General features: G+C 52.2%; 4 protein-coding genes and 1 long non-coding RNA gene across 27 annotated transcripts in view; 3 read left to right on the plus strand and 2 right to left on the minus strand.

Moving 5' to 3' along the window:
• The window catches only part of Ttc38 (tetratricopeptide repeat domain 38), a 23,595-nt gene extending 7,110 nt beyond the window's left edge, over nt 1-16,485 (minus strand). Inside the window, exons 1-9 of one of the 2 annotated variants that reach the window (XM_078052516.1) lie at nt 16,336-16,485; nt 14,449-14,526; nt 12,745-12,826; nt 11,023-11,194; nt 10,095-10,268; nt 7,613-7,688; nt 4,964-5,083; nt 2,190-2,249; nt 665-703 (exon numbers count right to left, since the gene is read on the minus strand). In XM_078052516.1, coding sequence (XP_077908642.1) covers nt 665-703; nt 2,190-2,249; nt 4,964-5,083; nt 7,613-7,688; nt 10,095-10,268; nt 11,023-11,194; nt 12,745-12,826; nt 14,449-14,526; nt 16,336-16,368 — 834 coding nt within the window. In that variant the 5' untranslated portion in view covers nt 16,369-16,485. Of the gene's footprint in view, nt 1-664; nt 704-2,189; nt 2,250-4,963; nt 5,084-7,612; nt 7,689-8,560; nt 8,967-10,094; nt 10,269-11,022; nt 11,195-12,744; nt 12,827-14,448; nt 14,527-16,335 lie in introns of those variants that run through there. The other variant, XM_078052517.1, reaches the window with a different exon arrangement.
• Nucleotides 16,486-21,496: 5,011 nt separating this feature from the next.
• Pkdrej (polycystin family receptor for egg jelly) lies at nt 21,497-28,818 on the plus strand. Its single transcript, XM_040281782.2, has one exon. The coding sequence runs from the start codon at nt 21,497-21,499 to the stop codon at nt 28,133-28,135; it is 6,639 nt and encodes a 2,212-aa protein (XP_040137716.2). The 3' UTR covers nt 28,136-28,818.
• A 4,309-nt stretch (nt 28,819-33,127) lies between these two features.
• On the plus strand, nt 33,128-41,412 carry Cdpf1 (cysteine rich DPF motif domain containing 1). 16 transcript variants are annotated; one of them, XR_013440125.1, is made up of 5 exons: nt 33,152-33,330; nt 33,827-33,919; nt 36,757-36,864; nt 38,105-38,217; nt 39,101-40,287. XR_013440125.1 is itself a non-coding variant. In XM_013362709.4 (5 exons), exons 2-5 carry the CDS (start codon nt 36,862-36,864, stop codon nt 40,579-40,581), a joined length of 366 nt encoding a protein of 121 aa, XP_013218163.1. In that variant the 5' UTR covers nt 33,160-33,330; nt 36,757-36,861; the 3' UTR covers nt 40,582-41,412. The 16 variants fall into 16 exon arrangements, 3 of the variants coding, with proteins under 3 accessions (XP_013218163.1, XP_013218166.1, XP_021588738.1); XR_013440128.1 differs by having other exon boundaries at nt 36,773-36,864; XR_013440127.1 differs by having other exon boundaries at nt 33,873-33,919.
• Nucleotides 41,413-41,743: 331 nt separating this feature from the next.
• Nucleotides 41,744-102,551, minus strand: Ppara (peroxisome proliferator activated receptor alpha). Of its 7 annotated transcripts, none has more exons than XM_078052522.1 (8): nt 102,392-102,551; nt 101,193-101,274; nt 70,703-70,943; nt 60,120-60,280; nt 59,092-59,230; nt 58,191-58,393; nt 50,678-51,125; nt 41,744-49,030 (listed from the first exon to the last, which is right to left on the minus strand). In XM_078052522.1, the coding sequence occupies exons 3-8, from the start codon at nt 70,908-70,910 to the stop codon at nt 48,783-48,785; spliced, it is 1,407 nt and encodes a 468-aa protein (XP_077908648.1). In that variant the 5' UTR covers nt 70,911-70,943; nt 101,193-101,274; nt 102,392-102,551; the 3' UTR covers nt 41,744-48,782. The 7 variants fall into 7 exon arrangements, with proteins under 7 accessions (XP_077908648.1, XP_077908650.1, XP_005335078.1 ...); XM_078052524.1 differs by lacking the exon at nt 102,392-102,551 and adding an exon at nt 102,078-102,272; XM_005335021.5 differs by lacking the exon at nt 102,392-102,551 and adding an exon at nt 101,800-102,052.
• Nucleotides 102,552-102,609: 58 nt separating this feature from the next.
• Nucleotides 102,610-112,597, plus strand: LOC144378462 (uncharacterized). Its single transcript, XR_013440141.1, has 3 exons — nt 102,610-109,293; nt 109,394-109,549; nt 109,829-112,597. It is a non-coding gene; the product is annotated as an uncharacterized LOC144378462 (long non-coding RNA).
• Nucleotides 112,598-128,593: the final 15,996 nt, after the last annotated feature.

Here is a 128,593-nt window from a genome sequence, read left to right on the forward strand (position 1 = left end):
GGTTTGCATTTCTAGATTCAGCTTTGCCAGCAGGTGACCTGGTCTGTACCTCCCGGCACACAGTGCACACCACCTTCATGACTCTCAGAAGTCCTGACAACGAGGAACGATCACTTCAAGGATCCGTTCAGAGGGTTTTTCTCTAGTGTTCAGACCCCCAAATCATGGGAACTTCTGTGGCCACAGGTCTTAGTACTGAGCCCTCACTGGATCATTTTTCAAAAGAACACCAGGGGCTGGGGAGGACGGTGGGCATAGAGCTTTAGCATAGGAAGACGGTAAGTTCTGGAGATGGAGGTGGCGACAGATGCTCAGTGTGGCCCACGTGCTCAAGCCACTGAACCATGCACTTAATTTTACATTTTGCATTAAAAAATTTCCAGGGGCAGATCAATTATCTTACCAAAGAAGAGCAACCTAGGAATTAGCGATTACAGAGATGATCACCTTGGACATGAGCATCTGTACACTTGGACAGCGTCAATGGGACGCCCATTGCACACTGAGCTACAACACGGCTCTTGGCCACACTCAACCCTCTAAGATCACACACAAGGATGGGTCCCTGCTCCTACTGCTCTTTGGCTGGGACAGTGCTGGTGACACAGAGGTCTATCAGAGATGAGAAGGCAAGTGCTATGTGGACAGAACCCGGAGCACTTACATGCTGGTCGTAAATGGTCAGTGCAGCCTCGTATTCACCCTGAGGACGTAAAGTCACCATGATTAGCAGCTGGAGGGGCAAACTGTAAAGCCGAGAAAGGCACTGATCACAGCCAGCCAAAGGCCCCCACGGGACCTCCACCTTATGAAGGGGGATGGGAGGGCTCAGACCTGCTGCCCCCACCTGGTTCTTGGCTCCAAGAATTGAGATAATGACAGGACCTGAAACTGCTGTGGAGGGAGCAGTTTCTGTGGAAGCATCCTTTTTCCTACCAGGAAAGTTCACTCAGGCTGAGCAGCCCTACACCGAAAACCCCAAACCTGAAATCCAGAACCTTTGAGCACTGACATGACACCCAAGTGGAAAATCCACACCAGACCTCATGTGACGGGTGCAGTGAGAACACAGGCCCAAGCTGCGCGTGGCACACACCCATGATCCCAGCCACTCCGGGGCTGAGGCAGGAGGATGGCAAGTGTGAGGCCCATCTGGGTAAGACCTCATCTCAAATTTTTAAAATAGAAATAAAAAGGACTAGGGGTGCAGCTCAGTGGTGGAGCACTTGCCCAGTGTGTAGGAAGTCCTGGGTTCCATCCCAGGACGGAAACCAAACACAAAGGCACATGCCAAGCACGGCACCGAGTCACCCCCAGACCACGTGTACGTACATGTGAGTCATCAGTGACTTTCACGTTCAGACGTGGGTACCAGCCCCAGGATATCTCATTATGTATGCGCAAATATTCCTGAACCTGAGAAAATCCTAAATCGGCAACACTTCTGTGTCAAGCACTCTGCACAAGAGATGCTCAGCTGGGGGCGCACGACTCCTATTCGGAGCTTCTTCTAGTCTTTTCTTGCTGTTTTCCCTCCTGTATATTCAAGTGGTTCTCTGCTTGCTTCTGGCCTTGGTGATGGCATTCCAAGTCACCTCACCTTACCTTGCTCACACCTCTCTCCCTGGACCTCCAGGGAGCCTCCTGTCTCTATGATGACAGCATAAAAGAAGCAGCCCATAAGCTCAAGGAACCTCTAGGGCCAGGGACACCCAAGCCCCCACTCCTTCTGGGAGTTCCCATCTGTGACCAGCAAACTACCCACAATCCACATGACTCCCACTCATCAAGAGTGAAAGACGGCAGGGCACGGTGGCGCACACCTGAATCCCAGTGGCTCGGGAGACTGAGGTAGGAGGATGGTGAGTTCAAAGCCAGCCTCATCAATAGTGAGGTGCTAAGCAACCCAGTAAGACCTAGTCTCTCAATAAAATACAAAATAGGGCTGGGGATGTGGCTCAGTGGTCAAGTGCCCTTGAGTTCAATCCCTGGTACCAAAAAAAAAAAAAAAAAAGTGAAAAATGCTTTTTAGCAGCTCCAGCTTGAAAACCCGCAGCTGTCTGGCTCCAAGGCCAGCTCAGGTGCCAACACAGCACGGGGCTCAGTGGCAGAGGCGGACAACAAACCCTAGACGGCACTTCTTCCTCCAAGTCTTCAGAGGGAGGCCGCCCACAGGGTGGCCATCTTACCTTTTCAATCAAGTATAAAGCCCAGTGCCAATAATTATGACAAGCAAGCATATCCGAGTCCTGTGGAGAGAAGAAGAGAGTCAAAGAAGCAGCTGGCAGCCCCAGGAGACACCAGTACCATCCTGTGCTGCACAGAACCGTCACCTCCGAGGGCAGCGCGGCAGCCCTGCCAGGCACCGGCTCCCAGGCCGCCCTGTGCTGGCATCTGCACACGACCTTGTGGCCTTCAGGGCTGAGGGGCAGCAACCTTCACTCCTGCTGCTACAGAGGGGAAGCTGGGGCTGGGGCAGGTGGAGGCACTGTCAGCCCCCAGCCAGGAGCAGCAGTCCCCCGGTCCCTGCAGGCAGCCCCTCAGCAGCTCCAGGCCCAGCCCCTCAGGTGAGGAGCGGGGAAGGGGTGTGAGATCCCACCGTGCTCCCCCAAGGGCTCATGGCATTGGATCAAACCGCGAGGATCCCCAGCTCAATCGAGAGGGGTAAGTGTGGGTGTGCCCCAGCAGGGCTGGGGAAGCCCACGCAGGGCGGGCTGACACTCCAGAGGTGCTGCTGTTGGCTAGAGCGCGGCTCTCAATGGAGGCAGGCTCTGCTCAGAGCTGGGCCCCCGGGGGCATCCCAGGCTCGAGGGACTGGGCTCATGACCCCTGCCAGGGTCAGTGTGCAATCCCTGGAAACCTAAAACAAGATGGCTGCGAGGAGGGACCCAACCTCTCCTCCCTGCCCTCCACAGAGCTGGACCCCAAGGTCTTCCTCACCCCGAGGGAACATGGGTATTTGATTAAAGCCCAGTGAATGGTCTGAGGTCTCCATCCACTGCCCCCAGTCCTTCCCAGCCCTGTCTGTCCAGAGGCACCGCACAGTGATGCTTGCCCTTCCTTCTCTGAGACCCCTGCAGTGGCTCCTCCTCTCCCCAGACCCCACCTCACCCCTCCAGGAAGAGGCCCTCCTACACAGCCTATGTCCACCTAAGTGGCCTCCAACTGCCCAGCTCCCCTCTCGGGCTCTCATAGGCCTTGGCCTTTGCTCCAGCAGCTGCTGGGCTAGAATACCCTCCACTTGCACCTCCTCCATCTGCCAAGCACCTGTCACCCCTCAGTACCCAGCTCAGAAGCTGCCCGTCTAGGAAGCCTTCCTTGACCACTGCCCCCCAACCCAGCTGGGTCTGACACCTCCTCTGGGCTCCACATCCCCAAGAGTATCGGTCACGGGGTAGCACCTGCACTCATCTCAGCTACTCATTCCAGGTCACCAGGCCCTGTGAGGGCAGAGAAGTCTGCACTGGACCCTCAAGGACTCCCCAGGGAAGGACAAAGGCCTGGGGCAGAGACTGGAGTCTCACTGAGATCTGGGTCTGCAGATGCAGAAAGCAGGTGCCGAAGAAGGAAAGGGAGCCCCAGGCCCTGCCACGCACACCCAGAGCTATCCAGTCAGGCCAGAGGCTGCCTAGAGCCCCCAGGACAGATAGGACACCAAAGGATAATCACCCATTCTGAGATGACCATTGGCTGTGTCGGAACCCAAACTGATAGGGGACTCATCTGGGGCCAAGGCTTCACATAGTACAGAGGAGGAAACTGGGCTCAGAGGGACCAAGGTCATGACCCAGGGTAGAGCTGGGCCTCTATGGCCTCTGTCAGGCATGGTAAAACCAGAGTGCTGGGGGAGGACTGTGAGCAGGACGGGAAGGAGGCCCGGCCTGCTGCCCCCGGTGCTGCCTAGGCCAGCCTCCTGCCCCTCAGCTGGGAGGACTGGGATAATCTGGTGTTCCTCACCCCAGAACTCACAGTACCTGCCTGGGGAGCCAGAGCTGGCAGGGTCCTAGATCCCCAGGGCTGGTTCCACTGCCCCTAGGGCCTTACCGTGCCCAGAGTTTGGGGATCCATAGAAAGATCTGCACATGGGCCTCACAGATCAGGGATCTCAAATATTGCTACCTCTTAGCATGCTGTGCCCAGGAACACTCCGGAGATGCCGGGACCTTCTTGTAAGCCACACCCCACTGGGAATGTCATGGGCCAGGAGGCTGCTTGGAGGGACATTGGGTCCTTTTTCTCACATCACTGAGCACCGGCCACCTGGTACCAGGCTCGGGGGAACACTTGCTGCCCCAGTAGACGGTGCCCTGGGGAGCCCACCATGGTACACAGAAGGACAGGACAGCAAGGACACCTGGTCAGGTGGCCAGGCCAGGTGCCAGAGCACGCCTGGGGCAAGAGGCACATGGAGAGGAGGAAGGGCCACCTTGGCTTGCAGGGAGGGAGGAAAAGATCCCAAGGAGGCAGCCAGTCAACAGTGGGGCTGAGTGAAGTCAGGAGCCGGGAGTGGGCACAGTGAGGCCGGAGTGGTTGGGCCACTGGAAAGGGCCTGGCAGGGGCCACGACTCTAGAGGCCCCAATACCTGCCCCCCATATGCCAGTCCTGCAGACACCACGGCCCTCGCCCCCACAGGCTCCTGGCATCCTTCCCAGCTGCATCAAATACTTCCCGAGGCTACTCAGCAATTTCAGGAGGAACCCCTGGCCAATGCCAGCCAACTCAGGGTCCCACCCACACCAGGTTTTAATCTCCCTAGTGACCGTTTGATCCAGTTCTTTTGCAACCAAATGCCTCAGGCCAAGAGCAATACTAGAGTAACCTGCAACGTTGGCAGCTGTGGCTCCCAGGGAACCCTGCTGCCTGGCCCAGGTACCTGGAGCTGATCACACTCTGGAGAACTAAGCCACCTGGGACTCCCAGGCAGAAAGCCTCGGGGCAGATGAGGTGACCACAGAAGCACACCTTCCAATGGGCTTCCGAGTGCTGCATGAAGTCCATCCCGGCCTGCACCTCAGCTCTCATCTCATGGATGTGGGCAATGGTGTGCACCGACCACGCATCCGTGGGCTCCACAGATAATGCCTAGGGAGGGTGGGTGGAAGAGCATGGGTCAGTCAGGTGGCCTGGGCCGGGGCAGCTCCTTTCTAAGGGGCACAGGGTCTGACCATAGCCACAACCAACAACCAGCTCCATGGCCTCTGAGCCTGGGGCACACCCAGCTGGTGGTGCCAACCCCGGCATGTGCTGAGGGGGAATCCCCGCCCGTTCCACACAGGAGGACACTGAAGCTCATGGGGGCTGAGCAACTTGCCCAGGTTTCCGAAATCTAGAGCTCGGCCGCTGACCTCACAGCCTCCTTTGTACTGATGAGCCGTCTGGTGGCTCTGGGCCTGGTTCCCCCTGGTGGAGGGGTCAATGATGCCACCTTCCTGTCACCAGCTGCAGTGGCTTGTGGCTGCCCCCTCCCACTGACATTCATGTGATGACCACACGGGTGGCTTCTGAGTCCCCTGGTGAGGCCCATGCCAAGCCGCGAGTCCTGCAGCCCCACTGCCTCCACCTTCCCACACCTTCCACAGTGGTGCGGAAGGGTCGAGCACCTCTGTCCCAGCCGGGCACCCACGCAGGGTTTTAGCAACAGGTGGTCCCCGGCAAGCCCTCCTTCCTGTTCCAGCCTTGGCTCTCACAGGCTCTGCCCACTACACATGGGCCTGCGGGAGGAAGAGAGTGGGTCCCAGGTCCAGGGAGGCCCAGGCGCCAGACACCTGGGGACATTGCTGTGCTCACGCAGGGCAGAGGAAAGGGGCTGTGGCTCAGGGCAGAGCCCTGCCCCCGCTGGCTCTCGCTGGCCCTGGCGGGGGCCACAGCCTCTTCCCTTGCATGGAGCCCTCTGAAGGACCCTGGGAGAGTGCAGGCTTCCTTCTCAGGCTCCCCTGGCCAGCCAGCCACTGCCCCTCTGGCCCCTCACTAGCCTGGGGCGGGCCTAGGGGCCTGCTGCTGCCCTAGGAGGCCTGTGCAGGGCAGTGGAGCTGCTGCCACCATCCTCGCTGTCCTAGGAGCCTGGTGGACACATGTAGCTGGCCTTCATGCTCAGTGATTGTCTATGGGGGGCAGGGCAAGGGTCAGAGTGTGCGGCCTGGGAATAACGAGAGCCAGGGGCGCGAGGGAGCAGGGCCTACCTCACTGCCTCTTGCCCCTGTGAGGCCACCCAAGCCTCCACCTTTTGCCATCCCCTGGGTGAATCTGCCATGTTAGTTCCCACAGCCTCCCTGCCCCTGACCTTTCTCAACTCTCCTGCTGTCCCTCAGGTGCCCACTGAACGTCATCCAACCAGAGAGCCATCTATGATGGCTCCTAAGAGATCTTCCTGTGGCTGGCCCCTGGACAATGGTGCCTGGTCACCAGGGAGCCAGGATGGCCAAGAAGCTACCCAGTCCTCCCAGGTCTGACTCAGAGCTAAGGCAAAGAACCTCCACCCTGAGCCTCAAACCTGGGCTCCAATTCTGTAACCAGGCAGTCTTCAGACACGCCTGGTGGTGGTCTCGTGGGGAAGGGTACTTCAGGGCCACACCTGGGGGAAGCCTCCTAGCTAGGATGCTGGGAAGCGGGGGTCTAGACCAGGCAGCTTGAAGCCTTCCAGTTTGGTGGCCCTTGTGAGAATCTGACCACCTCCAGCACTGAGCAGTGTGGCCCAGGGCAGGCTCTGGCTCTGGCCTCTCCGAGCCTCTGCCTGCCTTGTCTGGGCAACAAGGAGTTTAGGATCACAGGTACAGAGTGTGGACAAGAGCTGGCGTACATGACGTGCCAGTCCACTGCTGGATCAGGAGCAGCTGTCACCCTTTGTGCAGGACAGTCCCTCCCTGAGCCTCAGTTTCCACTCTGCAGGGACAGAAGTGTCAGAGAGGGACTCCCCCTGAGTCTGAGTTGCCATACATGTAGGCCTGCTGCCTGGCCTGAGATCTGGGCTGGTGGGGCATCCACCAAGCTCTGTGCCAGGCAGCAGGCACCAGGTGGCATGGAGTTGGGGCCTGGGAAGGCAGACATCACCTAGCAGGCTCCGCACTGGCCCTTCCCACAGGTATGTACACTGAGCAATAGGCCTGGCCAACAGGAGGACTTGTAGGCAAGAAGACCTCACCACTTGAGGAGGACGAAGAGCCTGTGGCAGCCTTTATTTATCACTACTGACTCCCAGAGCCTTGGTGCCATTAGCCATGCTTAGCAAGGTCAGTTCAAGCAAGAAGAACAAGTTTGCTTCTGCCTCGTCACCTGTGAGATCCGGTCTCAGCCAGGCACTTATGGCTCTGGAGACGAACAGGGCTGATGGGAGCCCAGAGCCACCATACTGTGCAATCCCACGTGAGTGAGGGGCCCCAGCCTCCCTGTCCTAATCTGTAGACGTGGATGTGGCTCTGGACACCTCAAAAGGCACAGATGAGTGACAGACAGGAGGAAGCCTTGCCTTGGCAGATGACTGCACCAAGGTGAGCCTCTTCCAAATCTCTGAGGATGCTCAGAGTGGGTCACAGATGAGGGGTGGCCCTCAAAAGCTCTGCCCTACCTGATGGCCCCTCTCTGAAGGGTCATGCCTGCTGGTAAAAGCTCACTTACCTCTTTGGCAAGTTTTTCTGCCCGATCATAGAAGTTGGTTTCCATTAATCCAAACGAATAGATGCCTTTCACATAGCTGGGAACAGAGAAAATGTCACAATATAAAAAGATGGACCTGTAGTAGGTACAACTGTATCCCTCAAGGCGTGGTAACATCGTCACTCTCAGGACCTGTGAATGCGACTGCACTTGGAAACAGGGTTTTGCAGATATAATCAAGTCAAGCTGAGGTGGGCGTAAGCCAAAGGCTGTGGTCCCTACAGGCGGCCACGGGAAGTCAGAGAGAGGCACGGCAGAGGGCCCGTGAAGACAGAGGCAGAAATTAAAGGGACACCAGAGAGTCTGGCCACCACCAGAAGCTGGTGGCGGGCAGGAGGGACCGCCTAGACCCTTCGGAGAAAACAGGTCTGGCCCAAACCCTGCTTCAGACCTCTGGCCTCTGGACCGAAAGTGAGTGCATCTGTGCTGCTTTCAGCCATGCGGCTGGTGGAACTCGGCTACGGCAGCCCAGAGAGACTGGCCTGCTCCAGCCTGTGCCAAGCCCTGAGCTGCTCAACCATCTGAGGCTTCTGGTTGGTGAGGAGCAAAGGGGTCTTCATCATCCACATACTTTCCCCAAGCCCAGCGCCATCCACGTAGCAGTGGCCCTCCTCCCTCAGTGTCCACCTCCTCAGACATCAGCAGTCTCCAATGAGGACCACTGGTCCTCCTGGCCCTGCTGAAACCCACCCAGGGCCACGGCTCCAGGCACCTTCCCAGGAAGTCTCTGTGGCCCGTGGGCTGTCGGTGGCTCCTCCTTTGCTCCTGCAGCCCTGTGCACAGGCCCACTGCCTGACTGGACAGCCTGGCCACTCCCAGGCCCAGAGCGCCGGGACCTGTTTGTCTAATGCACTGTCAGCCCTGGCCCTGCCCAGGCTGGACTCAAGACGCTGCTGAACAGACACACACCCGCAGTTCTCATCCACGCCATGGCACCAGAGCCCCAGGGTGGCCGTACACGAGAGGCGTTCTCCCTTGTGTGTTTTGGGGGTTAAGTGAGAACAAGAGAGAGGGATGCTGGTTCTGCTTGAGGCCCAGGTGTTGTCTTCACTGCTCTTTACCACCGTGGACAGAGACGATTCTAACCTTCGTTATTCACCAAAGCAAAGTTCTAAAGCAGTGGCTCCGGGTGTAGCTTTAAAGACAAAACAAAAAAATTACCAAGTGCTCACTGCACTTCAGGTATTATCAGGCCACAGTACCCAGTTGTTAGATGAAAACCAGTGTAGCTGATGCTGTGGATATTTTTCTTTTTAGATGTGATTTTTAACACTTAAATCAGTAAAATTTGAATCAAACAGATTACCTTCCATAATGGGGGTAGGCCTCATCCAACCAGTTGAAGGTATTAGGAGTAAAGACTAAGGTCCCCAAAAGAAGGAGCTCCGCCTCCAGACTGCCTTCAGATACTCGACTATAATGCTAGCCCCTGCAGGAACTTCTAGCCTGCTGCCTTGCCCTACAGATTTCAAACTTGCCAGACCTGACAATCACATGAGCCAATTTAAAACAATTCTTTCTCGCTTTCTCCTTCTTTTTGGAGAACAAAATCTAAGGGATGCTTGTTATTGAAGCAAAAATGATCAAGAGAGAGATACGGACTGAGACAAGCTCAAGTTCCTACTGTTTTTGGCTTTTGTGGGGGTTTTTCAGACAGCCATGACCAATACAGCTCTTTATTCTATTAACTTGTTTGATGCTCACAACAATCCCAGGACTAAATTGCAATGAAGCCTATCATGGGAGGTGGTCAACAGGCTGTTGTCAGACACACCTGGCCTTCCTCTCTTCCCAAGCATGGGACAACTGTACTTTCTGCTCTGCCCTAAGGGGATCAGGTCATGTGTTCAGTTCTGGTACATGATGTGGCAGAGGCACATGAACCCTTAAGAAGAGTTCTTTTTTTCTCTGGTAGCAACTGTGTCCAGAGGGCAGCTATGTCACTAGCTGGGACCCTAGCAGGAGACATGGACACTGTCACAGAACCCTTGGCCTTCTTTAGATGGACATGGAGTATACGTGAGAAATTTGCTATAATAAAGTTTGGAGAATAAGATCTAGGGAATGCTTGTTTTGTTTTAATTTTTTTTCAGATGTAGTTGGACACAATATCGTTATTTTTATTTATTTGTTTTTATGTGGTGCTGAGGATCGAACCCAGTGGCTCACACATGGGAGGCAAGCACTCTATCACTGAGCTACAACTCCAGCCCTAGGGAATACTTGTTATAGCAGCAAACAATCCCATCCTGACCAGTACATAATAGTACTACCATTTTCTCAGGATGCAAGATCACATGAAGAAGAGGAAACCTTTTAACTTTGAAGAACTAGAATAGCAACAGCGGTCTCATTAGTTTTAGGGCAGGTCCATAAGGGTGGTTATATTTTTAGGGATGAAGAAAGCAATTAAGATATAAAAATGATGTGATTTCCACCATACCTGCTAAGTGGGATGTCAGGTGTCCAAAAGGGGTAAACTCGAGCAACAGAATCTCGCATCTGTTCCTGATAGCCCAGGTAAAAATAGGCATCATGGGAAAATTTCAGGGCCAACATGTCTGTTGGGTGGTCTCGGAGAATCTGTTCCCATAGATCACAGGCTTTGGGGAAGTTCCTAGAAGCCAAGAGAGATTTCTCAGCTCCGCTGAACACAAAGCCCATGTACTTGGAAAACATAAGATACCTGGTGTCGGAGTCTGCCCTGAATTGTTTTTTGCTTGTTTGTTTGTTGTACTTGGGATTGAACCTAGAGGTGCTTTACTACAACTAAGTCATATCCCCAGCCCTTTTTATTTTTTATTTTGAAACAAGGTCTTACTAAGTTACTTAGAGCTTCACTAAGTTGCTGAGGCTGGCTTTGAACTTGCGATCCTCCTGCCTCAGCCTCCTGGGTCACTGGGATAACAGAGTATGACACTGTGATTGGCTCACTGAATTGGTTTTTAAAAATCATAGTAGGGGCTGGGAGTGTAACTCAGTGGTGGAGGACTTGTCTCGCCTATGGGAGTCCCGGGGTCCCCTTGTAAATTGATCATCTCAGTAGCTTTGTCAGGGACTGAGAGCAAATGGACAGTCCGGGTGGTAAGCAGTAAGTGGGTGAATATGTCCTCTTCTCTCTTCTGGATATGTCTGTAATGCCTTCCCATTCATTTTTTAGTTAAAATAATAAGCCAGTTAGGCAGGCATCGAGTCGCCCTGAACACTGGTTGGGGTCCCACACGACTACCTCCTTGCCTGGCATACAGCAGCCAGCGGCCCCCCAGGTGGGGATTCCTCTGAGGCTGCCCCTTCCCAAGGGCACTGGGACGGCCTGCACACCACCCTGCATGGCCTCGCAGCGCCAGGCCCTGGCCCAGGGGACCCCTCACCCCTTGGCAAATGCCTCCACGGCAGACACGTGCAGCTGCTCCCGCGGCGTCAGCAGCTGGGTGAGCGCAGTCTCCACCATCCTCTTCACGGCCAGGTCCAGCTCTCTGTCTAGCCTCACGGAGCTTCCCGTGCCGATGAGCACGAGGCCGTTAGAGATAACCTGGCCCATGACTGCGGAGGATTGGAAAACAGCTCTGGATTGAGACGACCCAGCTGGGCCCTGACCAGCCCTGGCCCCATGCGGGAAATGGCCAGCTCACGTCCCAGAAGTGTGAGCCAGACGACGCATGCTCGATGGCGTGTGCCAAAGACCAGAACTCAGTCCTGGCCCTCAGTGCACGGTCGAGCAGGGCAGCCCTGGAAGCAGCCACACATAGTTTCTTAACAGGGTACTCTGGCAAGTGCCCATGTCCCCAGCACCTGCCCTTTCACCTGAGGAGCGGGGGAGGGGTCTGTCTGTGGGTTCATGGGCTGGTACTGTCACTACCACCAGCACTCTGTCCCCTGGAGATGCTCAGTGGACACCATTCAGGTTGGTCCCACGAGGTCCCAGAGCAGAGGTGCACACCCCTGCCCCACAGCTCTCACTTGCTGACAGTGGGGGTCACGGTGCCTTGGGGCAGCAGCTTGCCAAACCCTTCCTTGGCTTCCCAGCTCCCACCTTGAGAGGCAGGCTGTCCACTGGCCTGGGACCTAGAAACTACCACAGTGCTAGGCCCGTCCATGCGGCCCCTGTTTCTGACCTGGGCTTGAGGTCTTCTCAAAGAACCTGAGCCCACCCTGACCACTGGCTGCCCCTGCAAGTTGGGGCCAGCTTCCCCTTTCCTCCCCAGTTCTGCCGCAGTTTGGCTGGGCACAAGTGTAGGTTCAAACAGGAACTACTTTATTGCCCGAACTCTCACGGGCACTCCATGCGCTCTCCCCAGGAACTCTCTCCTCCCTCAACCAGGCTCCCAGAGAACTCAAAGGGAACTCCTCAAAAGTAGCAGGCACCACCCTATTGCTGGACAGCAGGGGTCCATATACAACTGAACACACAGCCTGCCCCAATCCAGCATCATCTAGTCACAGGAATTATACAGCTTAACTTAATTGTCCCAATGGCTCGCTGGCTTCACCTCTCAACCACTCCCTCTGGCAAAATGCCAGGCACCACTGGGCTGTGGCTCTCAACCCAGTTCCATCCCCACCTGCCTTTGCCAGGGCAGCACGAGGCCTCTGCCCTTAGCTGGACCAGGATACAGCAGGTGAGGAAGGGTCCCTGCTGCCAGTCCTCGCCTCTCCTCCCAGGCCCAGAGCCTCAACCCACACTGGGAGGCCCACCTAGGGTCTGGGATGCACTGTGCTGACCCCCTGCCCACCACCCAAATGGCTTGCCTGTGTGCCAGCCTGTTCTGCCGTATTCGGCCCTGTCCCCACCCTGGTGGCTCTGACAAAGTCTGTAGTCACCACCTCCTGAGTTCAGAGCTTTGGATTCAGACAACTTTGGGAATGTGTCTTATTCTCACTGAAACTCAGTTTCCTCATCACAGAAGGTGGATCAGTGTCTTCGTGAAGAATTGATGGTAATCAGAAAAAAAATCTGGAAAGAGCCTTCTACAGAAGCAGACGTGACTGCAGCCGTGGCCCGCCCGCCCGCCCTCCCTCCGGTGGCTGCCCCCAGCAGCCCTCCTCACCAGCCGAGCCCACACCGGCTCCTCACTGGGGAGATCACCACTCACCAAAGGTCGGATCTGCTGCTCTGAGCTTTGACAGACAGCCCTCAATGCCACCAAGATTCTTGTCGTTGGTCCATTTTACATACTAGAATTAAAAAGGTAAAACAAAGTTGTCCTCGGGGGACTCTTGAGTCTTATTAATGAAGGCAGAGTCTAAACCTGGATTTTTTTCCAGAGCTGCGGTCTCACGCAGGCTAAGCACATGCTCTACTGCGGAGCCACACCCCAGCGCCAGATTCCTTTTCTCTCCAGGACAGTGGGTATGTCTGGAACTCTAGCATAACGTCTGAACTCTTAGAAAGCATGAATTGTGGTTTCCCAGGACGAGATGAAGCGCAGGTGACTCAAGATGCTCTTTGGCCTGGTGATGCCATTTCCCAAACCCAAGGCTGGTCCTCCTGACAGGTGGCCTGCCACACATCAGCTTCTCTGCCTGCAACTCCTGCTTCTCATTCACTCCTCTTAAAAATAACTAAAATAGGGCGGGGATACAGCAGTGTTGGAGGCGGAGACATTTTGAGGTGACCAGGTCGTTAAGAGGAAGTGAAGTCCTTCTCTTGAGGCCACATTAGTTCTTTCTGAGCAGGTTATAAAGCAGGCCACTCCTTGGTCCCTATCCCATTCTACTTCCTGCCATGAGGCCCTCACCAGAAGCTGAGTAGATGCTGGTACCATGCTCTTGAACTTCTAGAATTGCCATCTAAATAAACCTCTTTTCTTTGGGAATTATCCAGTCTCAGGCATTCTGCTCCAACAACAGAAAATGGATTAAGACAGATACTTTTTTTTTTAAATCTTAAAAAAGTCATTAATAATGCATTGGATTTTAAAATCTGTCCTTTTGCTTTTTCACAAGGCACAGAGTAGCTGGCACAGAGCTTCATGCACCCTTGCTGACGCAGGAAGGCACAGAGACACCGGTAGACAGGGCGGAATGTGCACAGGCAAGAGGGTGAGCTGCTGCCTAATGAGGAATGTGCAGTGGAAGGGCTCAAGTACTCCCCAGGGGCCAAGGAGGCCCAGCAGGGACAAGAGGAACCCTGATAAGCACAAAGCAGACAGCTCCAAAGCACACCACAGAGTCACTTGGCAAGGACAGGTGGCAAGGGCACTTCAGCAGTGAACTTGTGCAGTTCAGATGCTTCTGAGAGCTCCCTGGTCCTCCCGTGGTGTGGACTGAGTCGGTCCAGTGGGCTTCCCTCAGCAAACCTGGGCCAAGGTGCATCCTGGCTTTGCCTTGAACTCCCCGGACCACCTTCTACTCTAGTCAGCTCAACCCTTGGGGCCTATGTTTCCCAACCTGTCCAACTGGCTGGACTTTACTCCTCGGTCCAAAACGACAGGCTCCCTCGCCGGTGGAGAAATCTGCAGTGTCAGGTCCTGGCCTAGCCACACGCAGGCAAATTCACAGATGAGCCCAGCGCAGGTCCCCATTCCCTACAGGTCAGAGCCCACATCAGAGCCTCAGCAGTCCACAGGTGGGGGCTCAGCTGAGTCCACTGTTGTCTGCTTGCCCCGGGGGACTTCAGGAGAGAGTGAGTACAGAGGGCTTCTCAGCCACACTGTGGCCAACAGAGACACTTCCCACAGAGACCAACAGAGACACTTCCCAAAGGGCCGGATTTCCCCTTAAAAAGCTTTCAATTAGGTGCAGAACGCTCTCCACAGAGCCACGCAGGAGGGGCCCGGGCTGCTCTGCAGGCATACCTGGGTCAGGGTGGCGTCAAACAGCTTGCAGGCTTCATTGCTTGGCGTGGAGAGTGGGAGCCCAGCATCCCTCCATGCCTACACACAGGAAGAAGGAACACCAGGGCCAGGTTCCATGAAGTGCCTTGAACTTGAGCCCCACCCCCCACACTGCACATCTGCCCATGCCCAGCACTCAGGCTTCTGTAAGATGTGGCCTTGCCCAGCTCTCAGCTCTCGTGGGCTTTGAGACTTCATGCGGTGCAGAGCACAGCGAGAGGTAAGCCTGTCTGGGACAGAGTCCCATCCAATCCCTGAAAGCTGTCTGTCCTCAGCAGGACCCTCCCTCTCAGACTCTGTAAAACGGGAACAGGAGGATCCAGGGGGGTGACCTGAAGTGTCTGGAGGAGGCACACACTCAGCACAGGAGGGGAGGTCCAACCTTACAGGTGAGGAGTCCAGCACATAAGAGCAACCTGGAGGAGGGTGGGCTTTCCACCTGGTTGGCAAAGTGTATAGCACCTGCTGTCACAGGGCACAGACCTGCTATAAAATGATGGCAGCTGTGGAGACCCTGCTCTTCAAACTCTAGTTCTTAGCTGGGTGTGGTAGTGCACGCCCATAATCCCTACAACTCAGGAGGCTGAGGCAGGAGGATCACAAGTTTGAGGCCAGCCTGAGCAACTTAGGAAGGCCCTAAGCAACTTAGTGGGAACCTGTCTCAAAATAAAAAAATAAAAAGGGATGGGGATGTGGCTCAGTTGTTAAATGCCCCTGGGTTCAAACCCCAGTACTAACAAACAAAAATCCACTAGAAAGATTCCAGACATGCTGTTCAGAGTAACAGGCATGAGTTTATTAGGAGGGATTAGAAAAGAGCAAAGGAGACACTCTAAAGGGAAAGTGTGGATTCTCTGAGAGGAGAGGGACAGTGCATCCCTCCTGTCCTCCAGTTTTATGGGGGGGCGGGGAGTCCCAGGGCAGTTTCCAAAGAGGCTTGCTCAGTTCTAGTCTTGATTTTTAACGACAGCAAAAGAACTGCGTGGACCACAGAAAGAGAGGGTGGTGTAAGTCTCTGCTGGAGATTTTTAGGAAGTGGAGTCCCCCTGTTTCAGCCTCAATTTCCTATCCCCTTCATCCATTTGACTAGCCCTCAGCAAGCTGTCCTTGTGAGGGTCTTAATGTTTCGGTTGCCAGGGTGAAGGGGGGTTGTGCCAGTCCTGGTGGTCAGGGAGGGTCCAGGCCACCTCGTAGGGTGTGACATGATCTTTCTGGAGGATGTCTTAACATACCAAGCCCCAACCTTCCCGGTGCTGTCGGGCAAGGCTCCCTATGGCTTTCAGCAGCCCTTCAAGGTCCTTTCCCGTCACACCCCTTTGTGACTATCTACCTAACAGTGTCAACCACCAAACACCACCTCCCACCTTCCACTCTATGGGAGGACTCAGACCCTCAAGTCCCCCAGAGAAAACATCTCAAGATGGTCAGACTTGTTCACTGTCACAGCCACCCTTGGTGTCAGGCCAGAGGCCAAAGACCCCTTGATTTCCCCGAATAGAGGAAATAACCCTGGCCAGCAGAGGGCCGTCCCCCTGGGCGATTTGAAGAAGCCCCCTTCCATTGGTGTCCCTGTTGTACCAGTCACGTCGGCTGAGCAAACTTTTTAGGAGGTTCCTGGGGTCTCCCCGACTCCGAGGGGCTTTCCTAGGTGGGGACGCCACAGGAGGATGGTGTAGCCTCTCCGTGCGCGGACACCGAGGCGCCCGGGCGCCCACGACCGACTCCTGCGCCAGGTTCACGGCCAGTCCTCCTCGGCAGCGCCCCCTCGCCCGACCCAGGTCGTCTGCAGGCCGGTCCCGCCCAGCTCGGCGATGGGCCACCCCGTGGGCCGAGGGGGGCCCAGCGTACCTGACAGTCGCGCAGCTGCGCCAACGCGGCCATAGTCGGTGGAACGCGAGTCTGGGTCTGGGATCCGGGCTGCGCGCGCCGCCGCCTCCCGGGACTGCTCCGGGCTGAGCGCGGCCGGGCGGGGCCGAGCTCTTCCGCCCGTTCATTGGTCGGTCAGCCCCGCCCCGGCCCGGCCCGGCCCGGCCCGGCCCGCCCTCGGGGGCCAGCCGGACTCCTGAGCGCTGAAGCGGGCCTCTCTGGGGCTGTGCTCCAGGGCTCGTCCCTGCTGCTGGGCACGAGGGGAACCTGCTTTGGCGTTAACCTCGGTGTCTGCGCTGGCCTTAGCCATCAGATAGGAGCCTGGGGCGGGAAGGCCAGAGCACCATCCCAAAGAAGCGCGCACCGGGGTCCTGAGCCGGCTGGCCTCCCAACCCGCTCCCCCCACCAGAGCCTCCTGTCTGCTGGGGACCCTCTTGGGGAAGCGACTGCAGCCAGAGTCCCTTGAGAGGAAGGAGAGCCTGGGACAACGGTCACTTCCAAGTTCTAAATAGTCCCCCTTAGGAGTGGGAGGGAAAGGGAGGAGGCAGGGGATTAGCAAGGATGGTGGAATGTGATGGACTTAATTATCCAAAGTACATGTAAGAAGACATAAATTGGGTGTCAACCTACTTTATATACAGAGATATGAAAAATGTGCTCTATATGTGTAATAAGAGTTGTAATGCATTCCACTGTTGTCTATTTTTAAAAAATAAAATCAATTAAATAAATAGTCCCCCTAAGAATGCCACGAGTGGGTACAGCCACATATTCACGAAGTCACTTTTGGTTAGCATCTCGGGGAGTGACTACTGCAGTCGCCTGCCTGCCCTGGCTCCACACCGAAGACAGGCAGGGCTCTGCTATCAATCTGCTCCCAAGCAGGCGGCTCTCTCCTGGGCTTTTTTTTTTTTTTTTTTTAAGTTTTTGGTGGACACAATATCTTTATTTTACATTTATGTGGTGATGAGGATGGAACCCAGTGCCTTGTGCATGCTAGGCGAGCACTCTACCTCTGAGCCACAACCCAGCCCCATCTCCTGTGCTTTAATCTAACCCCTCCCCACCTTCCTCCAGGCTGCAGGAGTTAGGTGAGTGATGCAAGATCTTGTCTGTATTTAAAATGTTGATTTTTGTTTATCATGGCTTTTTGCATTACTTTTGATTTTCAGAAAATTTGTATTAATTACTGTTAATGTAAGAACTGAAACGATGAGATTATTAGAAAACATAGGCAAGATCTTCATGACCTTGGATTTGGCAATGGATTCTTACCTATAACACCAAAAGAACCACCACCTAGAACAAAATAAATTGGACTTCATCAACAGGCAATCCTCAGAGACAGATGTAGATTGTTGGTGGCCAGGGCCTTGGGGAGGTGGTCTGCTAATGGTCATGGAGTTTTCTTTAGGGGTGATGAAAATGTTTTGGAACTAGATAGAGATGATGGTTGAAAACACTGCAAATATACTTAATATCACTGAATTCTACACTTTGGAATGGTTAATTTTATGGGGAAATTTCTTCAATGAAATATTATCTTAATTATGTTTTGGTTCTCCTTGCCCCTTAAATTTTGCACTTGAGTTGATGGGCTCCTCACCATTCCCTCCTCCCAGCTCACTGTAAATCATTTATCACTTTGGAGAAGAGTATGCTGCATTTGGCTGGTACAAATGAAGGTGCTCAGACCCCCAGATCTTCAATTTATTCCACTCTGAATGACCAGGGGCCCCCCAAAAGGCCAAAAGCAAAACTCTGGGTGGCCAGAGATGAGCTGGATCACCCTTGCAGGTACCATGTCCAGGGTGCCAAGGGCAGAGGCTGAAGAGGCAGCGGGGAGGGTATCTTTGGAGACCACTGAAGTTGCCAGGTAACATATACATTTTCCCTCTCCTTCCCCTCATCCCTGCCCAGTGGTAGGACCTTCCTGAGACCCCTCAAGCTTCCTCCCTGGAGAGCCCGGGGCCCAGAAGCTGGTGTCCACTGGTAACAGTGGCTTTGAGGGACAAGCAGAAGCAGGGGCTGTGGGACTGGAGTGGGGAGGAGGCTACAATCCCAGGAAATTCTGGCAGAGCAAAGGGTGCTGGTATTTCCTTGGGCCTTAGCATGGCTCTACAGGGAAAGCAGGTCTTGACCCAAGAGGTCATCTGGAGGGTGGTAGGCTTGTACAGGGTGACCCCAAAATCTGCACACCCAGGACCAAAGGATAATAGGAGAGGCCCTGCCTAATGGAGGGACCATTGGTAAGAGACCTTCACAAGAGCTCACTGCATCCTCCAAGGAAAAGTCAACTTCGATGCCATCAGCCACACAGGTACCACCAACTAGGCCCTTTTTCTTCTCCTTCTCTCTCTCTCTCTCTCTCTCTCTCTCTCTCTCTCTCTCTCTCTCTCTCTTCCCCTTTCAGTTCTACTTAGGGGTGAGAGATGACCTGGGGAGAAGACAAAGACCAGAGCTTGGACTGGGAGAAGTCAATGTAGAATGAAGTCAGGTCTATTACATGGGCCTGGATAGGTTAATTATAGAAAAGTAACTTTTCATTTAAGCTAATGGTGAACAGAACACTTTTATCCAAGGGGTGGGAAAGAACTGGCCTCCTACAGTGAGACTGAATGAGCTGGGGGTAGGGAGAGGAGATATAAATTCTTTTTCTTAAAATTGGAGTTCTGCTTAGCCAACATGCTAGTTACATTTGAGAGGGAACATGTTTGGGGTTGGATAGCTATATCACTGGTCATAGAAAAGAACATAGAAACCAATTTTGACTACCATCAGTAGAAAACTACAAGTCTGTGAAAATGAATAACTAAAGCTACCTGAATCAACATGAATGATTCTCACAAATACAGTTTGTAGAAGAACATGTACAGTAGGGTGGCATTACAGGATTACATTAGTAGCCTGCAATTGACAGATTGTTAAGTGATCTGTCCCTGTGTAATAAAACAATAAGGAAACGGGTGAGTGAGAAGTACTAGGCCTGGATTGATCATTACCTAGTGGGAGTGGGATTTTCTTGCAGATGAAATAATTCTTCAAGAGGTTTTTAGCTGCATTGGCATTGTTTCTTTGGCTGGGATATGGGCACTTGGGTGGTATTTAGTTTATCTTTTTGTACATAGTAGTTTATAAACAGTTAAAATGACCTTTGTGTTGGGTGTGTTGGCCACACCTGTAATCCCAATGCTTCTGGAGGCTGACGCAGGAGGGTCACAAATTCAAAGATAGCCTCAGAACTTAGGGAGGCCCTAGGTAACTTTGTGAGATCCTGACTCAAAATAAAAAGGGCTGAGATTATAGCCCAGTGGTACAGTGCATCCTGAGTTCCATCCCCATTACAAAAAAAAAAGTCCTTCACCTCTCCTACTCCCCCCAGGTACTGCCCCACACACCTTGGCTCCACAAGGTCTCTGCACTAACCCAAAGAGTTGTATGTGGTTGCCTCCACTTCCTTGTTCCTCCACTTCAGCCCACCTCACTCAAACTTTTGTCCCCCCACCACCAAGCACCACAGACACAGCTCTTGTCCGGGGCACCACAGACTGTTCCCAAGTCCAACAGCAGCCTCACCCACGTCCTCTCCGGTGACTCAGCACATCTGGCATAGCCAGCTGCTCCCTGCCTGGAAGCCCTCTCCCCTCATTCCTGTGCACCCCAAGCCCCTATCCAGGCCCGCTCCTCTCCAGCTATGCTTTGGCTTGACCTGTAAATTCTGAAGGACTCCATGGCCTGTGGTCTTCTCCACTGGGACCTCTTCCCGACATGGTCTCTGATAACCCCAACCGGAGACCCTGAGCCTTGACATTTCCCCTAATCTTGGGCTGTCATAACAGAATACCACTCGCTGGGTGGCCTAAATGCTTATTTCTCATTTTCTGGAGAGAAATTCAAGATCGGGGTGATGGTATGATTAAATTCTTGGTGACCCCCCTTCCTAGTGTGCGGATGGCATCCTTCCCGTCTTCACACAATCTCTCCTTGGTGTGTGCACATGGAAACTAGGAGAAGCAGGGGAAAGTGTACCCGAAGTCACATCTCCCTGGGTCCTTGGGAGCTCACAGTGCCTCCTGACTTCCAACGCGGGGGAACTGGTCTTCCCAAGGAGTGGGAGTTTTGCTAAGGAGCCTTCTTGGTGGGTCAGGATAAGGTAGGATAGAAGGAATAAGAAATAGGTATAAAGGAGACATAAAGGAAGGACAAGGAAATAAGATATCAATACAGAAGTTCCCATACTGTCTTTCTCCCAGGCCAATCACTCCCAAACTCCAGGAAAAGCTGTAAATCCACCTGTGCACTCTTAACCCCTAATAAATACAATATTTTGAAAAATCTATAATTTAGGAGACTTTCCAGGGCCCATCTATTGATCAGATCATGAAGACCACATTGGCCTGAGCATCCTAAGATTGGCCGGATCACCAGAACCTTTCTTCAGGTCACTGGTCTCATCCCCACCCACCAGCCCATACCCACCCCTCACCAAGGTTCCTCTAAAAGAAGGGCCAAACTTCAAAAAGGCTGCTTCTCCTTCTTGAGGTGGCCCCATCCTCCCCTGAATGTGTATCCATTGTCCTGAAGGAACCTCCTCTATACCTCTGATGTGTGCTCAAATTATTTCCCATCAAGTAAGGCAACCCTGTGAGCCCTGAGCCAGTTCCCTTCTCTCCTTGACTCTTTGGCCCCTTCCTCTCCCCTCACAGTCAAACCCACTGGAATCAACCTCACTTGGCAACTCTGGATCCCGGGGCCTGCACACCAGTGCCAACAGAGGTGGCCCAAGGGTTTCGCCACCTCCTGTTCCTGAGACCCCAGTGAGCCCTTACCATCTCCCTTGTCCCCACCAGATCCACTCTGAGACTCCACTTACCTTGGGACCTCCAGTGTTCCAGCTGCTCTGTGTACCTCCCTGATTCTGAGACCCAGCTGCCCCTGTGACCTCACATGTCCAGTTTCTCTAAGAACCTTCTTAATCCTAAAACTCGCTGTGTCTCTGAGACACCCTCAAGTACCTTCCCGTGACCTTTGTTGCCCGAGCTCTGCTGTCCCAGTTGCTCTCGCGGCTGCTGCCGCTCCCGCGCCCACTGGCCGTTAGGCCAGTCCGCGCCGGGCGGCTCTCGCAGCTTCCCCGGCGGGCGCCATGCGGCCTGGGCCCGCGCTCCTGCTCCTGGGCCTGGGCCTGGGCCTGGGCCACCTCCCGCCGCCCGCGGGCCGCCGCGGGACGTTGGCCTGGCCGTCGGGCGCCCTCAGGAGCGCCCCCGGCTCCGGGCAGCGCGGCAGCCTCGCCCGCCTTCGCCCGCAGCCCCGCGCGGCCCGGGAGGGCGGCGTCCCCCGGAGCGGCGCCCCAGCCCCCAGGCGCGCGGACCCGGCCCTCCAGCTCCACCGCCGCGTGCGCGCCCTGCCCCGCGCCCGCCGCCCGTCCTGGAGTCCAGCCTGGACCTCCAGCCCGCGGGTGCCAGGACCCGGCAGAGCCCGCCCCACGCCCCGCTCGGTGCAGCCCGACCGCCGCCGGAGCAGGTGTCGGGCGAGAGCGCCCGCGCGCGAAGGCTTGAAGGCGGCCAACTCGTCGGGCAGCAGGAGCACAGCGCCCTCCGAGTCCTGCCAGTTGGCCAATTGCGTCATTCACCGCGTGCAGATCCGCAGGGACAAAGACCCCGTGCCCTTCGTCTGGATGAAAGATAGCTCCATCAACGCGTCCGTCCAGTACGACTGCCGCATGAACGTGTACATCGTCTACAAGTGGCAGATCTTTCCCGTCCGCTCCGTAAACCACGTGCCCGACTGGACGCGTCCTCTGCATATTCAGCTGCAGGCGAATCTGCCCCTCTTACGCATCCCCAAGTTCACTCTGCAGCAGGGAGTGTATGTGTTTAATTTCAGCATGACCATCAACAAACCGGATGGAAAAGTCTTATCCGCGACAGACGCCGTGTACGTCCAGGTTAGCGGACACCCGCTGAAGGCAGTCCTTCTCGGAGGCGCTGATGTCACAGTGAATTTCACAGATGAGCTGATTCTGGATGGAAGCAAGTCTTCTGACCCAGATGCAGACAGGCCCTTAGAGGGGCTCGTTTTTTCTTGGTACTGTACTACAAATCTAAGCAACTACCATTTAGATGAAATTACAGTGTTTAGTAAGGATGTCTGTCACCCAGAGCAGACTAGTCTGAATTGGCTGCAGGCTTCCAGCCCCAAACTGACACTGGCCCCAGAAACACTTAAAGGGGACAGGGTATATTATTTCAGAATGATGGTAAAGAAGGGTTCCAAGTCAGCATTTTCTGATAAAAGGGTGCGAGTGCTCCCGGGACCACTGCCTACAGCACACATCTCCTGCACGGAAAACTGCGGCCAGAGTTTAGTCGTATCAGATCGATTCTCTTTGTTCCTTAACTGCAAAGACTGTGTCAGCAGGGACTTCTACAACTGGTCGATTTTGTCCTCAGCAGGTGATGAGGTGTTATTTGACTGGACGCGGCAAACTGTAACGGGGAGGAATAGTGCTTATTTGTTGGTAAAAGCTTTTGCCTTTTCACATTTCTCTGAAGCTCGGTTTTGGGTTTCTGTCTCTCTGACAAGTTGGAAGGGCATGACCATGGTGTTTAGATATGGCTTCATCATCAACCATGGGCCTCAAGTTGGGAAATGCCAAGTTAATCCAGCTAGAGGATTTGCAGTTGTTACTCAATTTGTTGTCCAGTGTAGTAATTTCAAGGATAAAGACATTCCCCTTACATATAAAGTCATTGTTTCCGATGTGGAGAGTGTTGGAGAAATCAGTTCAGTGGAAGAGAACACCATGGGGACCACCCTGTATCTGGGGACAGGGTCCACGGCACCTCCTTCCCTTCTCCCTGCTGGTGTGCCAGCGAATCATTATGCCTTGAAGTTCTATGCCCAGGTTTATGACTCCCTAGGAGCTTTTTCTCAGGTGACCTTTTATGCCACCGTACAGGCTCCTACTGACAAAAACCCTTCAAAGACTGTGTTGGATCAGTTAGTCCATCTCACCACAGGACCCACTTCATTGCTGTCCACTTTGCTTCAAAAGCAGGACATGTTACCTGCAGGTTACTTAATATATGTAGTGGCTTCTGTCTTGAATAGCATGAAAACTGAACCAACACTCCAAAGTGACAAAGTCAATCTCCAGGAAGAACTTGTCAAACAGTCTTTCAAGCTTCCTGTAAACACTTTGGATGAAATTGGCCAGGTAGTGATGATCATCACCAAATTAACTCAGAAAGGCTCTGAATTCACTGAACTGGCTCAGCAGAAAGTCCTAGAGAAGCTATGGCAAGCAAACCAGGCCCTGCAGGAGTATCAACGAAAAGACAAGAACTTTCGCTCTGAGCAGATAGACATCATGAGCACTGGAATCCTGATGAGCTTGTCCAATATCCTCCACCTGATCATTCAAAAGGGTCGAGTGGTCGAAGATCCTTTCAAAGTAGTAGAATCTCTGTCAGACACAATACTGGCTGACAAAGTGCCAAGCAATGAGACCACTGTGCTGAGGACTCCCAAGCTGAACATGTATGTGGAGAGAGTTGAAAAGTGGGACGTTTCCCAGGCTTTCAGAAATGAGGAATGCTGCCAAAATTGCTTCCATGCTACACTGAATGCGAGCAGGGTTCCTGGTCTTCCTGAAAAAGCTCCAGTTTCTATGATGTTTTATGAATTCACAGATTACCCCTTTCCTTGGATAAATGCTGCAGAAAACACTTCTGCAGGGGTGATTGGGTTCAGAATGACAGGGGCCACAGAAAAGGGAAAAGTGATAGAGATCACACCTGATGTAGTAGATGTGTACCTCGTCAGAAAAAACTTGACCTCTGTGAACTTTAATCTCACGGTGGGACCCAGCAAGGAGCATGAGGGGTCCTTGAAGAAAACAACAGGGGGGTTTGAATTCGAAGTGGACATCAGAAGAGTCAGGGAGGTGCTGATCCATTTTGTTACAGAAGTGACTGTGTTGTTCAAGGTGTTTGTGTACGCAGGCAGTCAGGGTGCCCCCGCTGATGTGGTTGCTGTCTACATCATGCCTCACGACGTCCCTCCAGTTGTAGACCACAGTTGGAGTGACCTGTCTGACGCAGCCTGTGCCGTTAGGGAGGCCCGCGTGGTTTGCCTGCCACCATCCGTGCTACAAATCATAGCTCAGCGCAGCCACTCACCCAAGTGTACCATATCCATGGTTCTGCAGGCACCTCATTTTGTCCTGGAGCCCAGTGACAAGCTAGTGAGAATCTCTCTCTTCAGTGTGAACTGCATGGACATGTACGGGATCCAGAGGGACTGGAAGGAGGACACCTGTGTGCTGGGTGAGAAGACCACTTGGGATACAGTGCACTGTGTCTGCAAGAACGCGGTGAGGACCAGGCGGCAGCTGGGTGCACTCAAGCTGGCCTACCATCGCCTGCACACCCACTTTGTGACAGCCAGAGTGATCGTGATTCCAAATCCTGTGGATCTACGGCTCACAGTCATCGGGAATGTCAGCCAAAACCCTGTAACCCTTTTCACTGTGCTGTTCATCATACTCCTCTACACAGTGCTGGCCTTCTGGGCCTTGCACAGGGATGAGATGGACCACTTTCTTCGGGACCATGTGATAATTCTGCCTGATAATGATCCTTATGACACCATGTGCTATCTGATCACTGTTTTTACAGGGAGTCGTTGTGGGGCTGGGACCAGGGCCAATGTCTTTGTCCAACTTAATGGAACAAAGAGTAAGAGTGATGTGCATTGTTTAAGCCATCCGCACTTTAAGGCTCTCTACCGTGGGAGCATCAACACTTTCCTCCTTACAACAAAAAGTGACTTGGGGGACATCCATTCCATCCGTGTGTGGCACAACAATGAGGGAAGAGCTCCAAGCTGGTATTTAAGTAGAATCAAAGTGGAAAATCTGTTTAACAGACAAATTTGGCTATTCATATGCCGGAAGTGGCTTTCTGTTGACACCACTTTGGAAGAAACATTTCCTGTTACCCTCCCAGATGAGCCTCTGAAAAGAAAGGACTACTTCCTGATAGATGTGACCAGGAGGCTAGGGAAGAACCACTTGTGGTTCTCTGTTTTTACTAATATTGTTTCTAAGTCGTTCAACAGGCTTCAAAGACTGTCCTGCTGCTTAGCCATGTTGCTCAGCTCCCTTGTTTGTAACATCATGTTCTTTAATCTTAACGTAAAAGAGCAATCAAAAGAGGGACGCTACATCAGATCAATGATGATAGGAATTGAAAGTGTCATAATTACAATCCCTGTTCATCTATTAATAACATTTTTCTTTACTTACTCCCAGAAGAGACCTCAAGTGAGTCTGGATGAGGTGGCTCCTCAAAAGCATCCCCTTCTGTCAGAAGAAAGTGGGTACTGGAAAGAGCGCCTGGACAAGTGGCATGCTTACGAAACTTCCAAGGGGTACACCACAGAAAAGGCAAGCACCAAGAGGACAGCGAGGGCCAGGCAAACCCCAGTCGCCAGGGTAGCCCCAACCATCAAGAAACCGACAAGCCGCATCTCAAGGGTCAAGCCTGGGCCTTCTAAGTCTTTTGTTCGAGTCACTTTTAAAGAGGAGCAGCAAAGTGTGAGTGAAGAGAGCAGCTCCTCGGACATCCACAGGACCAACACAAATGCCAGTAACAGAAACAGAGAAGACGATCAAGATGTTCCTTCTCAGCAAGAGAGTCCTCAGCACCTTAACAAGAAGCCCCAGTTTATCTTGCCTTCGTGGTGTGTCTATGTGGCATGGTTCCTGGTGTTTGCCACCTGTAGCATGTCATCATTCTTCATCATATTTTATGGGCTGACTTACGGCTATGAAAAGTCAGTGGAATGGCTCTTTGCATCTGTGTGCTCATTCTGTCAGTCGGTCTTTCTGGTGCAGCCCTGTAAGATTATACTGTTGTCGGCTGCCAAAACAAGTAAGCCAAAGTACTGCAAGAACCTTTCCTGGTCAACCAAGCATGGTTACATTGAGATCAGGCTGCGGGAGCTGATAGTGTCTCCGAAGGAGATGCAGACCTTCCACCAGCACATCCTCAACCTCCAGGGCTCAAGGATGTACCAGCCTCTCACCGAGGATGAAATCAGAATATTCAGAAGGAAGAAGAGGATCAGGAGAAGGGCCATCCTGTTCCTGAGCTATCTTCTGACCCACTTCATCTTCCTGGCCCTTCTGCTGCTCCTTATTGCCCTGCTGCGTCACACTGACAGCTTCTACTATAATCAGTTCATCCGGGATCAGTTCTCTGTGGATCTTGCTGCTGTGACAAAGCTGCAAGACATCTACAGATGGCTTGATGGTGTACTCTTGCCTTTGTTCCACAATGACCTGAACCCAACGTTTCTTATCGATAGCTCTTCTAAAATCCTTGGCCTTCCACTCCTGAGGCAAGTGAGAGCAAAAGCTGGGGAACGAGTGTGCCTGCCTTCTGAGAACTTCGTGGAGAACAGCATCTCAAAAGAGATCCATTGTCGTCCCAAGTATGGCACTGACCCAGAAGACACAAAAAACTATTCTAGCTTTTGGAATGCAGTTAGCAAGCGTGAGACAGACAATGCCGCCAATGGGTTTACTTATAAGCCCCGAGAAAAAAAATGGGTGTATTATTCCTATGGACTGTTAAATACCTATGGATCTGGAGGGTATGCATTCTATTTTTTTCCAGAACAGCAACAGTTTAATTCCACATTGAGGCTCAAAGAACTCCAAGGAGGCAAATGGCTTGATGAGAAGACATGGGCTGTGATTCTGGAACTAACCACTTTTAATCCAGACGTCAACCTGTTCTGTAGCATTTCAGTCCTATTTGAGGTCTCACAGCTGGGGGTAGTCAACTCCAGCATATCCACACACTCCTTCCCACTTGCTGACTTCAACAGGAAAACATCAGCAGAGATCTACTTGTATGTGGCCATTCTCATTTTTTTTCTAGCCTATATTGTGGATGAGGGCTACGTAATTTTGCAAGAAGGAGCCTCCTACATGAAAAGTGTTTATAATCTGCTCAACTTTGCTTTAAAATGCATATTTACCCTGCTGATCATGCTCTTTGTCAGTAAGCACTTCTTGGCCACTGGTGTGATTCAGTTCTACTTGTCCAGCCCCGAAGACTTCATTCCCTTCCATGCGGTTTCTCAAATAGACCACACCATGAGGATTATTCTGGCTTTCCTGTTATTTCTGACCATTCTGAAGACCCTCAGGTATTCGAGATTCTTCTATGATGTGCGCCTGGCTCAAAGGGCCATCCAGGCCGCCCTGCCTGGCATCTGCCACATGGCCTTTGTGGTATCTGTGTATTTCTTTGTGTACATGGCTTTTGGTTACCTGGTCTTTGGTCAGCATGAATGGCACTACAGTAACATGATTCATGCCACTCAGACGATATTTTCCTACTGCGTCTCGGCTTTTCAGGACACTGAATTTTCCAGTAACAGAGTTCTTGGGGTTCTGTTCCTGTCATCATTCATGCTGGTGATGATCTGTATCTTGATCAACTTATTTCAGGCTGTGATCCTCTCTGCTTATGAGGAGATGAAGCAGCCTGTGTATGAGGAGCCATCGGACGAGGTGGAAGCCATGACCTACCTGTGTCGCAAACTAAGAGCTGCATTTACATTTCTGATCCCTCAGTCTAAGCCCAAGGATGAGTCGGAGTTCCTCGCCACCATGTTGTATGGGCAGCCAGAGAAGAACAGCCACCGGTACCTGGGGCTGAAGACCAGAAACATCAACGGGAAGAAAATGGTCTACCTCGTTGTTTGATCAGTAACAGGTCAAGAGATAGAAGAAGTGCTTTCCAAATGCAGTCTGTGGGATTAAGGAAGGTTTAGTGGCTCAGCCACGTTTTCTACCCAGATCCTTCACAAAGTACAGCCCTACATTTGGAAGTATCCCCAGTCTGGGCCCTGCTATCAGGACCGTGAAACGTAGGAGCAGACTGCTCAAGGAGAGAAGAGGCACACAATGTGGAATGCCTGATCGATTTCTCTCTAGATGGATTCGGTGACTCCTGGTCCAGGTGAAGCCCTCATTTCTTGGGAGCCCACAGTAGTTTGGGGTAGTTATACCCACTGGTTTTGAGGACCAGATTTGAAGAAAAAAGCATGAGGCCCCGCTCTGGAACTGGCCAGGGTGAGGCAGCCTCCAGCTGCAAGACCCACAGCTGCTGCCCCCACAAAGCCCCAGACGGCTGGGCCTCCCCGGGAGTCCCCTTTGCAGACCAGGGATATGGAGCCTCCTCGTCCCCACTCCTGGGCTAGAGTTCCAGGCACCTTGTGGGGAGTTCTAGGACTTCCCCTTGAGTTAGGGAAGGGATGGGAGCCCTTCAAGTCTGAAATTTTCCATTTACTCCTTCATGTTACTGCAGTTCAAGTCAACTTTTTATATTCTGACTAAGGAGCGTGGCTTTTGTTAAAAAGGTGCATATGGGCTCATGGTGAAGTACAGCACAGTCTATATATATATATATATATATATATACATACATACACACACACACATATATATAGAATATAGCAGCATGTCCATTCAGGGCTTGAGCACTTGATTATTTATGGCATATGCATTATTTAGGAATAAGCAATGGTGGTTTATTGTTTAAAAGAAACAAGGGCTAATATATGTTATATTTTTACTTAGAAACACGTTTGTTTATGTAGATGTCACTTGAAGTTTTATCAGAATTAAATGCATGGTTTCTTCTGAGACTTGCAGTGATTTCTACATGAGGGGCAAATATACCTGTGGTGCCAGGAGCAGTGCTGAATACCTGAGATCCCAGCCACTCAGGAGGCTGAGGCAGGAGGATCTCAAGTTGCAGGCCAGGTTTGGCAATTTAATAAGACCCTGTCTCAAAATAAACATTAAAGGGCTGAGGTTGTAGCCCAGTGATAGAGCATCCCTGGTTCAATCTCACTACTAAAGGAAACACACACACACACACACACACACACACACACACACACACACACACGGTACCTGTCCTCAATCAAGGGCCAGAAAAGAGGGAAAGAGGGACACCACATTGGCATCTGGTCACCCTGACCTGTGCAGGAATGGCAGTGGCAGGCCCCCGTCCCCAGGTGTACATTTTCCATATCTTCCAGAGAACCAGGCAGGCTTAGGCTTCTCTGGCAGGTGAGAAAATGAAGCCTAGCAACTTGCTCAAGGCTACTCACACAGTAAGCATAAGGGCAGATATAGATGTTCTAACTCCATTGGTGGGGAGGTCATGGGCATGGCTGGCCCCCACAGGCCACTCCTTCCTGGAGCACACCTTCATATTAGATCACCTGACTACTGGACAGAGTCCACATGGGGCTGAATGTTTGCTTTTTACTGACGGAAGCTGGCTGCAGTGTGGTCAAATGCACCCCCCTGCACTAATCTGTGGGGTGTTAGCCCTATGGCAGGCAATGCTGCCTTCAGAGGTGACAAGCAATGGGAGCAGGCAAGACTCATATGACTCCATGGATGGGTACAACCAGGCATGCTCTGCAAATTCAGCAACCAGCTAAAGGGTCTGCTTCCTCCCGGGCCTAAGACAGACTCAGGGTTAGTCTGGCTGCCTCCCAAGAAGGGAGCACCAGGGATGGGAGCAAGTGTTTCCCAGGATCAGTGCCAGCTAACAACTCTTGACCCAGAGCTGTGGCAAGAGAATGAGTTACTGATGAGCCTGAAGGGTTGTGGTCATAAACACATGGCTTGAGAGGCAGCACAACCTGAGAGGCCTCAGAGAAGCACTGGGGGCCTGGTTACAGCAGAGTCCAGGAAGGAGGCCCAGGAGCAAAGGCTGGAGGAGGCTGGGCTGAGGACCAGGATGGCAGATGCTGGTCCTGCCAAATGAAACCAGAGTCTCAGCTTCTTGGTGAGAAATACAGCAGTCACAGGACAACCCCAGGCATGTTGGGGAAGGGGAGAAAACAGGGGTTTCCTCTTGACAGGAAAACCAAAGACAAGAAACAAAGAAACACAGACACACTAATTTTAACTATCAGGGAGATAAGAGTATCAAGCAAGGGACACATATGTGCACAGCCCAGACAGAGCAGCATCCTCAGTCCAGTCCACTTTGTGCGCTCAAAATGCTCATAGCTCACACACACAGCCCATGGCTGGCTCGCCACATATTACCATAACATTTATGCAACTATTTTCCCCACCAAGCCCATTCCTAAAATCTGTGGGGCCCAGGGCCAGAATATAAATCTCCTTATACAAATATTTGAAAGCTATAAGATATGCAAACTGTTACATACGATGTTATATCCACTTACCTTGATAAATATACCTTTATAAGAACAAAACAAAAATTATGTGTGGAATTCTGACTCCTACATAACTAAAAATTGGCAAGAAAGCAAAGATAACTAAATTGAATTGTCATTATGCATTTTTGGGCTGCTAATGACTAGATGAGTAATAAAAATATGTAATCCACACATTATTTATTCCACAAATTTTATTTTTCTTGCCTTCTTCAGAAAAATCATTGTGTTAATGTAATAAATATTTCCATACAATGGTGTTCTTGACAGTGCCAAATAAAAACAATTGTGTATCCACTGTAATTATGAATAGGACTCCTTAAGTTTTAGATTCAGAATTGAATCATGAATATTAATATCATGTTTAAACATTACTAGGAAGGTACATATGAAAAATTATGAAAGAAAACATTACATTTGAAACATTACATTACATATGAAAAAATATGACAGAAAACATTACATTTCTCTATCATTATCTAGTGTTACTGTTATTTCCCAATTAGTACTTTTTCTTGGAACAACAGGACTTCTTTAAGTTCTTCTTCTTTTACATTTTTCAATGCCTTCATTTTAAAAACCTAAAAATTAAAGTGGGTCACTTGTCATTTTGCTCAAATCTTTCTTCAATAGAAGCTATATCTTGAGCTATAGTGACCAGAAAACAGTCTCTACAAAAATTAGATTCAGGATTATGCATAAATGTTTCCTGGTTCTAATTTCCCTACATTCTACCTGAATGTCATTTTAATGATTATTTCATATGCAGTCTATTTTCTGAAACCACTTTTGTCCAAAACTTTATGGAATATTTTCAATGATTTTGGATTTTTGGTAAGCTTTTTCTAATCACTGAACAATTTTTTAAAATTAACCCTTGGTTGTGCTAAAAGACCACAATTTGCTCTTAGTATTTCAATTAACTCTTACACTGCATGCAAACTGGTTTAAAATAAGTCTGCTGTAGCATTCATGGGATTACCACAGTGTACCTCATAGGTTAAATCTGACATGCTTCATCTAGTTCATTGGGCAGATCTGGAAAACAAAAACAATCTATGAATCTAGTATATTATCTTTAAAGGGACTGGAAGAATATCATTGCTGTAAGCATAGCTGATGTCTACTAGTGAGGAAATAAAATGCTTGCTAACTCTTGCCCAGGTCCGAGTGGTTCTAGTCCTAGGTATTATTGCTAAATCCTCCTATTGATACTGCCAGTTACCTGCTTCTTCATATGTTGAAGCATAATATTAGAGAAGCACGCTGTGGCAAGCATGTAAAACAGGGTTTGTTTAAAAAGGGGTAACATAGACTTCTCCCCAGAGGGAGAAGGGGGCCATAGCTGGTATCCTAGTATCCCAAGAAGTGAGGGTGTTCTGCCTTTTTGTATAGCCTAGGCTTCTTTTGTTCTCCTGCTCTCTTTCCCCTTATCTCTCTCCTTTCTTGTGCATGACCAGGTCCAGGAGATGCTCTTGGGATGGCCAGAAGGTGGGAGACAGGCCAGCTGGAGGGGCCAGGGAAGAGTGTTCTGGGCAGGAAGGGGGCCCAGGGTGAATTAATTAGCAACTTTTACAACTCCCTGTAGGGAGGGACAATTCCTGGGGCAGCTTACCTTAGCAACAGGTGGGAGCAGGGGCAGGTTCTTGGTAAAGGTGGAGGAAGGGCTCTGAAGGAATTAATATTTCAATCTCTCCATTCTCTGGATTTGACCCTTGCCTATCTGCCTAATTCTGGCTTCACTATAATTCTCAATTCCCCAAAGGAATGAGTCCCAGGCACCAGTCCCATTTAACTGGCAACTTTAAATGTAGAGTGACAAATGTAGGGTAAATTCTGGTCTCCGAGGTACAGCTGCAGCCCCATAGGCAATGAGTGAATATGTCGCACAGAGCCTGGGGAACTGGTCCAGAGACCCCACTAACTATGCAGGATGTCGAAGAAGACTGCGGCCTGGTGAAACAGAACAGTGAGACCTGCCGCTGCAGCAGGTCATCTCTCCCACAGAACAAAACCCCAAATCACCGGGGAAGAGGCGTCGCGAATCCAGTTCTCCCGCAAAGCTCAGGTGAAGCCCCACGGCGTTTAGGGAGAGGCCAGGAGTGGAGTCCACAAGCCACGTTCAGCCTGCTGGCTTCAGAATTCGCGCCTGTAACTCCGCAGACTGGTGCTTCCCATTAACGGGGTCCAGGAGTGGGGCGGGCATTTCAGGGCCAAATAACAGCGGGCTGAAAGGGGCGCGAGGCGCAGACCACCAGAGCCGTCGCCGGCCACTGGGAGGCCACACACGCCGGGGCTCCTGCTGACCCAGCCCGTCGGCCCGGGGGTGGGCACAGCCCCCTGCCGGGAGCGGGGCGACAGGACGCAGCCAGCTAACAAGGTCCGGCGACCCTGACCTGCGAAGCCCCGGGGGCCGGGCGCCTCGGGGAGGTGCGAACGGCAGGCAGAGCCCGCGAGTTCGGCCGGGAGCAGCCGCGTCACAGGTTCCACTACGGAACCGGAAGGACGCGACGGAAGCGGAAGCGGAGCCGGGTCGCGCAGGCGCCGTGGGGCCAGGGTCGCGGCGGCGGGCCGCGGTGAGTTCCTGTGCGGCGGCCAGCGTGTGGTGGCCGGCCTGGCGCTCTCTAGGCGCCTGCAGCTCGTGGGCTCCTGCCTTGGCCGGTCCCGGCTGTCTTCCGGCTGTGAGCGGAGGTGGGCGGCACGGCCGTCGGGCACCGGGACGGGGATGGGGGACGCTGAAGGGTCGCGCGCGCCTAGGGCGGGGCCGGCGGTGCGGAGCCCTGCTGATCCCGAGAGCTGGCTGGGAGGCGGGCGGTGACTGGGCTGAGGCCACGCCGTCCCGGGACTGTCACCTGCCGTTTACCTGCTACAAGGGCACCGCGCCCAGCAGCCTCAGTGGGGGTCTAGGTCGCACCAGTTAAGATGCAAAGTGGAATTAGGTTCGCTCGCATCCAGGATTTTCACAAGTCACCCGAGGTCTGCATCGGGGCTGGCCAACAACAGAGCTCCTACTGCTGGGCGCACTGCACATCCCTTGAGTCGGTGGGGGGGAGGTCACAGCAGGGAGCCAAGGGGCTGACTCCTAAGGTTGTGCAAGAACTTTGAAAGACAACTAGAAATTCTGTTAGCAAAATGGTCAGATAAAGCTGAATGATCTACCAGTCATAAGTTTTCTTGAACCCATCAGACAGCAGGCATCACAGAGGGATCTCTTATCCTATCTTGAATGACAGAGCTTCCTAGGCCCAACAGACCATGGGAGAGCTTGCCATCCAAGCTGGTAAGTAGTCAGCTAAGTTTTAATGAAATGCTGAATACCAGCTGTTTTAGTCAGCTCTTTCACTGCTCTGACCAAAAAATGTGACAAGAACAATTAGAGGAGGATAAGCTTACTTGGGGCTCACAGTATCAGAGTTCTCAGTCCACAGACAGCCAGCTCCATCCATCATGGCAGAAGGCTGTGGCTGGGGATCAGGACACGACAATCAGGAAGTAGACTCCCCTCACCAGGGACAAAATATATACCCCAAAGACATGCCCTCCACCTCCAGCCACACCCCACCCATCTACATTACCAACCAGTTTATCAGTTTTAATGCACCAATTAGGTTAAGGCTCTCTTAATCAGTCATTTCACCTTTAAACTTTTTTTTGGGGGGGGCAGCTTCTGGAGATTGAATTCAGGGGCACTCAACCACTGAGCCACATCCCCAACCCTATTTTGTATTTTTTATTTACAGACAGGGTCTCACTGAGTTGCTTAGCACCTTGATTTTGCTGATGCTGGCTTTGAACTCTCAATTCTCCTGTCTCAGCCTCCCAAGCCACTGGGATTACAGGCATGTGCCATTGCTACCAGCTAAACTTTCTTGCATGCGCTTTTGAGAGACACCTCATATCCAAACATAACACCAGCTATACCAAGTGTGGACTAGGGTTGGTGTATAGAGCCCCTGGGAGCCACAGAAACAAAGAGAGTTTGCAGCCACTCCGGACTCTTCACCAGCATGCACTGTGCTGTGGAAAAGATCCAGGGCAGGGGCAAAAATGCTTTCTTAGTGGTGCAGACTTGGAGGAAGAGGTGGCTGCTGCTCCAGCTGTACCCTGTGACTATCATTTGAAGTCTCATATACTTGGGGAAGGGGCGGGATTCATGACACATCCACACATCCAGGGTCACAAGGCCTAGGCCTGACAGTAAAGGAAAGATAGAACTACTACTGTGCAGATGACAGTGAGTAGCATGCAGTTGTACCTGCAGCCTGAAGTGATGGTGGAGCAGATGTTGAGAACATTCTGGACAAATAAATCTCACACCCGAGCAAGGTATTGCTGGGGAAATATGAAGCCTGGCATACTCGAAGGATAATAATAGCAACTACAAAACCCAGACCTGTGTCAGCTGTTAACTAGAATGATTCAATACCCAGTACTACACAGGCTCAGCAGAAATAGGCCTGTTTTCAGGCGTAAGTACTGCTTACCTCCATTACCAAACAGTGTCAAGCTTTCAACCAGAATAGCAAAACAAAAGGCCCCACTGCTAAGGATCAAACAATCAATAGAACCAGAAGCAGATATGGCTCAGATGTTAGAACTGTCAAGATGCAGTTTAAGCATGATTAATATATTAAGAGCTTTAGTGAAAAAGGTAGACAGTATGCATATACAGATGGGAGTTTCAGCAGAGAAGGGAGCAGAAAGAGCTGATGGAAATGCTAGCAAGAAATAGCAGGGGCACAGAATGCCTTCAAAGGGTACAGCAGTTGACTTGCTATAGGTAAGCAGGGAAAATCAATGAACTTGAAGATAGGTCAATAGAGATTGCCCAAACTGAAATACAAGAAGAGAATGGAAAACCCAAAGTAGAGCATCCAAGAACTGTGGGCCAGTATCAACTGGCATTAACATTTGCAGTAGCAATTTCAGCAGAAAAGAGAAATGGAGCAGAAGAAATATTTGTATTTTTCAGAACTAATGAAAGATACCAACCACAGATTGAAGAATTTGCTTACAGCAGCATCATCAGGATAAGTAACTTCAAAACAAAAGAACAATCCTGGAAATTGCTGAAAGCCAAAGATCAAATCTTCAGAGTAGCCAGAAAGAAATTCTGTAGAGATGAGGGGAAAGTCTTGCAGGTGGAAGGAACAGTAGGAGTGAAGGTGAGGAAGTGAGATTTTGCAGGATAAGTAATTAGCCCCTAGAACTAGCTGCCTGTGGAAAAAGGTCATATCCAACTAAACAGCCTTATATTCCTAAGAAGGGAGCTCACTCCAGCCAGTTGGGAGCCACTTAGGGCTTCCTCTCCCAGCATAATGTGTAGCTTTGGGTTTTTAATAATCCTCTTGAATTTTATCATGATTTTCCTGTATCTATTGATATGACCATATGATTTTCTTCCCTCTGTTAGTGGCATGAATTGTACACATTGGTTTTTGAATGTCAAACCAACCTTGCATTCCTGGGACAAATCTGCTGTCACAATCCATTAGACCTTTGAATTCAACTTGCTAATATTTTGTTTACTTGTGTTGATGTCCATGAGGATGCCAGTCTGTATTTATGTGATAAAAGCTTTGTCTAGTTTGCGGTGTCATGGTAACACTAGCAGTTTGGTGTTTACAAACTATTGGTATCACAAAACCCCAGGAAGTGTTCCTTCTGCCTGCAATGCTAGAAGAGTTCACATAGGATTAATGCTACTTCTTCACATGCTTGACGGAATTAGACAGTAAAGCCAGCTAGACATGACATTTTGAAAAATGTATTTTTGTTTGTTTCGTTTTTGGAGAAATTCTTAATTATAAATTTCATTTTCTTAGTAAAAATAGGACTTGTAGGTTCCCAGTATCTTCTGAGTCACTTTCGATAATTGGTGTATTTTCTGTTTTATTTTTTAATTTATTTGTTGGTCCTGGAGATTGAACCCAGGGACTTTTTTCCTTTTAATATTTTTAAATATTTATTTTTTAGTTGTAGTTGGACACAATAGCTTTATTTTATTTATTTATTTTATGTGGTGCTGAGGATTGAACCCAGGGCCTCACATGTGCTAAGCGAGCGCTCTACCACTGAGCCACAACCCCAGCCCTGCCCTTTTTATTTTTGAGACAGAATCTCACCCACGCAGGCCTTGAACATGCATCCTCCTGCTTCAGCCTCCTGAGTCTTGGGATTACAGATGTGCATCACTGTGACTGGCTGATGATTGGCTGATAAATGGTAAAAATTTTTGGTTAAAAGTAATACACGATGTTCCTTTATTATCTGTAAAGTGTTTCTAGTCCTAATGATGCTGCCTCTTTCATTCCTGAGAATAATAATTTATGTCTTCTTCAACTTTTCTTGATCAATCTAATTAGAGGCTATCAATTTTATTTAACTTTTGGAATAAGCAGTTTGGCTTTATTGAGTCTTTTTCTGTTGGCCTTTACCCCATTTCTTTGACTTCTGTTTCTTTTTTTATTATTATTTTCTTCTTTTCTACATGGGTGTTATTTGCTTTCCCCTCCTAGCTTCTTAAGAAATCATCACTATAGGATTGAGTCTAAATATTCTTTTCTAATGTAAACATGCAAAGTCATGAAATTCCTTCCTAAAAACCATGTAAGCTGCATTCTGCACATTTTGGTGTGTTGTATTTTAGTTTTCATATAGTTAAAAATATTTTATAATTTGTCTTGTGATTTCTCCTTTGGACTATGGCTTTTTAAGAAGTATATTGCTGAATTTCTAAGTATTTAGGGAATTTCCAGGTACCTTTCTGTGATTGATTTTTAATGTAGTTGTTTCATAGTTGGTGTACATACGTGACAATTCTCATCTTTCAGAGCTTGAGGCTGGTGTCACAGCCCAGCAGTCCATCTCGAGCACACTCAAACATCACATGCAATTGTGAGCAGGTCTTGGGCTTGCTCTGAGCTTGGGATTCCTTGTCTGTAAGGGAGGCATGCATTTTATAGGTAAAAAATATGCACCAGACCATTGAGGCTCTGAGATGGGGGTTTGTGGTTCTGAAGGTGTGTTAGCTTTCTTGCTGCTGTGACTGAAGGACCTGACCAGCACAATTGTAGAGGAGAAAAGGTTAATTTGAGGGCTCACAGTTTCAGAGGTCTTAGTCCATAGAAGGCAGGCTCAAATCTTGAGGCTCAAGATGAGGCTGAACATCATGGCAGAAGAGTGTGGCAGAGGAAAGCAGCTCACATCACGAGGAAGCAGAGAGAGAGACTCCACTCACTAGATAGAAATGTACACCCCAAAGCCATGCCCCAGTTCCCACTCCTCCAGCCACACCTACCACTTCAGTTAATGCCATCAGGGATTAATTGACTGATAAGGTTAAGGCTATGCCCCAATCATTTCTCCTCCAAGCCTTCTTGCATTGTTTTATACATGAGCTTTTGGGGGAAAACACATCCAAACTATAATAGAAAGTGACATGCCCTGTCTTTTCATCTTGCAGATGGCATCTGAGGCAGAGTGCTGTCCTTTGGGTGTGTTCAAGTGCCAGCTCTGTTCTGTGACAGCTCCATACAGCTATGTGGGGCAGAAGCCCCCCAACACCCAGGCTGTTGTGTGAGTACATGTTTTGGGAGCCAGTGCCCGGGGTGGTTTGGCAGATGCTGGGCCTGAGTCTGACACCTGGCTTGGGTGTTGTGCCTCAGGCCTGTTCCTGCCCAGGCTTTGGGTGTTTCAGGTATGACCGGTAGAGGCCCAGGCAGGACTTAAGGGCTTCTCGGATGTCCAGCCCCCAGGCTTTTCCTCCTAGCACAGCCCAGGGTTCAAGGACTGTTCCAGCCACCGGGTAGAATCTGTGGCTACACTGAAACATCCCAGCAGTGGGCAACAGAAGCCATGGTGGCCTCATCATTTGGGGCTATGCCCTGTTGTCTGGTGCTACTTCCTGGGAGGGACACCGTCTTCCTTGCTGTCCCGGTAGACGTGAGTGCTGAGGACCACCTCTTGTGGGTCTGCCCACAGCAACCAAGAGTGGACCTGGTCTAGCACTTGCTTTTGACCTTTCCATATCTCAAATCAGAGGCATGGGGGAAGCCGACCATGGCCCAGTGGCAGGGGCACCAGGCTCCTTTCTTCTAGCTTTGGTTCTTCTGCTGACCAGGAATTGTGTCACCATGTAACCCTGCTGGTGTGAGAGCTGGCAGCTTGGGGGAGCCTTGTGCCCACACCCAGTGGTGAGACTGGGGTTGGGGCACACTGGGACAGCCCCTCTTCTTGTTACTAAAAAGGACTTCTCTCTACACGGATGGCTGGTGTAGACCAAGACTGGTTCAGGTCTCAGTTCTCTCCTGGCCTGCAGTGGCTTGGCCATTCTGTCACTACCCTGTGGCAGAGGTGGACACTCCCTCCTCTGCTGAGCCTAGGCAGGGGTGCAGGTCCCAGCAGGTCCCCTATTGCACAGCCAGTGCTGTGGCTCACAGCCTGGTGTCCACTGGCTTAGGTTGGGCTTGTTTCCTGCAGCCTGCTGGAAGAGAGCTACGTCATGAAGGACCCCTTCACTTCAGGCACAGACAGATTCCTGGTCCTTGGGTCCCGGTGCAGCTTATGCAGCAGGCTGGTGTGTGTGGGTCCGGTGGGTAAGCTGCAGGGCCAGGACTGCCTGTCCTCACTGTGGGGATCTGGGGGCCCGCCCGGCACAGGTGGAGCCAGGGAAGCCTTTGTCGGAGGGCAGGTGAGGGTCAGGTAGAGTGTCTTGGCCTGGACAAGGAGTAGAACTAGATCCTTGCACTGTGGTACTGGCATGTGGCCAGTGTGACCAGAGAAGTCCTGGAGGCTGAGAAGTCCATGAGCATCTGCCACAGATCAAAGCACATAAGAGGGAAGAGACACAGACTGCACCAGCCCACCAGCCCACCCCTCAAGGTCGGCTGATGAGGGTGTGGCCGAGCCTTACACAGGCAGGGGTCAGGAGAGGTGGTGGAGGGTGAGGCACAGGAGAGCAGGTGAGCAGAAGGGAGGTAGCCCACACGGGTATCTCCATGGCAAAGGACTGCTTCCAAGAACTTAGGCAATTTGATTAGTAGTTGAGGCATATGCCATGGTGCTAAGGGGCTGGAGAGAGACCCCCAAAATAGGGTGGTCCAACAAGAGATAGTTATTTACTCATTTTCTTATATATGAGTCTATGCCAGGCAGTCCTTGCTGGGTGGACTGTGCTGCTATCATCAACATACAACATCCACTTGGGTCCACTGTGGATCTTGCAGCTTCTACCATCACCCAGCTAGCAAGAATGGACAAGGGAGCATATGTCCCTTCCTTTGGAGGGCATGATCAGGAGGTAGCATACTCATGATGACACCCCGACCATACTCGCCCCATGGCCATACCCAGTTGCAAAGCGGGCTGGGAAGTGCCCTGAGCTGGGTGCAAGGGGGAATCTCAGCAGTTATAGTATTGAGGGTCATGAAGGAGAGTGGACGTGGCTGGGAAGGTCTGGCCTCCTGCCCAGACCAGTCACTTATTGGTGGCTTCTCAGGTCTGTGGGGCTGTCCCTCTCATCCCCTGCTGCTCCTGACACAGGCACTTGCCAAGGCCCTGACCCGCTGAGATAACCAAGCGAGGACACAGGACTCCAGTCCGAGGTGGGCTTTACTTCTGATGGAGCAGGGCAGGCCTGGCATCTGTCCCCCCGTACCCCCTGCCTCCTAGATGCCTTGCCAGACCCTTAGCTCTTGCTGCTCTGGCTGTGGCCCCTGCCCTCCCTGTGCCTGTGGGGGGCCGCTGGCAGCTCTGGAGGAGCAGCAGTGTCCAGGCCACTCACTGCCCCCTCCCCTGCCCCAGGAATGCAGCTTGTTCTACAGCAGGAGGTTCTGCCTCCCTTGTGTCCAGGACAACATCAGCGCCTTCCCTCGGGAAATCCAGCAAGATGTGGAGAAAAGGAAAGGTCCTAAGCGGCCCTCCAGCCAGCCCTGTCCTTGAATGTGAGTGCAGTCTGTGCCAAGTGGGCAGCAGCCTCCTGCGCAGAGCTCCTGGCCTGGCAGGGACCAGGATCTGCAGCCCAAGAGAGTGGAGGAGCCATGCCAGGAGGTGGAGCAGACAGCCTGTGGGTCCAGCCTAGTGCTGTGGAGCTGCCCCCAGGGCTGAGGATTCTGAGTGAGAGGGAGACTCCCTTCACTGGGCAGCTCTGGTAGCCCGGGAGGCGCACACATGAGGCCTGGAACATGGTGGAGGACCACACTGCCATCTGTGCACAAGGAAGTCACTCTCCGAGGCTGTCTTCATGCACAGCAGCAGGTCTGGGGGACAGGATTTTTTCTTTACATCCTTATGTAAGCTTGGAAATGTCCTGCATCTTGACCACTCACTGCCCATTACCGACATGACTGAGAACCTGAAGAGCCCACCAATGCTCTGAAAAGAAATTCTTCCACAAGACACTTGGAGACTGGATGTCCTCACAGGTACTCTGGGATGGCAGTGTGAAGATGTTTTTTGTGGACACTTTGGGCAAGACATCATGGACAAGCAGTGGAGGGGGTGTCGGGAAGCCAAGTGTCGGCTTTCCAGCTGCTCAGGCTGCCTCCAGCCCGGGCCCCACTGCACGTTCTGCCCTGCACTCTCAGGTCAGGAACACTGGCTTCCTTCCCTTACGCCACCCCCTCGCCACCCTGCACTCAGCCCTCTAGTCCCACAGCCTCCCAGAGGTCCCCATGTCTGCTTAGAGTCTCAGAGGCAGGAACTGCTGCCTTATTCTGTGACCACGGCAAGGCCGACCATCAAGTTGGGTGAGATATAAAGATCTTTGACTGATGTGTACACTGGATTTTATTTAAGAGCTTCCTAGGGGCCGGAATTGTGGCTCGAGTGAGAGCGCTTGCCTTGCACTTGTAAGGCACTGGGTTCGATCCTCGGCACCACATAAAAATAAAGATATTTAAAAAAAGCTTCCTGTTTCGTGTACTTCAGATTCATGGATGTCATGTTCTGGGGCCACATTGTCCTAGATCCATTCTGTCCTGCAAGGCAGAGGGTGACCCTGTGGTGACGGCGAGCTCCAGCAAGGGCAGGCCCAGAGCAGACCCAGCTGGGCTCGGTCTGTACAGAGCAGCTCTAATCACAGCATCATTCAGGACTCACTGGGTAATCTTAAAAAATAGTTTATTTTTTAAAACCATTAAGGCAAAACTGTGCCCTGAAATTAACCTTTTACATTCACCAGTCTTACAGTAGGACATTCCAAACCTAAGTTCCCATGAATTCAGGAAACAGATCAACTAGTGTGGTCAGTTCACTCTCCTAAGAGGAAAGTGAAGACCCAAGATCTAAAAAAATCAAGGTCATGCTATAGCCATTTCCAAATCACCTGGAACCAATCGGTTACCATGACTAGAAAAATGACACCTGCTTTCCTGCGCACACCCTGGATTCCTGAGGTCCTGGATGTCCCCATACCTGGGGAGGACCCTGGAGCCAGCTTGATGATTCCAACTTGAAACTGCTGCATTTACTAGAGCCAGGAGAGGGCTCTGAGTCCGAGCACTGTGAGGGCGAGAGGCACATAGGAGCGGTAACCGTGACTGGCAAACCCTCTCCCTGGGGCTTTAGCACAAGAGCACGGTGGATCCCTGTGGGTGTCAAAAATATACACCACAAAGAAATTTGGCCAAGAAACTGAAAATGAAGTGTGGGAGGCTCCTAAGCTCTGTGCTTCTGGTTGGGCCATCGAAGGCCACCATAGAACCTGCAGGTGCAAACAACAGAGTGTTCCAGATGGCTAGAGCTCTTTGGTAGTAATCCATAGGTGGTGACCTGAAGAGCAGGAGCTGTTTACCAAGCAGGAATATGTAATGGTCCAATCAGAACACTAGTACAAAGTGACCTGCAACCTGGGGTCTGTGGAGGCTTTGCTGGTAGAAATGCATAAAGACAGACTTGCACTTCTGCATGTAGGGGATGCTGAAGGGGGATCTACACACTGAGATAAAGCCTGCATGGCTCAGAAGAGAAAAACTGGTGTGCGTGTGTGCATGTGCAATTCGATTGTTTTGTCTCAGCTTCATTTTCAGTAGGTTCACGAGTCAGTCTTTTAAGCATGTACATCACAAACCAAATGTTTGCTGTTAGATGTATGATTGCAAGTTAGCTGTTTGTATTTTTTTTTTTAAATTGAAAAAAAAATAATTGAACCCAGGGGTGCTTAACCACTGAGCCTCATCCCCAGCCTTTTTAAAAAATACTTTCTTTGGAGACAGGGTCTCCCTGAGTTGCTTGGGGCCTCGCCAAGTTGCGAAAGCTGGCTTTGAACTTGTGATCCTCCAGCCTCAGCCTCCCAAGCCTCTGGGATTATAGGTGTGTGCCATCACGCTGGCTATATTGGGATTTTTTTGAAAACTCAAGTCACAGTATTTAAGATACAGCTATTGATGTGATTCTTTTTACCATATAGTGTTGATAAGGTAGTGGCATTCAACATGAGTAATACTGTAACCTTACCAAGAAGGGCATTACGTGGTGTTCACTTATTGTGAGGTATATTTCATTTTAGGCCTGGAAAAGGAACTGACTGTGTCTTTAACGAATGAAGTTTCCAAAAGTGATGGACTCTCCAGAAGGCCAGCCACTGGGCGATCTCCAGGGCCAGAGCCCATCCTCGCTGACTAAAGGCAGAGGCGAGGCCCCAGGGGTTTGGGGAAGTGGAGAGAGGGTCCCTTGCAGTTTGGGACATGGCAGCTCACACACCTCTGCCGCTGGCCTCACAGCTTGTCCTAGGCAGCATCACGGTGGTGCCAGGGCTGGCTTGTGCCTGGTGTCCGTGGTGCCGTGTCAGTTCATCAGATTCAGGGACTTGTGATGGCGGGGAAGACAGTGAGAGCAGGAGGCTGGCCTCTCTTCTCAAGAAAAAACCTTGGAGGTTTTCACTGGCAACTTTAAAACAAAACAGAACGTCACAGATCTCACTGCCCTGTCTGTGAAGTAAAAATAGACGTTCCTTGTTTCTCTTTGCCTTCAACAGCTGCAGGGCCATTAATTGCTGGTCGTGGTCAGGTGCCCTGATCCCACTGCGACGTGGATGGACACCACTGGGTCTTTCTCGCTGGCTGAGAACTCGGAGAGGGTCTGGCAACGTGTATCTCAGTGGGACCACGGGAGTGGGGGGTTGGGGGGTAGCGCGGCTTCCCTCCCAGGAGGGGCTCTCTGGGGAGAAAGGAACCCATTAGGTTTCCCTTGTCTCAGACTGAGACTCTGAGAAGCAAGTGGGCGGCTAACAGGAGACTCCAGCTCTGAGAGGCCTCAGGGGTCCTGGGGCTACCCGCAAGGGGACAGCAGCCTCTCCCTGCCCTCTCAGGAGGGGCCACACACCACCTTTTTCTGATGAGCCTGCAGCTCTGCTGAAGTAAAGTTTGAGAACTTGCTGCAGCCCACTGAGGTGCCCCAGGGACAGCACTGTGTGTCATTAAGCCAGAGCATGCATAAGGCTCCGTATCTGTTTTCAAACAAAATTTCCAATTTCACATTTCAGTGTGACTTTAAAGAAATAAAATGGCCTCCTACATTCATAGCCAGACCAAATCTATTGCTCTAATTCCTACCCTAGTCCACAGGCGGGGTGGGGGGGGCGGCAATGAATTTTCCTGAATTCTATTAAAATGGCACCTAATTATGTGTGTGTATGTGTGTGTGTCCCAGAAAAAGCCTAGACACCAACCTTTGAGCTCTGATATTTCTAGATAGAAGGTCTTGGAGGAGTACATGACTTGGAGGAAGGCCAGGTGATGAGTCAGTGATGTACAAGATCCCTTGGTAAGAGGTCCCTGGCTGTCACCAGCACAGGGAGGCAGATGCAGACCTATCTGTCACCACCCTTTGTTTGCTTCTCAAAGCCGAGCTGCCTTAGGGCTTTCTCTGTAATATCTGTGGACGTGATGTCTGAAGATGGGCTAGGCTGTCAGCTCCCACTGTCCCTGTCCCTGGGAAGGTATGCAAGTCCCCTGTGATGACGACTCATTGGTCAGAAGTGTGCCTGTGCAGCTGCCCAGATCCTAGTGCTACTTGTAAAGTGACAAGCATAAAGACAACCCCCCCCCCCCACACACACACATGGCAGTGCCAGCATCACACTGAAACAAGTGTCCTGGGACCTTTTCATAATCAGCTCAGTGGCATCAAGTTGACTTGCAACTTCTAGAAAGTATGATGCCCTTGCCTATCTTGAGTCTACATCACATCCTTAACTTAGAGGAAGACTCATGAGGTAACTCCTCAGGGCACTGCCTCAAGTCCCCAGGCCATCGCAGTCGGCAGCTTCAGCCGTAAGAACAAGGGCTGAACAAAGGCGACCTCCCAGGTCCTGGAGACTCAGGGGACTCTAGCTAGCTTGTTGTCCCTGGTAAGATGGAGGAGGCGGGGAAGGTGGACAGGTACCACACCCTTCCTCCCCAGTCTGGATGTTTCCATTTAAAATGGAGGCAGATTCTGCATCTGCCCCCTCCAGGGGCTGCAGAGGGAGGAGGTCACGGGAGCCCGCCCTGCAGGCTCGGTGCTGAGCATGTTGAGAGGACATGGGTTGAAGAAGTCCTTCGAAGGGGCCAGAGGTCCTCTGACAAGATGTCACTCTCAGCTGGAAGCATAGACTTTCCGGTTGAAACAACAGGTCCATCTTTAAACCAGATTCAACAAAAACACCTGTGGCCACTGGGCCAGGACAAAAATTCCCCTCCATTATGTATTGGCTGCTAAGTAGCAAATACGCCCCGTCTCACAGTAGGTTGAGAAGGGGCTTACAATGGGAACCGCTTGGAGTCAGACAGAGGAATGCAGAGGCAAGTGACAGCAGAGGGAGGTGTCTGTCAGGGTCTCTCCTACAGAAGGGCCTGTGTGTGGTCAGCAGGAGGGAGGGCTCCTGCAGCAGGGCCGCCGAGTCTTGCTCAGTCTTAGCTTCTCTAGGTGTGCGCAGTAACTGTTGCACATGGACCTCTTTAAGACTTCCGTTAAACAACAAAACTGCCTTTAGAAAGTCACATGGCCTGCCATCTCCTTGTGTGCGACAGTCAGAGGTGTGTGAGCCATCAAGGAACCCTGACAGCACCGACTGGTATAGAGATGCCGGAAAGGCCAAGGCTTCTGCCGGCCTTAGCTCCAGCAGTGGGGCTGGGCACACTATTGAGGTAGCTGCTCCATGAACAGGAGGCGTTTGCCAACTGAGTCGTTCACTTGTCTCTTCTGTCAAACATTTTCCTAGTGCCTTGGGGTTCTAGGCCTCTCTGGGGATGCTGCATTGTCCCTGGACCCTCCACATGATACCAGAGGTGATCCATTCCTTTAGGGTCTTAAATGGCCCAGTGTTAAGAAGGGCCTGAGCACCAGCAGAAAGGTATCTTCATAGCTCTTAAGAAGAGGGACAGCTCTGGTGCATTCTTGAGTGTGCCAAGTCCTGGGTTTCTTTCTCACCCACTTCACACTGAATTTCATTTGTGTGGGCACACACTCTTTAGGAAGATGCTTTAAATTTATCAATGAACGGTGTGGAGGTCATGGGGAACAGGCAGCAAGGTGGGAAGAAAGGACCAGCTTAGCTTGCTGGCTGGCGCTCTGAGGATGGCACTGCTGTGAGTCCTGCTGGCATAACTGGAGCCTCTAATTGAGACGATCTGCACTCACCCCGTTGGCCTGGTGCCTCAGGTGCTCAGGTTTCCCAAGGATGGTAGGTACAAAATTCAGTGTGCCAGAAGCTCTGCTGGAACACCAGGAGGCAGGAGAACAGGGACTCACTGAGCAGAGAGGGTCACATCTGGCTGTGAGCCCCACAATCTCAGCTGCACCCCTGCTTGTGCCTTATTCTACTCAGCATCTGGGGCACAAGGGTCATGTGCAGTCTCTGGGAGTCTGACAGTTGTTACTGTTCAAAGGCAAGAAAATGAAGAACTAGGCAAGTTGAAGATTTTCTATGTTTGCTGCCTGAGGAAGTGGGTGCCACCCGTGTGGTCTAGAGGTTCCTGACCTGACCTGTCACACGTCTCTGCTGTACTTTTTGCTGATGCCCAGTGACACCTAGCAAATAGTGAGTGCACTCTTGGTTGCTCCTATTGAAGTGCTGCCATCTAGTGCATGATCATCCAGACTGGATTTTGATACCCTGAGAAATCTTTGATTAAGTGATCCAAGACATTCAGCATTGCGTGGCATTAGGGACTGATACTGAGAAGGGACATGTGATTTTCCTTCCTATTAGCAGAGGTGAGCAATGTCAAGTGACTTCTGGGCAGAGGTCTGTGGTCTCCAGCTCCACTGGGGATATCACTGGTCACCTTGCTGGGCCTAAGAGAACCCAGGAAATGAATCGCAGCCTTGTCATCTCAGAGTGGGCGTTCTCCGCATAGGCAGCAACATTGATACGCCGTGCCCTGCAACCTGAAGGCTGGCTTCCCTCCCAGTGAGGCCAACCCCCGAGTGGGACCAGACATGGAAATACTTTTCTCTGGACTTCTGATTCCTAGGACACTTGGGCAGACTGCTGGTGGTCACCAGATCCTTTGGATCATATTTCATTTATTTATTTATTTGTTTGTTTGTTTTTGTACTGGGAAGTTGGACCCAGGACCTCGCACATGATAGGCCAGTGCTCTACCACTGAGCCACATCCCCAGCTGGATCATATTTTTTAAAAAAGAAAAAAGATAGGGATAAATGTAATTTTTAAAAAGGATGTTTGAACTAAAATTTTCACTTGTTTTCTAGCTGAAATCCCCAGTCCTTTTTATTGGTGCCTTTTCCCAGTGCTGACCCCAGGAACTTTATCAGAACCAATCCTACTCATTCTTGAACAAATACTACTAACCTCAGAAAAACCAAATTTCCTAAAGATGGGGGTGGCACACAGGATCCAGCCAGGGCCTAGATGTGCACAACCCCGAGAGGAGAGGAGGCAGTGACACAGCAGGCTCAGCCCAGCTCTGGCTGGAGCAACTGCCGGATGTTCTCCATGTGCGTCACCTGCCTGGTGGACAGAGGGAAGGGCCTCCAGGGCTGTAGTTTCTAGACAAATAACAGGCAAAAACCAATGTTTTAGACATTGAGAACACTGCCTCACATAGGTAGTAGGAACAGAAGCCTTGCCTGTCTAGGTCTTTAGTAAAACCAAACAAAACCCAACCGAGGTGAAATCTGAGAGCAGGCAGGACCTGTCCCATGCAGGACACCACACCTTGCCCTGTTCTCCAGGACCACCCTGCCCAGGTGATAAAGGCACATTTGCCTTATCTTCACTCCAGGAAGCTTCTCCAATTAAAAAAAATTAACCATCATATTTTAAAAGGCAATGCAAGAAATGACAAAGGGACTGCTGAATGGGCCAGAGGGACACAACAGTCGTCAGTTTGTCCCTAAAACTGATTTTCACACCCGCAAACAGCCTGACTGAATGCAGGCTGACAGGAGTGGGGGGTGGGGAGAATACTCCCCGAGGGCCCCTCCTGCTCACCAGACACCAGCCTCAGCCCACCGCGGGTCTTGGGAGGTCTTGGGATCATCCACACCCACCCAGAAATGGGCTTTTCAACGTATGATTTGTGACCATGAAAACAGTGAGCCAAAAGGACACAATGGCTAGATCTCCATAGCTCATCAAATCCTTGAAAACTCTCAATCCTATGATTAAAAACCAGCCCACTGTCTTTCTTCCAATTCAGGAAATGGAACTGAAGTCTTCCAAATAAATATTTCACTGCGTTTTAAATATCTAACCTTTGGCTATATCTAGATTTATAGGATTATAAATGTTAAAAAGTGCTGATTAGTTTTCCAAATTATAAAGGAGTACAACAGTCAAAAGGGTGGGAAGAAGGGAACAGACCAGGTATCTTGAGGTTACTCATTAATCAAATGGCAAATTACTAATGTGATATAAAGATATGTGCACCGATTAACACTGGGCTGGTGAAAATCAGACCCTGTACCATCACTCCCTTAATCTCCAAGTGCGGACTGTTCACCCTGTTGCCAGCGCCTGAGTACTAGGCACATTCTTAGATGTACTGCTGGAGAAGGGGAAGATGTGAAGAGGAGCATTACCGTCACCCAGCCCTCAGGCTTCCCAGTGTCTGAGACTAAAAGGCTGGAAATCTGTGCAAATCCATGCTGCTCCCATTTCTCCTTGAAAAGTGGTTGCTGTGCATTCACAGAGATCAGTACATGTCCCTGTAGATCTCCTGCAGCAAAGGGTGGAGAGCTGCATCCGACTCTGTCTTTTTGATGGTCTGCACGAGCTGTGCGTGTTCTGTGACCAGCTGCCGGAGGTCCACCATTTTTTGAAGGAGCTTTGGGAAGAGAAAGGCGTCGTCCGGATGGTTGCTCTGCAGGTGGAGTTTGAGCACGTGCACAATGCCCTCCTGCATTTTCTCAATGTGTCCTATGTTGAGAAGGCCAGGACGGTCTGTTCTCGAAGGAAGAGAGAGATGTTCAAGTAAATAATCATCCCATAACTGCTTATCAGCCTGGGGACCAGACACTCCTACCTCTCGCGGCCTTCAGATGTCAGCCTGACTAGGACCCAATAAGGACGACAGGAATGAGTAATTCCTCAGTAGTCACACAACCAGTACACAGCCCCTCCTTACGTCCCCTTGCAGGGGGCCTTCTTTTGGATCTGCCTGACTAACACCTGTCAGGGAAAAGAACTAAAGCCTCGGGAGCAGTGGCACATCATAGTGGCAGGCGACCACTCGTAGCACGGGAATGCAGTACTTGTCTCCCAGCCTCAAGCTCCCCCAGAGATGAAGCAGTGACTGTGTGGGACTTAGGCTGGTGGGTTAAGGACAGCACGGTCACAGGCACCTTCTGACATGACTCAGGTGAAAGAGGAGAGCAAGAGATGAATGAGGCTGGGGTGGACAGGATGCTGAGGAGACCTGGAGGGCGGAGGACTCCCCTGGACAGTCTCAGCCCCTGAGTCCTGATCTTGGTCCAGAAAACACTGCCCCATTCACATCCAGCAGCAGGTGGGGGCTGAAGGCCCACTCTTACTGTGCTCTTCAAGCGTGGATAATGAAGGGAAATTTTATCTTCATTTTTTTTTTACTTGTAAAGTAAATATAAGTATTAAGTTTTAAATAGAGAAATCATTTAAAAGACAGACCACCTCTCTTGTAATTTTAACCCCACCTAATAGATTTAACCTATCTCACTGGACATGGCTAGAGACACAGGATTAGTACAGTACTATATCATCCTTTCTAGTACGTGTTGATCAAACAAAGGACAGTTATCAATTGTGCATGCCTCTCTGCCCTTGCATCATTGCTGCTGGGCCACAGGACTCCTTCCATCTGACCAGTGTCCAGACAGATGCCAGCAGGTAGAGTGAGGAGATCATGGCGGACAGCACAGCTGTGGCAGTGGGTGACTGCCCCCCCGCCCCACTGGTCTCTGCCTAGGCTGGGCAAGGTCAGCTGAGTTTACAGTAGGTGGATGACTTTCCTAGGCTTGAGACATGGCTATTTAAAGAAACATGACACTGAGCCAAAAATCTGGCGTTGCAGAGCAGCTCCACAGAGAGGCCCGATTTCCCTGCCTGGGATCTGTTTCCTCTGGCAGAGCAACACTCAGGATTGCTGCCTGCGAATGACCAGTATTTTTCATTGTGAAGTAGCATAAGTGTTACTAAGAGTGACAGCTGTCATACCAACATCTGTATGGCACTGTATAGAACATTAGCTGTAGCATGGATAGAGCACCAACAGCTGTGTTGAATATTAATTAGTACTATAGAATGCCATCCTATAGTACCAATGAAATCGGATATGCTTATAATACTAGATATAATCACATTACAGTGGAGCACATAAAATCATCACCAATGTTTATATGATATACAACGGTGTACACCATAATATCACACAACACTGCCAGGGCTCTCCCGTAACTCCACTCGGTAGCAGCTCCGGCTCAGGCACCTTCCCCCCTTGCAGTGCCCATTTTGACATAATGGAGCTCAAGCGGGCACTGGGATGACAGTTACCAAGTCCCTCAAGAGAGGAGCCCGTAAGTGACTGGACACCAGTGGATTAAGTCGAGCACTTACCTCCACAGCAAATTATAGCAGCCACAAAAAGGGAGATGTCACTGTCATCCAGCTCCAGTGCATTGAACTTCATGGCGAAGTCAAACTTGGGTTCCATGATGTCACAGAAGGGTTTTCTCAGGTTTTTCAGGAATTCCCGTGTTATGAAGCCATTGCCACATGCCACCAGCATCCCATCTTTGTTCATCAGGGAGGAAAGCATTGTGAATATGGCCTCATAAACGCCATATTTGAGCAAAGTGACTTGGTCATTCAAGTCCAAGTTTGCAAAGCCTGGGATGGCCTTGGCGAACTCCGTGAGCTCTGTGACGGTCTCCACCGACATGCACTGGCAGCAGTGGAAGAAGCGGACCTCGGCCTCCTTGTTCTGGATGCCATTGGCCACCATCTTGGCTACAAGTGTCTTTTCAGCCATGCACAACGTTTCCATGTCATGGATGACAAAAGGCTGAAAAGAAAGACCCTTACATCAGGCAGGCAGGTCATGATGAGCTATCTAAGTGCTGAGTCCTGATATAACTAGGTGCTCTTAGTTATGGTAAACCAATGAGGAGCTACCAAGTCCAGGTCACAGCCCCATAACTGTTACACTTTTTAAAAGATGCTAAAACAAAGTTCTGGCGATGGAAGCAGAGACGGTTAGCCACGTTATCAGCATGGGGTGATGTGTCTGGTGAGGCTGAGAACAGGCATGAACCAGCTGCTGGCCAGAATTAACATCTCTGTGCCAAGCAGGAGGAATGACAGCATCTGGGGGATCTGACTTACGGCCTGTCCCACAGCACACACGTGTGCTCGCTCTCACACACACACACACACACACTCACCAAGTCAGTAAGGAAGTGCGGCCAGCAGCATTTCGGGGCCCACCTGGCACACTGAAGCACAGAGCAGCAGCAGCTCAGTGGTTTTGAGAATAGTCTGCCAGAGGCCGGACACACCACTGAACACACCCGGCCCCAAGGCCTGAGTGCTCCCTATTTCTGGGCTGCCGAGCATCGCCAGGAGCTGCAGTGTTGAACCTCAGAGAGGGCTGCTGGGTGGGTCTGCAGCACACGTGGATAGGCTGGGGACAAGCAGGCTGCCTGCGAGATGTTTAAGAACTGGAACTTATAGATAGCAGAAGTAGACAAAAACTTGACTCCACCTGGGGAAAGGCGACACTACCTGTACTTGTGAGTGAGTGAGAGCACATTCTCAGCACAAAATTCAAAGCAGCCAGGCGCTGTGGTACACGCCTTTAATCCCAGCTACTCAGGAGGCTGAGGCAGGAGGACCATGAGTTTAAGACCAGCCTGGGCAACTTCGCAAGGCCCTGTCTCAAAAAACAAACAACAAAACTGAAAGCCAACTTTCCAAATAGCTCAAATCTGAATAAGGAAGACAAAACAGTCTCTTTCCAACTTTAACCACAGGCCAGATGGGTGGGCACCATGGTGCACACCTGTAATCCCAGCAACTCAGGAGGCTGAGGCAGGAGGATCACAAATTTGGAGCCAGCTGAGCAACCTAATGACATCCTATCTCAAAAAAAAAAAAAAAAAAAAAAGAATAGAAAAGAAAAGGACTGGGGATGTGGTTCAGTGGTAAAGTGCCCCTAGGTTCAATCCCTAGTATTGGGGGAAAACATCAGGCCAGATAACCATTGTTTTGAAAAAAAATTGGGGCATAGTTATGCTTCACAAAAAAATGAAGCACAGATTTAAAGAATTGATATTCACAGGGTGGACCAGAAACACACACACAGACCTCTGTATCTGTAGGTTCTGCATTCTGCATCCGCAGAGTCCAAAAAAAAAATTGGATCAAAAATATTTTCTAAAAAAATTGTGTCTGTACTTGAGCTGGGTGCAGTGGCACACGCCTGTAATCCCAGTGGCTTTGGAGGCTGAGGAGGAGGATCGCAAGTTCAAAGCCAGCCTCAGCAAAAGTGAAGCAAAAGTGAAGCACTAAGCAACTCAGTGAGACCCTGTCTCTAAGTAAAATACAAAACAGGGCTGGGGGTGTGGCTCAGTGCTTGAGTGCCCCAAAAAATAAAAATAAAAAACTGTGCCTGTACTGAGTCAGTACAAGCTTCTCCCTGCCCCCACCCACTCCAGCAGTGTTGGGGATGAAACCCAGGGCTTTGCCCATGCTAGGCAAGGGCTTTGCTACTGAGCTACACCCCCAATCCCCAGACATTTATTTTCTTGTCATTATTCCTAAACGCAGCATAACAACTACTTCCATAGTATTTATATTGTATCAAGCATTAGAAATCCTCTAGAGATGACCTTCAGTATATGGGAGGATGTGCGTAAGTTCTCGGCAAATTCTACCCTATTTTAAATAAGGGTCTTGAGCATCCTGGATTTTAGCATCCATTGGCTTACTGGACTCAGTCCCCCACAAACACAGAAGGAAGACTGTATTTTTGAAGGATAAATGGGAGTATTCTCTCAATTACAGGAAAACATACTAGTAGACCACTTTACCTTTATTCAAATAACTGTCATTTTCTTTCATTTTTCTTTGGTGTCACTGGGGCTCAAACCCTGGGTCTCACTCTACCAAGCAGCTGCGTCCCTGGCCCATAACTGTTTTCTAAAGTACATAAATAAAGGTGTTGAATAAGTAAAGTGGTTCTATGGTTTAAAAAAAAATTAGAGCAGTTCTGAGTTAAATCTTGGGACCTCCAAGAATCTTCACCGTGGCAAATGTGTACTGCAACTCTTCCAGAATGAGGCTAGGTGAGTGGAGGCTAGAGTACAAGGGGAGGAGGGGGAGGAGGGGGGAGGAGGAGGAGGGGGAAGAGGGGAGAGGTAGGAGGGGGAGGGGAGGGGAGGGGGAAGAGGGGGGAGACTTTTTTGGGGTGGGGATAGAGCATCTCACAGGACCAGAGTAAGCCCAGCTACATAATTTTTGTGATTTAAAGTAGCAAAATGAAAAGGTGGGTCCTCTTTGAGAAGGGATTAAGACTTCCAAGATGGGCTGGGGTTCAATTCCTAGTACTACATAAAAATAAATTAATAAAATAAACCTATAAAATGAAAGAATCATATATATAAGTAAAACTACTTCCAAGTCGGCCACAGTCAGCCCTGGAGAGTGAAGCTGGCGGGTGAGGCCGGCACAGGACAGCACTGTGTGGAAGAGACGCTCAGGAACAGGCAGAGGATGCAGATGTGAGCTAATGCTGTCTCGATTCGATTTTATAAAACCATCACTTGGATTCTAGAAAGTAGGCCTCATCTAACAGGCAAAATTGGAAACCGTTTGATTGGAAAAATGGTTGCTAACATCGAGAACCTAAAGCTTGGTAAGAGAAACTGCTGAAACTCCCTCGAAAGTTTGCCACACTGAATTGATAAACGTTTTGTAAGGTGATCTTTTTTTTGTGTGTGTGGTGCTAGGGATTGAACCCAGGGCTTTGTGCATGCAAGGCAAGCTCTCTACCAACTGAGCTATATTCAACCCCTTGTAAGGTGATGTTTAAAATCCATGCATCTTGTGCTTAATTCTGAAATGAGGATTTTTTTTTGTACTAGGGATTGAACCCAGGGGTGCTTAAACACTGAGTCATATCCCCAACTCCCTAAGTACCTTTTTCTTTTCTTTTTGTGAGATAGGGTCTAAGTCCTTAGGGCCTCTCGGAGTTGCTGAGGTGGCTTTGAACTTGCTATTCTCCTGCCTCAGCCTCCTGAGCAGCTGGGATTACAGATGTGTGCCACCACTCCTGGCTGTAATGTGATTTTTATAATGATAGATCTGACATCACAGCCTGCCATTTCAATAAAGCATGCTGCAGATTTTGGACAGCGGGAGACAAAAAGTGCCAATTTTCCCAAAACCACTCTGAGGAAAGACCAGAGAGTGCCCCTACTTGACCCAGCACTGTCCCTGCTCACACATCGCTGGGTTCTACGGTGCCCAAAGACATCACTCTCTAAAGTGTACTTCGACATTGAAAAGTCAGGCCACTGGTCTGTCTGGAAAAAATTAAATGTGAATCCTTGGTAGAACTGCTTTGGGTACAACTAGCAGGCTCTTGGTTGTGCTTGCCTATAAATCCCTATACACAGTATTAAACTCTGTGTTCTTCAATATGAAAATGCCTCAAGGGGCAGATATAATATTTGTCCTTAATACAGCAGCAAGCCCACAATATGGTAGGAGGTGACATCCATCAGGAGAAGCAGTTCTGCCCTGACACACTGCTTGGGGACACCTTTACTCCACAGACTCTGAAATGCTGAGGACACGTCTTTCAGAATGACTTTCAGAACCTGTGCTCAGCTGCGTGTCGAAGTTGGTCTCCTTGCTTCATTGTGTTTTTTCAAACACATTTTGACATTTTATGCAATCCCAAGTGGCGTCCGTGTCGCCCACAACTGACCAGGGTTTTGTCTAGGGTTTGACTGTGTTCTCAAAGCAAGGTTTTCTATAACTGAAGGTGTTTAAAGAATCCAAAGGTGATCCCCAGAATAGGAGTGGTGGGGCCCCGACATGAGCGCGATGCCCCCGTCATTACTGTATTCATGGGACTGAATGAGGCTCTGGTTCGAGGGGCTGACATGCAACAGTACTGGGCATTCAGCCGTGAGGGCCTGAGTTCAGGCCCCTGCACTCGATACTATGTGATCATGACCTTACACTTTGAATTTCTACAGTCTAAATATTTAGTGCCAAGGGTTTGTTTGGTTGGTTTCACCACTTTTCAGAAGGGGTAGCCAGCTCTCCAAACTAAGAACAGCTGCCTGAGCAAGTGTGAGCATGCCTGAGTGTGCCTGAGTGTGCCTGAGTGTGGAGCAGTGCACAAGCGTGTGCGAGCATGCCCGGGGAGCAGCAGGAAGCAAGCATTCCAGGACAGCTGCTGGCCCTTGAGAGCTCCCGACCCACCTAGGATCGCTCTAAGAAGCTATTGAAACACCTCTGTGGAAGCCATGCCCAGAGGAGACCCCTGTTCCCTCTCGCCCCTCCACCCTGCTTCCACTGGGTCACCCTCAAGTCAAGGGGCAGCAAGTTTCCCTCCACTCTGGCCCCATCACTAAGGGCCCTGACCATTTTCTGGTACAAGGACCTGAGACCTCAGGGGCCAAGACCAGTCCCGGGTCCAGACAGAAGCAGAAGTTCTCACGTGTCTCCTCAGCTAAAACCCACCTTTCACCAAAGCAGTGTGGCCTCCCTGCAGCTGCCTCTCTTCCCAGCAGTGTCCAGGGGATTTGCTGCAGATGACTAGTCTGCATAGAGCAAAGGAACGGTCTTCCACAGGCCGTGCTCAGTCCCCTATTTTTAGAAAACCACAGGAGCCTTTGACATGCCACCTGTCCAGCACCTACTTGTCCCCATTAAGGTAGGGACTGGTTTAGGGCCAGGTGCCGGTCAGAGCTTAGGAGGGGGCTGGTGGCTACTCGCACCCGCCCAGCAGATCTGCAAGGAGCAGGAGGAGGTCTGCACTGAGGGCCGAAGGGCCACCTTTCCCCAGCACACTGGTCGTGTTTGTCCTGGTTGTGCAAATCCGTCTGTTAGGGGCCTAATTCATGCTCCTCCTGAAGCAGAAGCAGAAATGAAGTCATCTGCAGGCTTCAGGCCTGAGGCTGGCGGCCTTTCTGCAGCTCTGCTGGAGGCTGGAGGTGGCGGAAAGGTTGTCCCAGGCTGAACCTAATGAAGCAGTCACTGAGTATTGGGCTACTGGGCAGGGACAGGGTGAATGCCTGGTCTCCCTAGCAGAGCTCCCACCAACAGATGGGACTGCTTCTAAATCAGCAAGCTAGGGACTGGGCCTTCCCCAGCCCCTGGCAGAGACAAAACCAGAACTCTGTGAAGAGTTCTCGGGCAGTGTGTCCTGGTGGAGGGCACCCTGCCAGTCAGGCCTCTCCCAGGCTGGGTGCAGAAGGAGGAGCAGAGAGGAGGCCTGTGGTGAAGGCCAGGAGCTCTGTAAGCCTGCCAGCAGATGGGCAGGACCCATAGTGGGACATGACCTGCCCTGGAGCTGACAGTGTGGTCAAATGCAACGAGTGACCTGCAGCTGGACATTGCAGAGTGCCTGGCACAGAGATGTGTGGGCAAGAGCAGGCATCTGGCTCTTTGCCAAGTGAGCCCCAACCTAGATGGTAACCTAGTGCATTTCTCCTGTGTCAGTGTCCTCAAGAGTCTGACTGCCCCAGCTCTGGCTGAGGGTGGGGGAATTCTTCATGGAGCTTGTGGATCTTGGTGGAGAGAAGCAGAGGAAACTGTGGGGACCAAATCAGCATCAAAGATCAGTATTTCATTAAGTGTAAAAGTGACTTTTAAGTGTGCTTCAAATTCTTTAAATTCAAGAGAGAAATGTAAGATCTCAAACGGAAGTTTTGGTTCTCCTAATCTAGGGTTCTCTTAGCCATCTCCGGGACAGAAATGTAAAGTTAAAGGCTACTCCCTCCACTTCACCCTACAATCCAGAAAGGGGCCACCTGGTGTGGTGCTTGCTGGAGACTTTTAAAATCTCTCATCCTATTTGAATGGAGAATGCATGGACGAATTCAAAGGCTCAGTAAAAGAGAAGTTTGGTTTGGTCATGAAATTAAGCAGCTCATGAAATCCTTTATTTTACTGTGACTAAAAATTCTAGCTTATAATTCCCAATAAGGAGGGTTTCAAGGTATTCATTAGCACAGATTAAACCTGTCATACCATGCTCAAAGGGGAAGGCAGAATGACATGTGACCACCCTAGGACCAAGCCCTGTGAAAGCTGCTGGGACACCACTCCTGATAGGGAGACAGGTGCATCAGCCTGCAGGGGTGGGGAGAGGGTACATCTTAGCTGTCCCTACAAAGGTCCAGAACTATCCGCAAAGTCAGTCGAGTTTCTAGAAACAAATGAGCCTTTCTAGGGCTTCCTCACTGCAGGGAGGGAAGGCAGGAGGTGTTGGGCACTGGAGGGAAGGTGGAAGCCAGTGGGCCAGTTTTAGGGGAAAGGATATGAGGGCATATTTTGAATAAAAAGTGAACTCATTAATTTTCTGGCCTCAAATAAAGATTTTTTTAAATGCACTTAAGAAATGATGTTGGCTAGGCATGGTGGTGCATACCTACAATCCCTGCAACTTAGGAGGCTAAGGAAGGAGGATTGCAAGTCTGAGGCCAGCCTGGGCAACTTAGCAAGACCCTCAGCAAATTCGTGAGACCCTGTCTCAAAATAAAAAACGAAAAGGCCTGGGAATGTGGCCCAGTGATTCAGAGCTCCTGGTTCACTCCCCCAGGGTCCCTGGAAGCACATGAACCAGACCTCTCTCAGTGTGTCAGCTACACAGCCTTGATGAGCACTTGCTTGCTAGGCGTTCCAAGGTGCACTCAAGCAAGAAGCGTTGCTCTAAAGCTACATGTTAGTCTGGGAACGAACTGTCTGCATTCCCACGTGGCCTTTCATTTGCCTTTGGGATGAACACCATCTTTCCCACACTGAGGTTTCCTGGGTCCCTCTCTGTAGCACTGGTTGAGGCGTGGCCAGGGGAATACTTGAGACCCTACCAAAGGGCAGCAAAGGCACCTACTGGATTGTGGCCCGTCTTTCCCGCGAGGATGACTCGGGCTTTGATCTTGTTCATTTGAAAGTTCTTCAAGTAGGCCTCGTAAATTCTCTTGGCAAGAGACCTGAGATCTGCAGTTTCAGAATCTTCTACATCATGTTCACAGGTAAGAATTTCTGCTTTCAATTTTGCTTTCTCAGATCTTGGCATTCGTCCAAAACGAATTGCTGAGGTGGGGGTGGGGACAACGGGAAACAAACATAAATAAGCAACGTGGGGAGAAGATCAGGCAAATGTCAGCAGGTTGAGGAGGGCCGGCCAGCAGCTCCTGGTGTCACACTGCGCGAAGGGGCCTCACAGGGGTCCAGCTCACTCCTACTGCCACGCGGCCTTCTACCAAGGAGAGAAAACAGCCCAGCCTCCAGAAAGCTAGGTTTTTAAAAGAAGGTTAAAATGAAAGCTAACGCCATCCCTCGCGTCATCGGCAGGACAGCCGACTGTCCTTGGGTAGAGTGGCCTTCATGGTGGGGGTTGAAACGAGCCAGCAGAGACGAGCCCACGTGAGCCCCTCCTTTACACGACCTGCGCCCGGAAGCCAGCCATTCTAAGACCGCATCTGGCTGAAGCAGAATGTGACGAACCCGAGCACAGCACATGCCAGAGCTGGCCCGCACCTCACAGGGAGTGGCCCTCCTGCCACCCCGGAGAGAGCACTGCCCACCGCGTGAGGCTGCCAAGACAGCTCGGCACAGGTGCTCTGCCCAGCCACTGCTGTGTCCTCCCCACGCCTGTGTCCTCAGGCTTCTCTGGGTATAGGACGACTCAGGCCTGGCGTGTCCCAGCATCTCATGCAAAACCTGGTCCATTCTGAGGACCGGGAAGTGGACTGCGGCACGGACAGCACTGTGCGGGCAGCCTTACCTACCGTTGTGTGACATCCCAACGGACAGGCACTTGTGGAAGCGACAGTACTGGCACTTATTCCGATTCTTTTTCTGGATCTTGCAGTTGCGGTCACATTTGTCATATGCCAGCTTTAGCCGGATGGTTCTCCGAAAGAAACCCTGCAAGAAGAATGTGTGGCTCATTAAGAACGGGCTGGGACACCTTGAGGTCTGCACTCACCTGTTCTGTTCACTTGTTGTCTCTTTTTAAATGACCTGTGTTTAGAGAGACAATCTTCTTAAAAGTCTCACACAGCTGGGACAGATAGAGAACTTTAGCTTTTCATCGCACTTAAAATGAACAACAATAAATGAGGCAGATTCAAAGTAATTTCAAAATGTCCCATTGTGAACATGCCTAGATCTCTCAAATGCCATATGTCCAGAGTACCAAACCTGAGAATGTGTGTGCAGTGCCATCACAAAAGGGCGTGATACTTCACCAGACCTGCAGGATGTGACAGGTCAGGGTCCTTCTGTAAGGACCTGGTCTAGGAGCAGGTGCTGGACCACAGGGCCTGCCTTGTGTACTCCTGGTCCTGATCATGTCTGTCTGGCTAAGATATGCATGGGGTGTGGGTGGCTCCAATGGAGAGGTCCCCTGAATATAGGGATGAAGTGCCAGAGGCTCAGAAATGGTGGCAGAGGAGCTGAGCCCAGGTGCTGCCCTCCTGGCCCAGGCACTGTGGGGCCTGAGCAGAAGTCTGGACCCCTGGCGTCGCCAGCTCCTCACCTGCTACATGGGAGCAAGAGCCTTACCTGGCCCAATCAGAGGGTCAACAGATAAGTGGGTAGACACGCTCCACATTAAAGCTGGTTTTCTGTCCAAGAACACCCTTATCTCAGTTATGTACAAGCTGAAGTAGAGCAACCTGCCGGACTCTGCGATGAGAGGAGTCAGCCTGTCCGGGGGATCAGTACCCCTCTGTGCCTTCTTCAGGTCTCTCAGCAACAGACATCTGTGTCGGAGACAGCAGTAGGCCCCCCACCCTCACCCGTGCCACTGTACCTTGCAGCCTTCACATGCGTGGACCCCGTAGTGGTAGCCCGAGGCCTTGTCCCCACAGATCCTGCACTCGATGTTCAGTGTGCCGCCCGGAGGCTCATCCACGCTGCCAGGAACCACAGGGTAACTAACTGAAGAGGGACTCGAGGCTGGAGAGAGGGTGTCTACAGAAGGAAGAGGAACGTGTATGAACATTCCCGGTGTCACGCCCTGTGGGAGCCAAGCCCTTCTGCCGCGGAGGCACATGGTGTGTGGTGTAGGCTGGGCAGCTGCCCATCCTGCGCTGGCCCTGTCCCTGGGCCATCCTCTCTCTCTGCTCCCTGAGGACCACAGTGCTGGGCTCGGGAGCTGCTGTGCTCTAGTTGGCACCTGCTGAACTGTGTCCTGGGCTGCACAGTGTCACGGTGGCCTCTGACGGGCCTCCGCCTGTGGGCTCCACATGCCCTCTGCAGAACTCCTTCCCTCCAGTCAACACAGGAAATGGGGGCCGAACACAGGACTAAAACCTCCACAGGCAACCCTGCGAGCAGAATCCAGCGGAGGGAAGTGAAGTAAGCTGGGACTTGGGGAAGTTAAGAACTCCTGTTAAGAAAATGAAAAGCAAACCACAGACTGGGAGAAAGTGTTTGCAAATCCCATCTGAGACTTGTATCCAAAATCCACAGAGCAGCCGTGAACTCAGAAATAAGAAAACAAGCAACTCAATTAAAATGGAGAAAGATCTGAAGAGACACTTCTCCAAAGAAGGGAGACAGACGGCTAGAGAGTCCACGAAGGGAGGCTTCCCAGCACCTGTCCCCAGGGAACTGTGAGCCCAAGCAGCGGTGGCACATCACTATGCGCCCATTAGGCTGTTGAGAACTTCTAAACACCCAACAATGGCTGACCCTGGTGAGGACCTGGAGCAGCGGGTGCTTCTGGCTGCTGGTGGGGTGTGGCCTGGAGGACCCTGGAGGACTGTGGGGCAGTTTTTGGCAAAGCCAAACAGTCTTATAATGGGAACTGCAGTTCTAGGTACTTGCCCAACTGATTTGGAAACTGTATCCATACAGAAAACCACACATGAATGTTTATAGCAGCTTTTTTATTTTATTCCAGTTTTTCACTATTGGAGATTGGACCCAGGGCCTTACACGTGCTAGGCAAACACTCTGCCACTATATTCCCAGTCCCTTTTACTTTAAGACAGGGTCTCCCTGAGTTGCCCAGGCTGGCCTGGAACTTGAGATCTTCCTGCCTCAGCCCCCCAAGGACATAGGATTTAGGCATGTGCTACCATGCCTGGCTAGTTTTATTCTTAATTGCCCAAAAGGGAAGCAACCAAGATGTCCCTCAATAGGTGAAGAGATAGATTGTGGTACATCCATACAACGGAACATTATTCGGTGTAAAAAGACATGAGCTCTGAAGTTGTGGGAGACATGGATGCTCCCTGTCAAGTGAAAGGGGCAATCTGAAGAGCCCTCGTGACTCCAGGCACACCGTGTTCTCAAAGAGGCTGCACTCTGGTGATGGTCAAAAGGTCAGCTGCTGGCATGGGGCTGGGGAGGCAGGGCCGAACAGGTGGAGAGCAGGTGCTCTTGAGTGGAGAATGCAGTGGGGCACACGTGGCACTGAGTTTGACACTTCAGAGCGAACGTTAAGGTAGGAGGAGTCTGGATCCCAGGGTGGAGTGCAGAATGGGAGGAAGCCATCCCACTGAACTGTGGGTAAGAAACCCCTCACTAAAGGAGGCGAGGGGAACAGGAAACCAGTATAGCTGTCAGACTGAAGGCGCTGGGTCTGCCCAACCCAGGTTCCAGTTGACAGAGTGGTCTTCCTGGGAGCACGGGTCAACCACCCCAGGCCACTGTGCAGGCAAGCTGGAAAGGAGCTATTAAGTAAGTGGGTGGATGACGGGAGCCAGGTTTCTCTCTGCAGGAGGGTGAGGTTTCAGGTAGGCAAGAGGAGGGGCTCAGATGATCCATGTGGTGTGGATTAGCGTCACGGGCTGCAGTGTGAACTCATGTTTAGCTTAACATAGATACTAATGGGTGGGGGGGAGACTGACAGATATGTGTGCACATATGTGCAATATTAACACAGAGATGGGTGCATGTGGAAAGATGTGCAGATTCGTGTGTATATGCGTGTGCTCATGTATACATATACACATGTCTTTGCTCTTTCAGCTGAGAAAGGTCAGGGTCCTTCTGACACCCTTATCTCAGTTATGACCTTAGAAAAAAAAGGTCACCCTTAGAAAAAAAGACACTTCATCACAACCTGACATGTCCAGAGCCAAAAGTACGTGGGACACAGAGGGGTTGGGTACAGTCCCCCTCCCACAGTAGACAGTCCCAGAATTTGTGGAGCATCTTCAGGTGCAGCCTCCACGCAGAGGGTCTTGCCTCAGCAGTGAGGGGAGATCACCTCCCAAATAAGGACTGCCATGGTCCTCTCCAACAACGCTCAACAGCTCGGCCTCAAAGGACCGAATGTTGCCAAGTAACTCAACTGCACCCCAGAAAGCAGCTTAGAAACATAAAAGTACCCACCACCCAACAAAGTTCACCACATGTGGAATCCAACCAAAAACATGACAAGACATACAAGTCAGAAAAATGTGGCCCAGGATGAGAAAAATCAATGAACTGGAAGAAGAACTACATAGGCTAGAATTCCTAGCCAAGAACTGATCATATTCCGAATGTTCAAAAAGCTGGATCAAAGCCCGGCTGCGGGGCCGAGAGAAGGAGAGGACAGAACCATGACGTCTGTGTGGAGGGCACACGAGAAGCTCTGACACCCAGAAGAAAAGACCAGAAAACCTGAAGACACAGCAGCACCGACTTCCAACAACAAGGTTGTATGAAGACTTTCAGACTCAGAAGCTGGGCCTCCCGACCAGCAGACCCCATGACAAGGAGCACCACAGGAAACCCCCCAGAAGGAAGCCAGGCCAGGTGGGAATGTGGCACAGAAAGGCATCAGAGCACCAGGAAAGGTAGTTCTGTGGGTACATTAAGTGACTTCCCTTCTATTTAATGTCTTTAAAAGATAACTGGCCATCCAAGGTAAACAACACCAACACACCTCGGCGTTCTTAACACAGTGGAGATAAAACAATGCCACAAATACACGAAAGAGGCGCGGAAGCCTGTGTCTGCAAGGTTCCCACAGCACTGTCAAGCAGGGCGGTGTCACCTGAAGGCAAACTGAGAAGGTGAAGATGTGTGCCACCAGTCCTGGGGCAATCACAGAATAATAGATTTATTTTGGTTTTTGGTGCTAGGGATCAAACCCAGGCCCTTGTGCATGCAAGGAAGCATTCTACCAACTGAGCTGTCTCCCCAAGCCCCAAAATAATAGTTTTAAATCCAACCCACCACATAAGTTAAAAGAAAAACCACGGGAAAACATACACCATGTTAAAACATAGGCCATGTTAACAACCGTCAGGAGACAGTTGCAGTGGCTCCATCACTATCAAAGTCGTGATCAGAAGAAAGAGGTTTACAGGGAGAAAGCAGACCAGAGAGACCAGCTCATCATGAAGACACAATAATGCCAAAGGGTTACACATCTAAGAACAGAGCTCCTAAAGCTGTGAAGCCAAGCCCGTGGGACTGACGGGAGAAACAGACGGTCCCAACCGGAGTGGGAGGGGCCGGCAACCTCGCTCAATTACTGATCACATAAGATAATACCACTGGCCAAGTCCATGTGCCTGGTGTCCATGGGACACCCCCCAAGCAACTGCAGAGCACATGCCCTTCTCCAGGGCACACGGGACGTTTACTAAGCCAGCCACGCTCTGGACAAAAGACGGCTCTTAATAAATTCAAAAGGCATCCGAAGTATGTCCTCTGGCCACTATGGAACTAAATTAGACATCAATAACAGAAATGGATCTGGAAAATCCTCGAATATTTAGAAATTCAAAAATAATCACTAATTAACCTACAGAGTCAAGGAAAAAACCAAAGGGAAAGTCACAAGGTTTCAGAACTGAATGAAAGGACAACCTATTGACATTTGTGGCACGATGCCAAGGACTACTCAGCTAAGAATGCACAGCACTAAAAGCCCAATTAGAAAAGGAGAAAGGTCTCAAGTCAACCACAACTTCAGGGGCTGGAAAGGAGAGAGGAAGACCCAACATCCGGAGAAGGAAGGAAACAACAGAGACTACAGTGGGAATCCAAGGACAGAAATGCAAAACAGCAAAAAATGATGAAACCTACAGCCAGGGTTTTGAGAGCAATAAATTCACAAGCATCTAGCTAGATGAATGAGAAGAAGGAGAAAACACAATTTTGAGTATCAGAAATTATACCAAAATATTAAATTATATATATATATATGTATGTATATATATATATCAGAGAGGCAATATCTCATAGATTCTACACACACCAAAGATCATAAGGGAACAGCTGAAAAACTTCATGCCAATAAGTTTAACAGTCTGGATGAAGTAGACACACTCCTGGAAAAACACAAATTGCCAAACCTTATTCAAGAAGAGGGAGAGCAACTGAACGGCCCTCTAAACGCTGAAGACACTGAATAGGTAGATAGACAAGCCATCCCACAGAGAACTCCAGACCAGGTGGATTCGTCTGTGACATCTCCATGCATGTAAGGGACAACAAACAGTTCTTCAGATGCCCTTCCACAGAACCCAAGAGGATTCCTCATTCCACTAAGCAAGGATTCATCAAGACCAGAAAAAGATATTGCAAGAAAAGAAAACTAGGGCCAATATCCTGCAGAAACATGGGGGCAAACACTCTTAACAAAATGTTAGCAAATTAAATCCAATAATATATAAAGAGGGCAAGACATCAGTCATAAGGTAAGTAAGACTTTCCATGGGAACGCAAGGCTGGCTTAATATTTCAAAAAGATAACTCACCATATTGACAAACTAAAAAAGAAACACCTTTTGGTCACCTTACCAGATGCACAAAAAGTCTTTCCCAAATCCAACACCGATTCCTGATGAACACTCACAGCATACTAGGGTGTTTGAGAAACACTGGCTAACATCACATCCAGTGGTGAAGACTGACACGTTCCCCTAAATAGGGAACAAGGAGAGGATGTTTACCACCTCTACTTATCTTTGTGTGCTGGAATTCTAACCCGTGTGATAATGTAAGAAAAATGAGCAGAAGACTTCCAGCTGGAGAGGAGGCAGAGAGTGTAACTGTCTATGTAAAAAGTCTATAAAAAAGCTACTAGAACTAACTAGTGACTTAGCAAGGGTACAGGATACTAGGTCAATGTCTAAATAACAGCTGCATTTCTATGTATATGCATGGAAACAAACTATTACAAACTAAAATGTAGCTCAGTGGTAGAGTGCTTGCCTCGTACATGTGAGGCCCTGGGTTTGATCCTCAGCACATCAAAAATAAGTAAATAAAAATAAAGATATTGTGTCCATCTACAACCAGTATTTTTTAAAAAATAAAATGTAAAAATAAATGCTCTTTACAATGGCACCAACAATATGAAATAGAGATGAATCTGACCAAACAAGTGAAAAGTGTATACTAGAAACTAAAAAATGTGCTGAGAGAAATTGAAGAAGACCTACGTAAGTGAGGAGTAACCATGTGTGTGGATCTGAAGGCCCAGCCTCGGGAAGATGTCCGTTCTCCCCCATAGACTACAGATTCAGGACCTTAATAGGCTTTTTGGGTCAGAAATGACAACTGATTCCAAAACATGCATGGAGGGCTGGGCTCTAGCTCAGCGTCAAGGCGCTCACCTAGCACGTGAGAGGCATGGGTTGACCCTTAACCCCACTGTCCATCTATGACTAAAAAATAAATTATAAAGGTACATGGAAATGAAAAGAATATGGGATAAACAAAAAGTATTTGGATAAGAAGAATAAACTTATTTCAGGCGACTTCAGGGTTTCTTATAAAGCTACAGTCACATCAGGACATTGTAGGATCAGTGTCCAAAGAAACAAATAAACCAGAGAGTTGCATAAAGAGCTCAGAAATATCTGATCAACAATATATAATAAACTGCTTTTCACAAAAGTACAAGGAAATTTAATGGGGACAGCAGACTTTCTAATAAACTGCACCGAACAACTGCAAATGAGAAAGGAAGGAAGAAAGGAAGGAAGAAAGGAAGGAAGGAAGGAGGGAGGGAGGGAAGGAAGGAAGAAGGGAAGGAAGGAAGGAAGGAGGGAGGGAGGGAAGGAAGGAAGAAGAGAAGGAAGGAAGGAGTGAAGGAAGAAAGGAAAGGAAGGAAGGAAGGAAAGAGGGAAGGAAGGAGGAAAGGAAGGAAAGGAAGGAAGGAAGGAGGGGAGGAGAGAAGGAAGGAAGGAAGGAGGGAGGGAAGGAAGGAAGAAGGGAAGGAAGGAAGGAAGGAGGGAGGGAGGGAAGGAAGGAAGAAGAGAAGGAAGGAAGGAGTGAAGGAAGAAAGGAAAGGAAGGAAGGAAGGAAAGAGGGAAGGAGGAAAGGAAGGAAAAGAAGGAAGGAAGGAGGGGAGGAAGGAAGGAAGGAGGGAAAGAAGGAGGGAAGGAGGGAAGGAAGGAAGAAAGGAAGGAAGGAAGGAGGGGAGGAGGGAAGGAAGGAAGGAGAGAAGGAAGGAAGAAAGGAAAGGAAGGAAGGAGGAGGAAGGAAGGAAGTAGGGAAGGAGAGAAGGAAGGAGAGAGGGAAGGAAGGAGGGAAGGACGGAAGGATGGAAGGATGGAAAGGAAAAGAGGGAAGGAAGGAAAGGAAATGAAGGAAGGAAGGAGGGAGGGAAGGAAGGAAGGAGGGAAGGAAGAAAAGAAGGGAAGGAAGGAAGGAGGTAAGGAAGTAAAGGAAAGGAAGGAAGAAGGGAGGGACAGAAGGAAGGAAGGAAGGAGGGAAGGAAGGAAGGAAGGAGGGAAGGAAGGGGGGAGAGAGGGAAGGAGGGAGGGAAGGAAGGAGGAAAGGAAAGGAGGGAAGGAAGGAAGGAGGAAGGAAGGAAAGAGGGAAGGAGGGAAGGAAAGAGGGAAGGAAGGAGGGAAGGAAGGAAAGAAGAGGGAAGGAAGTAAGGAAGGAGGGAAGGAAGGAGGGAAGGAAGGAAGGAAGGAGGGAAGGAAGGAAGGAGGGAGGGAGGGAGGAAGGAAAGATAGTTTGATCCACATGCAAAAATTAAGTCAATGGATCTCAGCCTTAAGATGTGACTGTGGGTCAGGCATATTTCTTAGCTGTGACACAAAACACACGACCCATGAAAGAAAATGCTGGAAATAAAATCAGAAAGAAAATAAATTGGACTTCAACAGAAATAGCACTGATTTTTTTTCTTTAAGGTACTGGGGATTAAACTTAGGGACACTTGACCACTGAGCCACATGCCCAGCCCTATTTTGTATTTTATTTAGAGATGGGGTCTCACTGAGTAGCTTAGTACCTCGCTTTTGCTGAAGCTTTGAACTCGAAATCCTCCTGCCTCAGCCTCCTGGGATTACAGGCATGTGCCACTGCGCCTGGCTTAGTACTGCCTTTTTTTTTTTTTTAAAGAGAGAATGAGAGAGAATTTTTAATATTTATTTTTTAGTTCTCGGCGGACACAACATCTTTGTTGGTATGTGGTGCTGAGGATCGAACCCGGGCCGCACGCATGCCAGGCGAGTGTACTACCGCTTGAGCCACATCCCCAGCCCCTTAGTACTGCCTTTTGAAAGGTGCAGCTAACAGAAAGAAAAGACACATCACAAACTGGGGGACATTTGTAAATCCCATATCTGATAAAGCAAATAAACTCCCAATAGTCAATAGTGAGAAAAGAAACAACCAACTAAAAAATGGGGAAAATATTTGAAGAGGAACTTCACCAAATAAAACAGAGAACAAAGAAGCACAGGAAAAGATGTCAGTATCATTTGTCATCTGAGAAATGCACACTGAAAGTACCACAATGAGATGCCATTTCACAGCTCTCAGGGTGGCTCAAATTTAAAAGGCTGACACTACCTACCATCCACGAGGTGTGGAGGAACGGCAGAGCACTTCAGAAAATGTCTTGGCAGTTTCTTAAAAAGTTACACAAACACAAGTCGCGGCCATTCTGTTCCTAGGTATTTACCAAAGAGAAATGAAAGCGGACGTCCACACAGAGCCTCATATGTTCACAGCAGCTCCACCTGCAATGGCCGCAAACTGGACATGACCCTACCTTCACCAGTAGGTGCTTGGACTAATAAGTTGTGGTTGATCCATGCAATAGGTAAAAAAGAACGAAGTTCTGACACGTGCACAGTGCAGACGGATCTCAAAGGAATTCTGCTGAGCCTGAGAAGTCCAACTGCAAAGTAAGATCCCATTTATATAAAATTCCAGAAAAGACAGACTAACCGCTAGTGAGGGATCCCTGGTTGCTCCGCACAGGAGGGAGGCGGGGAGTGGGGGAAGAGGAGCTACGAAGGAGGGCCGGTAAACTTTGGCGTGACGGACAACATCACTACTTTGATTGCGATGATGATTTCACAGAGGTGTGTGTGTGTGTGTGCGTGTGTGTGTGTGTGTGTGTGTGTGTGTGTGTGCATGCACATAACAAATTTTAAACTTTAAATGTATGCAGTTTGTCATGGTCAATTATATGTCAGTAAAGCTGGGGAGAAGAGGAGGAAAAAGATACCGGCTGAGTGAGCCAGCTCCCCACCTGGTCTTTTAAGTAAAGTATGAAGTGAATACATTTTACACACAGTCAGTCCTTCTACATGAGCAGCTTACATAACTGCAGAAATACTGTCCAAAGGATCAGGTCAGATACAAAGATTAAAATCTAATTCATGAATAAGAAATCATCTTTAGAACTGTTGGGGAGGGAGATAGAGTGGGTCTCACACAGCCACTGCCCTAAAGGCCAGTCCAGAAACCAGGGGCCTGTGTCCAGCACTCCAGTGATCATTATTTCTAAGTTCCTTTTCTTAATTTTTTTTAAAAAATATTTATTTTCTAGTTGTAGCTGGACACAATACCTTTATTTCCCTTATGTGTTTTTATGTGGTGTTGGGGATCAAACCCAGGGTCTCGCACATGCGAGGCGCGCACTCTACCACTGAGCCACAACCCCAGCCCTCTTATACATATAGATTTTTAAATGTGTCATCCCGTTCCTTGGAATTGGTTAAAAACAGATCTGGAATTCTCTCCTCGGCAGCCCTTGCCCTCAACTTCCTTACATGGGAAGCACCATCAGCCAAGGGACTGGGTCAGACCTGACTTTCAGTGCCAACCACCAGGCTCCTGGCTCACGAGGAATGTCACGCCGCTGGTATCACTGCTTTCAGATGAGTTGGGAATGGACTTTAGGTGGCAGCTCTTAATGGCAGACAAGAGGCACTGGTTTTAGAAAAGGAACTTTGAATTCAAATAAATGGAAGGAACGAATTCTGGTTCCTCCTGCTGGAGGGAGAGGCCCACCTTTGGGCTGGATCTGCCTGGGGAGGGCGGGGCCCCAAATGCTCCTCCTGGCCCCTCTGGGAAAGAACCTTCCAGAGGTTGTATAAGTGGACACCTCCCCACTCACACCACTCTTATCTCAGAACAACCTCCAGAGTGCTTCTGAACAAAGGAGCACTGCAGGATGGGCTTCTCTCCCAGGGGGGCAGGGGCCAGGGCATCTGTGTCCTTTCCTGTGCATTCAGCCACTTGGTCCCCGCTATCACAAATGCCGCTTCAGTGCACTCCTGGTGAACGGCCGCTCACCGGGACTGAGCGTTCCAGGGGCTAGTGGGGCTTCAGGACTCTGCAGTTCCCTGCTCCCCTCCACAAAGGATGTTTCTTCCAGCCAAGTCCAGTACTCTCTGTCTCGCCCCACTGAAGACCCTCCAGGAGCCGGAGAAATGAGAGAAGATGGGGAAACACTCGGAGCCAGCACCAGGGGTCCCCGAAGGTGAAAGAGCAGAGACCAAAGGCTGCCGGGGAGGACCTCTCTGTGATCCCTCGGGAGCCCGACATCTCACACTCGGGTGGAAGCCCACACCCTGTTTACCCCGTGAGCTGCTCCGACTAGTCCAAAGCCACTCCCCTTCATCCCTAGCGGCTGGGTGCGGTCAGTTCGACCCCTGATGGGGCTTTCCTCCAACTGAGGAGGCCGGTGGCCTCCCTGGCCTGGGGTGGCGCAGACGCTGCCTGTCAAGACTAATGGCCCCATGGTTTCTCCCTTCCCAGTGAGGCTGCAGGTTACCTGAGCAGACTCCCGTCTTACCCCCGTAGACCTGTGTCGCCTGACCCCTGTTGTGCTTCTCAATGTGACATAGAAAGTAGAGATATGGTTAATATTGATTTCCATATTTAAAAAAAGGAGTTACCTTGATTACAGTAGGAATCTCTGCTTTAAAGAAATATACATGGCACTTTCAGGTGCCGCCAACTGTCTTCACTGAATTCCCAGCCTTGCTAGATCTGTGCCCAGCATTTACAAGAAGGCATATATGACAAGCAAGACATACCCAAAATCTTCCTGGTCCCCATGGCTGTGATGCGTTATCACACCAAGGTTTCTTTTCAAAAAGGCGTGACTTCCCGTGAAAGAGAACAGCTTTTCTCTACAGAAATGATTTCTAGATCAAGCTTTCCAGGACGCAGCACACTTACCCGTGATGGCGGATCCATCTGACCCAGGACCACTTCCTAAATACTGGTATTCTGTGAAACTGAAGCTTCCAGAACTGTCCTCACCGATGGACTGAGATATGTCTTGGATGTTTCCCATCTCTTGTAGGAATTCTTCAGATAACGGGCTTTCCAGGCCATCAGCCTCGAGCGGAGAGAGGGGGCAGATGGGGCTCTCCGTGTCCACCATGTTGACTGGAGAGGGTCACCCCTCAGCTCTGACCTGTGGGAGGAAGGAAGTCATCAGTGAAACTAACAGAAGAGATCTGGGTTGTGTTTTCGGGTGAAAACATTGTTCATCGCTGAGGACGAACCTGAAGTCAGAATCTGAACAGTAACTCTGTTGGCATCTTTGAGAAGCACATGAAGAAAGGATCTTCAAACAACCAAGGTACGAGGGGCCCACCTGTGCAGCCAGAGCCAGTCACCGCTTCCCACCCACACACCACAGCGTGCCAGGGGCTGGGGACACAGGTGGACAGAGACAAAGTCCCCGCTCCTGGAGCATCCCTTCTGGGGGACACAGATGGGAGGCAAATCAATGTGAGATGGGCTTCCCAGTGGGCATGTGGCAACAGGAGGAGAGTGGACGAGGGGTGGAACACAGGGGAGTCAGGAAAGCCAGGCTGACCAGGGCACAGTGGGGACTGGGGCGAAGGAGCCAGCTGTGCAGGCCTCTTGGGAGAGAATGTTCCAGCAATAAGAACACCAAGTGCTAGGGTGTGCTGGCACATTCCAGGGAGAACGAGGAGGCTGCGGGCTCAGGCAGAGAGGGATGGGGAGGGCTGAGCACTCAGTCCCTGAGTGGCACATCACATTTGTTCCTGAATGTTCTCCACGTCCCCACGAAGGTCACTCATGCAGGAAGTCCTGAAAAATGATGGCAGGGGAATGCATACCTTGGGGAGACGTCAAAATCTAAGTGGGCAGTCCCAGTGCCAGAAAACTGCACGTGTGCACGCATGACAGAACAGCGGTTCTCCTGTGCCAGTCTGCACCGGCTCTCACCCCGGCTTCTTAGCCCACTTCCTGGCGCCTCCAGACCCAGGTCCAGTCTTGGGCAGCCACTCCAGCCGTGGAAGCTGTCCCTGCTGATTCTGCACTGGGGCCCCACCCTCTGCCCTCGTGGGGGGTCACTGGCCATCACTGTCACCCCACCACTGCCTCCTTTGCTTTCTGTCTACCTCCCTGAGCCCAGCCGGCTCACCCACCATCCACCTTGGCTGACTGGGAGACATTTAGCTTCTGGAACAGTTTTCCATCTGCAAATGGTCACAGGAAGCCCACGGCTCGCCTCACAGAAAGGGTACCAGGAGGTGCGAACTGCCACGGGCCGTGGCTCAACACAAGGCAATTGTCATCTGTGACCACAGTGCGCCCAGGTCTTCTGACCGAGTGATGAGCACTTTGCAGAGCTAGCGCGGGTCCAGGAGTGCACCCGGGAGCTGCACTTCCGCACTGCAGGTTTGCTCACACAAACAACGACTTTAAGTGCAAAGATGCTGGGAAGCTGTGGCTCCCTCGGGACAAGTCACATATTTTTGTGAAATTCACCTCTCATGCTTGGAATTCTGACAAATCATCCCAGGTGATGGTAACACAAGGGGAAAATAACAGGGAATCATTAGCGTTTTTGCAGGATTTAGAAAGCTTCCTTATTGACCACAGAAACCATGCTGAGGATCTGCACCTGTTTTCTATCATCCTTTGGGAGGTGGTGCGGGTCAGGCCCAGGGCCCAGCATGTGACGCACTCCCTCGCACCGAGCTGCACCTCGACTCTTCCGGGATATTTGGTTGTGCTTGGATCTGATGGAAGACTCCTTCGGGCAGTAGGCAAGATTATGGGTAACAAGCACTACTTGGCCTATTTTCACCATGAACAAAACAAGTTCAAAAGCCACAGTCACTGACTCAAAACATGGGCCATAAAGTTCATCCTTCATGAACTTCAGCTGGCAGAGTCTGTTTGCGTGGTTCGGAGCGCCCCTGTTTCCACCCTACCAGAGGCTCTCCTGGGCAGCTGCAGATGCTCACTGAGTTGCTGTCCCTCCCCCAGAACATTCCTCGGCCTGGCAGGGACATTCCAGCAACACAGGCTGCTTCCTCTGTCTGCCTCTGGGGAGTCGGGAGGTTCTGAATCTTATGATCTGACCTCTCAGCGCTTTGAAAACAGCGGGTCTACTCAGGGAAACGCTGGTGCCGCTGCCAATGAGCTGGACAGACACGGGGGCGGAGGACTTGGCCTGAGCTGTGGCAGGAGGGCCGGGCAGTCGCACAGGTCCTTGAACACAGTGGCCCTCTTCCTCCAACCAGAGCAGATGAGAGTGCTTTTCTCTGAACGAGTCCCTCAGATAGCAGAGGTCCCAAGGCACACCCCAACCTGCATGCCTTGTGGCTCCAGCGCGCCCTGGCTTATTCCAGGGGACAGTCCCCTGCACTTCCATCAGTGTCCACAGAATGCTGCCATGGCCTGGTCCCTTGAGAACAGCAAACCAGGCCAGCCCGTGACGGTGCCCCATGCCTCCAGAAGTGCTCTGGGGAACAGAGTGGTAAGATTCAGCCATGGAACATTCCTTTGGGAACCATGGAGCAGAGGATGAGCACACCACAGGACGCCTGAAGCACAAGAGCAACAGATGCAGGTGCAGGTGCAGGCCGGGGGTCTAAGGTCCCTGACAGCCTTTAACCCCAGGAGCTGTGCACACGGCCAGGGCTCAGATGCATGAAGAATGGGCTAAAATGAGCTGTTGACGGTGTGACGAGCACTTGGGTGAAGCCACGGCTCAGCCCCTTCTCCTCTGAGGACCCCAGGCCTGGGGCCTATGCTGGTGCAGCCCTAGGTGTATGTGGAGGTGTCCCTTCTTGTGCCTGTCCCTTCCAGGGGACTGTGAAAAGCCCATGGGCCTGGTGAAAGCAAGAAAAGCATCCATCTCCTCTTTCCACATGTACTTCCAGTTGGGCCCCAACTGTGAGGCAGGCAACTGGCAGCTAATCACACCACCTAGCACAGAACAAGCACTTGTGAACAGCTGCTCCATTAGCAGCCCCGTGAGGGTCTATGGGCGCTCACCTGGGGTCTGTATGGCTGCCACAGCCTGAGACCCCCAGACAGCAAAAATATAGGGACATTTAGAACAAAGTCAAAGGGATTCCCTGTTGGAAAAGTGATCCATGATTTGCAGAATGGATCAGCCCTGAAATCGTCACAGGGGCTGAAAAAAGCCCACAGAGGGGAAAAAAATAAGTATAACCCTGAAGAGCAGGTCCTATGCCAGAGGTCAGACCCTTGAAGAGCAAGGGGGAGAGCAGAGTGCTCTGGGTTAGCCCTCTGTGCTGAGGGTCTGACAGGCTGGCTTACCAGGGACCTGGGCTTTGCATGGAAACTAGCACATAGTACATGCTCAATAAAGTGCACAGCAAAGGAGAGGAGCGAATTATTCATCTGACTCCCTTAGAAGCTATGACCTGTAGTCCCAGCTATGTAGGAGGCTGAGACAGAAGGATCATGAGTTCAAGTCCAGCCTGGGCAACTTAATGAGACCCCATCTCAAAAAGAGAGAAATTTCATCACTTGGGTGGAATAAAAAAAGACTAAGTGGGGCTGGGGCTGTGGCTCAGAGATGGAGCACTTGCCTTGCATGTGTGAGGCCCTGAGTTTGATCCTCAGCACCACATAAAAATAAATAAATGAACAAAATAAAGGTATTGTGTCCAACTACAACCAACCAACCAAACAAATAAATAAAGAAAAGACTAAGGGGAGCTGAGGCTATGGCTCAGTGGTACAGCACCTGCCTCGCACATGTGAGGCACTGGGTTTGATACTCAGCCCCACATAGATAAAAGTTATTGTGTCCACTTAAAAAAAGACTAAGGAGAAGTCACTTCCCCTTGGCTCCCTCACGGCACCCACCGTGTTCAATCCATCTTCACCTTATAAAATGGAGTTTTCCTAGGCCTAGAAGCACTTTGTACATATTTTCAAAAATTACATATTAAGGGGCTGGGGTTGTGGCTCAGCGGTAGGGCGCTTGCCTTGCACAGGATGGCACCGGGTTCGATCCTCAGCACCACATAAAAATAAGTGAGGATATTGTGTCCATCTACAACTAAAAAAATATTTTAAAAATTATATATTAAGTAGCAGGGGGCTTGATGCTGCCCGACTGTGAAAACAGTTCTACATGCTGTAGGATCCGATCCCTCAGGGAAAGAACAGCTGGGAGAGTCTGGAGCTCTCCACCCAGAACTCACTTGCCATGACACATCCGGGTGAACAGCTGCGTTGGTAGGTCCTTCCCCTGGTCCTCCTGCCACTCGCCCTCCCTCGGGGCACTGCAGGAGTCCCTCTGCTCTGTGTCATTCCACCACCCTACAGGAGCCTCTCTGGGACCCCTTGGCTAGAGGGAGACTCCTGCGCCTTTGGAGAGCAGTTTAATGACAGAAGGTGGAAGTCTCGTCAAAGGAGCAGCGATGGACGGCCACCAGACACAGGTCTTTCTCTTTTCCACCCAATTCACTGCCTCGCCAGAGTCTGTAGGCATTTTAGATTTGCATTTCGTATTTAGAAGTTCTTTGGCTCAATTTGTGGGCCACGTGCCCAAATAACATTTCAGAAAAGACAAACAAACAAAAGCTGCAGTGCCCTCTGAAACTTCGCCTAGTACCCAGGGTTCTGGAAATAGATTAATCATTAGCATCTGCACAATAATTAACAAGCCAACCATCGGTGCAGAGAATGCCGCAACACCTTCCAACAGGGAGCCAAGGACAGGCGTGTCAGTACACCAATCTAACGGGTTACACACAGCTTGCGCATCGCCTAGCTTGGGCTACAGGCATCTAGATCTTTCCCGACGATGCTGAAGTCACTGAACTAGAAATCCTGTGAGCATGTGGAAAAAGTCCGTGGGGCGTGAGAGCAGCTCCGGGGCTCAGGCCTCAAGAACTTCAGGGGCCAAAGGCACCTTCCCATCCACTTCCAAGACACCCACCCTGTGATGGCGTTGTCACTGCCATTTCAGTCCCAGCACTGCCCTCCAGCTTGCTGAAAGCCGTGGGCTCTTGTTTGTCGATGTCATCTCGCCCTGTGGATGATGAGGTCAAAACAGCCAGAGAAAAGTGGCACGTCTGGGCCTGTGCGATGGAGGTTGGGTGAGCCGTGCGTCTGTCCCAGGATGGGAAGTGACTGCAGGGACATCTGCACTGCCACTCTGAGGCTCCACTCTGCACAGACTCAAGTGCAGTGGCAGAGGGGAGGCTGCGGCAGTTGGCAGCCAAGGATTGGTGGCCTCCCGGGACACTCCTGAATGTGCTGAGCCAGTTCACGATGACACTGCAGATCAAGGAAGGCCCCCTGGCGTCTGACAGAAACATCTCAGGTACCCAGCAGGGGACCTTCATGAGACTGAGCCCTTCCTTTTCAAAATTAAACTGATGGTCCCCTTTGGGAGGGGAGACCATACTTCATGAACTCCGAGGACCATGTGTGTGCACCACAGCCTTTGGCTGTGCTTGTCACTGGAGGCCAAAGACAGGCAGTCTCAGCCCTGAGAGGGCTGTGGCCCCAGGGCCTGGGGCAGGAGGCGTGTGGCAACAGAGCAGGAAGCACGGACGTGGAGAAAAGCAGAGTGTTCTGAGCATGCCCTCTATAAAGTTGCATTATTTTTCTTTAATTTTCCTGATACAGGAGCTGGGTGGGTGGGTATTTTGGCCCCATTATCAGGAGAAAGAGACAGAGGTTCAGAGAGGCAAGAAACATGCCCAACTAATAAGAAAGAGACACAAGTCAGCCAATATTTGCAAATGCTGTGTGGCACATGGGGAGCCCTGGAGGGTGGTGGGTGTCCAGAGGAAGGGATGGCCAAGGCAGAGCCAACAAGGAGGAGGTTCAGCAGGAAAACCCAACAGGAGCAGGGCAAAGGCACCCCTGGAGGAGCGAACAGCTGAGCTGCACATGTGGCCTACGATGTCTTGAGGAAGCAGCTGGCAGCGAGGAGCTGGCTGCACCAGGGACTGGGGATGGGGCTTGGATGGCGGGCTCTGGCCTGGGTAACTGAGGTGACCTCCAGAATACAAAGAGCAGAGCACCGTCCGCTGTGGGTGGGGATGAATGGGCTCAGCTTGAAACTATTGTCTAAGGCACCCAAGGAACGCATGCCCAGCCTGTTGGCTGCTCCCCTGAGGAGTAAATGGCCCGATGGCCTTCATCCCCAAGGTTCTCAGCAGCAGCTACTGAGGAGGCAAGCCCACCTCAGGGAAGGCAGGCTAGGACCTGGAAGCTCAGCGCCCATCCCTGTGGATCGGGGTGCAAGGCCTGCCCCTTCCTCCCTCCTCACAGGCCCACCCCCACACCTCCGTCCTTTAACCCTGCTCTACCCCTGCCCAGACTGCCACCGCACAGGCAGAGCCAGGCCTTACTGCTGTGCCTTACACAGCTTCCAACTCAAGTTCACTGATGGCATCAGCCTGCGAGCCCAAGACCACTGCCAATCCTCCCCGCGGCTTCCCAGGCAGCTCCCTGGGAGCTCAGCTTTCCTCGGAACCAAGAGGAGCCAGCCACACGGAAAGACCACAACTTTGGTGTAGTCCTACACTCTAAAGGGAGCTCTGGATTCATGGTTTCCAAAAGCTGACCAAGGAGGGTCCACCTTAAACCTTCCTCCCTCAGTTCTTAGATCAAGCTGGTGGGATCGTCTTTGGCCAGGACAGATGAGTTCTGCACGTGCAGCACTGGAAGATCAGAACCACAAAGTTCCACAGCAAGGGGACCCCCGGCAGACCACTGCTCGCTGTTCATAAAGTCACAGGAAGTGGCAGGCACCAGCGAGCGAGCTCCTGACAGGAGCAGGGCAGAGACGCCGCCTCGGGACAGAAGAGCGCACGCTGCGAAGGGATTGAGAAGGAAGGTCTCTCCTGGGCAAAAACCACCATCACAAACCTGACAGGGGGAGAGGATCGCGTCCACAACCTCCCTGAAAGTGAAATAAAGAGACAGATGGAAAATGCGAGAAGTGAGAGGAAGCAGCCACAGGGCAGGAGCTCCAGAGAGCGGAACAGAGAAGGCAGAGCATGAGAGTGTGACCAGGGAACGAGAGAGCCCGGGGATCTCCAGGTGCCGGAGTCTGACACAGACACAAGCAAGTCCAGTCACTGGGGAATTTTAGGATGCATAGGGGCCAAAGTGGGGTCTTCAAGGTTTCAGAGGGGAAAACACCATGTGGAAAGGACTGAGCACCAGAAAGCATTCGGGTTCTCAGGAGCAACACGGGGAGCCCAAACCAACCAGCCACGGCCTCCAAATGTTCAGGACAGAGACTGGCTCCTCACCGGGTAGCCTGAGGCCCTGTGCGCGGTGCTGCAGCTGCGTTTCGCCCAGCTCTGGGACCCTCCTGGAGCCTGGCACTTACCTCCCTTGGGGGAATGCTGGTGAAGGTGGTTTACAGGGCCAGGTGACTCATGGTGCCTCTTCTGGACTCTGTATTGAGTGGGGTTCGAAGCTGCCTGCGTCTCCTGTGCCTGCGTCTTTACAGTGTTTCAGGTGCCGCAGCCCAACTCCAGCTACCTTTCAGACACCATGCCATACACACGCTGAAGACACACACTGATGACATGGTGGTGGTGGTGACCGACACCGATGTCCACTAACTCATCCCCGTGCGGCCACACGGGAGGCACAGTTTCCCTGTTTACTTTACAGATAAGGAAACCAAAGTACAGAGAGGTCACAATAACATGCCCAGGGGCTGCGAACTGCAGGGCATGGTGAACCCGGGCCTCCACCTCTGGTTTTTAATGCCTTTCTTGCTTCAGGCGTTAACATTCGGGGTGAATTTGGATCTGATCGACCTTTTAGGATATCAAATAAAGGTCCCAACTCTCCTGTTGGAATACCTTGATAAGGCCTTATCCAATTTATGTCTCCTAATAACTTTTGAAAGTCATTAAGTGATTTGAGTTGATCTACTCGTATTTGAATTTTTGGTGGACAGACCATGGTTGAGGATAATAGAACTCCTAAATAATTAATTGGAAAATTTAATTGTACTTTATCTATTGCTCTCTCTAGATTATAATTTTTTAATAAGTTTGTAAGTGTGGCATAACATTCCAGCAATATGTTTTTATCTTTATGTGCTAATAATACATCATCCATATAGTGAAATATTTGTAGTTCAGGATTTTGATTTCTCAGTGGCTGGATTGCTTTGTTAACATAAATTTGACACATACTTGGGCTGTTAGCCATCCCTTGGGGGAGTACTTTCCATTCATATCTCTGATCGGGACCTTCATGATTCAGTGCAGGGATAGTAAATGCAAAACGTGGACTATCCTCAGGATGAATTGGAATTGAAAAAAAAACAATCTTTAATATCTATAGCTAAAACATACCAGGTTTTTGGCAAAGCAGACAATTGAGGAATCCCTGATTGGGCAGGTCCCATAATAACCATCTCATTACTAATGGCTCTTAAATCTTGCAATAATCTCTATTTACCAGATTTCTTTTTGATGACAAAAATGGGAGTATTATAGGGAGATACAGAAGGTTGTATATGTCCCTCCGCTAATTGTTGTTTGACCAGGTCATGGGCTGCTTGTATCTTTTCTTTAGTCAGGGGCCACTGAGGAACCCACACTGGTCTTTCTGATTTCCAAGTAATTTTTATTGTCTCAGTGACCCCTCCTGAAAACCCAATCCATGTCTCTCTGTTTTTTGATCTATTTGAATTGGTGCTGCTGTACCTTGTTCTTGTTCTCCTAATCTTTTTCCTTTCCTAAAACCTTGTCTAGCTATAATAGTGGGCATATTTGAATTGATGTTATTTGTTAATGTCAAACCTAATTGATCTAGGACATCTCATCCCCATAAATTTATAAGAAGATGATCCAATACATGTGGCTGTATAGTTCCTTCACATCCTTTAGGATCCTTCCAATCTAATACCAATGCACTTCTATCGGGATTAGTTGCCACTCCTAGGCCTCGAAGCGTTTGAGTGGCTTGTTGTAATGGCCAATGTTTTGGCCATTCTTGACAAGAGATGATGCTAAGGTCAGCACCTGAATCCAGTAGCCCATTAAATTCATGTTCTTGAATATTTAGTTTTAGCATTGGGCAAGAGTCTAAATTTAAAGAAAACATAGCCCAATCTATACCTGTGGAGCCTAATCCCCTGGAACCTCTTTCTACAGTACGACTTGAAAATTTATCATGTAGGCTGGGTATTATTAATAACTGTGTTATTCTATCTCCTGGTGAAATTACTGATATACCCTTTGGAGAACTGGCTATAATTTTTATTTTACCTTCATAATCAGGATCAATTACCCCAGGACTTATCATAAGTCCTTTTAGAGTAGAAGAACTGCGTCCTAATAATAAGCCTACTGTTCCTTGGGGAAGAGGCCCTTTTACTCCTGTGGGAATGATTTGAACTCCCATCTTTGGAGTTAGTACTGCTCTGGCAGAGGCGCAGATGTCCAACCCTGCGCTCCCTCTGGTTTGTCTGAAGAGAGATCTGATGGATAATGTGTCCTGGGCACTACCCTGATGGGGTTGCTGGGTTTCTCCATTGCCCCATATATTTGTGGTCGTGGGCCCCCCTGTCCGTTTTTTGGCAATGGAGCCTGATGCTTTTCTCCACGATATCATGGGTAAACACCTGGTCCTTGTCCATTTTTTGATAACAGAGTACCCTCTATGGTGGTTTGAGAACGGCATTCATTAGCCCAATGTCTCCCTCTATAGCATCATGGGCAAATACCCGGTATTCTACCCCTTTGATACCTAGTTTTGTTAAACCCTCCTCCTATGGGCAACTCCTTTTAAAATGTCCTGTTTGTTCACAATTGTAGCATGTTTTTGGCCTGTTGTACTGCAGCTGCCAAGACTTGCCCTTGTTCATTAATGTCTCTACATAATTTGTGTTTAAATCTTCATGTTTCCATGGTCTAATGGCCTCCTTGCACCATCTGTTTGCTTGTTCAAAGGCTAGCTGTTTAATTAATGGCATTGCTTGCTCTGCATCCCCCAAAACTCTGGTAGCTGTTTGAATAAGCCTATCTACAAATTCAGTGTAAGGTTCATTAGCTCCTTGTATTACCTTGGATAATTGACCTTGTAAATCTCCACGTCCTTGTAAAGTCTTCCATGCCCTAACTGCATCTGCAGCAATCTGTGAGTATATGGCAGGATCATATGCAATTTATTGCAGTTGACCCTCATAAGGTCCTTTTCCTAACAACATATCTAGATTTCTCTGAGGATATCCGACTGCTGCATTTCGCCTAGCCGTCTCTGTGCAAAATTCCTCATTGGCAACCTTCCATAACAGGTATTGTCCTCCATTTAGCACAGCTTTACATATATTAGCCCAATCTGCTGGCGTCATGTTCAAGTTGGTAATGGATTCGACCAAGCTTACAGTGAAGGGTGCTTGAGGACCATAGGTTGTTACAGCCTCTTTTAGCTGCTTCACTGTTTTGAAATCTAAAACATGGTGATTTCGCTGCCCTCCTGCCGCCTCAAATACAGGGCATGCTAATCTTTGAGGTCCTGTCTCAGGAGCCCATCTATCAACTACGGGAGTTGAGGGCCACTCAGCATATGTTGTCTCCATAGGTGGAGCTGTTGGTTGGACACTTACGCCCTCTGGTGACAGAAAGGTGTTGTTAGTAGCAACCTCCCGTTGTAACTTCTCTCCGGATAGCCCCTCCTTCTCTAAACTTTTTTCCCCTGTCTGACTAACTTGAGAGACTTCCTCTTTTACTTGATTTAAAATGTCTTCTCCTAGACTAAGCAAACAAGACTATACCAACGTCCACAATGGCAATGTGCCAACTGGCAGAGTTCCTGGGCTTTCCTTTTGTATCTTTTTTGAATCTTCACCATGATGGTTCCATTGTGATATATTTAACAGCCCCTCTTTAATGCACCATGGGCTACACCTTTGTATCGTCTTAATGTACGCCCTGTTCTTGATTTTACTCAGATGCCTCCTTCCTCTAGCACTTTACTTAACACCCTTTCAGTTTGTTTCTTATTAATTTTTAATTCCATATTTCTGTGACAAAGATACCCCTCACTAAGATAATGCAAAACAAAACCAAGACAAAATGAAACAAAAATGGAACAACACAAAATCATTATATCAGCCTTTCTATCCTCCTGAAATGTCCATCCATCCTTGCTCCCTATCTGTTCCTCAGACGCAAATAGTTTTTCCTCAGATGTGAGCAGTTTTTCTTCCCTCTCACTCATCTCCAGGGACTGGCAACTTAAAACAAAAGTGAAGCAAAACAAAAGAAGAATCTTTAAATGGCTCCCCATCCTCTCGCCCTGCCCTCAGGAGCGAGCAGTTTACCTTATCACTTACCTCAGACGTTCCCTGTATGGGCCACCAAATGCCGCAGTCTGGCTGGGCACAAATCATGAGCCACTCAAGCAGGAACAAACTTTATTTCCAAACTCCCCGAACGCCACCCACGCGGCTCTTCCAGGAATACCACACACCAACCGGAAAATCCCTCCTCCGGAACTTCCCCAACCAATGCCAACTCTCCAGGAATCCCCATGAGAAATCCAAAGTAGTGGGCGCCCCAGGTGGACAGCAGGGGTCTAATATACAATTGAATACAAAGCTTAACATAACCATCATCATCTCAATGGCTCGCTGGTGTCACCTCTCAACCACTCCCTTCTGGCAAAAATGCCATGCATTCCGACTTGGCTGTGGCTCTCAGCACTCTGGGCCTCGGGATGATTCCCTGCTGATGGCCTCTTAGCTTGCACACCCCATGTCCGGCCGTCCAGACCTGATGGGCCAGCTTCTCCATCCAGAGGATGCTCTTCCTTCCCCCGATCTGCACTCAGAGCAGATGCTTCACTGTGTCAATGACTGTTGTTTAGAGCCTACAGTCAAATTTAGGGATGGGGAAAACCCACAGTATCATTCTAATTTGCTGTAAAGCAAAGGCTGGAAGCTTGAGCTAAGGAGGAAATGAAGGTGAAGACCCCTGAGCTCTTGGTAGTGGAGATCTGCTGACTCAGCTGACTGTGTCATCACACAGGGCCACTGGAGTCTGGATCCTCGATGAGGCCCTCAGGGCCAAGGCCAGTGTTCCGGTGTCTGCCAGGAGTCAATCATTTTTTAATTAAAAAAATCAATCAATTTTAATTAATTTTTGATTGATTTAAGAAATGATTCAGTCAGGTGCAGTGTTGCATGCCTGTCATCCCAGCTACTCAGGAGGCTGAGGCAGGAGGATCACAAGTTCAAGGCCAATGTCATCAACTTAACTAAGTCCTGTCTCAAAGTAAGATTTAAAAAACTTAAAAGGGCTAAACATGTAGCTCAGTGGTAGACAGCTTGCCTAGCATGTGTGAGATCCTGAATTCAACCCCCAGTTCCTGTCACTCCCTCATTAATTGGCATATAACTGGCAAACAAAATTTGTGCATATTTAAAGAGTACAAATTGGATAAGTTTTGACATAAGTTCACATCCAGGAAACCACCATCGCAATCAAGAACGGTCCCCTCTTGTCCTTCCATGTCCACCCCTCTGGTCTGCTTCACGACAGATTAGTTTGCCTTTTAGATAAGCCAGCTTTAAACTCTTTCCACTTACATAAGCAAGCATTCATCAACATGATAACATCTACTTTTATGGGTAGAAGCAAGCTTTTAAAATTCACTGCTCTCATGAGAGTCAGGCTGGGAATTCTGTCTCCTCTGGTGTCAGGTCTGTTCAAATCTTTGGCCAGTTTTTAAAGCCAGGTCATTTATTTCCTTTCAGGAGAGTTTGACAGTTCTTTCCGTATTCTGGTTATAATTCCTTTATCGAGTATATGTTTTCCAAGGACTTAGTCCCAATCTGTTACTTTTTATTTTCCTAGAATTATCTTTTGAAGAGCAAGTTTCCCTTTTGATAAAGTCCAACTTACTATTTTTGTCTTTTATGAATGGGGATATTGGTGCCATATCTGTGACGTCTTTGCTAACCCTGGGTCACAAAGATTTTCTCCCGTTTTCTTCTAGACGTTCTATAGTTTTAGATTTTACATTTAGATCTATGATCTATTTGTAGTTAATATTTGCTATCTGGTGTGAGGTAGGGATTGAGTTCATTTTGGGCATATAGGTAACATATCACTTTCTAAATTTATTGAAACCTATTTTACAACTCAGATTATGGTCTATATTGATAAATTTTCTGTATGCAATGAAAAAATAATATATATCCTGCTATTGTTGTCAATAAGATCAAGTTGGTTGATAATGTTATTTTATAGGCTGATCTGTGTTTGTTCTATGAATCTGAGTATTCTTGTGTGTTGGCCCAGTTCTCCTTGTAGTTCTAGCTCTGCTAGTTAAAGCTCTGCTATTAGATGCATAGACTCTGATGACCGTTAAATCTTTCTAATGAGTTGACCCCACTATTTCTTCCAAGTTTTTTTTGTATCACTCGTCTTTTTTCCCCCAGGGTCTTCAATTATACATACATTAAGTTGCTTAAAGCTATTCCACAGTTAACTGATAATGTTTTCTTTTTTAAAAATCATTTTTTCTCTCTGTGCTTCATTTTAAATAGTTCTTATTCCTATGCCTCAAGTTCACTGTTTTTCTTCTGCAATGCCTAATCTGCCATTAGTCCTCTGCAGTGTATTTTAATCTTGGACACTGCAGTTTTCATTGTGGATTTTGATTTGCATCTTCTGTTATATCTTCCATGTCTCCACTTAGCCTTGGGAGCCTCTGAGATACAATCATAGCTACTGTAATGCACTTGTCTGCTAAACCTGGTACTTCATTCTGGGTCAGTTTCAATTCATGGATTTTCTTTCTCATGATGGATCCTCTCTTCCTGCTCCTTCATATGTCTAGCGATCTTTGATTGACACCAGATATTTTCATTTTACCTTGTTCAGTGCTGGATAGCTTTGTATTCCTATAAATATTCTTGAGCTTGGTTAAAAGCTGCAGTGAAATTGCTTGGAAAACTTCTGATCCTCTTGTGCCTTACTTTTGAGATGCATTAGGCAGGACCATGGTTGTGTGGTCCAGTGTGATCATCCCCCTGCTGGGGCAGGATCTTCTCAGGGCTCTGATTCCCGCTGAAGTGCAAGGGCTTCAGTGCTGGTGGGTGGAACAGGCATTGCTCCCAGTCCTGTGTGAGCACCAGGCACTGTTCCTGGCCCAGAGCGAGGGTTGGGCACCATTCCCTCTGACCCTCTCAGACGGTTCTTTTCCCGGCCTCAAGCACTTCTGTTCACATGCATCCAAAAGTCCCCTGGCAGCTCTCTGGATCCCTCGCTGCACAGCTTTCTCCTCCTGCACTTTGACAGGGACACTCTAGACAAGTTGGTCCCTTCTGGCTCCCAGTTTTATCTCCTCAAAAGGGACTCTGCCAAGCTTTGCCTGGGTGGCTCCTCCCTGCGCTGCAGCCAGGATCCTCTTCTCTCTCCCAGCTGTGGGTGCCATCTCTGCGGATGCCCAGCATCCTGGAAGGGACTGCTCCCTGATGGTCTGGAGTCTTGACTCTTGGTTTCTTCCACCCTGAATGAGGGAGCCAGTATCCCCCGACCTCAGTGCCAGGGACTGAACGGAGGCCACACATGCCAGCCAAGGGCTCCAGCACATCCCCAGCCCATTTTACCTTGAGACAGAGAGTTACTCAGCTGCCCAGGCTGGTCTTGAGCTTTGTGATCCTCCTGCCTCAGCCTCCCGAGGAGCTGGGGTTGAGGGGTGCACCACCACGTTTGGCAGAACTCAATATCCTCACACATAGAGGAGAGGCAGCTTACCAGGTCACAACCAGGGTCTCTCAATCTCTCAACATCCATGTTCCCTTGTGTTAAACAGGAGTATCTTATAACCTCCTTTAATATGGTTCAGATTTGCAAGGCAAATTAGCTATTAATTTATATTTTAACAATTTATTCACTCCTTAAAGATCCTAATAAACCTTCTTGGGCATACACCTGAGTTTGAGGGGTTCTGGGTATTGAACCAAGGGCCACTAGCCATTGAACTACATCTCCAGCCCTTTAGATTTCTTTTGAGATAGGGTCATGCTAAGTCACTGAGGGTGGCCTCCACCTTGCCATCCTCTTGTCTCCACCTCCCCAGGTGCTGGGATTATAGGCATGCGCCAACACACCTGGCTTGAGATTCTCATACAGCTCTTTGGGCATGTACCTGAGAGCCTGACACAGGTCCTCATATATAGACCCAAGGGCGTGATGGACCCTGTTCTCCTCACAAATACTCAAATCCCTCTTTTAACTCAGCCTTGGGATTCATCCCCAAACCTGTTCATTTTGAATCTTGGAGAATCTCATACTATCAAGTCTTCATGTAAAATAGTTTTTATAGTTCTGACATTAATGTTAGAATTACTGAAAGACCAACAAAATAGGAAGGAAGAACACCAGTAGGCTATTGAAGAGATTATTCTCTAAAGTACAGAACTCAAGGGACTAGCCAATATAAGTGGACCGTACAGCAGGCGAACCTGATGATCCTAACTGGCCCTGACAGTTCCCTCTGACATCCAACTGTCACCCGACAGTAAGTCAGCCTGCAGAAGGTCTAAGAGACCAGTACAGCGCAGGGCTAAGTGACGCCAGAACCTTCCTCCTGCTCTCATCTGAGTGTGGGCAGGAAGGAACGTGGGACAGGACAGGCCCTCCGGACGCCAGTGAGGCAGCCTCTCAGAAAACGGACTGGGCAGTCGGCTGGCTACTGCACTCCCAGGCAGTCACCCCAGAGAAACGAAAACTCACATTCAATGAAAACCTGCCTGCAAGCCAAGGGCATGAACGAGAGAGGAAAGCACAGCTCGGACATCAGCAACTCAGCAAGACCCTGTCTCTAAAAAAAGATATATTTTTTTTTTTAAAAAAGGGCTGGGATGTGACTCAATGGTAAAGCACAGTGGGTTCAATCCCTAGTTCCAACAACAAGAACAAATAAAACAAGGGTCGGTGGAAGGGGTGCGGGTCAGGCCCCTCACACTGCCCATGTGAGTGAAATGGGCAGCCTCTTGGAAAACGATTTGGAGGTTATCAAACAATTAAACACAGTTATCCGGTGACCCAGCAGTTCCACTCCAAGAGAAATGTAAACATACACCCACACAGACCCGTGAGCCTGTGCCACAGCCACGGTATTCGCGACAGCCCAGAAGTCAGAGCCAAACGTCCACCAGCTGACAAACGGTTGAAAGACTGGAATATCCCTTCAATAAGCAATGAACCACGGAGGCCATGCCCAGCTCGGCCATCCTCAGAGACTCGGCTCTAGGTGGAGGAAGGCCCTCACCCACCTCCTGTCTGACAGCATTTTCACCAAGTGTCCCCAGGAGGAGAGGACATGGGAAGGGGATCCGAGCTTGCCTGGGGCTGGCAGCAGGGGGCGCTGGAGACCCTGGACAGGATTACAAATGGCTCAGGGTTTCCTTCAGGGCTGACAAAAATCTTCTGAAACTAGATTGTGTGACATCAACACAGCACTGTGAGCCCCTGAGACACACGGAATAGCACGTTTTAAATCTGTGCTGTGTAGTCATGTAGGGTACATCTCAACAGAGCCACTGAAACACAACACTGGGGCACGAATTGATCGTAACAGCCCTAAAGCAGAAGCCACCTAGGTGTGCCGCCCTGGCCGGCGACTTGGTAGTAAAGGAAAGGAGCTGTGGACACTCCCAACCCCAGGGTCCCAGCCACAGTGCAGACCCCGCCTGGCCCTGACCTCACCATTTCACCATCTGCTGCCACAGTGGACGTGGGAACCCAGGGTCTGAGGGTGAGCGGTGGTCCCACCCTGCACAGGAGCTGTGGTTGCCAACACCCGCTGACACACCAGAGCACGCGCAGATTTCAGTCCCCTCAGGGAGACTCTGACCTCAAATCTAGGGTTCAAATTCACGTCTGGCAAGCGAACCCAACAGCACCCCCAAGGGTGTTCCCCCCACCCCCGTTTGGAGTCCAGCGGGGGGCTGGGTGCGTTTGCTGCCATTTCCCCTCCCTCCGGCCCATTCCCACGGCTCCTCTTTGTCTTCTGGGATGATGGCCGTCTCCAACTCTCTGCCTGTTAATGGAGGAGGCAGAAGCTGCTTTAATGCCGACCAGTAGGAGCCCCTCACGGTGGCAGGTGGGTATGAGAATCCACATCAGGGGAACCTGTCGCCGGAGGCACCTTGTGTCCCACGTGGCAAATACAAGAAACCCACAGTGTGACTGTTCTGGCCTTCTCCAACTGAGAGGGCAGAAAGAAGGTGGCGTCCCCCTGATGACATCGCTGGAAGCTGTTCCATGTCACCTGAACATTTAGCAAATGCCAGTCACTGGGGCCTCCTTCCACAGCTGAGTGCAGGACCAGCCCTTTCCTAAGGAAACTGGGACAGTTCAATTTAGGGAACACCAAGGGGACAGAAGCAAGCTGTTCTTAAAAATGGAACTTTCTGCTATTAATCAAAGTTCTGCATAAAAATAAGAGAAACAGGGAACCTGCTAAGGGTCTATTCTCCAGGCACAGTAGTCTTTCTGGGGTCACTGATGATGGGACTGCCTGGGCCAAACACCAGAGCATGCTGGGAACTGTGGAAGTGAGGGCTTCCTGCAGCCACCCTGCGCCCCTGCCCTGCCGGCAAGCGGGAATGTCCAGACCGCACAGCTGCCCGCAGACTGGGCCCGACACGCCCTGATGCAAGCTTGTCTCTTATGTCTTCACAGAGCTGCTGTTTCCCGTCACTTGCAATCGGGTTTTCTTGTTTGCTATTTGTTCTGAGTGATTATTTCCCTTTTCAATGTCCCTCAGGGGCACCTTGGCTCAGGGGTCACCTGCTCCCACCCAGCTCCAGCCACAGCCTCTGCCCACTCTCTACCTCCCTCAGGGTGCAGGGCCCCGTTCCTACTGGGTTCATGGTCCTGAGGGAGAGCCCTGACTTGCCCCCACCCCTGCTGAGGGACTCACTGAGCAGCCTCCTCCCAGGTACTGGGTTTGCAGGTAGGGAAGAGACCAGGGGCAGGTACCACTCAAGGCCACATGGTCACATTTTTTAAAGGGGCCACACTCCCTTTTCAAAATAGAATGTAGAAACTGCTTTAATGGTACCAGCAGTAACTCAGGTCCAAGGTCAAGTTCTCCCTGCCCGCGTGGTGGAGCACCTTCTCATACACAAGCCCCTCGCTGCTGGGCTGACTCTCCAGGCTTTGTCAGCTCCTTTAGCCTTGTAAGTGACCTACAGCTCTGCCCTTGGCCCTGACCTGCCAGAGGGAGCCTCTTACCGGCTAAATTGGAGCTGTCCCAGCCCCACTCAGAAGCCCTGGTCTGCTCATACACAGAGCGCAAAGCAGGCTTCCAGGGACCTGATGCCATCTTCTCTTGGGACCTCATGTCCTCCCACCCCGGACATTCCTCCAGTCACACTTCCTTGCTGCTCCTCACTGGCCCAGCTGCTGCTGCTCTGCCAGGACACCGGGTCTCCCTCTGCCCAGCAGTCCTTCCTCCTCCCTGAGGTCCACCTGCCCAGCCCGGGGTCCTCACCCCACCCATATCTGCTCTGTGCTTGCCCTTCCCGCTGCACCTGGCAGCTTCTAACACACCAAGTCACAAACTCAGCCACCTTGAAGACGATCTGGCTTCCTCTCTGAGAACAGAGATTTTGCGCATGGGGCTCACTGATGTATCCCTAGTGCTTAAGAGTGGAGCCTGGCACAGGGAAGGAGCTCTCTAAACATTTGATGACGTTTGATCCAAGTGAGCGCATCTTCTCTTCACTTCCCTCTGCAAACCCTGTACTCTGACCAAAATAAACTACTCAGCATTTTCCAGACCCACCTCACGTTCCCCAGCCTCCATCCTCCGTCCTGTTCTTTCCACCTGAAGTACCCCACCCTACACTCACACATTTGAGCAGAGCTCAAGCATCTCTTCTTTGAGAGCCTCCTGGACCCCCTGGGGTGAAGGACCACATCCACCTCTACCTCGCCACAACTCAGGTCGTAGGTCATAGGCACTGAGCTGTGCCTTGAGCAGAGCTCTCCTCTGTCCCCTCCGCCCTACACAGGCAGGTGTTCACTAAAACTTAATGAGCTAGTGGAACACTGGTGCTATATTCTGGACATTGTTCCTCTCTTATAAAAAACTCATTTTAGCAATGAGCCTATGAAAGGAGCTTACCCAGGGGACACAGCCAGTGTTTGGGGAACAGAGCTGATCGTAGGACAAACTCTTCTCTAAAGAAATAAGGATAAATACAACTTTAAAGTGTTAAGAACACCAAGCCAACAGAAGCCAGCTATTTACAAACCATGTGGGATTCTCTGCTATGAAGTTCCTAAAGTGCATCCTGAAACCACCTAAAAGGAGAGCATGTGGGGGCTCCTAGTCACCTAGAATGTCTGTAATGTCTGTAACAAGCTCTGTGGAGTCTACATTGTCCCATTAAACACAGTCAGGACACATTTGCAGGCTTGGTGTCGGATGTCAGTATCCTTACATAGCAAACAAGGCTCTTCTAAAGAGTTAACTGACTCCTTTCCAATACTGAGTGTCCCTTCCATGAACATGGTACATCCATCTGTTTACTGGAGCTATATTTAACTTCTCCCAATAATATAATCAGAATTCTGAGTAGAAGTCTTGCATCTATTTTAAAATTTATATCTAGGTACATGATATACATATTTAATTTAGTTTTAATTAGTAGACTGTTATTATATAGTAGTTTAAGCTTTAGAGAGAAATTAAGAAGCAAGTGCACAGAGTTTCACCCCCTCCATAGTTTCCCTATTGTCAACATCTGGCGTGGGTGAGGTACATTTGTTACCACTGGTGAGCCAATGCTGATATATTATTAGCTAAAGTCCATAATTCTCATTACTGTTCATTCTTTGTGGGTGTACATTCCACAGGTTTTGGCAAATGTATAGAACAGCAATTATCACCATTATAGTATACTACAGAGTCGTCCTACTGCCCTAAAAATGCCCTGCGCTCCACCTACTCAATTACCCACCCCCAACCCTGAGCCCCTGGCAACTACTGATCTTTTTACAGGCTTCATGATTTTGCCTTTTCTATAATATCATACAGTTGTGAGATCATACAGGATGGAGTTTTTCAGGTATACAACATGCTTGATGATAATATAACTGGTATTGTTTGCCAACATGTATTCCAAAGTGGCTGCTGCATTCCCATCAGCAGCATACGTGAGTTCTGTTCCATGTCCTAACATATGTGGTCAGTATGCTGAGTTTCAGCTGCTGCAGGGAGCCTATAGTGATATCTTTATTAACAGTGATATCTACTACTATTAATTTACATTTCACTAATGTCCTTTTTTATCTGCTTACTTGCCATCCATTTAAACGTGCCCTTTATTGATGAGCTACTTCAAAGATTTTCTCCATTTTTAATTGGGTTGTTTGTTGTTTTCTTACTGGATTATAAGAGCTCTCTGTATATTCCAGATCCATCTTTCTTTAGATATACATTTTGTAAATATTTTCTTTGAGCCTGTGGCTTGACTCTTCATTTTCTTACATATCTTTTGATACGAAAAAGTTTATAATTTTATAATAATAATTTTTTCTTTTATGGTTCATGCTTTTTGAATCATATTTTAAAAAATCTTTGGCAAACTCCAAATCCCTATGACTTTTCCCTATGCTTTCTTCTGGAATTTCTATGGTTTTAAATCTTAAAATTACATCTAGGACCCATTTCAATAACACAATAATATGTGATAATATCATATTATATTAACAATAAATACTATTTGGCATGTGGTATGAGCTGAGGGTTGAGGTTCCTTCTTCTGCATATGGTCATCTAATTGTTACAGCGCTGTTGGCAGAAAAATGGCCTTTTCCCCGCAGAAAAGACTTGGCACCTGACCTGACATCGATGGTCCACATAGGCATGGGTCCATTTCTGGACTTCTTGTTCTGTTCCATCCATCTGACTTTTTTCTTATCAATGGTGCCATATTGTCTTGATTCCTGTGGCTCTATAATAATTCTTGAAATCAGGTGGTCTACATGTCCAGCTATGTTGATCCTTTTCAAAGTTGTCTTAGTCACCACAGGCCCTTTGTATTTCTGTAGAGTTCAGAACTAGCTTGTCAAATTCCACAATTGGGCATTTTGCGATCTGCTTTTGACTGTACTGAGTCTGTAGGGCATCCTGAGAAGGACTTCTGAGTCTTCTGATTTAAGAGGATTGTTATATCTCACTCTTTATTAAGGTCTTTTAAAATTTCTCTCAACAGAATTTTGTAGATTTCAGTGAACATGATTCACACATTTTATCGTGAAGCATTTTGTAATTTCAATGCTGGATTACACTAACCTATTCCTATTCCCAACTTGCAGCACACAGAAGATTCTTTTCAAGATCTTGTTAGTCAGCTCTCACTGTGATGAAAATATCTGAGAAATCAACTTATTTTGGCTGGTGGTTTCAGAGGTTTCAGTCCGTGTTTGACTGGCCGAAGTGCTCTGCATTGGAACCGAGGCAGAGCCATGGCGGGAAGTGGTTGGTAGAACACAGCTGCTCCCTCACGGCAGACGGGGAGCAAAAGGACAAGGGGGCTAGGGGACAAGGCGCCCTTCAGAGGCACAGCCTGTGACTCACCCCTTCCAACGAGGCCCAGCTCCTACAGCTTCCACCACCTTCCCATACTACAGCAGGGGGACACCCGTCCTTCAACACACGAGCCTTTGGGGACGGTCCAGTTCCAACCATCAAAGCTGCTCTGGGGCCTTCATTGTCTGGCTCAGGGGTTAGCTCCGATGCTCCTTCTGTGAAGGTAATGTCTTTGCTTCTTTCCTCTTAGCTTCTTTTAAGATAACGTTTTGTCTTTATTTCTTCAGGAGTTTTACTGTGGTGTAAACATATACATGTAAATCCTGCTTGGGGTTCTCTAGGCTTCTTGGACTTGCAACATGTCTTTCCTCATCACTCACCATTCACCCACCACCAGGCTCAGTTACACTCACTACATCCTTTGCATTTCTAGTCCTTCATCTCTTCGTGCTTCACTTTGGCTACTTTTTTCTGATCTATCTTATCATTCACCAATTCTTTCTTCGGTGGTGTCTATTCTGCTGTTATGGCTATCTATAGAGTATGTAATTTCACTTTGTGTATCTTTTAGGTTTGCAACTAAAAATGGTTACTTTCAAATCAATGTCCTTTTTGGGAATGTTATTTCTAATGCACTATCAAAATGATCAATTTTGTCTTCCACCTTTTTGAACACAGGAAGAAGGTCAAAGTTTATGTCTTGTAAGTCTAATGCTGAGAGTCACGGGAGTCTGTTTCTATCATCTGTTGTTTCTACTGATTCATGAGGCTTCTCTCACCTGCTCGGTCAGTTTTGTGCTATTGCCGTTACTAGAAAGCCTTGACGCACGTGGTAGTGTAAGACCACAGAAGGGTCATGTAAGCTGAAATGGTGCAAAGTAATTTTAATAACCCATGAGAACAATCACACTTGTCCTGTAACTTTTAAATTTTTTGTCAGCATATGAAAACCATCTCTGGCTATGAGTTGTAAACACACAGGGAAACTTTTTTAAAGACAGTAAAACTAGTGTTTGTTTAGCACTGTAATAATGTAACAGGTAAGAAACCATAGTGAGAACTACGATGCCTACTTTTCTGTAAGAACCTTCCGGAGGCAGCGTGAGTGCACTGGTCTGCTTTGTGGCACTGTGTATGGGGCCTGGGAGGCTGACACAGGCAGCCCCGAGAGGGGACACTAGTCTAGATTCTTGGGGTGGGCCCAGTAGACTCCCCTGAGCTCTTAGCAGCTGACAACCTTTGCTGGCAGAAGGGGTGGCGGGAGTGACCAGGCAAAGGGGGGTAGGGCGAAGGAAGCCAGGGCACTCGCACGCCACTGACTCTGGCCGAGGAGGGAGCCACAGCCGGGGAACATGCTGGCCCCTAGAAGCTGAGCACAACCCTTGGCTAACAGGCAGCAAGGGGCCGGGGCCAGATGGGCTTTTCAAACCTCATGAAATTGTGTATAAAGAGGAAGGATTTGACTGTATGCAAATTTCATCTCAATAAATCAAATATAAGAACAAAGCCAAATGCCTCCCCTCTGCTGCCTGGTTTCCAGGGAGTCTCCTACAAAGTGAGAGCTTGCTATGGAAGGCCCCCCCACACCACACACCTCAGAGCAGGTGACTGGGCTGTGTGTCCAGGACATCAGGAGGCCAGCTTGCTCCCACCTCACGTGACAGGGTTTGTGGCCCCGGGGTCTCCTCCACCCTGGCAGGCAAAGCCTGCACGAGAAGGCCTCCATACCAGGCTTCCTGCTGGCCTCTGCAGGGAGTCCTCACCTCATTCACGCCTTTCACATTGAAGGGTGCCAGGCCCAGGCCTGCAGCCCACCCTGCCCCGACCGGGTGGAAGCCAGCCCTCGGCTCTTGGGAGCTGCAGACACACAGCACGAGGGCCACATGGGCTTGCTGACTTTTCACACTGGACCTGTGGGCGACCCAGCGAGGCAGATGCTGTGACTAAGTGACGTGGTTTCCTGAATGCAGGCCCTCAGGGTCATGTGAGAGTTAATGGTCACCAGAGATTAGATCCTGCTGACCGATGTGGGTCAAGAGGGGTTTAACCGGGCATTTAATACCTTTAAGATCATAATCAGAAGAATTAAAATGGGTTCTGAAGATTCTTGGAGAATTTTATGTCTTTCTTCTCCCTCAACTTAATTCCTTTAGCGAGAAGCAATTCCAAATTTTGAGGACAAACAGGTACTGAGCTGCGCTGGATCCCTGTAAATCCTGCGCGCCTTCCTGGCCACTCCCGCGACCCTTGGTCCAGCTCTTCACATGCTGCAGGTCGTGCGCTTCCCCACTTCCCCTCCCGGCAGCCCCGCTGCACTCACCGTGTCCTGCAGAGCCCCCTGCTCCCCCAGCACCTAGGACAGCGCTGGCACTGTTGACGTCCAGAAAACACCCGCAAAGCAATGAACGAACTTGGGAATAAATGACGGGCAAGCTTCGCAAACAGCCGTGGAGCAAAGGCACCAATGTCAAAGCAGACAGATGCAGAGCGCCACAGGGCACGTGCCCCACGGGACTCCTGGATGTAGCGTGGGAAGACCCAGGAAGGCACTGGACCTAGCCCATGTGAGGCCAGCTGAGAACGCTACCTGAGTCTGAGAGCCCCGAAGGTGGCAAGGATCCTGTCCCTTGTGCTGCCCCGGAGGCTCCCACTCCAGCCCAGCTGGGGCCCGTTACTGAGCCAGGGAAGGGACACCAGGGTCAGGGCAGCTCAGACAGACCCAAGGAGTTGGAGTGTCCTGGGGAAGGTGGCGGCGACGCCTGAAGGCAGAGGGTGATGGACTTGGAGCCCAGCAGAGCAGTAGCCAAGGGCAGGGGTGTTGTGGGAGGCAGAGGGGCAGCCAGGCCGGGGCAGGGAGGACACAACAGTGTGCAAGAAGGGGGACGCCCTCCGGCCTGTCTTCCTGAGGAGCACGCAGAATCAGGAAGTACACATCTGCTTCCTGGCCCCGCAGCAACTCACCTCTGGGTGGCAGTGGGACACGGGGTGGCCCTCAGGGTGACTGGAGGGTGGACATGTTACACCGAGGGCGGCAGCTTCGTATTTCCAACTCCTTCTCTGAGGTCTGAGTGTTTACTCCCCTCCTGTCTTTCAGACGTTTCATTCTTGTAGAGTAGGTACCAAACCCAACATGATGGGGGTGATTTTCTGAAATACCTTTCACAAAGTGCCTTCTCCTGCTAAGAAAGCCCACATTTAAACGCATCTGTTCCCAGCGGGTGACCTCGCATCCTTAGCTTCTGTGCTCTTCTTAGGAGTGCTCTTCTTTTTCTGAAGCCCTAGTTCCCTAAGCCTGTGCCTCTGTTATTATTCAGATTATCAGCTGCCCTTGAGGGTGGTTAAATATTCACCTTCACTTAGACTTCTGCCCCAGACACCAAAAGATAACCTGGTTGGATTCACCCAGAGAACAGAGCAGGTGAAGCTCCGAGAGGAAGAAAGGCGCACTGTTTCTCTCTTCTTACGTTGGCCTCCGCCAACAGCCTCACTCTGTCCACACTCAAAGCCAGGGACTTTGGAAGAGCTGCCACCACTCTTGATGGAGAGCTGTCCATGCAAAGCTTTCTCCTGACTCCAGCTGCCATTCCCTTGGCCAGGAACTGGGACCCCTGGGGTTCCCACGCCAGCTCAGACCACACTCACATCCTTCCCTGGCCATTCCAAGCAGGGCTTGCTACCTACCCTTCCTCCACCACCGTGATGGGTCCGCCCTCCACCCCTGGACTCCTGAGTGGGCATCCCTGTACCCCACGTCTACAATGCTTTCTGCTTCCCTCCCCACCTTCCTGTCATCTCTGGTTACAGAGGTCTCCTAACTCCACCAGTCAAGCTCCCTCTCCAGGGACAGGGGCTTTGGCTGCGTTCAGAAGCCCCCACCGCTTTCTCTGGCGGTGCCTCTCCCTGTCCGAAGCCCTCCTCTGGACACGGGCTCCAGCGCAGGTGGGCTGCGCATCTGTGCGTTGGCTTTTCCAACTGCTGGCCTCTTTCAGGACTTGTCACCAAGTATCCTCACAGAGGAGGTTGCCTTTATGTCTCAAAAATGGCAGTGACAGAATGTCTTCCTTTCTGAAAAAGGCTCTCGACGAGACAAGCGAGGTTTTCAAAGGACAGGAGAACAAGGGTCATGTTTTGAACTTTTGGACAGCCAGTCAGGGAAGGTGAGCCAAAGTTCCCTTGCCTATGTCTGGTGACAGGTTTTGTAACATTTTTCAAAGTGGGGGAAAGGCAATATAGTACTTAGGCAAAATACTCTCCCTCATAAACTGCAGCCAGGTGCAGTGGCCACACCTGTAAGCCCAGCAACTCAGGAGGCTGAGGCAGGAGGATGGCAAGTTCAAGACCAGCCTCAGCAGCTTAGTGAGACCCTGTCTCAAAATGAAAAAATAAAAAGGGCTGGGAGTGTGGTAAAGCACCCCTGGGTTCTGTTCCCAGTAGCACAAAAATCAAGCAAATAAATAGACGGGTTGTAAAGTCCAAAGATATTGTAGCCACATCAAATACTGCCCTGTTTGTTTTTATTGTAAATAGCTTTCACATACTGAGAGATGAGTCCATCTAAACCAAATTTCAAAGTCCTCTGACCATTTTTTTTCTACAAACATCATTGATGTTAATCCCATCCCAACACACAGACAAACACACAGAAGGTGAGCAGGGAATCACCCCGACGCCGACTCAGTCACCACGCTGTCCCGTGGAATGAGCTATAATCGAACTGCAGGAAAGAAGTTATCACATTTGCTCATAATTCTAGACAAAGGCTCCTACGGGGCTTGTGTTATTTTGTCCAGTAAAGAAAATTGCCAGAAAATGCATTTAAAAATTCTTCCAGGAAGCCGTCTCATAGTTCACATACAGGTGATAGAGAAAACTTCAGATCACTTTCAGATCACGGGACCAGACTGGCCAGGGAGCAGTCCTGCCTGTTACAAGCCAGAGTGCTTCACAGTAAATGCGCCTTTCAGTGCGCCTCAGGCTGGCCACTGATTGGCGTGGTTCAGGAAGTCACCGCTCTCCTGCTGGTGCCTGGTGACTTGTCACCACCGTGTGGTTATCACAAAAGGACAGACTTGTTCAGTTACAGGGGCTGTAAGAGCGCCTGGGGCCTGGGGCCCCCTCACTCTTGACCCTAACTTCAACTCGAATCACTCATAACCGGCTTCTCAGAACTCTGAGACAGTTCTGCATTCTATTCCTGACTCTCACAGTTCCAATTATGCTCTTTCAAAGATTTGCTTCTGGCCCCTAAAGTGTCAAGCACATGGATCAGATCAGACATTTTTATTGCTCTTTATTTGCAAATTTCTTAAAATAGAGCCAAATAAAAAACAGAGGCAGGCTGCACCGGAAACATCTGATCACTGTTTTCTCAAATCTCTCCCAGGAGTCTCTCTCTACCGACAGTATTCCCACACTTCCCAACTCACCAAGGTATCCCTTTCCTACTGCGTTGGTTGTTTGGCATTTGAATCCATGATCTTACAGGAAAAAAAAATAGCATTTTATTTAAACAGATCCTCAAGCCACTTCATAAGTCTATTTAATGTACAACACCTCCCAAACTTAGTGACCACTACAAACCGAATCACTTCAGCTGCAACTCTCCCAGCCCTGCTGCAATGGCAGCTACACGAGGGAAGCTGGGAAATGCCAAGGGGTATCCCGCCGTGGAGGGACAGGATAAGCGGTCATCTGCAGGCTTGGAGCTGTGTGCACTACAGCTTAGGCGCCCCCCAGGAGCTTCCATGCACAGCTGACTACTGTGCTGATCACAGAGACCCATCATTAGTTTTTGGGATTTAAATTCTATTAACCATTCACATATTCAAGAAGCATTTACAAGCACCTACTGAGTGCACAGGACTAGCAGAGCAGTAACAAACAGGACACACTCTGTCCTCAGGGAGTCCGACCAGGCGGACAAGGAGCCTCAATGCTGGATAGCAGCTGGCTGTGCATCCAGGGAGACTGCATGGAGACTGCATTTCAGCAGGGCCCTGCAGGACCAGGCACAATCTGTGGCACAATCTAGACACACTGCAAGATACATTATTACCAAAACCTGGGGTCACATCCAAACTCAAAGCCAACAGGAACCCCTCAATGCTGACTTGGTTCTTACCAGTGGAGAATGTCCCTTTACCTCTACAAAATTGAAAACAAAAGTGTTTTGGGTATTTATGGGGCAGGGGAAGTGTTTCTTTCCAGTAGTCTTTGAAAGATAACAAATTAATGAGAGCAAACCCAACTCAGGCAGCAGATCTGCTGGGTGAGAATGCATGCAGTGTCCTTCCTTCTCGGGATCTCCTGGGGTGGGCACAGTTTGGAGCCAGAGCCCATGAGCTTGGCAACACTCCAGAGTGGCCTGGAGGAGAATCCAGCTTCTGCTGAGAGGAGGTGGACAGAGGCCTTCACACCTGCAGGCAGAAGCCCATGGGCCAGAACCCAGGCAGGACTAACCTTTCCCACCCTCAACCTGTCTCCCTGGTGCCTACCAAAATGTACAGCTGGGCACGGTGGCGCACGCCTGTAGTCTCAGAGGCTTGGGAGGCGAAGGCAGGATAACCGTGAGTTCAAAGCCAGCCTCAGCAATTTAGCCAGGCGCAGAACAACTCAGTGAGCCCCTGTCTCTAATAAATTACAAAATAGGTCTGGGGATGTGGCTCAGGGGTTGAGACCCCTGAGTTCAATCCCTTGTACCCAAAAACAAAAATTTAAAAAAATGTCCAAATACTTTTCTTTCCACCCTATATGGGTCTTAAAACAACTTGGGTGGGACTGGGGAGCTAGCTCAGTTGGAATACTGCTTGCCTTGCATGCACAAGGCCCTGGGTTCAATCCCCAGATGAGCTGGCGAGGGTAAGGGCTACAGCCTGTGGCGGGCACTCTCTTTAGGCCCTCCAGGGTATCACTGCCAGGAGGTACAGAGTCATTAAGTGCTACAGAAGCAAAGAACACACCCCTTCAAACAAGAGCAAACCAGACTGGGTCCTTCAGTCACCTGTAGAATAGGCTGCAAACACAGCCCACGCACGCAGGGCACTCCTCTCCAGAAGCAGCCCACGCATGCTAGCCCCCGAAAAATGCAGACAAGAAGCAAGTTCCTTCACACACAGCCCACACACAGCGGGGTCTTACCTTAAACTATCTGGGCGCTGGGGATGTAGCTCAGGGCTGGAGTGTATGTTTAGCGCATGAGAGGTCCTGGGTTCCATCCCCAGTACCCCCCCCAAAAAAAACTTAAATAAAACAAAATCTACCAAAATCTCCCCAAGAAAAAAAGAAACCCACAAATCTCTTATCACCAAGTTATAAATTTAAATTATGTTCTTAATTTCCCTAACCACATAGTCTAAAAGGTGAACTAGCTTGTTTTATGTGTTTATAAGGCTGCAATAACAGCAAGTCTGTTCCACAGAAGCGCTGCCATTTTATACAATGTCTACAAAACATTTGAAAAATGGACTTTATATCAAGCACCAAAACCAGGTATAAATGGAGAACCTCAATTCCAGAAAAGGACAACTCAACGGGCCGCGTCTTCTGTGTGTGGCGCAACACAATCAGGGTGGCACGAAACAGTGATGCTGGTCACCCGAGACACTCACCCCATGCCACCAAGAGCGCACCCACCCTTTCACACACCCGGACCACAGGAGAGCAAGGAGGGGAGGGAAGTTTGGCAAGTCTAAAATGCATTTACAGTAAGTAGAAACATTTTAGTGAACGTTTTAGAAAATGACTTAATATTTATTATAAAAACACTAATGCTCAAGGCATGCAAGAAAAAGAGCACATGGAGCAAGATGTCACTAAGAGCAAGATGTTGCGGCCAACGGTGCTCCCCTCTCTGCACTCCAGTTTCTTCATCTTTTATATGATGAGAATTATCATTAGGTTTCTTTTCTATATTCCAGAGTGAAAATCAGCTTCATAAGCAGATGGACAGTTACACTGTTCATGATGGGTGCAGTGATCCCCAGCCGCTACTCAGTGAATGGGCATAGAGGGGACGAACTATGTGTGTGTCTCTGGACTGACTAAAGGTTGCTCTATCTAAACACAAAGGAATATTACATGGATATTTAAAAGGATAAAGCAGAAATACATTTTCTTTTTCACACAGAACTGTTTCTCTTAACCTAGTATTCAAAAAGCAAGTTACAAAACTATAGAGAAAAAAAAACCTTTTCTATTCTCTGATTCTCTCACACATACATAAAACTTTTAACACTCTGTTTACAGGCTTGACAGATGTAAGCTAGTTAAAAAGAGCTGTTGTGGGATTGTGGCATGTCTTATATGTTTAAGATGTGGGGGGGGGGAAGGAAACATTTTTTTTCTATTATCAATTAATTTACTTCTGCTTCGAAGCTGCACAAGATTTGTCAAGCCCATTGCCTCTTGTCTTTCACGGAGGGTGACTACCCAGATGTTCATCATCTGCTGTGTCCTGGGGTCATCCCTGCTGGGGCTGCTGGCAGTTCTGGCACCAACCCACCCAATGGACAAGCATCTGCTTAATGTTCAAAATGATAGCTGCTAGGAGACAGCACGCTGGTCTTAACTGGTTGGTGTCAATAACTCAAGTGATTGGTAAGTTATAACATTTCTCAAAGTTTCATTATCATTTTAAACTACACAAAACCAGCCTGTCACAAAGAAATGATGTTTCCAGTGCAATGACACAGTCATTCAGAGCCGAAAGGGAATCCGTGCACATTCCTCTTACTTTCCAAGCACTGAAAATGCATTTAACATTACATCAGAAAGTGCTGATTAACTCCCAGACTGCCAGTCTGTCGTGCAAGGGAAACAAACACAAGATATTTCGGTCTGAAAGTAGTAAATTAAGCCTTTTTACCTGGGGTGACAGGTTCTTGGTTCTCAGCGTGTCTTGCCACACACTGTCGCTTTGCCGATCAGGTAGGGCCTTTAATTTCAACCTTGGCAGTGGGAAGACAGAGGAGGAAATGGTTACTATGTTTTCTGGATGCCCCCCAACTCTCCACCACCTTAGGAAAGTCACGGTGACCCTGCTTCTTGAAACGACATCGGGGTCATGGGGCCGTGCCCGGGAAAGCTCTGTGCCCTCCTCCCATAGCCAGTCCCTGGTTTATTTGGGGGGTGAGGGTAGTGGCAGAGGTTGAGGTGGGTATGCAAGCCATAGGGTTCCAGAGTGCCCCTCGGCGCCCCAAACATTACACAACCATGGAAGGAATCTAGACACGTGGGCACACCTCCCTCCTTTATGTTTAAGGAGAAAATAAATAAGCCAGCTAGCCTGGGGGAAAGCCCCAGCGGCCCTGTGGAGGTGGGCGTGGGCAAAGAGCTCTCCGCCCGTCCTCGCTCCCATCCCGGGCATCAATCTGTGAAGCTTCCCTGGAACCACGAGGGAAACCTGGGTGCGCGGTTTCGCAGTCGCCACAGTACCCCACAGAGCCTGCCCTAGGCTGCCCTGGGTTGCTCACTGCGTTTGGGAGCAAAGTGAGAACTGTTCGTCAAACGTGGTCCGCAGCTGGTGACTCTAATCGCGTTTGTGTCTTGTCGGGCAGCGGCCGCAGGGTGCACTAGCCCCAGGGTCGATCTATCTGGGCCTAGGGTTACCTTGCCTTGGGGATCCCTGGGGGGGAGGGTGTCCCGGGAGACGCCCCCAAAGCTGGTGACGCCCAAACTCCACCGCGGAGGGGGGGAGGACAGGGCACGTCGGGATGTCCCCACCCGTGGGCCTTCCCTCCCAGGGTACAACCAGAGGACCCGGCGTCGCTGCGGTCCCCCGAACTCCGCGAAGCCCCCAGCCCCGACAGCTGCGGATGCGGGAGTTCAGAGCAGGCTCCCGGCGCTCCGAGAGAGATTGAGCACGGGACAGCCTCGTGGGCCCTGCACGCCCCGCAAGTTCTCTGCCTGTGCCCTCGCCCCGCGCCCCAGGGTCTCTAGACCCGCGCCCCCAAGGTACGCGCATGCGCCGTCCGGCCCCTCCTTTGCCCTGTCCACCGCCCTCTTCGTCCTGGGGCCAGGGACGCCAGGGCCTCGACCCCCGCCCGCCCGCCTGCCCCTGGGCACCTGGGGCTGCGGTCCGCCGCCTGCCGGTCCACGGGGCTAGCGCACCGAGGGAGGCGGCGCCAGGCAGGGCGCAAGCGGCCGCCTCCACCCAGCCGCCCGCTGCCCCCGCCGTGGGGCCGCTGCGTCCCCGGCCCCTGCCCGGCGCCGCCTCCGCGCGACGGTGCCAGCCGCGCCCCCGTGACATGCACCGCCCCTCGGCCGTCCCCCACGGGTCCGGCCGCTTGGTGACCGCCCCGGAAGCCCCGCCCCGGGGCCTGAGTCTGGGCCCCGGGCGGGACACACCCCCGGACGGCGGCTCCTGATTGGCTGCTGCAGGGGAGGGGGCGGGCCGCTTTCAGCCTTGCCTTCTTCGGGTCGGGCGGCGGTGGCACCAAGGGGGAAACTGAGGCTGGGGAGGCCAAGGGACTGCCCAAGGTCACCGGGCGAGGGGGAAGAGCGCTGCGATGGGTCGCTGCGTGCTCCTGGGCATCCGCGACCCCTCAGGCCCGCGCACCGGGAGGGGCTGAAGTTTAAGTGTGGGGCAGGCGCGAGCCCGCGGGACGGGTGGCGGTTCCCGCCGGGCGCCCGTGCCACGCTGGCCAGGCCCGCCTCCCTTGGTGAGCCCCGCACCGCCCGTCTGCCTGACGAGCTGAACTAGACGAGGAGCGGGTCTCGAACCTTGTTGGGCTGGGAGCCGGCGGGGAGGAACCCTGTCCCGGAACCTCAGGATGCAAAATAGAGAGAACGCGAGCGCCAGCCGGGAGCACGCGCCAACAGGTGGCGGGGGTGCCAGGGCGGGTGTGGCGGGCGGGGGAAGAGAAGGTGAAGGGCAACGCGGACGGGCGTGGGGAGGCGCCGCAGGCTCCGACCCTCTGCCCCCGCCCCTCCCCGCCCCGCCCCTGGCTGTCGGCGAGCCTTGCCGCCCCTCTCCTTGCGCTGGGGTGAGGGGCTGATTTGGTGCCCAGCCGAAGCGCTGGGGCTCTGCCAGCGCAAGGGGAGGTCGCGGCCCAGCAGCCAATCGCGAAGAGAAGGGGAGAGCGTTGCAAAGCCGCTTTGTTGGGACCGCGCGGTCGGAACTCCCGGACGGAATGCACAAGCGTCAACGTGCCAGCGCAGGGTGCCCCTCCTTTGGGAACGAAATGTGTGCTATGCCAGGCCTCCTCTCTGCCCTCATCCTGCGTCTGCCACTATGTTATTTGTGGCGACGAGTGCACAGGAGAACCTAAAGGGAAGAAAACTTCAAACACAAGCCTCCATTACTCTGGAGGAACTGGAGATCAGGCCCTGCTGGGTGGGCCTTTTTACAAAGTTCCTCAACTCACCCTTGCTGATTAGTCCCATACCTGGGGTGAACTTTGCCCCACCCTCCAGACACCCACATAACCTTCGAGCTTGCCCACTGGCAAGCCCAACTTTTATTGCATATGCTAGCTAGTGATAGCTAATGTTTGTGTATCAGAGTTTGCAAAGTGACCTGTACATGTTATATCCTGGATATCGTAGGTGGGCAGGCAGCAGCGTTGTCTATTTACCCAGCAAGTGGTAGTGCTGTACCTGTTTTACTGGCTGTAGCAGTCAGGGAGGCCCCCGTGGAGCCCATGAGCTGCATCCTCATGAGGACCTCTGGGCACAAAGATGGCATCTTACATCCCCCAGGTCCCCAGGCGCCAAGGAGAGAGAGTCTATGTGCCGGTGTGTTGGCTCTTTTTCTCAGATGGTCAACTAGGCAGTTGGAAAGAGCTAGCAAACATGTATGGACAAGGACCAAGAGTGTACAGGGCTCAACAGAGTGGTCATGTACACTCACCAGTCACAGAACATTTACATTCTTGGGTTCTTGGGGCTCCCAAGGTTTTAGGGAGGAAACATTTGGTGGTCACGTGCTCTCAGCCAGCCTTCCTGGGTTTCCTGAAGGAAGAGGGAAGCTCAGGGCTTCTCTCATGGAGAAGCCTGGCCAGAACCAGCTCCATATCTGCTGTCTCTGGGGAACAGTGGGTTTCTTTAGAGAAACCACTTTCAGAGTATAGAGGTAAGAGGCCTGTCACATGCAGAATGGGAGAAGCTGTCACAGAGGGCACAAGCCCTGCTTGAGGATGGCTCCTCAACCCTTTCTTCTTTCAGTGTTGATGGGCATGGGCGCCAGAGGTTCTGCCTGCACAGAGGCCAAGTAGAACTCTAGTTCTGGGACTTATAGGTGCACTGGAAATGTCTCTGGGCTCAACTGAGAATCCTCCTGCCTTGGAGATGTGCACATGTAGCTTACTGTCCTGGCTTGTGTGCTGCCTCAGCCCCTTTTCACGTTTTTTAACCTTTAAGATGTTCCAAGAGGTCATCATGCCCACATTGCAGTAAGAAAAACGAGGGACCAAGAGTCCCCTGCTGCACCAGGTCATGCAGGACTGTCGAAAGGCCCCAGAGAAGGTAGGTCCATAAAGCCACACCTGCTGCGTGCACCCACCTGCCAACCACCAAGGCAGCAGGAGAATCTGGAAGCTGGAACATCCAGAAGAGGAGGGGAAGTACCCAGAGGGGACCACTGCAGGGCCATGGGTGTGCCACTCTGAACAGGCAGCAGGTTAGACTCCAGACCTGGGAAGTGGGTGTCACCAGTCATCTGTGTCCAGACAGTGTGTGAGACTACTGCCTGCCCCTGCCCCAGTGAAGCTTCTCCCAAGGGTCTGGGGTTCAGGCTGTTTGTTTACCCTGCAGCTTAGGTAAGCCCTTTCCAGGAACCACCCAAGGCCTCTGAGGGTCACTGGCTTGCCCTCTGCTGATCTGCAGCCTCCTGTCGGTTGGCTTTGTGTGGCCAGGGTGTTTAACCGGGGCAGTGGTCTCTGATCTCCTGGAAGCATGCCCTCAGATCAGGTGGTGGAAGTCCGTCAGGGCAGGGCAAATAGGGAGCTCCTGGTAGGTTGAGGCTGGACCTTGGTGAGGGCCAACTGTGGGCGTGCTTGGCCGCCACCCTAGTACTGACATTCCAGGTAACAACGTATTGCCCCGCTAAAATTCACAATAGCCCCCAAAGACAGCTGGGTGCACCCCCATTTACAGATGAGGAAACCAAGGGCCAGGAATGACAGCACTTGGCCAAAGTCCCTAAGAGGAGCAGGAGACCTCTCAGTTCAAATCCACTCCGCCATCAGCATCAGCACCTACCCTGGGTGCCCTGGGCTCAGCTGTCTGGTACTGAAGCCACCTACCCCCTGACATCTCAGCTGCTGGCAGACAATGGAAGCCTGGTGTTCAGAATCAGTCTGACCCCAGCTGCCCCAGGGGGTGGCAGCAGCATGTTTGGAAGCCCTGGCAGGAAAGAGGGGCTGTGCTGAAGGGGAGAGAGGGTGGGAATGGTATAAGAGAAGCAGAGGTGGGCAGGACCCTGGCCAGGCAGGGCCTTGTGCTTGGGTCGGGAGTGACGCTTTTTGTTCTGAGGGTTGTGGGACGCCTATCATGGAGGGTTGTAAGGAGGGGCATGACCTCATCCGGTTAGTAATAAATGATAACAGGTGCTTGTTAACCAATGGTCTTTAACCCAGGTGGTAGGTGAAGCTGCAGGCTCACTCTAGGTCTTCAGGCCCAGAAACTGCTACTACTGTGGGCACTGTACCCCTTTGACAATTAACTTGACTCTGATCAAGGGCAACAGACTGGCCTGCTCACCTATAGGCCTTGGGAAGGCCAGCCCAGCCCAGCCACAGCATCGCTGTCTCCCCAGAGACGCTGCCTCCGCAGCCAGCGCACAGGCTCTGCCCCCAGGTGGCTTAGGCAGCAGTGGCTGCTCCCACTAGTCCAGAGTTTGGACCCGAAGCTTCTGGATCAGTGTGACCTCTAGTACCATGGGAGACTCACTGCAAGGCATGGAGTAAGGTGGATTCATTCTAATCTGTGTGCTGTCGGTGCTGCAGCACTCTGACCCAGGCAGGGGCCGGCCCTGAGCTGCCCTGCCATGGGCAGGCAGGAGTGAGGGGAGGCAGAGACAGGCTTGGTGTGATGGCCACAGGTGCAAAGTACAGAGCTCCCCTTCCTCCCAGGCCGCGCTCACCAAGGTTTTAGTTAGATGCGGTCTGAAAATGTAAGTGGAAAATTCCAGAGATAAGCAATTCCTATATTTCAAACAACTTATATATTGTCATAATTGTTCTGTCCTGTTGTTAGTCTCTTACTGTGCCTGACTCATAAGCATGCCCGAATAGGAAAAACTATCTATGTGGTCTGGTACTATTGAGGATCCAGGCACCCGCCGGGGTCTTGGGACAGATCCGTCACAGATGGTGGGGGACTACTGTACCCCTCACGTGACCTTCCCTTCCCCCATGCTGCCTGCTCTTTGGCCGTCTAAACTGGAGCCCAGGAGAGCCTGCAGGCCCCGCTGAGCCTCCCTGTGAATGTGGCTGAGCAAATGGGGGGATGCTATGCTGGCATAGCTAGGTCTTGGTTTTCACTAAAATGAGGAACTAGACCATGCTGTCAGCGCCCTGCAAGAGACAGGCTGTCTTTGACAAAGTTTTCCTGATCAGCAGCAAGGTATAAACCACGACATGACAGGCAGTTTTCTAGAAAGCTCCATCTGGTTGTTTTAAAGAAATATCCTTATTCTTCCTGAGATCACGTCCTCTATGTGCTTTTCTTGTTGTTGAAAATGCCTTTTCTTAGTGAAAACTTCGGAGATGAAGTGCTAGCAATAGCTGGTAGAGATTGGTTTGTTTTGACTTGGCCCAACAAAGACATTGGCACCCCATGTCAGCCTCTGTTCAAAACCATATTGGCGGAAGGCCCGAGGCCCCACGAACACCCCACCCCTGTCCAGACAGCGCTGTTCACTGATAAGCTAAGGAGTGTGGCGAAGGCTTCGTGACAGTGTTCCAGTCTTTCCGTGCCCAGCTCTCTCCTCTGGTTTTACTTGTGATAGTTCTTCTCAAGTCAACACGTTGGCTTGTGTTGAGACTTGTAGCCTGGCATAGAAAAGTCTGTGTGAGCGCCTGATTTTGATCTTTAAGGAGGCCCAGGCGCAGGGTGTGGGCAGTGAAGCCTGCAGGAGTCACACCCATGGGAGCCCTGGCTCACACGCCCCTGGGCACCCTCCCAGGGGCTCAGCCTGGGGAAGCACATGCCCTCTACCTAGAGCCTGGGCTTCTGGGGCGCGGGGTGACTGGAGGCAGGAAGGGAGCTTAAGGAAGTTTGATTGCTCATGGTTTGTGAAGGCTGTGACAGGGGGCAGTGAAGGACAGGGGCCTTGAAATGCAGGGGCCCACCCCCTGGCAGGCGGGGCTGTTGGGTAACTGGTAGGAGGACAGACTGGGAGACCGTGACCTCACCACTTTACGTCTCCAGGTGAAAGCATCATGGCAGGTATTAGTGCTGAGCTTGATATTAAAACCCAACCAAAAAACTGGTGAGTGCTCAGTAGGAGTGAGGACTGGCACTTTCCAAGCAGGAGTCCTGTTTTCCTGCCAAGCAAGACCCCAGTGCTGAGTTCCTCTGGGCAAGCAAACAAGGTGGGCTCCAGCGTCTTGTGGGCAGATAGACGTTTCCTCTTCAATCCCGTGTTCCTGGCCTCTTGAGGCCTTGGGTACGTTGGGAGCTGTGCTGACCATCCACCCTTCCTGGCCTGTCTAAACTGCTGCCCCTTGACACCTCCAGCTCCCCCCAACCCCCGCTGGGAGTCGTCCTCACCGACCCCTGGGTCCCTGGCTAGCCTCCACCTCCTGCCTACCTCTTTCTTCTTCCCGCGACATTTCCTTGCCTGCCTCCCTCGCCAGACTGGGAGGGCCTCTGCCTTCCCTACATGTGGCCTCGAGGGACGTCAACGGACCTGCTGCAAAACGGCACCAGCTCTATTGTCACGTGTGTGCACATATGAACACACAACAGCAAAGTCCACCCTTACGTACTACTAAACGCACCAATAAAAAATGTGGGGAGAAAAATTTTAAAAGCATGGCACCAGCCTCATGTTGTCCACCTGGGAGCCCAGGCATCCAGGGCTGTGGCTGCACAAGAATTTGGACCCTGCACATGGGAGGCCTCGAAATGCAGGAACAGAGCTAGGACTTTGCCCTGGAGACAGCAGGGAGCTAAAGAAGATGTTCAAGCAGAGCAGCGACAGATTCACAGGCAGAGCACTTACACACCTGCTTGTCCTCATGTGCCCGGGGCCCAGAGGAAGGAGCAGGACACAGTGTCCTGGACGTTGTTCCACAAGGCCCAGTGGAACTCGGCCCCCAGGGTGGCAGGAAGTGGTCTTGCCTGCATCTAGGCAGAACGGAGTGGGAGAGGAAAGGCGCCCCGTGTGTGGCAGAGACCCCTCCCCGTGGGGCACTGTGTGATGAGCACACGCAGGCAAGTCCCATGACAGATGTCAAACTCAGAAGCTGCTGTTCATGGGGGCAGATGGCACGTCTGAGCGCTTCGGCAACCTCTCCAAGGGCAGTGGGATTAGGACGGTGCAGGCAAAACCAGAGGACGCCACCTGGGAAGGGCCGGTGCAGTTTAGAAGGCAGAGTGTGTGTCCACCTGTGGGAAGGAGCAGGGGGAGACCTTCTTACACGTACCCTTTTTATCAAGAGCAAGTCCTTGCCTCCTTCCCTCCCACACAGAGGTTACTCAGTATCAAAGGCAGGGAACACCTCGCCCTGCTCTGCCCAACAGTCACTGCCAGGCTACCCAGCCATTGTGTGCCCACGCCTCCCTCCTGGCTCGGGGAAGTCCAGGATGAGCCCGCCTGGGCCTGTGGCCTCTCCCGTGGAATTCTTGGGGGAGTGAGAGCCGCACCCTGTGCTCAGCCACGGCTTGTGCATCTGCACGGTTGCTGTTTGAGATGGAGTCTCTGATCCAGTCTGTCCCCGGTGGCAGTCTGCTCAGGAGGAGGCGCTCTGAGGCCGGTTCTCGCTCACGGTGCCTTGGCTCCTTTCATCCCGGTATCACTGGTGAGTCTCAGGACCCTAGAAGGAGTATTTGTGGGCTTCCCTGAGGTCAAGGATAGAGGGTCCTTCTAACAAGGCTCCATATTTGCTGCTCTTTGTCCAGACCGTCTGAAACCCAGTGGCAGCCGGAAGCTCAGTGGTGACAATCAGGATTCCAGATTTGCAGGGCCGGTCCTTACGCTCAAGTCCAATTTCTTTCCCTTTTTTCTGCTACTCCTTTTGATGCTCAGGAGTGCTTCCTTCTAGATTGGCAAGGAAGGTAAGAGAGGGTCAGAGTTTCCTGCTTCACTTAATCTGAGGGATCTTGGGACCCCAGCTGATTCCAAAGAGATTCCCCGACTGACTCCTGACTCCCTGACTTCTGTCCACTCACCTGCTGCCCTCCGAGGTCACAGCTTTGCAGGACTGGCAGACACCATGGGGTGAAATGCCCCATGGCCCCCTCTAGGTCGGGCTGTCCCACTGTCCTGGCAACTTATTGGTGCTTTTAACGTTATTTTCTACGATCATTTCCATCTACAATGTTTGCTCCTTCCAGAGGGGGAGTCGGTCCAGACACTGTCAGCTGCCATGGCCGGACCCTTATTTCAATCATGGACGCTCTTTGCTTTCCAGGTGGGGTTTGCTACTTGTCCAAAGGCTGGGAAGCTGGAGGACAGGACCTGTCCTTGTGCTTTGTGGCCATGCCTCACCTTACCAAGTGGGATATTTGAGCTTGTTGCTTGGGGGCAGTGCTGATCTAGAGGAAGGAGCTGCTAGCTCCCTGGGCTGGGGGACAGGTGTCTGAAGCACCTTCTGGGCTTGACTGCCTAGAGAGGTGACTAAGGGTGCTCCCTGTGCGCAGGGCTCTCTCACGCCTCGCAGCCCTGCCCTGCTGGCTCTCCCTCTGCCTGCTCCCAGCTGTGGTCACTGCAGCCACCTGCCTGGGCGCGCAGGCGGGCTCGGGCCGAGAGCCCTGTTCACATGTGCTCATTTTTTCCACTGTTCTCACGGCTCCCTTCCAGGCCCGGTGACCTTGGACAGCCACGGCTGCTCTGAGTCCATTCCCAACTGTAAAACGAGAGGCTGGACTGGCCCATCTCAAATGTCCCTGCCAGCTCCGGATTCTGCGTTGTGCCGGAGGTGTGACTGTGACATGCCCCAGAAGGGAGCCCGTGTGACGCTCAGGGTGGAGGGCTGGGAACAGACACGTGATGGTGCACAGCTCAGCCTCGTGGCAAATTGCGATCACTGACTGTGCTGTGCTTTGGGCCAGCCCCAGCCGGAACCGAGCCCTGAACCCCTGCCCCGGGGCTCAGCTCCATGTCAGTGGAACTTCCCGGGCCAAGCAGGTCAGCTGAAAGTCACTCACCTTGGCCTCCCACAGACTGCCCAAGCCCCATGGCAGCCCTTCCCACCCTCCAGGCTGGTTGGCCACTCCACTTCCTCTCTGGGTCCTGCCACTGTCCCGCCCACATCTTTGGTCTGAAAGTCCACTGCAGCTTATTTCTGGAACCAGCAGCAGTGAGGGCCCTGCTCTGGGGCAGAGTTGTCCTCAGGGCCAGTTAACATGGTGGGCCCTGAAAGCCGGTTCTGCAGTGTCCCTGACTTCTTGCACGCAGTCGGGGACCCCAGGCTCTGGGAAGGGAAGGCCAACCCGGGCCTCTTGGCCTCCTTGGGGAGGAGCCCAAGAAGCCCTCTGGGAAGGAACCTCTGAACAGGGCTGAGGCTCAGTTAGAACATTCTGGACTGTGGTTTCCTTGAGGGCAGGACCCTGGAGCCCCTCTGTGTCCCAAGGGCAGGCCAGTCCTTGAGAGGAAGGCTGGGACAGCTGCAGAGGCTTCTCTGGCCTCACCCACCTGCCTGTGAGCCCGAGCTCTGGCCTCTGCTCTGCAGGGTGCCCTGGCTCCCCCACCTCCCTGTGCCTGGCCTCAGGGTGATGGAGGTCAGCCCACAGGCCACCGGGCTCCAGAGGGACTTCCCCTGCTTGGCGGCTGTTCCCTTCCCGGTCTTACTTTTGTATTCCACTGGCCTCCAGGCTCTGTCCACCTGCACCACTCAGTTCTGGCCACACCCCTGAATCGCTGGCAGCCCACAGGCCTGGACAGAGCCCCTTGGCCCGACACCTGGGGTTGGCAGGGTCATGGCCTCTCCTCTCTCCCCAGCCACACCACTCCCACGGCTTCACGTCATGTTGCTCTTCCTTCCAAAGGGCAGCTCCTTCCCCCACTTCTGTTTTTCCTTTGAAGACTTACTTCAGGTGCCACCTCCTCCAGGAAGGCCTCCTGATCTCTCCCCTCCTCCTGACTCCAGGGACTCCCATGAGGTCACTGCAGTGTGTTTGTTTGCAGGTGTCCCTCACTAGACAGGAAGTGTCTTGGGAACTGGGCTCTCAGATGATTACTAATAAAATCATAACAGGAATGAAGAAATAAAAATAATCATCTAACCATCGTCATCATAATAACTGCATCAGGCAAAAGCCGACCACGGATGCTAAGATTAGTGGGTCAAAGTTCAGGTAACTGGATGTTCATCAAGTCTCAAAGTCTCTCCTCCTCATGACACAAGGAAACGGTGGCTTTGCAAGGAGGGTCTGGCAGACCTCGCCTGCCCCAGGCCCTGTCACAGAATGGCTCCCGGCCACAGGCCTCATAATGGGATGCACCAAGAAGGGCTCCCTCTGGCGGTCCTCCTGCCAGCGGGTCAGCGGAGTCTCCTCGTGGTGGACAGTCTACGGAACAACTGGTTCACACACGGAGGCCGAGGTGCGCTCAGGTTCAAGGAGACTCACAGATCACACGTGGGAGGGAGACACTGCACGCACACAGGAGGGTCTCACTCAGCCACGCGGGAGAACGAGGTGACCTCCTGCCGGACGCGGGTGGAGATGGAGAGCATCGCGCTCAGTGAGGCCTCCAGACTAGAGCATCAGGCCTCCTCTGCTCCGTGGAACTGAGAGCAAAATAAGGGGCAGGGGGTCAGATAGAGTGACGATGTAGGGAAGGTGAGTGGTGGGGAGAAGGAGAGGGGGGAGGGAAGGGGAGGAGATGTGGGGCGGTTCAACCAGGTCACGCCCTGTGCGTGTCTGAATGTACCAGTGGGAATTCACTTTTATGTCTATGTAGAAATACGATCAAACATAAATAAACAAAGGATTGAAAGGGAGGTCAGTACAGCAGAGGAGGAGAGTAGGGAAGGAGGAAGGGGTGGGATGGAAACAGAATTCCTTGCGTATGATTTCGTCAAAATGAACCCAACCATTGTGAATGATTAAAATGCTCTAATAAAAAAAATCCTTCATGGGCTGGGATGCCCCTCAACGGTGGATCACCTGCCCAGCGTGCCCCAGGCCCCAGGGCCCATCCCCAGCTCGCCTGTGCCCATGCACGCACACACAAAAGCACCCCATCCTCGGAGATTTTTTTTTCCCTTAGAATTTTACATCCTACACGTTCAAATTTAACAACACCCAGCTTATTTTGTGTAGAAACTTTTCGCTAGTGAAATAGCACGCAGCTACTTTACACTGCAATAGCATTTATGGTGAGGAGATCACACATGCCCCGGGTTTGCTTGTTCTTATCAGGGTGCATGCAACCCGCTCGACATTTAGACACACTCTATCTTTTACGAGTTTTCCTGTATCGAGGTGTGCATAGAACCTGACTGACATTTACTGTTGAAAGGCACAGTTCTGTGGCATCACGTGCTCTTACAATATTGTATGACCATCACTGTCATTTGCTTCCAGAACTTTCTCCATCATCCCAAACTGAGACTCTGGACCCATTGAACACTAACTCCCGTAGCCCACGCAGAGCTTGGATTTGCTGGAGGGAGGTTTGGGGACACTGGGTGAAGTCGGGTCTGTAGTTCAGATAGTGCGTCCTGGCTGACTTTCTGGTGTGAACATTTTACAGAGATTATACAGGACAGCGATGCTCAGACCTTTTGCCGTCACGACACTTTCACTCTTGGAAAGTGTTGAGAACTCCAAAATGTGTTCATCTTGGCTTTTGTCAAGATTGATAGTATTAGAAGTGAAAACTAGGAAAATCCTTTAATATTTAATAATTCATATAAAACAACAAGAAGCCATTCAGATGTCATAAATAATAGATGTCATAAACGATGTCCTAATGAAAGTGACTGTGTTTTTCAAAGCAGAACATTTTTGAAGGGCTCCTGCATGTTTGGCCTGATAGGGAGCAGCAGCTGGATGCTCACATCTGCTTCTGCGTTCAGCCTGCTGCCGGCTACTTTTATTGACATCGAGGAAATCAATTGACCTGATGCCCCCGAGGGTCCCGTGCTTTGCCACTGCTGTTCCTCCGGCCTGAGGGAGGGGATGTAGTGACTAGAGGTCATTGTGGGAACTTGTCAAAACTTCTCCAAAATCCCACAGGAGGACGCGTCTTTTCTTTTCCTGCTTTTGTGCAGTGTACTTCACAGATCATACAAGTCACCTTGTGGAAGGGCACAGTTCAAGGGTAGGCAGAGTATTCTCAGTTGCAAAACCCTCATCTATTCTCCCTGGGCTTCTGGGAGCACGTCGGAGGTCAGTGTGTTCAGGCCAGGGTCAAACCAGGAAAGCAGCCCTGTCCCTGGTCAGAAGACACAATGGAAAGAGAGGTGCCACAGGGCCATTCCCTGAGGAAGGCACAAAGTGGCTGCCCAGCAGAGAGGGTGCCAGGAATACCCGTGACGGACGCTCGGTGGGTAGGGCCATGCCTGTTGCCCCCCTACAGGCTGCTCCGTGGCCTTCTCTCGCTTGCCTTCCCAAGTGCCCGGAGGTGAGTTCCCATCACCATGGGACACAGAGCAGAAAGCAGAGGCTCAGTGGGTAGGGCCATGCCTGTTGTCCCCCTACAGGCCGGTGGCCAAGACGGACCTCAAGTGGCCTCCAGAAAGCTGGTCTCCAGCTGCTGAGCTGGACCACGCCGTGTCCCGGTGCTCCCTCCTCCCTGGCCTCCCTCAGCCTGGGGGGTGGTGTGGACCGAGGGGCCTTCTCTTGGGGCTCCCCATGGCCTCTACGGAGCAGCAGGCTCCAGGGCATTGTTTTGCTCTTTCTTCCCAGAAACGCAGCTGTCCTCAAGCCACAGACAGGGGCTGATTCCCCAGGGGCTGATTCACCTGCCGCCAGGAGGGGAGAGGCCCAGCACTGCTCCAGGGGCCGGGAGAAGTCCCTGTGCCGGGCCTTCCTGCCTAGAGGAGGACGCTGGGCCTCCAGGTGGGGACATCAGTGAACCACTGTGAGTGTCCCGGGGCCTGTGGCCACAGATTCAGGGGCTTAAAATGACCTGATTCCATTCTCTTGACCTGTAGATCAGAGTGTGAAACAGGTCCCTGGACCCAAAGCCAGGGTGGGGTGGGGCTGGCTCCAGGGAAGAGTGACTTCCTCCACCTCCTGGCCTCCAGAGGCCCCTGTCCCTTGACCCGCGACTCCTTATTTCACTTTGAACGGACAGTGCCTTCAGGTCTCTCTGACCTCCTTCCTCTTGAAGACCCTGGGGATGCCACTGGACCCACTGAGGTCACCAGGTAATCTCAGGATTCTTGACCTGGTCACCTCTGTAAGGTTCTTCTGCCAGGTTCTGGGGACGAGGGCGTTGACACCTTGGGACCATTATTCTGCCACCACAATGATCAGGAGGGTGGCACCCAGGACGGATGACCGCCATGGGCTGCAGCGATGGGCTCCTCTTACAGCCCTGAGCCTCGGTGACCCCACGGGGTAGAGGAGACCAGGAAAGGCCTAGCTCACCGGCGGTCAGAGGCTGGGTCGGTGAAGTATCTGGGGGTCCTCGGCGGGGCTGGCCCTGGGGAGTGTGGGTGGGAGCCGCAGGGAGAGCGTGCTGGAGGAGGTGGAGAGGAAGGGAGGAGGAGGAGGGAGAGGAAGGAGAGGGGGAGAGCAGGAGGAGGAGGAAGGGGAGGAGTTAGGTGGAGTGACGGGTGGGAAGTTTTCTGAGGCCCCAAGGGCTGCTGTGCTGGCTGTGCGGGGGCTGGGAGGGGGCCTTTGCCCTTGCAGCCCAGGGACGAGGTCTTGACGAGCTGCCAGGCTGCCCCAGCACCCACCTGGCCTGGGCTGCCCTGGGCTTTGGAATGGTAGACGTGCCGCCCTGGGGTGGGGCAGGGGAGGGCTCGTTGTGCCCTGGGCCTGTAGGAGACCCCCTTCTCCTGAGGACCTTGGGAGGATCTGGGGGCTGTGGCACAGCAGCCAGCCCCAGGGAGCTGTTCTGTCCACCAGCCATTGTGCCGGAGGCCAAGATGGCCAAGGTGGGGCGGGGGCTCCCTTGCTGACCACCCAGCACCTACCCCAGACGCCCGGGCTGTGGGCTGCGGTTCTGGAGCCTCCCTGGGGCCAGCCTGTGCCAGTGAGGAAGGGCTGACCACCTAGACGCAGGCAGAACAGCAGTCCATCTGTCCACTGCCCCTTCCTGAGTCCAGGGTTGACCCCAAACACAGGCAGGAAACATGCTAGGCACCAGGGAGAGCCAGGGCTGGAAGGGCAGGGCAGAGGCCCGAGCTGGCCGGTGCCACCAGCCAGAGGGGTCTTATGGATTCCACGGGTTTATAGCAGAAAGGACTGGAGCTTCTGTCAGTGTGAGTCCTCCCCAGTGAGGGACGTCACGGCGCTGAGTGTGCAGGGCCCACCGGCTGCTGAGTGCTCTATTCAGACAGGACCCACGTTCCCCTCCTGGCTGCTCCAAGTCTCTGATTCCCCTGCTGTAGAGCCAAGGGGCACTTATTTCAAAGCCAGGACAAGAGTGCTGGCCCCAGTAGGCTGTGTCACCTTGAGCCTTCCCTTCTCACCTCTGCTTCGGGTGGGCACAGCCTGCCCTTGGCCCAGGAAGGCAGCTGGGGAGGCCCCACCCCGCGCACTGCCCTGGGCCTCTGCAGCAGAGCTGGCACAGCCCCGAGACCCCACGGGGACACGATGGCGGGAGAGCCACCCAGTGCCACCCAGGTGCTCCTGACTCTCAGCTCAGGGCTCCTGCCACCTAGGTGTGTACGCGTGTGTGCTCATGTGGGCCTGTGAGTGCGTATTTGTTGTGTGTGTGCTGCGTGTGTGGGCGTGCGCGCTTGTCTGTGTGCACACACGTGAGGTTCTGTTCACTCTCTGGGATTGAGACCATGGGCATCAGGTGCAAAGACAAAGGTAAGAGGAACAGCTGCCTGGGCCTTGGCCTGCCTCCGCTGACCCACGTCTGCTGAGGACCAGGAAGGCACTGAGACCTTGACCTCAGCAGAGCCAGGTCAGTGGGGCCAGGGAGCCTCTGCAGACCATGCTGCCAGCACCCCTGACCTTCTCTGCGGCCTGTTTCCCAACTTCCCTGGCTCAAGGGCATCTTGCCTGTGTCTCTTGGTTTCAAGCCATTCCAAGAGCCAGCTGCCATGTCCTTGTGAGTCTCCGTGTCCCAGTGAGTTGCTACAGAATTTTCCCCTGCCCAGGGAGGGTGCCGAGGGCAGCCTGCCCCTGCTTGTGCCCTGAAGGGCTCTTTCCCTGCTGACCAGCCTCGATGGGCACTGGGCTTGTTCCCAGTGCCCTTCCTGGAGGCCCAGAGACCTCCTTTTTAAGGCTCGGCAGTAATTCCGACAGCATCCATTTCTCCACGATTGGCTTCATCCGGGAACAAAGATAGAATTGTAATGGCCTGTGGGAAAGGGGCACAAAGATTTTTTTTTCCTTTCCTGGTCTGAGCCCTGTCACCAGGCCAATGGGTCTGCCTGGGAATCCAGTAGCTTCTGGGAGCAGGCTGGGGCAGGTGGTGTGGGCAGTTGCCCATGCAGGGCCTTCCCGGGACATCCACCTGCCCCAGGTCATCTGCACCTGAGAGCCTTGGCCTTTCCTGCCTCCTCCCCACGCCTGAGGTCCGGCCCTCCTGCTCCTGGCTCTGAGCTGCCGAGCTGGATTTCCCTGTCTCTGCTCAGGTCTTGACCTCTGTCCTCCTCCCTCCTGGCCTGCCCACTCTCTCTGGCTGTCCCCAGCACCTCACGGGCTGTCTCCTGGCAGGCCTTCCTCCCGAGCTGCCGGCTGGGGCCTCAGCGGAACCCCCAGTGCTCTCCCAGCCTGGCCCCTCCGTTTCCACCTCAGGCCTCCACCCCATCACCTCCCCGTCCTGGCCTCCTCCCTGGGGCACCACTGCTCCCCACACAGGCCCCCCTCTTCCCTGTGCGGCCTAAAATGTTCCCGGGGCTTCACGGGGCCTCAGGGTAAGGCCTCACGTCCTGGTGCACTCCTGGCTGGGGACGCCCTGTGCTCTGGGTGGCTTAGATTCAGACCCCGACCCGTGCGCTTGCCCCATAGGCAGCTCAGAAAGGCTGCTGGCCACACCCGTCAGGGCCTGGGGGAGGACTGGTCTGGGTGAGGGAGAGCCGGGGGAGGAGCCAGGATGACAGGACTCTGGCTTGAGCTCCAGAGTGGGCTCAGGACCTTTGCGCGAAGAGGCCAGGGCTTCGGGCCCTGAGAGGGGCAGGGTTAGGAACCACGAAGGTGCTGCCAGCCTCACCAGCGCTCCTCCGTGAGCAGACCTGGTCCTGATGTTCCCGTAGTCCTCCTTGGCACCATGGGCTGGCCCCTGAGGGCCATGTGACCTGACTGTGGTGGCCTACTGTCTGTAGGGCAGGAGGCCTGAGAGGGTGGCCTGGAGTGGCCCCTCCCTGGCGGCCAGGCACTCCTCCCCTGTGGAAGACCCCCACAGCACGCCCACCACCTGTGCCCCAGCCCTGCCCACCCCGAGGAGCTGAGAGTGTCCTCAGGCTTCTGCTCTAACTCTGCGGAGTCCAGGTCACTTTGCAAGGGCCCCAAATGCCACCAGACCCAAGATCCCCTGGCCAACATAGCCCAGGGCTGGCTTCTCCAAGGACAGGAGGAGACCTGACCTCAGGTACACCCCCTTGCTGGACGCCCTGTCCAGCAAAGGTTCCGTGTGGAGGCTGGGAGCCCTGGCTTCCAGCCCTGGGTGCCCTGAGTACAGCATGACCTTGGCCTGATCTTTGGACCCTTGGGGCCACGTCACACAGATGCTGAGCAAGGAGGCCCTTTTGCCTAGTGACTCTGATGGCTGTGTCCTGACAATCTGCCCACATCACCCCACTTCCTGCCACTGCCCTGCTCCTGAGGGGCCCCCGACCACCAAGAAGAGGCGTTGGCCAGTGCTGGAGGCCAAGGGCCAGCAGCTAGCACTTGGCCAACTGCCTCTGACTGGGCAAGACTAGTGTGCACTCCGGGGTGACCGTGTCACTAGGGCTGTCAAGGCCCAGCTTCTCCTGCCCATCTCTCTGTCTCAGGAGCTCCAGCATCCCCAGCGCCCAAGCCCCCACCCCCACCCCCCGCCACTGTGGTCACATGGTGGCTATTATCATGAACTGCCCAGGAAGGATCAACTACAAGATGAATTCCCAACTGAACTGGCCAGAGGGTGACAGACGAGAGCCCCTTCTGTAGGGTGGGGAACACTGGGTCCAGCATGTGGCTTCACATGTGGCCTGCTGGCCAAGAGGCCAGCACTGAGGACAGGCTGCCCCAGCAGGGCCAGTGCCTGGGACCCGCATCCTGCCGGGTGCAGCAGCGTGGGTGCTAAAGAAGCTGGGAACCCAGAGGCTGACCCAGCTGTCCAGCCGGGGTCTCTGTCCTGGCCATGCCACTGCCCACCACCCAGCTGATTCTGGGAGCAGTCCGCAGCCTTGTCTCCAAAAGCCACACTCCTGCTGAACCCCTAGAAGCCTCTGGGTCCTCAAATCCTGCCCCACTGCCCTTCCCCTCCTGCATTTCCTGAATGCAGGGACGCGTCTTCTCCTGGGAGGCTGGCTGCTGTCACCTGCGTTCCTGGAAAGAGGCTGGGCCTCAGCAGGTCTCCAGGAAGGTCCCAAACACTGGCCTGCTGGCTCTGCCCCACCTGTGCTCTTGGCCCGAGCCCCTCCCCAGCCTCAGCTGCCTCCATGCCACCCCTCCTCGGTCCAGGGCTACCCCTGGGTGCAGAGCTCGCCCTCCAGCCCACCCACCTCCTCCATGGCGCATGCTGCTCCCTGAGTCTGGGAGGCCAGGTGGCCCAGAGTACTGGGAAGGGCGTCCCTGTCCCTAGCAGAAGTGGCCCCTGCCCTGCCCCCTCAGGCGCGGCGTTAGTCCACAACCAGGAGCCCATGTTGTGGCCGCCCTTGTGCTGGGTGTCTGGGGTTGGGCTGGAGGGCTGGACGCCTCCAGAGCCCAGTCTGCCCAGCTTCCATGCCCTGCAGGAGAGCCGTGGGTCAGGCCTCGGAGAGCAGAGGAACTGGGAATGGGGGCCAGAGGCCCCGACAACACCAGCCCTGTGACAGGGACACTTTGGGAAGGGGGAGCAGCCCTGAGTCCAGCTAACACCCCTCACCTGTCACTGGACATGTGCTGAGTGCTATGGGGGCCTCCGAAGTCCCCCCGCCTCGCCGCAGGAGCTCTCCCTAGAGCCCCTGCCTTCCTCCACCCTCCAGGCCGGTCCCACCCCTGTCCCCCCTCTCGGTCCCAGCTCCTGAGCCAGAGGGATGTCTGCACACGTGGCTGGTCTTGGCAGCAGGCTGAAATCCTCCATGGCTCCTCTCCGGGACCCTCTGTGGTTTGCCCATATACTCTGGCCTGGGGCTCTGAGCCTGCCAGGAGCCCCTGCCCCAGAGGGACTGTGCGAGCTTCTCCCGGGCCCTGCGCCCTACAGAGCCCTGAAGACATCCCTCCTCCAGGAAGCCCTCCCTGCCCCCGTGGCGAGGGCACCCACCCAGCCCTTGTGTCTTCTCACGTCTGCCTTTACTCCGTGGTCCCTCCTGGCCCCTGGACGCCCCTGGTGTGTGCCAGGAGGCAAGTCCTTCTCACTGCAGGGAGGTGTGTCTGTGGGTGCAGTTGGGACGCTGTCCTGGAGTCCGCAGGCCCGAGGCTTTTATTGCTCAGGCTCAGGGTGTGACTTGGGGACTGCTTCTCCCCTCTGGCCTCAGCTTCTCCATCCGAGACATGTGGAGCTGTCCCCCAGCACAGGGGCCGAGGTGGATGCTGGAGAGTGTGGCTGTGTCCAGTGGGAGCGTCCACGGCCAACTCTGTCACTTGCCCCTTTTGACCCTGATTTGATGGCACCAGCCTCTTTCCTGGGGGAAAGGGGACAACAGAAGTGGCGTGGGCTTGGATGAGCAGGAGGGTTTGTAGAGGCTCTGTCAAAACTGGGCCTGCAGGGAGGTCCCAGGCTGGCCCCAGAGGGTCCCAGCAGGGCAGGGGCCTTGGAGCAGGAGGCAGTGGCCTGCTCCCAGCCCCTCCCCCACTGCTGCCCTGGGGAAGGTTGCCAGCCTTCGGAGCTCTCTGCACTCCCAGGCCTCATGGCCGGGCCAGGTCCCCTGCATTCCCAGGCCCCTGTCACAGGAGGGCAGCCCAGCTGTCCCTGGAGCTGGCTGGCTGAGGTGGGCCCTGGGCCAGCCCGCGTCTCTGCCTTGGCCCAGGAACAGCAACCCCATGAGGCAGGGTCCCCCTGCACCCCTCCCCTCCTGCCACAGTGGGTGCCCAGGTGCCCCTCAGCAGCAGCACCTGAGACCCTTGGCCAGCACAGGCTTGGCACGGATGAGTAAGCACTGGGGACGGGGCACGGGCAAGGAGCTGGCTGCCTCTTACCCACACGGGCACTTCCCTCCTCGGCCTTGGCTTCCCCAGCCCCTGCCCTCGCCCACGAAGCATGGCACCAACACTGGCCTTAGCGGTCCCAAAGGGCCCCATCTGGTACCACTGACTCCAGGATAGGCTGACCCTGCTAGAGGGGACAAGGGGTGCAAAGGCCGGGAAACTCAGGGCCCTGGGGACTGTCCCTACTAGCCACAATGTCAAGCTTTGTCAAACTCTAATAGCACTCCACAGCATGTGGCCCAGAGAGGGCGGGGGACTTCCTGGGGACACCTGGGGTGGGCCTGCTGACCTCTAGACTCAGGTGGTGGCTCAGGTCAGATGACGGAGCCCAATCCAGCTGCAGATACTTGTGAGGGAGGCTGAGCACCTGGACACTGTGTGGCAGTGGGACCCAGCAGCACGGGGCTCCTGGGGGCTGGGCTGGGTGATGGGATACTCACCCCTGCTGTGCCCGTGGCCCCCAAGCTCCATGGTGCAGCCCTCTGGGCCTCGGGAGTGCACACCTGCCCCCTCACTCCACCCTGTTGCTTCCCCTGTGAAGCAGTGGGGACGGCAGGGGGAGCTGCCCCCGTGCACAGCTCTCCAGGCCCATGGTCAGCACCCCACCTAGTCAGAGGGGTGGGCTGGGCTGGGCATGGGGACCCATGGGTGGCCATAGGAAGTCTCAGGTCATCGCCAGAGGCTGTGGCACTCCCATGGCTGGGAGTGCCAACACCTGCCCTGAGCCCAGTCCCATCCACCTGGGTGGCCTGGCCCAGGCCTGATCTCAAGGGGCTGCCCGACTGTAAGGAGTGCTTGGAGGATGGGGCTGGGGGTCAGGAGGAGGGGCGGGGTCCTGGCAGGGTGACTCTGAGCCCCATCTTGGGGAAATGGTGGGACTCCTGTTCATCCTTCAAAGCCCAGGCCCAGAAACACCTCATTTTTCTGACAGGTGCCCACTTGGGTCAGCTCTGTTCTAGCAGGTGCTGAGCATGAGACACAATAGCATTGGTTTCCCAGCGGTCACCAAGTTCACTGTCTGTCCAAATAGGAGTCTTGAGTCTGACCCCTTGCATGGCTGGTGTGGCAGTTCTGAGAGGCAATAGAAAGTGTCCATGACCCTTGTCCTGGGTGGTGGCCAGGGCGTGCCTCTGGGCTGTACCCACGGCCTACAGACATGCCTCTCTCTGTGGCTTGCTCCTTCTCTGCCCACATGCCAGGACTCGGGGACATCTGGGTACAGTGTGGTGGCAGAGGGAGAGTTGAGGGCCAGGAAGTCTCCCCAGGATGAGAGATTGGGCCTCTGGGCCTGGAGGAGGCCAGAACTGGCAGGTGGCTAGTGATTCATGGAAGCTGGGGGTGGAGGCTGAGACAGAAGGCTTAGGAGGGGCCACCAGAGTAGGGGCAACAGAAGGACCAAGTATGAGTACAGGCCAGACGCCTGTGCTCGGGGGGTGCAGGTAGTCATCTGGGGCCAGGTGGAGGGCTGAAGAGAGGCTGCCCTGGGGCTGGGGGGAGCAAGCTGAGGCTGAATGGGAGTCTGGCCTCTCCATTCCTAGCAGGTTGATCTCTCTGAGCAGCAGATCCTGCATAGGGACAGGTCCTGTGCTGGGTGGGGCAGCAGTGGCTCTGGCCTTGACCTCTTCAGCATGACCTTGCCCGGGCCAGTGAGGTGGCCTTGCCCATTGTCTCCCAGACCAGGTGCCCTGGCTGGGACTCTGCCCTGGCTGTGAGGGTCTTTGGAGTGCCCAGGCCACCGGGCCTGGCCTCTGTGTCCAACCTGTGCCTACATGCCTACCTTGTTCCCAGAGACCAGGCCAGCAGCTGCCCTTGCCCCTGACCATGGGGCAGTCTCGCTGGGCAAGGAGGGCCTGGTGGGGTGAGCCCTGGCTCCTGCCTGCCCAGCACAGCCAAGCCCCCTCGAGTCCATCCTCGTGAGCCCAGAATGCTTGGAGCCTCCTAGGCTGGGCGACCGCCTGGGGGCAGGTCTCCCTGAGGCTCTGGGAGGTCCATTATTCACCCAGGGTCACCCAGTGATCAAGCTGGTTCCAACCGCCACCCACCCTGACTGCCCAGCACCACTGTGGCCAGGCTCACCAGCAGAGGGAAGCAGGGAAGGCCCTGCTCCGGGGCACATTGCTGGGTGACTCAGGCCCTGGCATGGACCTCGGGGTCTCGTGTCCTCTCTGCAGCACAGGGATGCACAAACCGCCCTCATCTGGCTGGAAGGATTCTCCTTGTGGCCCGTGAGACTGTGAGACCACCTGCCCCGGGCCCCCCTTGAGCCGTGGGGAGCAGAGCTCTCCTCTGCCCCTTCCCTCCCATCTCATCTCCTGCGGGGTGTGACCTCAGGCCACAGCCTCTGTGGCCAGGTGTGGGGAAGCCCCTTCCCTTTTCAGGGCGGCCCCTTGGCTTGGAGAGGAGGAAGGGGACAGGGAGGGAGGTGTGGCTGGAGGTGGGTGGACCGGGCCACACCCACCCAGGATAGAGGTGGGGTCATCTGTTCTACAGATGGAGACCCGGAGCCTGGGAGGAGCAGTGGCCACTGTGGCCCAGGGCCGCTGCAGGAGCAAGTCAGGTTGATGTGGGTCTGACCCAGCCTGGGGGGAGGGCTGGGGACGGCCGTGCTCTCTGATGGACCCTGATGTCTTCCCTTCAGCCCCGGTCACCACAGGAACAGAGCGTGGCACACCCCAGGGGTGCTGCAGGTGGAGGGGCACGGGACACCTGCCCCCCGGGTGGCCGGGCGGTCCGTGCTGGTCCCCCCTTTCCACTGATCCAGAGCAGACCTTCAGGCCCACGCCACCCAGAGAGCACAGAGGGGTCCGGAGCTCCACGGCCCTCAGGAGGCAGGGACAGAGGCCAGGGCTCGTGATGCCCGTCTAGTGCCTGAGGGGACAGAAGGATGTTTAACCCAGCCCTGGAAGGACTGGAGTCCCGTGGGCTTGTGAACCCAGGACTGAGTGTGGCCCTGGCAGTGGTCTGTCTGCCCGCCTTGGCCAAGCTGAGGCCCAGAGCCTCCTGCCCCCAGCCCACTGCTGGCCAGGATCTTTGGGGAGGCCCTGCCTGGCTCTTGGCCACGCAGTAGGACTGGGTCGGCTTCATGTTTAAGTGCCAGGCTCCGTCCAGTCCCGAGGCCAGGCTGGGGAGCAGGACTGCACAGCAGCCAGGGCTTTCTGGAAAGCAGACATGGCAGAACTGGACATCTGTTCCTACCCTTGGGCACCCAGTGCCCACCTTGGGAGCCTCTTAGCTCCCCCAGTGCCTCGCCCAGCTCTGTGCCGTGGGCACCCAGCAGCGGTTCCCTCTGCTCCTGGGCCTGCCGCAGCCAGGTGCCCACAGGGCGGGCATGCAGGGCAGTCTCCCACCCCAGGGCCCAGGACGAGTGTGCCCGTAGCTGGGACTCTCCCTGACGCCCTGGGGAGGGCGGGGGGCGGGACACAGGAGATGCCCCACAGAAGGCCTCTGGCTTCCTACAGGGTGGGGCCTGGGGGCTGCCCTGGGGCAAGGCCTGGCCCCCTGCTCTCAAGCTAAGTCCCTGGGCACCTCAGTCCCTGGGCACCTCAGTCCCTGGGCACCTCAGTCCCTGGGCACCTTGTGTGTGACGCGTCCCACCACCACTTGCCACAGACCATTGCCAGCCTGGCCTTCTGTCCTCTGTCCTCCTGTCCACCTGGCCCCCTGCTGCCCTGCAGTGTCCCTCCAGCACTGCCTCAGACCCGAGGACTCCAATGCTCTGCTCACCACCATGGTCTGGGCCCATCCACCTTGGCCTGAGCCCTGGTGGCTGTCACCTTTCAGGGCCATTTGCCTATAGGACCCTCTGCCCTCATGGTGGCCAGTGAGGAGCAACCCTCCCAGGCTGGGCTAAGACCCCCATGATGGCCTCTGCTCTGGGGGCAGCCACTGGTGTCTGAGAAATGGGGGCTGAGGCGGTCAGGACTGCCTGGGACTCTGGGCAAGCCAAGGCCCCGCAGCCTTGTCAGAGCCTTCAGTGGGCTGCGAGAGAGGACACCGGGCAGCAGTTCTGGTCACCTCTGTCCAGGGACCTTCGGAGTTCAAGGGCATCTCAGGAGTCTTGCAACGGACAACGGTCCCACCCCATCCTGGGTTCTTGGGGTCCTAGGGCTGCCTGTGGCTCTCCCACGGGTCCCAGGTGCTGATAATGCCAAGGTCGAGGGTTCGATCCCGGTACGGGCCACCAAATGCTGCAGTCTGGCTGGGCACAATTCAGGAGCCACTTGTCAAAAGAAACAAACTTTATTTTTAGAACCACACACGCCAAACCACACAGCTCCTCAGGAAAAACCCTCAGAGCCCAACTGCCACCACCGGCTTCCACCAGCCTCTCACCCCCACCAACCTCTCCACCTCCCCCCTCCTCCTGCTCTTGAGGCCGATTGGCTGGGTCGTGTGGGCGGAGCCAAAAGAGTCCCCCAATGAGCAGCTCCGTGGTCTGAAAGGGCAGGAAAACAGCCCAATGAGCATCACCACAGAGGAGCCAATCAGTTGGCAGCTGGAGGTTTGCTGGGGCCCCTTTGGCTGTGGCTCTCAACATCTCTCTGGTCTCTCCCTCATGGCAGAGCTAGCCTGCTCCACCCCAGGGATGCCAGGGCCCTCCGGCTGGGCCTTTGACAGCTCGTGGAGGAAAAGGAACGTGTGTCAGGGCCCACCGCGTGCTGTTAGCCAGGGGTCAGGTCTTTGTGGGCGACTGCTCCTTCCTAGGCCGGGTCCTCCTTCCTCCTACCCAGCCTGCCTGCCCTGCAGCCCCCTGACCCTTGCTGAACTTGTTGCCCGGGGATCTGTCAGTAACAGTGCGAACCAGGACTCTGTCTTCAGTCTGGGTCAGGACAGTGGGCACAGAGCGGGTGAGGGACAGAGCACATCTGGGCCAGGGCTCGTACTTCCTGCTGGACGATTCCTTCTGCTACACCCGGAGGCTACTCTGTTGTGTAGAAGTTTCTGGAGTGAAAGATTCACTGGCCCAGAGTCCTAGCTGTTGGCAGGGCTCCTGGCGCCGGAGCTCAGCCTCCCTTGGCTGGGGCACATGGGCCCTAGGGGAGTGGTGCCTCTGTCTGGGGGTGACCTCAGACCACCTCGACTCTACCAGAGGCCTTGGGGTGCTCCCTAAGGCTCAGGCCACAGCTATAAACACTGAAGTGTTTATAGGCCCCATGAGGCAGTGGACCATGTGGTGGACCCTTGTGGGTCCCTAGGTTCTACTGGGACCTCTGCAGACATTGCCCTGGGCTTCCTCACTCCCGATGACTGCCCCCTCCCTGCTAGGAGGGTCCCTGTCTCTGTCGGATCCCCCAGGGCACCTCTGGTGTCCTCTCCTGCGGGGCCTCCTCCCCCTGTGACTGGTCTCAGGGCCTGTCCCTGGCCTCCCTGTGCTTGCTCCTCCTGGGGACTCTTGGAAGGGCCCCCACAGCTCCTCCCACTACCCCCAGCACCAAACTCGGCCCTTCCTCCTTCCTGCTGAAGGCTAGAGCTGTGGGCCTCCTCGCCCCTGCGCCGCCTCCTGCCCCCCATCCCCGTCCCTCTCTTCTCCCCATCTTCACCTCTCGGCCACCCCAGCAGCCGCCTGGGCCCTGACATGGCCAGCCTCCCGGCCAGCTGCTCAGCCCCTGGAGCCCAGCTCCTGCCGGGACCTGGACTCTGGTGGTGCCCACCAGGCCAGGACAGAAGATGGGGAGGCCCCGGCTCAGCTCTGCTTGGGGAGAGAGGCGCAGGCGGCAGCGGGGATGTGCAGGGGAGGGGGAGAGCGGGGAGAGGGACCGCCGCCCTCTGCTTATTCCAGGAGGCCCAGGAGGTGGCGCTTTCTTCTCAACCAACTCAGATGTGCTGCACCCGGCCCTGGCTGGAGGCAGGCCCAGACGCCCGGCCCTGGGGAGGACAGGAGCTGGGACCAGGCCATCCAGGGCAGCCCCACCACCTCCGCCCAGGTCGGACCTGAGGGCATAGTCGCTTCCTGTGGGGTGGCCAATCACCTGCCAAGGTGAACCCTCAGGTGCTAAGCAGGAAGGGCCCGGACCTGGCCCAGTTCCTGGGCCCAGGCCTCCCCCTGCTCCTCCTCGAGGCCTCGGGCAGCTGAGCAGGCAGGATGGCTCCAGGACTGGCTGCCCCTGCAGGCCATCCTGTCTGCTGTGTGGCCCTGGGACAGTTGCTCCATTGCCCTGAGTCTCCGTTTCCTCGTCCCTGGAATGGGCGGGGAAGGCAGCTCCACCAGGGATGGCCCTGAAGACCACGGCCCGTGGCAGACACTTCAGTGTTTACAGCTGTGGCCTGAGCCTTCCTTTCCTGTCCCCAGAGAAGTTGTCCCCCTTAAGAGAGAAACCTGGCTTCCCACTTGGACTCAAGCAGCGGGGGCTCTGGGCCTGGCTGGGCAGCTCAGGAGGCCCTGGGGTCTTGGAGGGGTTGGAGGATCATGGGCACTGGCTGGCAGCGTGTGGATGGTGAACTTGGGCCAGCAGGCAGGGTGGGAAGGCGGCCACAGGGCACCTGGTGGCCCCACGTGTCCTTAGGCTCAGCAGTAGGAGCAGCAGTGGGATCCAAGCCCTTTGAGCAAGCCACACCTGATGGCCCTCTGCTCCCTCCCTGGTGGCAGCACAGCTGGGGCTCCTCCCCATTAAGAGAGAGGGAGATGGGGCTCCGAGTGAGGCGGTCCCACCACACTGCCCTCACCTGCACGTGGCCAGCCCTTACCTCTCAGACCCTGCCTGTTCCAGGGGGCAATGTCACAGAGACCAGGCCTCCTAAATGCCATTAGATGGGCACAAGTCTGCCACAGGGTCACAGCCCTGACAGTGGGGGCGAGACCCAGGCCCTGGCCCCCAGCACCTGGGCTCCCAGGCTGCAGCCTTCCCTGTGCCACCCCCTCTGCCGGAAGCCACCCCATCTCCAGGTCTTCAAATGACAGGCCATCCTCGCCCCTCCCCAGCTCTACCCCGACTGCGTCCCCCGTGTCCCCCCCCAGGACGGCCTCCCTTCCTGCACCCACTGGGCTGCAGGTGTCTGCTGGGGGGGAGGCTCCCTCCAGCCCCCTTCCCTGGCTGGCTCTTTGTGTGGCTAGTTGGAGGGGAACAGAGGCTGGGGGGGTGCTGTGGGACAGGGATGGCACTGCCCGCTCACTGGCAGCAAGCAGGGTCTGCACAGGACGTGGCCAAACTTGTCACCTGGGGCTCAGTGTCCTCCCTGTGACTCAGAATGTCACGACATGGTGCAGCACAGAGCAGCGGAGAGGGTAGGCGGGGGCAGGGCGGGCACAGAACAAACACCTACCTCTCCTCTCCAGGCGGCTCAGACTCCGGCCCCTACAGCCATCCCCAGAGTTGTCCTTGAACCCAAGACTTCTGCAGCCCAGAGTCACCCCCCCACACACACACACACACTGCTGGGTTGGAGGGTGGGCAGGGCTCACACAGCTGCTACTGCCTCCTGCTGCCACACGGGGTCGCTGTTGGGAAAGGCACCGTTTGGTGGCAGGTGGCCCAGGGGGCTGTGAACCCAGGGTCTCCTGAGGGCCAGGAAGTGTGGGCATGAAGCAGGCCCAGTGGGCTCAGAACTGAAGGAGGGGCTCACCCTGGAATGGGCACAGCCTTCCTGGGCCCTTCCTCCATAAAAATATCCCCCACTCTAGGTATGTATGTATGTATTTTTATTTTTTATTTTTAGGTGGACGCAATATCTTTATTTTATATTGATGTGGTGCTG

The sequence above is a fragment of the Ictidomys tridecemlineatus genome, chromosome 6 (assembly GCF_052094955.1).
Source record: "Ictidomys tridecemlineatus isolate mIctTri1 chromosome 6, mIctTri1.hap1, whole genome shotgun sequence".
In the NCBI taxonomy this organism is placed as follows: Eukaryota; Metazoa; Chordata; class Mammalia; order Rodentia; family Sciuridae; genus Ictidomys; species Ictidomys tridecemlineatus.

Excerpts from the sequence above, each read along its gene's own strand:
- Pkdrej (XM_040281782.2), top strand. The coding sequence starts at position 21,497 with ATGCGGCCTGGGCCCGCGCTCCTGCTCCTGGGCCTGGGCCTGGGCCTG.
- Cdpf1 (XM_013362709.4), top strand. Across the intron at positions 38,218-39,120 it reads CCCAACACCCAGGCTGTTGT|CCTGCTGGAAGAGAGCTACG; the intron begins GTGAGTACATGT and ends TGTTTCCTGCAG. Across the intron at positions 39,233-40,443 it reads GGCTGGTGTGTGTGGGTCCG|GAATGCAGCTTGTTCTACAG; the intron begins GTGGGTAAGCTG and ends CCCCTGCCCCAG.
- Ppara (XM_078052522.1), bottom strand. The coding sequence starts at position 70,910 with ATGGTGGACACGGAGAGCCCCATCTGCCCCCTCTCTCCGCTCGAGGCT. Across the intron at positions 60,281-70,702 it reads AGATGGATCCGCCATCACGG|ACACCCTCTCTCCAGCCTCG; the intron begins GTAAGTGTGCTG and ends TTCCTTCTGTAG. Across the intron at positions 58,394-59,091 it reads CGTTGGGATGTCACACAACG|CAATTCGTTTTGGACGAATG; the intron begins GTAGGTAAGGCT and ends CCCCCACCTCAG.